The sequence below is a fragment of the Haliotis rubra genome, unplaced genomic scaffold (assembly GCF_003918875.1).
Source record: "Haliotis rubra isolate DU_JTF1 unplaced genomic scaffold, ASM391887v1 Scf84, whole genome shotgun sequence".
Classification (NCBI taxonomy): Eukaryota; Metazoa; Mollusca; class Gastropoda; order Lepetellida; family Haliotidae; genus Haliotis; species Haliotis rubra.
Window position 1 is genome coordinate 1 of NW_025767568.1, and position 105,387 is coordinate 105,387.

Here is a 105,387-nt window from a genome sequence, read left to right on the forward strand (position 1 = left end):
TGTTTTACAATGACGCGGTCGATATGAAACCGGCGACTGAAAGTCTAGACTACATGACCTGGACTAGTAGAACGGAGAGTTTTCCCTGAACTGTGATGTGTATTAGTAGTATAGGGGCCTTTAAGGCGGCAAAATCTATTTTAGCTATTGGGGCTTTATAGGGTCAAAATCTATTGTTAGACTTCACATAGTCTATTTTTAGATGATGAGTCACTGCTCTCTATTGTATATTGAGATCTATTGTGTGAACACCTGGTGTGTCTATTTTTAGACCATCAGTCATTGTCTCAGGTCTATATTTAGATCTATTGTGTGCACACCTGGTGTGTCTATATTTAGAGTATGAGTCATGTTGCACATGGGTTTTCCCACAACGTATTTTTAGACTCTGGTATATAAGCCCCACCAAACAGCCTCATGTCATACTCAGTCTCTGAAGTCATTAGTGGATATACATTCAAGTGATTTCACACATTGTGGATATACCAGAGTGCATTTCTCATTGGATTATACTGTGTGCACTGGATTAATAAACAGACTCAGAGTGTACTGTGTACTGGATATATATTTTCATCATCAACTATACATCAACAGAACATCAAGGTAAGTTACCCTTCACATTTGTGGAAACATACTAACATCAGAATAGGGAATTGAAACAACTTACCTCATGTGATCCATAGGAAATCCCTTAGCACAAGCTTCACACATATGTCCATGAACAGATCGATTCACACACATATCCAATGTATCCACACATATTTCCATGAATACATATATGCATTGTTTCCAGCAGCACACCTATGTCCATGAATGGGTATATCCATTATTGAGGCAAACAGTGGTGGTAAATCTAGATGTTTAGAGGGTTGGAACAAGTAACCCATTCATGTGAAGAAACAGATTGATTCATACTGTACTCCAACAATGAATGACTCATGTGCCCACCCGTAAGTCCGACCTACAGCCATTCAAAGCTATGTTTACGGGAAGGGAATCGCCCTCTCCCACCCAAGCATGAAGATTAAGAAAACAAGCGTATAATGGAGTGAAAAATAAATAACTTCAAATACATGTTACCGAGTGTCCATGTTAATACTGTTTTTCTTTCTTTTAATTTGTGACAGCCTCCGAGTGAGGTGTGCCATGTTCATTCTGCCATTACATTGCTCTCTCCTACGTTCAATGAACCGAGAAGCATGACGGCTTTCACGCCCATTGAAGAAACCACGTCATAGATCGCGTCCCCGCCGCCATTTTGAAACCCAATGACACTATTGAAATTATAAAAATGAAAATCGTGGAAATCAAAGCTTGTGGAGAATATTAGAATCCCTGTAGAATCTCTATGCATACAGAATATTAGAATCCTGTAGAATGAGCAATATGTGTTATGTCAATCCAACACAATAATATGAATAAACTTCGGTGTGTCATACAAATGTACATGCGAAAATTATGCTCTAAACTAATACTTTTACAGTCGTTCTGTGTACTATGTTCAACGTTCGCATTCAAAACGATAACATCATGCTTAACTCCCCAATATCTGGATGAAAGTATGTCACTATTGCGTGTCAGGCTGGCATATTGAATGTTAAGACTTGCACAAATAAAATGTTAACAGTAGTAAATAGTATTTTTAACATGAATTCGAGCTCCGTACATTGGTAATGTAACACAAACTACCTGGACAATCCGACACCAAAAAACATGTCTTAAGACAAACAATTTTTTTTTTCCTGTTTGAAATACACAATAACTACAGAAATACAAAATACATAGAATAAACACAACCTTAGCATGTATTACAAAATGTACATGATATACACTATTCATACGAAAATCAACTAATACTTTTACAATCGTTCTGTGTGCTATGTAACACCCATAACGTCGTTAAAGGCATCCAGACCATGAAAACAACGTGCTTGAAATACTGTTAGACACTGCATAGATCGACTTACCAGTCCAGAGTTAAAAATCCACAATACATCCATCACATTTGTGTATTATAATCCATCAAGTCACAGAGTAACACGTCGCACCACCCTTTGCCTCTGCGCTCTCACTCAGACAAAGACCCCCATGTGCTCTCACTCAAACAAAGACATTTTCGCGCGGTTTTAGGGACACACGTGTCTCAGCCTAAAACAGGTTCTGTGTCAAACCTAAACGTTCAAAATGGCCACATAACCTAACCGGCTACATATCCCAAACGGCTTTTAGACCAAAATGGCTTTACAACACTAGTGACCATTTGTAATAGCTTATGTATTTATAAACTGTTTATATATATATATATATATATATATATATATATATATTCATTACAGTTGTTGTTGTATCATACAATGAACTGAAACAGTTGTTATCTTCAATACAATGAACTGAAACAGTTGTTATCTTCAATACAATGAACAGGAATGACGTTTAAACTGAAACTTGTATGTCTGATAATAGTATGAGGAGGTTAAACATTTCTGTGGATTCAGTGAAATAGGGTTGAAATTGGTATTATAAAAACCAAGAATTGTACAACAGTTGTCTTATGTCAATCCTCCAGCAATACATTCAGTGAGTTTAGTACACTCTCAGCAGCTCTATGGCGGTGGTCTGTACATAATTGCCCAGACAATCCAGTGATCAACAGCATGAGCGTCATTCTACACAATGTGCCATGTGTCAACCAGCGAGCCTGACCACCCGATCCCGTTAGTCGCCTCTTATGACAAGCATGGGTTACTGAAGGGTAACCCAGACCTTCAGGGGTACAATACATTAAGAAACAAGAGATATATACAGATTTCATTGTTTATTAGCTCCGTTTCAAATAAGTAGACATTAGGATAGGAGCTCTCCCAAATGCCTACTTTACATCTGATGTCTTATTACCCTTCATCATCCACCTGTCCTTCACTCTCTTCATCAGATGTTATGTCTTCATCTTCAGTCATGCCTTCGACCCAAGACTTATATTGGTACAATTTTGAAATCACTTCATGATACATATTATTTGTGTCTTTTACTTGTTTCAGTATTCCTTGTGTCTTTGGACCATACTGCATATGGTACAGATAAGTAATAAATCGGGCATACGTCTCTTTAAACGTGCTCCACATCAATTTGTTCAGTTTGGCTTGAATCATGTCTTCGTTTAAACCTCTTTTTATGTACAGCTGTCGTTTCTCATCCAAAAAGTCTTTATTCAGCTCACGCGTACGTGAATACATTTGTCTTATACCTTGCTCTTCAAGATCAGCCATCTTATTTTTCCTGTTGTGTGTGACATCGCTTAATGATTCCACATCATCATCCTCATTTTCCATTTCAGGACATTGTTTATCGTGTAAATGTCTTTGTAAGTTATGGTTAGTGCTAAACACTTGACCACAATAGTCACAGTCCACCAGAGGACGTGGTCTCTTCACAGGTGAGAAGTTGTTGTCTTCCTCCCACTGCCTTTTCACTTGGGGTATCCCAGGAGGACCCACTGAAGAAGACTTTTCGGGACACCAGTTTCTTCTGTGTTTTTGCAAAATCTTGCACATCTTGAAACATGAGTCCACAGGCATCACAAGATGGCATGGTTGAGAGGTTTTCTTCACACGTCTGCTCACGCTGAACATCTAACTCGGACTGAATTGTCCTGGCTTGGTGTCCTTTTAAACTGAATGCATTGGGACAAAGTCGCATATGGGGAGGTGTTTGGGGTTTTAGATCAACCAACAAGTAGCCATAAGGCTTCTGGGTAGCCCTTTGAAACGGCTCCATGAAATGGTCTGTGTTACCTGGATACATTTGCTCCTCGCCAAAGTCATGATGGGTTGTTGATCGATAGGGTTGTTGAACAGAAGCAGATAATGACAGTTTCTTCGTTGTGTGAGATCCTTACTGAAATACAAATTCTGGTTCAAGGCGATCACTGAGAGATTACGATGATGACTTCCTTCCGTAAACAGATCTGTAATGCGTGGATCTTTGCTCGCTGTCGACATTAAGTCATCGAGGATAACCACGTTCACCACATGGGGGTCCAGAAATGCATCCTTTTCGAGATCAGAAGGAATGCCTTGATGAAATTCCACATAGGGATAAACATGGGTTTGAATGGCATTATACAAGGGCTGCCATCGTTTGTAGAGCCATATAATACGTTCAGGATAAGGTTTAATGTTCATCCTTTCTAGAATCTGTTTCACTAAGTAGGTTTTCCCACAGGAGGTTGGCCCTGAGACGATCATGGTGAATGGATGTCGCAGCCTACATTCTTCCAATGACTGGGTAATACTTTCTGATGAATGTGGTTTACACTGGTTGCTGCTGCTGCTGCCGCTTTGGTGGTGGTGGTGGTGGTGGTGGTGGTTGTTGTGTCGGTGGTGACGGCTGCTGCTGCTGCTTGATATCTTTGGATGTTTTGTTCGAATATGACGGCACAGCTGTTTAGGACCAGGCAACTTAGTTGGTACACACAGCGTAGCTGGCAGAGTCGGGAAGGCAGAGAGAGATAAGGCAGTGCGGTCGGGCTGTACATACCAAAGCCCAGATCTAGGTCGCACATGCTATATTAAACCTGCGCGTGTGTTGCGTGTGCTCCCTTTGCGGTACTAATACAAATTGGAATTTTGTCAAGGTTGTGACATACATCACTGCTATCTAATGATATTTAAGAAATATATATATGAGGTGGATATATTCAGTCAAAAAGTTCACATTCCATTCATTTTCTAAACTTTATAATAAGAACAATTTGTCCATTTTCAAATCGCTTTAAGAGGTCTTTGTAGAGTTATTCCTGCAATTCAATATATATGTACACTGAGTATGATATCTAATTCTACCAATACAGTCATGCAATCATATTCAAGCAGGGTATATGACTTCAAAATGATAAGGAATATGGACTCACTGTTTTGAAACTGCTAAATCCATCCACTGCAGTTAATATAAGAAATATGTACACACACAGATAAAGTGAGTGTCAATATCACACTGGTACATGAGATCTAGTGTCCATAAAGAATTTCACAGACTGTCAGTGGGCAGGGTATCCACATTCTTAATGACAGATTATATATACATGTACATGTATTTTGTCATTGTCAGGGTATACAGGTTATCCACAATTCACCGCTTTTACCTGGTATAAACGATTATGTCATTTATTTGGATATCCGGTACAATGTACTATTGATGGCACATATCCATGTGTATCAATATAACAATGAGAAGAGTCCTTATGATTTTTTCACTCTTTGGTCGGGACTGGAAGTACGGCCTGGACACATGGTGATACCTGCATGTGATGTTCCCTCAGCATAATTTCATATTTCATCTTGTCAGATTTCACCCCCATACACGCTGTTTTAACAGGTTGATGGTAGCGTGGACTTGTTCACCTCCCTGCTCCCCATGCAAACCTAATCCAAAACCCCAGGTGTTGATCCAGTCACACACATGATCCTCTAAAAATGCATTTTGGGAGTAACGCTACTGGATGGGAATTTGCGACGATAAAAGGACATGTACTCTTTTATCTCTTTGGATTGTTGGCATTTCTTCACAACCGATTGGCTTTGTCATGACTGATAAGTTGATGAACAGCAGAAAATTTCCGGTTTAGTTCCTCATACACCTCCCTGATACAGAATGCCCGTAATAGTGTTCCGTCATGCTTTGTCATTTTGCAGGTGATTTGGTTGTAATGCTCCTGCAAAGGTCTTCATACACCTGTGGCTCGAGATATTTCTTACAGTGATTCCCCACAAAGGACCGTGCATGATAGGCCTGGGGTACAATTTTGTGCGATTTCAACACTTTGTCCAAATTTGCTGTAACTACCTTTCTTTCCTTAAGTTTGTTTTCTTGAGTCTTTCTTGATATTTCTTTCCTTAGTTTCTTTAATGTGTCTTCTAAATTCTTTTCCCGTTGTTCCAAAATGGGCGAGAGGTGTATTGTCTCTCGATTTCTTCTAAAACGTTAGTAAATTTTGTCTCCTTCTTTCTAGTTTTTGTATTTCCCGACTTCTCAAAACATACTCTTCCAAATTCAGTCTCTGGACTTTCTTCATCAGTCATGAGAGCATGTGTCTGATGAGCATATCGAGCTCATGACATTCCTGTTCCAGCATTACATGATGTTTTAACTACTCCCAGTAAAATATGCAAATATGGTGGGCATACTCTGTTGACATGCACTGGGAATAGAGGCTGGTGGATAGCATTGTGGTATGTCCCGGCATTTCCAATTCTACCCTGTCCCTTTCTACAAACTGTTTGTGATCTCTTTTCAGCGTTTTAAGTGTTCTACCTTCCACATATTCCCGATTTTCGGGGTCCTTTTGTATCTGTAATTTTGAAGCATGACACCACAGGCATGGAAATTTGGCAGCTGCAACCAGAAATGCCGTAGACCTTGGATAAGAAATCATAATCACCAAAGAGAAAGACTTTAATGCGTTTTCCATGCCAAGTCTGTCCTTTTAAGTTGTTTGATTTGCTCACAGTATGTTAAAAGTGCTATTTCTAGATTTTTCTGGTGTCCTTTGCCTCAAACATTTTGAAAATGACAGTATTGTGTTTTGAATTTGGTCGTGAAAGATTTGCTATTTGTAAACAGAGTTTGAATGAACCACCGCCGTGGTCGCCACCAATTTTCAACCAAATTTCATCCTCTGGAATATGTTTGCAGTGCCATGTTAGTTGACCAGATTCAAGGTAATTATTGAGAAGTTCTGTAACGAATGTCGGCAGATCTTTCACATATGCCATCGGGACATCTGATTTTACCCGTTCACCATTCTCATTGGTTGTTTCCATTTCAATCATTTTGGAGTCAATGTGGGAACTTAAAATTTGAGACTGTTCTTTTTCTCTCAAATGTTTCTTTTTCAAATTTCACCCAAGTTTTGACATTAGTTTCTTTTTTGTTTTCGATATTGCGTCCAGGAAAGTCCCAAGTAAGCCTTGATTGCAAGCCCATATCTGAGGAAGCTCTCAGTTTTCTTCTAATGCCTGCTTTTTGGCAAATAGTTTCACGTTTTTCATGGGAACGCTTTTCAACTCGGATGAAAACTGGCTTGTGTGGTCTTTTTTCACCAGTTAAAATTAATCTTAATTTTGAAAGTTCCTGAGAGCGCCTTCTTTTTTCAAAGGGCTTTTGGCCTCTGAAGACAATTTCCGTGCTTTCTTTACACGCTGAAAACACAAGGGCTGTCCTTTTGTTTTACATTCTAGAGTTCTCTGATTACTGCTTGTATTTAGCTTTCTCCGAACTAAAATGGGTTTGTAATTTTTCTTCAAATTTCGGAAAGTGGTTGCATAACTGGTTTATTTAAACATTCACTTAAGGACTGTTCACGTGGATTGTCCTGAAACTGGAATGGTGACGTTTGAGCCTCTTTTTAAATTCCTTCATGGGACGGGTGGTGTAGCATGCTGTGTCGCCACTGAACTTGAACCCCTCACATGCACCGTGTTCCATGATTTCTAATCCTAGAATCGATGTTTCATCATCATTTGCCCTTTCTGTCTGTATTTTTTGGCCTTCCCCTTTACTTTGGGTTTTAAATTGTACACATACCCATTGTCACATTGCTTAACCTCCCAAACATTTTCAAATTTATCTCCCTTTGATAGTATCCTGCATTTTCCTTTGTTTAGAGTGAATGTCCTGTTGTAACAGGTCGTACAGAAACACTGTGGGTGGAAACTATTGTCAGATAACACATCAATACCATAGACATGATACAGTCTCTCAGTGAACTTCTTACATGGCCTAGACGTACTCTTTTTACCAAATGGTGTAAGTCTCCCAGCACATATCCGGCACAGTAATTCCAGTTTTTTAAAGTGATCTTCACATACTCTCTCCATTTTGAGTACAAATTCCAACGAAAATAACACTTAAACTTGCTCCATTTAGAATACACAAAATACAGCTTCAAACTTTCACGGCAATACTACTAGAATCATCAACAAGAACCTTACACTCTCTGATACACTGTATGAATGAAACTTATGTTTGCAACAGATTCATGTGAAACAGACCCTGCTTGAATAAACTCTGTTAATTTCATCTGACAGAGGAAAGTTGGGGCTGTCATATAATGTAAACAGTTTCCCAGAAAACCCAGATAAGATAATTGTGACACGTTAATTAAGAACATTTTTCAGTTTTACGGGATTCCAGACTGGGTTTGTTTATTGTAACCTCCCCCTTGTCAAGATTTCTACAGACAGTCATTAATCTTCATTTATGGTTTGCTACAAAGTTAAGTGTTAGGATAACACCAATTATGTTAACACAAACAATGTTAGAGAGAGGAGAAATAGTGCGAGTTAAGCTTGAGGTGGGATGGGTTGCTAATGTGGCCGCCATCTTTAAATGATGATGCGAGCCTTAGCAACAGTTAGTACGCATGCGCAAGCCATGACTCATCACCCCCTCACTCTCCAGCAGAAGGCAGGCTAAAGAGTCTGCCTGGGCCAGATATAAACAGCTGTGCGGGGGACAAGTCATGAGCCCAAACATATTGGAGCATATTTGGAGCATACGGGACAGGGATGCATAATGATGTTCACACGTCAACAGTCCTACTACAAATGACACATTTAGCCTTTCGTCTCTATTTAAAAATATGTTTTCATTCGCTTTGTGTTTTCCTATTGACGACACTTTCCTCTCTCTCTTCAACTTGGCTTTAGCTTGTTCGACCACTTGTTGAGTAGGGTAACAAAATTAATCTTAGGTTGCTCTGTGGTTTCTGGTTTTTGTTTGTCTTTCTTCCACTCTGGGTCATACAGTTCCAAATATCGATCGACAGACATAGAATGATAAGGGTCTCCTTTCCCTTCAGCCCTGAGCATGTAAAACCGTGTCCATTTATCAGCATCCGGTATGAAGAGTTTGTATCGTGGATTATTCATGATGAAAACGGGAGCGGCTTGAGGTGATGCGTCACTGTCACTGGTCCACGGCTAAATGAAGTTAGATAGCCCTTGTGGCCTGTTATATAGATATCTTCATTGACCTTGGGCTTGGTGTAGCTTTCAACATCACTGCCAGGATGGTTTGGATGCACTACTATGACAAACTAAACCAGGTGTACCAAACATACTAAGCCAATGCTCTATCAAACAACCAGGCATTTTGAATGGCCTCATCTCTAAGTGCATTGACAAACTGTGGTTTCAAAACAAATGCTACGATTGGCATGTTACTGGCAAAAAGACTCTTCCACATACTGTCTGTCGTCCACAGGGGGTGAACTAATCTTCGTAACACCGCTAGATAGTTATTTCTATCATTTTTCCTCAGGAAACGACGCCTTTCATATCGAGTCACTGGTAATCTTCCCTTTAATAACCTATTGATAATACCATTGATGGCAAGAATCTGTTCTCTGTTCATTTCTAAGATGTCTTGTTGAATCTCCTCAATGTCTTGAAACATTAACATGAACCTTAAAAAATTCGTAATGTTTCAACACGTACCTAGCCATACTATTTCTAGCAAACAAACTCTTTATCGTGGTTGGGATCTCAGTGAGATTAGTATTTGAGTAAACCTCTATTTATACTATACATAGACAACCAAGGCAGACATACTCTTAACATTGATTTATTTCCAATAGTCACACATTTTACATCACACTCTTGGTTGCAAATCCACATGACTACCCCAACGGGTCACCTCTTTCTGAGGTACTCCCACCAGGGCCAAATACGGACAATCTGGAGACCATTTTTCATGTTCGGCCCAGGGATCATCATCTACTTCCCAGTTCTTGAGAACGAGACCACATTGAAAACACTTGCAAGCGTCCCCCTCTGATTAAGTACACAAATCCTGCCTGAGCCATTTGACTAGGACTCTGTTTCATCTGCACTGGCCAGTCTTTAAACGAATCGAGTCTTTTCTGGAATGAAGTCCATTCAGTCTTGATTGCACAGCAATCGGCAACGACAGTCTTGTCGAATGGGTAATGTCCACACACATCCATGATATCCCAGACCAATTGTAACACGTCCGCACAGTACAGTGTCTAAACCAAGAATGGCTTTACACCCTGTAACTGTAGTCACTAGGGTTGCAAAAGGAACACTGGAAGTATCTCTTCTGGTTTTGATGATCGTCCTGAAGCATACAGGGTACCATGTCCTTCAGTTCTGGCACAAAGTCAAACATGACTCTTACACAATCTACCAGCTTTTCCCACTGATCTAGGGACAACAGAATACATTGGTTGGTAGGTATCACTCTACCACTTTTCTGATCATTCTCCCACTGTCGCACATCAATACCATTGTCGTCCCAGGAAGCGTACATGTTCCCTCCAACATGGACGTGTGAGTACCTTCCCTGCTGTTTCAGCTGCACGTGAACACTAGACACTTCCAGCCAGTGTTTCAAGGTAAGCACGATGCCTCGTTTGGTTGGGTAGCACTTGCCACTCGGGTATACTTCGTACTTCCTCACATGAATTTCTAGTTTTCCATTCCATGTCTTGGCTGTCACATAGACGTCGTCCCCTAGATGTAAATGGCATCTGGGATTTGGAAGTGTTACCAGGGCCTCGTTATCACAACTCTCACGGTGAACGGCTTCCATTTTCAAGGCCAATAGAACCAGTAGAGTCAAGAACATAGAATGGAGAAGGGACGTTGTCCGACTGAAGTCAGAATGTTATGGAGCACTGTTCGGGGACTTTATATTACCCACCAGAGTCTAAAAATAGAAACACCAGGTGTTCACACAATAGATCTCAATATACAATAGAGTGTATAAAGCCCCATAGCTAAAAATAGATTTTGCCGCCATAAAGGCCCCTATACTACTTGTATTTGTGTGCGGAAAATGTTTTAGGCTATGATAGTCCAGACTACATGACCTGGACTAGTAGGCCGGAGAGTTTTCCCAAACTGTGATGTGTATTTGTGTGCGGAAAAATGTTTTAGGCTATAGTCAAAGTGGACGTGATGCTGAAGTATAGCCGACCGCCAGGCAGGGTAACAACAAATATATTCTGTTTTACAATGACGCGATCGATATGAAACCGGCGACATTCCGATCCCTGGGCACATGCTCGGTACGCACTACTGTGGAGAGGGTCCTGAAAATATCTGACCCCGTATTAAAGGAAAAGGTATTAATTTGAAACTGAATTAATTAAAAATTGAATATTTCCCATTCAAATCTGATCTATATGCTTAAACACGCACGCACGCATGTGTTACCCCCGCATGTGTTATACAGGGACTTCAATTTCGCGTTAGAGATTGTGATAAAACATATTTGTTTTTAATGATTTCAATGATTGAATATTTTCAGTGTGTTGTATGTTGTTATGGTACGGAACCTGTTTGTTTGGAACACTCTCTAGTGACTGCGCTGTTATCAGATACATTTCGCCTTCTTACATGGACGGAGTATCTGATTTAAAAACCATATTTTGTATATGTGCATCGTCATACGTACAATGTATGCCTAATATATTTCCTGAATACAGGCCATACAAATAGTTATTGCAGCGTCACTATTACGTTTTCGACCCACAATTTACATCCAACCAATCAAGTTTTTGCTAAAGGAAAGACGATTTTGCTCTGGCCAATGAGAGCTCAGAATATTCTCACAAACCGCCTTTTTGCAACACAGCTACCTGCCTGACGCAATATTTCGCTTACAGACAGCTTATAGTTTGTAGTCTGTTTCCAAGTCCAGATTAAAGTTGAATCTCTCAACTAGAGAATGATGTGTCCAGTCAAGATTGCTAAAACTATGAAATAATTTTAAAGCTTTCTTCTGGGTAACATTTTGATATGTCTCTTTTTGTACAATTTTATTTTAAATAAGATAACTTAACATTATCCATTAGACGTAGACTTTACAAAAATTAGACAAATTAGATGACATAATGCGATTGAAAAGGTTCAAACCCCTTTCTTTCATCGTTTTGTAAGAGTTGGCTTGGCACTATTTGTAAACTTGTCAACTTTCAACTAAGTTTTAAAAGCTGAGGTTAAAACAAATGCTCTGTGTACTTGCTTACCAATCTTCAAGGTTTCGTTCTATTATTGAACTTACAATCGACAAACATCATTATAGAACCACGGGTATGAATGAGAAAATGTATACGGGTGACACTGAGAAACGTATTGACGATTGAATGAAAAAATTAGAGCGTCACCGAAACATGCAATTACACGACATTTCAGTACAACAAGCGTGCAACTGAGAACAATGCATATCAAACAATCCTTACACAATAAACACTGCTCGTCTAGTGAATTAATTAACATATATAATAATCCATGACAGTTTATCCATTTAGTTTTTAATATGTTTTAATTCTATTTACCTGACTGTTATGAATACCACAGTCACATTATATATTTATCAAAGGTTCACCACGTAATTTGAAACTCCCATCTTTGAGAAGCCTACTCTTGTCGGTTGCAGAAGCAAAACGGACCAACAATAACGTTTGAAGGTGTGTTCGATTTATTCATTTATTTCGTAAATATTTCTATGTCTCCAGTTTCACATCTGATTCCTTACTAAATCACATTAACTATAACTTTCAAAACATTAGCCACACTAGCTGAAACATGAATTTGAACTACTGGTTTGAGTGAGTGCATTGGGCCGTCCGGACGTCAACCGTGACAACACCCGATCCATGTAACCACGTGTTTCCTTCAACGTTTGACACCAATTTGTAAGAGTTGTCAAAATGTGGGACTGTGGGCGAAATATGTCGCCGTATGATGTTAACACTCGTTGAAATTGGAGTTAAGTGGTTGTCGTCACCAGGGTGAAACCAGGTTGAACGTGCAGGAGAATATGAAGGCAGTGGTCCCGCAGCATCTTGACGTCTCCATCATTAAAGAACATGAAATTAGAACTAATTCAAAACAATTTCCTAATCAGAGCATGTCTATGTGCTTCAGTGACGTAAAACAGTTAACGTCATATTGGCATTATGACGCCATTTGGGCATGGATTGGATATACACTACACAGGGAGTTCGGGGTAGTGAATGTTTATGTGCGTAAGTGTCTGTGGGTGCGTGCACGCATCTTTTCAAACGCCACACAGTGAACAGTATTCCAGCCATTCGACGGCTGCAATAGATCGCTGCTTGAATTAACATGTACATGTTCTTCAGAATGACAGACGCTGTCAAATTAGCGATCGATGACTACTACTCGAGGGAAGGAATGACACCTCATCAAGTGGCCAGTCTCTTCTCCAGTGTTGCTGGTGTCTATGATGAGGTAAGTACATATAACCGATTCTAATCTTAGGCAAAGCAAATACATCATACACGTGCATGACTATTTTGGTGGCGCATTGAGGACACCAGATGATAGGATCAAGCCCGGGCAGTTTTGTTCAAAATATTATCCGAAGATTGACTCAGCTGAGCTAACGTCACCGGGCGGTTTCTGTTCCTGTCGTAGACCCCCCTTCCGTCTAATCCTATCTCATTCCAGACATGTTCCATGGGTGGAGGTCTTGAGAAACAGACAATCATGGCAGGGCCGCATTGTCATGCTGTCACATTACGTTACGGGGGGTGATATGAAGCACATTCTGAAGCACATTACACAGTCCGTTACAGCACGTGCAACATGCGGGCAGGCAATATCCTGCTACAATGTGACTTAGCTGTATCTGCACATAGGGCGGAACAGGTTCGCGAACTATGTCGTCCCCATTTTAATTGCCATCAACAATTTTGCGTTGTGTTCCTCATTAGTTGCTATTTCATATAATTACACTTCCACCACCAAACTGACGACGTCGAGCAACGAACCCCTTAAACCCTTATGCGACCACCCAGGTAGTCCAGATGAAACCCCGATTTCTCGAAACAAACTTAAGTCTGAGTTTTGTCTTAAGTTAAACTTTTTACTCAAAAAAGGAAAAAGCATTTCCCAGAATAAACTGAAATCGATATTAAACTCAAACATAGTAGACAATTTAAGTTTAGTAGATAGGTTAGTTTGGTTGTTTTGGCTGTTTGATTTTAGAAATGCAGTTGAGTTAGAAATTTACCTGTTTCCAATTATCAAACGCAGTTTGAAATTTGAGTTAACACGTAAGTATGATTTGAGGTGAGGTGAGGTGAGGTGAAATTGGGTTTAACGTCGTGCTTGAGAATATTTCGCTCATATGACGACGTGCATGCGTGTGTATATGTATGTGCCGCTGCTTGCACTAGCCCAGACTGAAGCTGGTTTTATAGTGCTAGCCCACTGAGTTACCATGCCGCAGTGAAGCATGAATACCCCACTCAGACACATTATACTGACTCCGAGCCGACCAGTCCAACAAGTACCATATTTTAACGTCTTTTGGTATGACGCGGTCGGGGATCGAACCCGCGACCTTCCGCTCTCCGGGTGGACGCTCTAACCACTACACCACGGAGGCGGTCAAGTATGATTTGAGAAATCGAGGACTGAACTCCTCTGTGATTCGTACTCTGAGTCAGTCTCGAACGTCAGGGGTTGCGTACACCAAACTAGGAGTGCCTGACGGTCACGCTGAAGCAATATTCGTAATATCGATGAATGTCGAGGTCGGATGTCGTGCTCCCACAAACAGCTGAGCACAGTTCTTCCCCTAACTGGTCTCAAACCAGGAATTGTCCTAGCGCTTAATATGGCAGGTATCGGTTTCCTAGATGAACCGACCGAATGTGGTTGTTTTGTAATCGTAACGTCCAAATAGACGACCGTTCGTAGCAGTCATGGGCGTTGCCGAGCTGTAGATAACGTCTTCAAAAGATATGTTTCGATGAACAAAAACTTTTCTACAAAAGCGTTTTCTAAACACTTCATATATCAACTATGATTGTGAGCTGTTTACATTCAAGAACCATCTGTGTTAGTATCGTTGCCCCAATAAACACGTGAACATGCAAACGGGATCATGCATAAAATGGCGATGTATGAACACGCGTGTAGAAATGGCTTAAAGCGATCTCAAAGTCGAGATGATTTGATGAGTGAGTGAGTGAGTTAAAGTTTATAGTCACAGCGGCAGTATTTCAAACATATCGTGACTTAAAAATAGTAATAAATTCATGATAAATGCGCAAATTTTAAGAACCTTTAAGAACATTTTCTTTTATTTTGATATAAAGCACAGTTACCTTCTTTTGTTACCTTATATGTGGTGCATTGATTAAAATCATTTTAGACGTGGAAGGCAAGGAAATACACAGATCCCGAGTTTCTGTCGACGTCCGTGGCTGATTACTTTGGGGAGGAGAAGGCATCGTCTTTGAGGGTGCTGGACATCGGCTCCGGGACGGGAATGGTGGCTGAGGAAGTAAGTGATGTTGGCGTGTCACGTACACGCCACGCTAACCAAGAACCATGTGCTCTCTTTCTAATCTTACTCGGTAATATACATCGTCGCTTATTGTTTGGTGTAGGGGTTTTGGTAAGTTACCTATGGGCATTACGGTTCTATGGTATATACTATTGCATTACTCTGGAACAGCCTCCCTGTCATTATCAGAGAAATCAATTGTAAAGACTCTTTCAAAAAAGGCCTAAAAACCCCACCTGTTCACAATATCCCTCTCATAGGCTTTTCTTACTCTCTTCAGCGCTGTTGAGCAAATACCTTTTGGAAGCAGGCGCCATATAAATTCATTATCATTATTATTATCATTATAATGCGGGGAGAGCTGAGGTAGATTCTTCAGCCATGCTGGTCGAGAGGGGCGTCCAACGGGATCGGTTGTCAAGGTGAAAGTCCTGTCAATATAATCGTCAAATATTCTATTAAACAGAAAAAAAGAATTCTTTCAAACTATAATTAATATGTCTTTAACATCTTCTGAGCTGTGATAATACAAAGGTCTGAATGTGAGCGAAAATAAAAATGGCTTATCTGACTTGAGGGTGGATATATCCTTATCAACTAATACTTACAAAAACAAAGTTATTTCTTCCCAAACGTCCCTTCCTACAATAATCTATGGTAGATACAGTGTACCTATCGCGACACCTCATGACACTCTATCATGTCAAGTGAGAGGCTACAATCAATATTTCAGCTGCGGAAGAGGGGTATCCATAACATAGATGGTCTCGATCCGTCCAAAGGTATGCGAGACGAGGCCATGAAGAAGAACGTCTACCGGAATTACTACCTAGAGTTTATGGACGGGCACTACATAGAGGACATAGGCACAGGTTCGTATTCAACAGTGTTCATCGTGATTTGCTGACTCAGCAATTTTTCGAACAGACCCGCATGACCACATGTATACTTAGTCGCTCACTGAGTCAGTCTATCGCACAGATGCCTATGATTGCGTGGTAGCAGCTGGTACTTTCAACAGTGGCCTTCTACCATGTGCAGCCCTACCGGAGATGATCCGTGCAGTGAAACCAGGTGAATATTATTGTTATTATTACTTACAGATTAACGTAAATAAATACAGCAATGAGGGTTTCTTGCCCATTATTGATATTTTCAGTGTTAATGACATTAAACGAGCTACCAAACCTCAAAACCTAAAGACGCCCAAATGTGTGGAACTTCGTAAATACAGAAGCAAATTAATTGGTACTAAGTATTATTACCCACGTGGTCAACGTATGGGTAGTTGCATACTGATCTCTTATTACCCACGTGGTCAACGTATGGGTAGTTGCATATTAATCTCGTACGTCACACGACTGTCGTATCGCGTTGACCTGTGTCGTAACGACTTGACCTGAGATTCTAACGATTTGATTGGATAACCGATGACCTCTCAGTTAGGTCACGTCGTGACGGAACGACTTGTTCATTCATAACAAACACCTGAATTCATTCATTCTACAACTTAGATGCATTGTGGGAATGTAAACATTGCGAACGTTGCCGCGTCGCTGTTTAATTGTGAGTCGAACTGAGACATTATATCTGTCGAAAAACATAACGCAATGTTTCCACCAGTGATGTTAGCCGAATGAAGCAACTGGAAACCAAGAAACGAGGTGCAACGGAGAAGTTTACTGCAGGAGGCTGTACGAGGCGATGACAACTGACATGCATCGTGACGTCGGTTACCATGGCAGTGACGTCATTAGTGTGACGTCATGCAAATATTGTACTACAGTACCAAACTCTTCCGCAACCTCTTTATGAAACCGGTTTCGGGTTGAAACCAAAATATGAACAAAAATACGCTATTTTGTCAATTTAATGCATGTAAGACGTGGGAAATAAATAAAATACCACGATCGGTCTCATTACATACGAATTATACGAAACTCGTGACCTTCCTATGGTTTCTGACCTCGCTTTCGCTCGGTCAGATACCATAGGAAGGACACTCGTTTGAGACCTCGTGCAGTATTCTCTATTTACCTTATCATGCCTGGGTGGAAGATTTTCAGAAGTAGTGTTATCTATTTATTTGGAAGGGTAAAACTGATAGAATCCAAAGAAATATTATGCAATTACCACCTAAATATGGTGGTATCAGTGTTCCTGATGTAAAAACTGTTATTGCAGCACAAAAACTGAGTTGGATTATGAGATTAATCTATAGCAACGCTATCTGGACAAAGCTGGTTTCAGAATATATCACAGATTTGAATGTGCTTTTTTTAGCAGATTCTAAATACATTGTAGTGAAGATTACTCCTTGCATTCATAATATGTCTTGGAAGGAGGTACCCTCCTCATGTTCAACATACTTGTACTGCTGTGATAATGGTGAAAACAGAAGTGATGAAGACATAATGTGAAAATCTATTTGGTACAACAATGCTATTAGAATTGGCAGTGAAACTACTTATATACAGCAATGGCATAAAACCATTTCATTTCAGAGACATGATCGATGATGATGGAAAAGTATCTGGTTATATAAACCTTGTAAAAGATATAATATCAAAACAGACTTTTTGACTTATGAGGGAGTCAAGAAATCAGTGTCATCTTTCTGTGATGTGTCGAACCCAATTTTAGGCCCATTCTGCCTTATAACATGTCAAAATAAACAATCAACAAGGCTGTTCAGCATTTTATATGAATTTATTGGACCCAACTTTTTCAAAGTTCAAAACACAGTTGAAATGGGAAGATTATTTTCAAAAAAGACTACACTGATAGAGAGTGGAAGAATATAAATCTTACGGCAAAGCGATGTACACAAAGTAGTGAACTAAGATGGTTTCTATTTATAATCATTCTAATAACGTCTTTTTTCAACATGGGACACCTTGAATCCCCAGCATGTTCTTTATGTAATAACCCACTTGAAACCATTGTGCCTGTCAGTATGCAAAAGCCATATGGAGACAACTGTCAGAATGGCTTGAAAAGTATACTGAAGGAAACATCGAATTCAATAAAGTAAAGACAATGTATTATTTGGATTCAAGGATATGAATATTAGCCCTCTGAATGGAATTATTCTTATAAATAACAAAATCTATGCTTTACAGATGTACTATTAAGAAAATCAAACCAAATTTTAAACCTTTACAACAAGAAATATATAGATACTACCAAACAACAAAATTTACAGCTTTCTCAAACTGTAAGCAAGCAAGCTTTCATGCCTTTTGGTCGTCTCTGCTTTTCAGCAATCCTGTGCAATAGTTTAGATATGACATCAAAATGACAACCCAATCCTGTGTACATCTATATGCACATACGCATGCACACTTATGTATTGTTGTTTCGAAATAAATGGAAATGTTACCCAAAAGTGGAAATGATAATAATTTTTTATCTCATCATGCCGAAGGCTTGGGTTCGATTCCCGTACTGGCACAAAGTGTTACCGTCTGGGGAACCCACGATCTAAAGTTGCTGGACGATTGCTATTAGTGGAATAAATATAAATCTCAATGTTAAACAATACCCAGTCTTCCCTGTCCTTAGAAACAGACAGGGGTTGGCAGCTTGACTCCTGAGAGATTCTAGAACTTCAGTCCAGCCCCACAACGAATGACATGTGATACATGTGGTCTCACCTTAGACAAGTGAGTTTGTTCACAATTGCCTCTGTCCACCCAGCAGTAAATTGGGTACCTGGTATGATAAGATGGTAGTCTGAATTTGAACCTTGAGCGCCCGACTTGCGACCGGTTGTATTCTCCACAGGGAGGGTTCTGTACTCGTTGACGATGGGTAATATATGTTGACCAGTTTGAAACCAAAGACTTTTGATCTGTCGAATAAGGGATTCGAACACATGACCCGGATAAGAAACCACGCGGCTGTGAATTATATCATAGTGATACACACACACATTACCACTGAGATTGAGGTGTTGGATTGGGTGATGGTGGACAGGGTGTATATTCAAAGGCGGCAAGCCACATTCACTCACTGAATCTTCCAAGAAACCTATATGGTCGGTTAAACTTGTTATCCAAGAAAAGGAATGTTATAAATCTGTTGTTGCAGGTGGGTTGATGTGTTTTGGGATCTTTGACTCGGTGTTCTCGTCAGTACCTGAGTACAAACACCGCTTGGGGCCGCTCATGTCTCGGCTGGAGGAGCAGGGGGCGTGGAAGCTGCATGACAAGGTACAGCGGAAGGATTCTGACATGACTGGCAACCCGGAAACAGTCTACAGATATGTCATTCAGGCATCGGAGGTACACGCGGCGTCTGTTTTTGCCAGCCTGCCTGTCGTCGATCCGTAAATAATCAAGTCTGAACCAGACAAGCTAGTGATTAATATTATGAGCAACGCCTTACCTTGTTCGGTGACACACTGCCAGCTAAATCACCGAGTCACACAGCTTTGAAAGACGAGTGTACTATATCGGGTCTCGTTCTAAATAGAACTCCCTTCCTTCTCTGGTAAACATGCCTATCTTGTACAAGGTAACTGACAGACAGACAGAAAACCTGTCCATGTATATATTTTCCACGCATTTGTACATAGAAAGCGTATTGTTCTTTGAACGTGTATGAAGCAATGTATATGGTGTCCTATAGGCCTGAGGCCTTTGAGTACCAGAATAAAGATTGATCATCCCAAACAGACAGACAGACAAACCATGAAGGCATCGGCTACCATTAACTAATGGCATCTCAGGATTAATGATTAATGCTAACAAGCACATTATTAACACAAACAAATTCCCAGTCTTTTATCCGGAATATTATATTTATGAGATAAACATACTGTGTTAGAAAACCAGAGGTATATAACGAAATTATAATAGCTCTAAATTTGATAGAAAACCTAACGCGTAGTGAGTATAAACCTCTGACTGACTCTAAGCAATCAATCACGGTTCAGTATTTACTGGAGTCATGGTAATGTTTTTACTTTCTTTGAGTCTTTTGAATTGACCTTTTGTTTTCTAATTACACATTAATTGTTGTTATTGTATCTAGTATCGTTATTCTTTGTATCATTATTATTTCTAGTTATTGTATGTAGTGTCGTTATTCTCTCTAGTGTTATTATTCTACCTAGTGTTGTTATTCTATCGAGTATCGTTATTCTATCTAGTGTCATTAGTATTGCTTGTTATTGTATCTGGTGCCGTAAACGTACTCTATCTAGTGTTATTATTAATTCTAGCATGACAAGGTGTGATACTCGATTCTGATTGGCTGAGAAGCTCATCAAAACCGTACTTAAAATGACAGTTTAAGGACCGCTAATTAAAGTGACCGATTCACAGCGTATGAATACAACGAACTCGTTAACCCTATTGTTTGTAAACAAACATGTCGGACATCGGCAATTGCTATCTCGGCAGCATCTTTCGTGTTTTTAAGTAAAAAGCGAATGGTTTGAAGAAGAATGTCTTGACCCTAATCCCAGTGAAGAAACTACGAAGCTGGAAAATCCGTCAGCAGCGCAAATGCGGAAGTATATTCAAAGCGTGTCCAGATCTACGTGTGTTGACGTCGACGATATTCTAAAGATAGGCCCACACGTCGGCCCACACGTCCTTACCTGAGCGCTTCCGTCCCGGCCGTAATGCCCAGTCCTTCCACTTCGACTGCCCATGTATCCCACATAAAGCGTGGCATGTCAGGTCTTTTCCAAATTGGGAATAGAAGGGTGGTTATCAACAATTATTTCCGTGAATAAAGTTAGCGGCGACTAAAATTAGCGACTTCACGGCTTGCATTTGGGCGAGTCGATTGTCATACAGTAGGGGAGATAAATAATTCGCTTGAGAAAAATCAAATAATTGTAATTTGCTCACAGTATAAACTGTATTTTTTTATATTTATGTATGCTACTTGTTACAAATACATGCATACTGGTACCTGAAATATAGCATATATGTTGTTGAAAATGTCTTATTTTGTTCATTACACATTGATTTAAGAGCGCTAAATGTTTAATTTAAAACCTCACGCTAACGCGTTCGGTTTTCAATTACATTAAGCGGTCTTAAATCAACGATAAAGGACCGCAAAATTGAAAACAGAGTAGCTTTATCTTCTAAATCTAGTGTTGTTATTCTAATGTCGTTATACTATCAAGTGTTATTATTCTACCCAGAGTTGTAATTCTACCTAGTGTTATTATTCTACCTAGTGTTGTTATTCTACCTAGTGTTATTATTCTACCTAGTGTTGTTATTCTATCTAGTGTTGTTATTCTACCTAGTGTTATTATTCTATCTAGTGTTATTATTCTATCTAGTGTTGTTATTCTAATGTCGTTATACTATCTAGTGTTATTATTCTACCTAGTGTTATTATTGTAATGTCGTTATACTGTCTAATGTGATTATTCTACCTCGTTCTGTTATTATATCTAGTGTCGTTATTCTACCTAGTGTTGTTATTCTATCTAGTGTTGTTATTCTAATGTCGTTATACTATCTAGTGTTATTATTCTACCTAGTGTTATTATTCTACCTAGTGTTGTTATTATATCTAGTGTCGTTATTCTATCTAGTGTTATTATTCTACCTAGTGTTGTTATTCTACCTAGTGTTATTATTCTACATAGTTTTATTATATCTACATAGTGTTGTTATTCTATTCTACCTATGTTGTTATTCTACCTAGTGTTATTATTCTACATAGTGTTATTATTCTACCTAGTGTTGTTATTCTAATGTCGTTATTCTATCTAGTGTTATTATTCTACCTAGTGTTGTTATTCTACCTAGTGTTATTATTCTACATAGTGTTATTATTCTACCTAGTGTTGTTATTCTAATGTCGTTATTCTATCTAGTGTTATTATTCTACCTAGTGTTGTTATTCTACCTAGTGTTATTATTCTACATAGTGTTATTATTCTACCTAGTGTTGTTATTCTAATGTCGTTATTCTATCTAGTGTTATTATTACCTAGTGTTATTATTCTAGTGTTGTTATTCTACCTAGTGTTATTTGTTATTCTACCTAGTGTTGTTAGTGTTTATTCTACATAGTGTTGTTATTCTATCTAGTGTTGTTATTCTAATGTCGTTATACTATCTAGTGTTATTATTCTACCTAGTGTTGTTATTATATCTAGTGTCGTTATTCTATCCTGGTTATTATTAAATCTAGCGTTGTTATTCTAATGTCGTTTATACTACCTAGTGTTATTATTCTACCTAGTGTTATTATTCTAATGTTATACTATCTAGTGTTATTATTCTACCTAGTGTTGTTATTCTATCTAGTGTCGTTATTCTATCTAGTGTTATTATTAAGTCTAGCGTTGTTATTCTAATGTCGTTATACTACCTAGTGTTATTATTCTACCTAGTGTTATTATCTAATGTCGTTATACTATCAAGTGTTATTATTCTACATAGTGTTGTTATTCTATCTAGTGTTGTTATTCTAATGTCGTTATACTCTAGTGTTATTATTCTACCTAGTGTTGTAAATCTACCTATTGTTGTTATTTTACCTAGTGTTGTTATTCTATCTAGTGTTATTTTATCTACCTAGTGTTGTTATTCTACCTAGTGCTATTATTAAATCTAGCGTTGTTATTCTAATGTCGTTATACTATCTAGTGTTGTTTTTCTACTTAGTGTTATTATTCTACCTAGTGTTGTTATTCTATCTATTGTCGTTATTCTATCAAGTATTATTATTTTAAGTTATTATTTCTAGTGTCATGGTAATTGTATATTAAATTCATAAAATTCTAATTTTGTTTTCAACTGTCCTTTACAACTGTGTAAATTAGTTTCAATTACCAACGACCGACGTCCTCGAGGTGACAAAGCGCAGTCTTCTGGACCGTAACCGTCTGTTTCCCTTTCAGTTTAAATACGTTGAAGCTAAGTTTCTGCATTCAAATTTCGGGCTAGTGAATTATTTTGTAGACATGTAACTTTCAGCATAGCTAGCCCGACTGGCTAGCATAATCTGGAAACTATTTCGCACACTGGATGGGTGACAGTGTTTGGAAGCTTGACTCCTAAGCGTTTCTAGGACAGAACTACCCCACAACAAAGCACATGTGATGAATGAATACAGAGGTACCCGCCACTTGTGATGGATTTGAAAAAGATCAGCGAGTGAAAATAGCCGGTAACTATATTTATACATCATGTATTGGCACAAAACTGAAACTATGCCTACACACATGACCAGTGAACACTTTCAAAGCGAACATGATTGACCTAGTCCTTTCATAGAGCGAGGATTGGGACTTTTCCCAACCGAGGGGTAGTAGAAAGATCGGCCACGTCGCGACGTACACTCCATCCAGTAGCAGACGTTCCACACAGGATAAGTCTATTTTCAGTGTTGCTTTCTATCTTGTCATTCTCACTTGTGAGAAATGTTGAAACCTTTTCTGACACTACACTATCTATTGTCGAGAATGAAAGTGTTTGTTTGCATCTGTGTGTGAACAGTGACGTCACCGATGGATCGATATTCCACAGTGTAATGAGTGAGTGAGTATGGTTTTACGCCTCTTTTAGCAATATTCAAGCAATATCGCGGCGGGGACACCAGAAATGGGCTTCACACATTGTACCCATGTTGGGAATCGAACCAGGGTCTTCGGCGTGACGAGCGAACGCTTTAACCACTAGGCTACCGCCCCACAGTGTAATGAATGCATGACCCAGGCCAGCTTCTCTCCCAGTTACGATACTGATCCCATTTAGGATACTCCTTACGGGGATATAGAATCAAATACCGGCCCAGTTTCAGAACTAGAAGAAATAAAGAATGTTATTATCAAACAGTTACGAGATACAGAACAGAGGCTATCGAACGACATACAGTCTATTATTGAGGATATCAAAGAAATGAAATCAGACATCACGGTTTTACAAGAAGATTTTAATTCGAATAAACAAGAGCAGGAGATAATTAAACTGGATATTGATGCTCTAGACAAAAGGCAGTTACACTTTGATGTTGAAAAGTACTTAGAGGACATAGACGCTGGCTAGAGGAGCAGTAGTAACGGTGTAGGCGTAATAAGCTGGTGATGCACGGTGTGCCTGACACTGATGACAAAGAGACATATACAATAAACAAAAACTAAGGTCTTGAAAGTTCTGAATAAAGCTAGAGAGTAAAGGGGATGCCTCTCCTGGTACCCCGAGATATAGAAAGGGCACATCGGTTATCCTCTTAAGTCTAGAGGGAACAGTGAGTCAATGCCAACTATTGTGCGCATGGTCCAATGGGAAGACAAGTGGTATTCGGTCAAGATGAGGTGTGTGTTGAAGGAGCAAGGAGTGGAGATCGCAAATGATCTTACTAATTACCAGCGTAATGAACTATACCGACATCGTATCGACAATCCCAACATGCACATTTACTACAAAGGCAGTAAACTGATGTATGTACCCAAGGAGGACACTGTAGGACCAACGCATCGCGTAGAGACTCACCCACCCGGGACTAGCCAGGACGACAAGATCCACCCACTCGGGACGAGACTCTCCCTCACGACGAGCTAGGGACGAGCCAAGACGAAGGGGCCCCCCGAAAGGCTGTATAATGTAAACACCCAAATTAGTGGATGATACCACAAGCACTTCTTCATGGGTGCAACTTGTAAAGCCCCTTTCCGGTGTCCCCTACCGTGATACAGCTTAATTATTGCTAAAGGCGGCGTAAAACCATACTCACTAACTTCACAAGCACTTCCTTCTTTAGAGTAATAGGACAGATACCATGATCAACTTCTTCTTTAAACTGATAGAAAACCAACAATGTAATTGAAACACGAGGCAGCTGAAAAAATCACCCAGTATTCAGTACGATACTTAATAGTGGCATGTTTCACAACAACTTCCTCTGGTTGTCCATGATCTTAAGGGAATCCTTAAACTTTCGTCACTACACCTCGCCAGTTTTGTAGATTCCAGTATCGAACGTTGTTGCACCACTGAACCCGTCGAAGTCGATGTAGTCGTCGCAGCAGAGGGCCAAAATGGTGTCTCTTGGCTCGAAGCCCAGCTTCTCGTAAACGACTACGAATGGTTACGACACTCGTCAAACCAAGCTGCAGCTGCAGTTGCTGTGACTGAAGTGTTAATCCGAGGTCCTATTACTTCGAGGCCGATCTTACATAAAATTGACTGTTGATATCGGTCCCATAAACGACTGATGGTACTCTGGTGAACATTGAGGTGACGTGCACGGCAGATTGGGAATCCCGAAGATGTGTATTCGTTTCTACAAGCCAGCATTATAATGGCGAAATAATAACAATCAAACACTAATTTTAAAACTATTGAAATTTCACACATCAATGTCACGTTCGCGTTTCGTTTTCGGAAAGTATAATTGCTGTCTCAGCAATATTGAGGCGGCGGTCTGTAAATAGTGAGTTATATTATTTTGTTTCATTTCTGCGTCAAATTTTGAAATTTCCTTTCCCTGTCTACCATAAACCATTTACCGAAAACTTTACCGAGGCCTTTAATGTTGTAACATTGATTGAACAAGTCCTTGTTGATAATCTTGGTAATGTTACTGAAAAGTTGTGAAATGTGAAGGGAAAGTTGGCTGCTTGAAGTTGAAATCATCCCTTTTGTCATATATACTCTTCCAAAAAAAAAAAAACTTGACATAGGACAAATTTGAATTTTAGGAAAATATTTGACACAAACCAATCCATGCTGAATCCCAGCATGTATGGGAATGGCTGCCGACGTCCAATCGTTTGAAAAGAAACGTTTAACAAAAACGTAAGGCTACACTCTCGTCTGTAGTGAATTGATAAAACGCACCCTACATGAAATGTAGCATCATGAAATTGTGTATCACCCTGAGCTGAAGCCTGTGACTGTAGGCTTTAAAGAGCCACATCAATGGTACTCCACATGCATTGCTTTAAGCCACTATAGACGACAAGGGAATGAAAAGACGGACAGAAGCTCAACGACACAACGCCGTTTGCAAGGGCGGACATCGTAGCATGATGTGACAAGGCACTTCAGCGTGTCCAGACAGCCCATCTCAAACCTATGGACCCGGTACAAAATACTGGGGTGTTAATGACAGACCCAGGTCAGGTCGACCTGGAGTTACCACCGCCGCCCAGGATATCCACATCCGGTTGAGACATTTTCGTTCAAACACCACCGTCATGCACAATAATCTCCGAACAGACAATGCGCAATTGGCTGTCGAAAGCCAGATTTTGCCTGAAGACCAGTTCAACGTCACGTCGTTCCCTACATCAACGTCGACGTTTTACCAAAACACATTCATGCTCCATCTTTGGAGCATGACAATGCTCGACCTCACGTTGCACGTGTTTGACAGGTCCTACTCTGACCAAGTGGCTTTAATGGCCCTCTGTGGTTTTACCAAACACTTTCTGGACAATCACGTTTTGGAAATTTGTAAAGTGATGATTTTACTGTTACTGAGCATGAAGCCATCTTTGAATCAGTTATATGCACTCAGTATGTAAACACCATGTCAAGTTTCTTTTGTTTTGAAGAGTATACATAGATCTAAATATTAAACACATGAGGCGGTCTCACTCGTCTCCTTCACTCCAAGTTTTAGGTGGGCAAATCATGAGCAGTGAAATAGGAACTGGCTTTTTACAAATATTGAACGACATTAGAACACCGATATATCCGAAGTTTAAGCTAAAAGCATTGGCCAAATTTCCTAAATATAGACCTTCATTTGACGTTTGCATTGAAATTTCTCTAGTTCATTCCAGGTACTGTCAACTGCTCGACCAGAAAATTATTATGCTTACTATTTCTAATAAACATATCATATGGATTCTTCATATTTAACGCCACACCTGACAATCATCCAGTTGTGAGGCGGCGGTCGTGTAAATGAATATGGACCAGACAATTCAGTGATTGCATCGATCCATGCCGTATGATGACACCCATGAACCATGGAACAACGAGTGTCACCACCTGATGCCGTAACCACGGGTTGCTGAAGACCAGTTCTAACCCAGATCTTCAGGCTTGTGAAACATACTAGGTTTCACAATCTGTTCAATCCACGTACAGTTTCCAAATGTTTCCTCAAGAACAATAAGGCGTAGAAAAATGCTAAATTTATGTTCAATAAGAATCCGAGAAAATACGTGAAAAGTACATTATAAATCTGAATTCTCTTTATTGTGTACTTTTGTGACAGCTTTCAAACATGTTACTTAAATAATTGCCGCTAATGTCATGAAGAGTCATTAGATATTCTTTATGCTGAAACATGATACTCAAAATCGGGACCATCGAATTCCCAGCTTGAATCAATGAAAATGCCGTATGAGCGAATATGGACCAGACAATCTAGTGACTGACACTAGGAGCATCGAAATATGCAGTTGGGATACGATGGGATGCACCAACCACGTCAGCATCAAGTGTGACCACCCCATTCCGTAATGTTTCCTCCAACGATATCCACGTCAGCATCAGGTGTGACCACCCCATTCCGTAATGTTTCCTCTAACGATAACCACGTCAGCGTCAAGTGTGACCACCCCATTCCGTAAGTTTCCTCCAGCGACAACCACGTCAGCATCAAGTGTGACCACCCCCTTCCGTAATGTTTCCTCCAACGATATCCACGTCAGCATCAAGTGTGACCACCCATTCAGTAATGTTTCCTCCAACGATAACCACGTCAGCATCAAGTGTGACCACCCCATTCCGTAGTGTTTCCTCCAACGATAACCAATGGTTGCTGAAGACCAACTGTAACACAGTACTTCAGGCTTCAGAAACATCAAAGTTTTGATAATCTTTTCAAATCCATTTCATGTACAGTTTCCAAATCTTTTCCCAATAACAACAAGGCGAAGAAAAATGCTAAATTTATGCTGATTAAAAGTCGAGAAAAACCTACATTTTAAGTCAGTTTATTGTGTGTTCTTGTGACGGCATTCAAATATGTTACAGACATAATTGTTGCCAATGACATTAAATATTTTTATGCTGAAACATGACTCTCAACAAGGGGAACCCTACCATTCACAGCTGGAACCAATCATAATGTTCTCCGTGCTGGGTAAATGTTTATAAGACTGCCGTATTGATGGGCCAAACTACTTTCCTGACGACTACCCAGACGGTTGTTCAACATGAAGCTGTTACTTCTGATGGTTCTAGGTAAGTTCGCCTCACGCCTTTTACCACCGTTTCGTAAGTCAGTAGACTTAGACACTGTCAAGGACATCTCAAACTCCCGGATCAACTTCTTTCACGCTCTTCAACTGATGTCCATGGCACATTACTGTAGCGACAGTTACAGTTACAGCCAAGAACCCAACTTGTAATATTGATGACAAATATCACAGAAGCCTAAGTCTCGCTGCAACTGAGCTCAATATTACTTCCCTCAGACTATATTTGAATATAATTTATCACTAGGCTATAGACCACTAGCGACCAAAGATAGACCACCTTCATGGGGATAGAAAGGGACTTAGGGTGCCTCTTCTTCCTGCTGATTTCCAGGATTTACGCCATCACTTTCCAGAAGCACTGTCACAACGCTGTTTATAAAGAATTGAACCTTTTCATAAAACTACTGATAATACTAACAATAAGAATATTGTGTTGAAAACATATTTTATTCAACCACTCTCTGCTGCTTGTTACATTCCTAAATGTCTGATAAATGCTAATTAGCTAATTCAAATTTAACTGACATTTAACAATCGCAAATGTTTCCTTGTATAACCATTCACAATAATACTCTTTTCAGGTGTAATGAATACAAATACAGGTGCACATTTGTCACTTCAAGATCCATATAAGCAGTGTATGAAATAAGCCAATACCCAGCCAGACATCAGGGCTGGTAAATTCAAAATGTTACCAGCCCGAATGGATTTAACCAGACCAGACAATCCAAAGAAAATAACTCAATTTTTAGTTATTGTTTAGACGTTGTTTTAGTGATAATATATATCAACGCAGTGTATGAAATAAGCCAATAAGCTTGCGATACGATAGTTCAATGTTCAAACAGTAATTGTCAAGTCTAAATGCAAAGCTCCATTTGAAAAACAGATTTTAAGATGTGATGAATTTACTCCGATGTATGGAACATGTTATTAAAAATGTTTTCCAGACCATCGGGCTGGCCAGCTGTAAATGTAGACCGTCCGTCAGAAATCTAGCCCGTCTCGGACGGTGGGACGGGCCTTATTTCATACACTGATATAAGTTTCTCCCATACAAAGCACATGTTTTCGCCAATCTGCTATTAATATACTAAATGTATCTATCAGGAATCAGAAAACGCACGGAGGCGTTACCTCCGATGTATAATAATATATGAAATAGATTAATGCATAACAGATCCAATCTCCCCAGTGGAGAGATTTAATATGTATAGGATTTAAAATAAAGGTTATGCACTAAAATATATTGTTGTGAAACTCGTTGCTCTATCCATCAGCTCTTATTGCATACCAAACGGATATTGAACGGAAATATACCTGGAATACCAAATATATTGACGAGATAATACTCAATATGGGAACAAAAGAGCCATTATGTAAATAAAGCCACATTTGTGGATTTACATTGCTATCATTACATGGATCTCAATTATCGATTTCAAACCGTGCAATACAATTCTGTCATCTATGCATTTTGCAATGTCAAGATGATGATGTTTTTTAGGAATATTTAACGACCATATTGTGGTTTATCAGATATAAGAAATAAGGATAACATTCATAAACGAACCTCAATCCTCAATCCATTCTGAATTGTTGGTCGTTTTCTCGCTCATAACACGGGTCTTCCTGTAGTTGCCGGACAGGGGCGACAGGTGACGACTGAATCAACAGTTGCCTTCAACGTGTCATGCATGTATCACATAGTGGACATAGTAGACACACCTGATATTGATCTATACACGCCCCGAGTTAATGTTACAGACATTTATCTTTATCACCATTTCTTCACGTATCTTTATAACCGATACCTTCTAAGAGGGTTGAAGTAGCCTAAAATGAGTTTCCCCTGAGAGGGTATGTAAGTCCAACTTCATTCAAAGTATTTATCATTTTCCACGTTTTATATTGTGGAATATATGCACTTTTAAAGTTTGGCGAATCTGTGCACTAATCGCCAACGACGGAAGGGATAATGTAAATCCGGCTAGGGTCCATGCGAGTAGCAAAAAGTACTGGTTCCCTTGTATGGCGATCTACCTTCAGTTACTGGTGATAATGGTATTACGTGTCATGGGAAATCATTTGCTAAATAGAACATTTCAATATTTGAAATGGTTAATGTTTAAGATATACATTGTGATATCTTACTAATAGCTTACTCTCCTTTCTGACAGATATTTGATACATCTAACATAAATCTTCTCTTCACTATATGGCTAACATATTGCCGAGGTGACGTTAAATTATCACTCACTAACTCACTTATAATCAGTTCCCTTAGTGTTTGTCGGTGGTATCAGACTCACGTATGTGCACGCCATCGTATCCCATAACTCGATGTACATGATGTCAGTCACTGGATTTTCTGGTTCAGTATTGCTGAGAACCGCGTTAAACGACAAACAAACAGGAAAAGTACTAAAGACTCATGAATGAAATGAAATCGCTCTGTCAGAGTGAATGTGTGAGTGAGTTTAGTTTTACGCCGCACTCATCAATATTCCAGCTATATGGCGGCGGCGGCTGCTGGAAATGTCAGACACTGAGAGAGTTGAGCGGCTGACGACTACCTCGTCATGTCTTGGTTTCATTCGTGGCTACTTCGAATGATAGTCAACCACCATTTCAGCAAGTTTTGACCTCTCGGACACGTCGAACCTCTATTGCATGATCCCGAGGCACGGCAGTATGTCTCAGGCATCGTAATTGCTGCGCATTTGAAATGGACCGTGCAACAAACTTTTAACGCCATCATTATACCGGAAGTACACTCAGGATCGTAGTGATTGGCGCCATCTATTAGCGAAGCGGTAAAGGGAGATAACTGAGGAATGCATCCAATTGTAACATAGATCGTCAGGCTTCAGAAACATCCAAGTTTTGATAATCTTTTCAAATCAATTTCACGTACAGTTTCCAAATCTTTTCCCAATAACCACAAGGCGACGAAAAAAGGCTAAATTTATGCTGATTAAAAGTCGAGAAAACTTACATTTTAAGTACATTTTAAGTCAGTTTATTGTCTGTTCTTGTGACGGCATTCAAATATGTTACAGAAATAATTGTCGTCAATGTCATTAAATATTCTTTATGCTGAAACATGACTCTCAACAAAGGGAACGATACCATTCACAGCTGGAACCAATCATAATGTTCTCCGTGCTGGGTAAATGTTTATAAGACTGCCGTATTGATGGGCCAAACTACTTTCCTGACGACTACCCAGACGGTCGTTCAACATGAAGCTTTTACTTCTGATGGTTCTAGGTAAGTTTGCCTCACGCCTTTTACCACCTTTTCATAAGTCAGTAGACTTAGACACTGTCATGGACAGCTCAAACTCCCGGATCAACTTCTTTCACGCTCTTCAACTGATATCCATGGCACATTACTGTAGCGACAGTTACAGCCAAGAACCTAACTTGTAATATAGATGACAAATATCATAGAAGCCTAAGACTCGCTGCAACTGAACACAATATTACTTCCTCAGACTATTTTTGAATATAATTTAAAACTAGGCTATAGACCACTAGCGACCAAAGATAGACCACCTTCCATGGGGCCACAAGCAACCAAAGGGACTTAGGGGACTTAGGGTGCCCATCCTTCCTGCCTGATTTCCAGGTTGTACGCCATCACTTTGGTTTTGTGAATAGAGATGTGTTTGACTGTCGCTACGATATCATAGAGTTTAATCTACAGGGCCCTGGTTATCGGAAGTGAGTCAATACAAATTTACCATTGGTAGTATTTCAGCCTTTCGAGACTAGAAACGTTAAACATACACAATAAGTACATGCAGATAATATAGAATCCTGTCATTGAAGGTCAGTAGCATAACTCGGCTATCACAGATATTTACAATCACTCTACGCCATTACCTACACCGTGTCCACCGTGTGAATCGACCTCCTAAACAAAACCTACTGTTTCTGAAGCCCGTGCATGTACTGAACATGAAATCTAATGTTAACATTGAAAGTACAGTCGTACACTACTTGTTTACTATCATATGCCTATAGGTGCCCCCAAATCGCGATTTCGAAAAAGGTTAAGCGTCATTTTTTGACCCAAGGAAAACGACCCATGGATGACTAAAACATCTTCCAGTGTCGTTATCTTATATCAAATGAAAGCTGAAGGGAAAGTATTGGGGTTACAATGATGTCATTTCCCTCTGAATAACATAGAAAGTGTATTGATAATGAAATGTTCAGTTAATGTTAAACAGCAGTCATTCGTGACCATCCCGAGTTATTCCGGGAGAAGCCGAATAGCGATTCGTCACCATCAAGAAGGATTACATATTGGCGTATGAAGACCAAAACTACTTCTAACAAGAACGATAACTCCCAGTAGTAAACGTTCATGAAGCACTGTCACAACGCTGTTTATAAAGAATTGAACCTATTTTAAAAAAACAACTGATAATACTAACAATAAGAATATTGTGTTGAAAACATATTTTATTCAACCACTCTCTGCTGCTTGTTACATTCCTAAATGTTGTCTGATAAGTGCTAATTAGCTTATTCAAATTTAACTGACATTAAACAATCGCAAATGTTTCCTTGTATAACCATTCACAATAATACTCTTTTCAGGTGTAATCAATACAAATACAGGTGCACATTTGTCACTTCAAGATCCATATAAGCAGTGTATGAAATAAGCCAATACCCAGCCAGACATCAGGGCTGGTAAATTCAAAATGTTACCATCCCCAATGGATTTAACCAGACCAGACAATCCAAAGAAAAATAACTCAATTTTAGTTATTGTTTAGACGTTGTTTTAGTGATAATGTCAACGCGTGGTGTATACGTCGACTGGGGAATTAGCTCGTGTTTTAAGATGAAGTGCGTTGATGAAGACGAAGGCATAGTTGAGTACAAACGTCTTTAGTACATGACAAAACAAATACACAAGACATGAGCGAGGTGAGCGGAGTACCTGCTCGTGGTCGTCCCTACAGACAGTCGGAATACAGGACTCGTACTCTTTCACTGTCTAGATGTGAGCATACTAAGTATATATACAGTTTTGACAACAATGGACAGGCGACGACTCATCAATGGACAGACAGAAAAACAATAGCACTTCCTTGACCAGTTGATGTGATGGAAGACACGGCCAAGGGGAGATTACGAATGAAGGTTATAAATGTCTTATACAATAATTAACGGGCTGACAAGTCAATTTACAATGCGGTAGTGATAAGGATGTACAGTACTGATTAAGAATACAGGTTAGCGTCATATATATATTACAATAAAGTCTCACATGTCTTGACTACATAGTTTTGGACTTTTTAAATATTTGGACGATGGCTGTCCTGAATTAGTCCCTATAACAATCATATAGATCAACGCAGTGCTTTGAACTTGCGATACGATAGTTCAATGTTCAAACAGTAATTGTCAAGTCTAAATGCAAAGCTCCAATTTGAAAACAGATTTTAAGATATGATGAATTTACTCCGATGTATGGAACATGTTATCTAAAATGTTTTACCAGACCATCGGGCTGGTTAGCTGTAAATGTAGACCGTCCGTCAGAAATCTAGCCCGTCTCGGGCGGTGGGACGGGCCTTATTTCATACACTGATATAAGTTTCTCCCATACAAAGCACATGTTTTCGGCAATCTGCTATTAATATAAATGTATCTATCAGGAATCAGAAAACACCCGGACGCGTTACCTCCGATGTATAATAATATATGAAATAGATTAATGCATAACAGATCCAATCTCCCCAGTGGAGAGATTTAATATGTATAGGATTTAAAATAAAGGTTATGCACTAAAATATATTGTTGTGAAACTCGTTGCTCTATCCATCAGCTCTTATTGCATACCAAACGGATATTGAACGGAAATATACCTGGAATACCAAATATATTGACGAGATAATACTCAATATGGGAACAAAAGAGCCATTATGTAAATAAAGCCACATTTGTGGATTTACATTGCTATCATTACATGGATCTCAATTATCGATTTCAAACCGTGCAATACAATTCTGTCATCTATGCATTTTGCAATGTCAAGATGATGATGTTTTTTAGGAATATTTAACGACCATATTGTGGTTTATCAGATATAAGAAATAAGGATAACATTCATAAACGAACCTCAATCCTCAATCCATTCTGAATTGTTGGTCGTTTTCTCGCTCATAACACGGGTCTTCCTGTAGTTGCCGGACAGGGGCGACAGGTGACGACTGAATCAACAGTTGCCTTCAACGTGTCATGCATGTATCACATAGTGGACATAGTAGACACACCTGATATTGATCTATACACGCCCCGAATTAATGTTACAGACATTTATCTTTATCACCATTTCTTCACGTATCTTTATAACCGATACCTTCCAAGAGGGTTGAAGTAGCCTAAAATGAGTTTTCCCCTGAGAGTGTATGTAAGTCCAACTTCATTCAAAGTGTTTATCATTTTCCACGTTTTATATTGTGGAATTTATGCACTTTTAAAGTTTGGCGAATCTGTGCACAAATCGCCAACGACGGAAGGGATAATGTAAATTCGGCTAGGGTCCATGCGAGTAGCAAAAGTACTGTACGTGTGTGTGTCCTTGTATGGCGATCTACCTTCAGTTACTGGTGATTATGGTATTAAGTGTAATGGGAAATCATTTGTTAAATAGAACATTTCAATATTTAAAATGGTTAGTGTTTAAGACATACATTGTGATATCTTGATAATATCTTACTCTTCTTTGTGACAGATATTTGATACATTTAACATAAATCTTCTCTTTACTACATGGCTAACATATTGCCGAGCCGACGTTAAATTATCACTTACTTACTCACTTATAATCAGTTCCCTTAGTGTTTGTCGGTGGTATCACGTCGAGTGATCAGACTCACGTACATGCACTTGGTTGATGCATGTCATCGTATCCGATAGCTCGATGTACATGATGTCAGTCACTGGATTGTCTGGTCCAGTATTGCTGAGAGCGGCATTAAAGAACAACAAACAAACAAAAAAGTACGAACAACACATGTTTACCCGCTTGTATGTTTCAGTTATTTCAGTGGCCCAGTTGAGTGCTCATCCTGGGCCTGCGCGAGGTGAGTAGAACAGTATAAGGGACACCCATCTGCCCCTTTAGTCTCCAGAGACACTATACAGTCGATACTCCACGTGTATCCGTTAACTACATAATACATAGGACAGGTACTGAGTAATGGTATTGTCTGGTTCACTAAGCCGCATAACTGTGGATCCCCCCGCATACAGCGAGCCATACATGGCTGGCGATTTTGAGAACATTTTCTTCAGATACATCCTGACTAGTTAGGTACACAGTTTGATGCCGAAGAAAATTTATCTACTAAGGAAAGGCCCTTTAGTTGTATATTGCCGCGTGTATTCGTGATCTCACATTGATGTAAGGCATCAGTATTTGTGCTGATGCAGGTTTGTTTGTGTTTCAGGGTCCTTCTGCATCAGTCCAGATGGTGAGTATGACAGTCCAACAACACTGAATCAAAGTATGTAAAGAAAAGCGGCAAGATATCACTAAAGTGTCCTTTTGAATCACTCTCCCATTGCGACGATACCAGGTTTTGTGAAAATGTGAACACAATCTTCCTCCTGCCCTGGCGGTGGCACACATACAAATGCATTGTGTTATTATGCTTTTTTTGTGTATGATGTTTTTAATCATAGACAATATATAATAACGGAAACACGTGACTGTGCGCAACAACAAATTGCATAAAAAAGTTATTTGTGAAAATATACACTTGCAGGAAAACACTTTGCGTGAAATTTCATGGCACTTATCGCGCGTGGCACGTTCACACACCTGCAGGGTTGTCAAAAAGTAAAACGGGGAGAAGGCAAAACAGTACGTTTGAAAATTGGATGTTGTTACATGTCATTTTAGGCACTCTCTCTGGACAGATTTACCTGTTTCTGGACCTGCCAAAAATGTAACTTCACGGAGTATTTCTATTTTATTTTATTGATTTTTCTTTTTGGAAAATATTTCTTCAAAGACGCCTTAGACAGAAATTGGTGAAATTCTTTGTCAATGTTACCAGTAATTCAACAAATCCACTTCGTATTTCAATTTTTAGGCACTTTTTGAAAACTGGAAATGTGCATATTCATCTACATAGTATGCATGCCACTCAGAAAAGCAGATTAATGGAAAGCAGAAAAGATCAGATTTACTAGTTCCTTACTAGCCAAGACACCACCACATCATATTACCTGATTATATACTGATATGTGCTGGAATAATTAAACAAATCATAACTCATCAAATTAAAAATAATTAAGAATGAAAATAGTGAGTGAGTGAGTGAGTGAGTGAGTGAGTGAGTTAAGATTAAAAGTCACATGGGCAATATGTCAGCCATATCGTGACTAAAACTAGTTCTTAATTCACAATACATACATATAATATATAAAACCCTGTCAACGAAGGACAGTAAAACCACTAGATTATCACAGATTGAGTTAAAACTAGCTAGCATTTATCTTTAAAAGTAGGAAACTCTTTTTGGACAATACAGTGTAAAATAGGTCTATAGATCACCAGATCACCACCTGAAGGTAGATCACTGTACTAGGGACCATGGGGACTTGCAGTGCCTTTGCTACCTGCATGGACCCTAGCTGGATTTACACCATCCCTTCAGCCGCTGGCGATTGTAGTCAAATCTAGCCATAATTTAAAATTTACAAACAAACTACGTTTAAAAAACCTGGTAAGTACAAAATTACCTTGAATGTTTTTGGGACTTACGTACCCAACCCCACAGGAGGTCAATAAATTTACAATACTTCAACCCCCTGTGAGGATACAGCCACTAACAATCTAAGTTGCTAATTCAAACTACCCATAATACACTCCAGTTGAGAATTTATTGGCCTCGTCAACTCTGCTTTCTAATTTATTGACGAGGGGCAAATATCCCTTTATGTTTAACCCCTTGGAAATGTTTGGTCATGATCAGATGTGAAGGTTATTAACAACATTGGGTGAAAAGAAAATGTCTAGAATTTGTAGACGGCGACAGAACACAAGTAGGTGGCTGTTTTGCCGGTCACCGGCACTTTTTGACAACCCAGCACCTGATATTGAAAATTCACATCTCATGGCGAGTGTGTCATACGCAGCTGTTCATTCAAGGACAGAGACGTAAGATAATGTCCGTTCACATGTCGCTCATGTTGTGGCAAGTTTCCTGAGACAGCAGAACATTCCGGTACTCCCCTGGCAAGCTGTTATATAGATAAGAGATAGGAATCAGCCATTGATATTAGCTGAATTGGGACAAGCGTTAGTTCAGGCATGGAACAACATTCCCCAAGCTTTCTTCAATAGCTTAGTGCCATCGTTGTCAAACCTGCATGGCACTGAATTTGTATCATAGCACTATTATACCTATGTGACGGCGGTGTGTAAATATTTGAACCAGATAACCCAGTGATTGAGCATCTACCTACGCTGGGAGAGATGACATGCATCCATTAAGTCACTGGGCCTGAAAAGCATGGATTACTAAGGATAAGTATGGTGGAGGCTCGCTTCATGTTACATTTCATCGAGACCAAGCAGGGATGAAAAAGAATGTAATATCAGAGTGTAGGAGCGGTGGCCCACTATGAATATATGTCCAGTTTGAACCAATGGTAGAAGCACAGTCGTTTGGAGCAACTATTTCTTTTACTTGTAAAACGGTGAAAGGTGTGCAAAAATTAAACTAGTTGACTTGAATGGTTTAAATTCGTCAGGGTTAGTTGTTTGTGTATGCAATGTAATATTGTTCTCATATCTCAAGTTTCTTTGGGACGGGTTTGTAACTTTATCTTGCTTCACACATAAGTGTCATTTTCTGATTGGCTGAGCGCTCTTCTATTATTTTCAATGTACCCCGCTTACAAGCGAGTAACATTTTCTATGTACCCCGCTGGGAAAGCCGAACTCATTTGGTACTTCGTAGTAGTAATTCTTTATCTCGAATAACATTGAATCACGTCTGATGTACGGAAACTACCGATGTGTTGCAAATGCAAATCGATGGAAGGAACATAACTCTAAATTTGTTTTTCTTGTCGTCTGGTACTCCACAGTATGATCCGATACCGTGCTTAAAACAGTTCAAAATTACCATTGAGGTGTTCGGTAAGATAAATACGTTGCTCACTGGTTCCTCGGGGCCCATGGGGTTGATGTGCCCTCGATGTTTCATGAACAAACACCGAGGGTAAATCAACCCATGTCCACCTCGAGACCAGTGAACAACTTATAGTGTTACTGCTGTCGTCACAATAAGGCTGAAATACTACCGAAGCAATGTTAGACTTGACTCACTTATTCACTCGTATTAGTGGAAATTGCAGATCCAAAGGTTACTATCTTTCTGGGCTCACAAGTGGACATGACTTCACACGTGCAGTTTGGGCATGTCTCCCTTCAAGATAGCTCAGCTTAAGATGTCTTTTTACATTTTGATAATCCATCATAAATAGTCAAAATACAGCCCCTGTGTCAGGTTTACATTGGACGCTGATTCAACAACTGTTTATGAACATGTATGCAGATACTTTCCAATCACCCATTTTGGGGAAAACATATCCTGATTCCACTTTCTGTTTATCTCTTTGTTGCTAAAAACTAGCTACCGTCATTTGGTCTATTTAGTGCTAGTTTAACTGTCGACATTCCTTTTCCAAATTGGTTATGTTACCTTTGTTAACTGCTACAACCTAGTGAGGCGCAGGGGTAGCCAAGTGGTTAAAGCGTTCGCCCGTCACGCTAAGCATTCCCACATGAGTACAATGTGTGATGCCGATTTCTGGTGTTTCCACAATAATTTTGCTGTAATACTGCTAAATGCGGCGTAAAACTAAACTCACTCCAGCTAGAACCTAGTACATTCGTAACTACTCGCCTCTTTCCGTGACCTACAAGAAAAATAGTACCTGTATAGTATGCCATGATTGCTAAAAATCGTTGCGAATCAATCAAATCGCGTGTAGTAAAATGTAAAATGAGGTTAAATAGTTTCTTTGTGATTATCGGTTTTCATTATTATTTGATATGTGATTATAAAATTATGTTGCTGCTGATAATTGTTAACAACACAAGACACTTACTTCAAGTGACTTTCGTGCTGTATTATAAATTAATTGGCGTTTTCTTGCAGCCATATTTGGAAATTCAGAGTTACCTTTCCTTGGAAATAGTCTTAAACTATTTTCATCCCCCAGTTCGTTTGCGCTCAGACAAGGCCCAGTCGTGAACATGGCCACGAGAAAAGGACAGCCAGGTGTTCGAGAAGCACGTTCACAGACAAAGTTATTTATTCATTAACCTTTGCTGTGCCGTCTGCATCCGTTCTCGAACACCTGTCCCTTTCTCTGCACTCCTCCCTCGTAACAAATAGTGAACTGTGTCAATATTTTAATGATAGATTGTTAAACTACTTTTTTATTTTCAGGACAAAACTTCTGCAAAAACCTCACAGAGTTGGTATGATGTTTTGATTGTGATCAGCGTTTCATTGAGTATTTTATGTTTATTAGTTTTCGAGTTAGATTGCAAAATTCATCGGTCCGGTTTTAAGCCAAACGGACTATAGTTACGAATGCAACGTAGTATTCATGAACAAGATGCAATTATTGACTGCAGTGTTCAGGCAGGATTTGACACACGTAAATGATCTCCCTTACTGTAAAACCAAATTTGTTCACACACTCACTCTTCATATACAGGAAGACGTGTATTGCAGCCAAACGGACAAAGTGTTGTGTGGACAGGTCCTTCTGGAATGCTTCTGCCGGATCCAGGCGTACAGACGTTTGGGAATGAGCTCCCGAAGATGCTGAAATCAAGAGATTGAAATAAAGAACTCTTGTTCCTTTAAAACATTTCGTTCGATGCATTCTTTTCACAATGTGGCGCTTTGATGTGGTATCAGGTGCATGGTATACTTCATGAGTGAGTGAGTTACATTATGACGTCACACTGGCTAAGCCATAGCATCATAAAGACATTTTGCTCGATGATTTAAAATAAACGTGTTGATTCCCACTAAACAGTAAACTGGGAATCGTTAGAATACCATGTGTAAAACCAACTGGGAAACGTGCTTCAGCAATATGTAGTATTAATTCAGTATTACTATGGCAGTAAAAGAATGTCTGGCAGTATACATTCTGAATCAGTGAAATACAACTGCAGTGATTGAGACAATTACAGTTATACTCTCAATTACAATAATTCAACTTAGAAGAAAGGACTAACCAGAGAGTGGCCAGAGTTTGTTGTAAGATATTCGTTTCGGCTTCAATCCTATATTTGCTAATAACAGTTCATTAGATTTAGCCTGTGCAAGTTTTTGGAATCACACATGCGCAGTGTGTATGTAATGTGGTTATGTCGCCAAGAGTAGAATACATTCAAGAGGTGCCCACTATCGTGTCTTCGTTGTTAGTCCATGCCAGCGCAATACAAAACATTGGTCACACAAAATCCTGGTCTTCCTAAACTATTCTCAGGATCACTGGAAATGCCTCTACGTTTGTAGCACAGGTCTAAATATAGCGCACCACTGCCCCTGACTTAGCCGAGAGCCGCGATGCGGTCCTATACAGTCAAGACATGACCCTGCATCACGGCCGAGAACACCACCTTCATAAATCCTATTCAGATTCTAGTGGCCGATTACCCCTCGTATTTTCTTGAGATTTTTAAAATATATTTCCTGTGGGTTTTTGACTGAAAAGTCGATATCGATGTACTCCCAGATAATTTCCCTATACATACACGTAACTGTCATATTTTGGTGATCATACATTTAGATATTAATGGGCCTGAAACCCGTTGAGTTCTTGTTTCAACGATAGCGAGCTGACATGTTGACATGTTGTGCGCATGCGCCAAATTTCTATAGTCAGTATCGGAGGACGTTCTTCATTAGCGGTAGGCAATACTCTCTCTCGCCTCCCGTTTCGCGCGCTCGTGATTTGGGTGAATCAAACTTAATGTATATTATATTTATCTGCTTTTTGTCATAATTTACAGATTTTCCTTGCAGAGAGGATTCCATTCATATGTCTACAAAAAGATATGTCCATGGGATCTAGCAGATTTATTAATGTACAACGCAGTGCACAGGACACTTAAGGGGGCACGATCTTGTCACTTTCACTCTCCGGGACCACGATTTTTCCAGTTCAACGCCTGGCCGAGAATTTCAAGTATTCTCCAAATTTTCGTTTCTGTGTTGTTAAAAAAGATCCAAGCAGACTTAAGTTTAAGATTAGAATGTTATTAGTTATTACAGTCATAAATTACATTTCGCTGGACAATATGAATGTTTGAAGTTAATCTATTGTAAATTATTGTTAAACATGCGGGGTAGACATAGCTGTACAATATAGTATGGTTATGTAAAACAAGGTCACAAATTTGTCGTATTCACAGACTGTGTATGAGATATATTTTTCTGAATGATATAGATTTCAGGAATGTTATGGATGTCAACTTCTTTATTGTGATGGACTCGACGTTTCGGAGAATATTCTTACTCCTGCATCACCTATGCAACTTGGATACGATGGCATACATCAAATCAAGACAGCCAGCCTGACCACCCGATCTCGTCTTTCGACAATCATGGGTTGCTGATAACCTCACCGTTTTCTTTGTGTGTGCGGAACTATAACAGGTTATATATTTTCAAAATATTTAGATTCTATAAAATAAACTGTCAACAATAATACAAAATAATCACAGAGATCCGAAGCAACCAAGGTCACTCCACCACACTACGATTCATGGGGACTTTCGGTATCCGTGCTACCTGCACTTTTCCTCAACAAGATTTACTTTAGCTCTTCAGTCGTTGGTGACAGAACACATTTTTGGCAAAGTGAAGACAGACGGTAGTACATACGATATTCTTTGAATGAAGTGGACCTACAATACCTTCTCGGGACACAAACATGTTGCAATATTCAATGCCCAATCACAGGCATATCCACTAACAATCCCAGACAATAATCACATAATACCAGCTTATAAAATGTGATAAATAGATTTGCTAGACATAATCTTTGTCATATATTACAGCTAGTTTGAAACCTCGACTGTGTTTTCCTTGACCAATGTATTTCATTTGATGAAAAAACGAACACAGTCAAGTCAAGCAGTACAGACACTGCTCATGGGTGGCACATGTTTCTCCTACTCTTGATGTATGATCAAAGTCCCCACCCTTAAGACAATGGGTGTGTGTGGGTGTAACACAGTTGCCCTGCCGGTAGTCAACGTCATTCGCGGCTGACGCATACCAAAGTAACGTAACTGCTTGTTGGTTACCCAAAACCACACTGCATGAGCCATGTGCCTACATAGTAGGTGGCGGTCCATAAACAAGCGCATGTACAGAATTTGTTTTGCTAAAAACAATAAACAGATTGTGAAGAGCGTCTGATGTCCAGAAGTGCAGATATGCTGCACCACAGCTTCGTTTTAGTAAAGAAATAACGTTTACAAATCATTCGCTACGTTCTGAGCACACATCACACATGAAATATCTCACTTGTCTTTTGCCATCGAGGGCCAAATGGTTGACATACAGCTGAGTTGATGTAATGAATGAGTGAGAGGGTGAGTTATCATATATATTCATACCTTCAGTATTTTAGTTATATGAAAGGTTAAACATTGATAATAAATATATTAAGAAAAGGACACTAAAATATTTAGACTGTCTAAATTTGTATCTGAAATATTGTTTTTTCGGATGAATGAAATGAATCAGCTAGAAACTGTTTTCTCCTTGTGGTATGCGATTCTACCAAGGGGGGTAATTTTGTCCGATAGGTGGCGCTGTTTAAGGTATAAATGAAGAGGGAATTTCGTCTCTTTCGCTCTAGACACGGCAGTGTTCACATCATTTAACTTTTATTTCATTTAGTTTTATGTATATATCTGTACTTTTCATATGCATAAAATCTCATATTTTCTTTTTTTGTTGCAGGTGGTGGTTGAATTTGATCGTGATGGTTGTGAATTAAGCACAGTGTGTGCATTTCTTGCTGTCTGGAATCATGTGCACTTGATGAAATTTGTAAACAGGTTTAATTCCAGTATCATCTTTATGGGTAGTTACCAAGTTTGGTATGTGGAGCTGATTTGCGCATATATTCTACCGGTTGTGGTAAAGTTGCGGAGCCTTTATAACACTGAGTTGATGTGATTTTGATTTATTCACATGCCAGGCTGCGTAGCCTATATATTACCTTGTTATACATTGAATGTATACTGAAAGCAATTAAAAACGCCATTGGTATTTGTTGTCCTGAAACTTACAAAAGTTCTATTGAAGATTTTTTCCTGCGATACAGAGGATGTAGGGATAAAAGGCTGTTATTCTGGCCCGGAGCATTCCTCTCACATGAACTTTGATTCTTAAAACTGAACCTTTGACATTTCTCGTAAACACAACCACATTCATGAAACACGTTGTGCACATGCATTACCTGCACCCAGGCCCTGTAAAAGCACAAGGAATTGTGGAACTCAATCACTTTGAGAAAATGCCACACTTGACACAAGACGAAAGGAATCAGATTATCGGTATGGTCAGCCAAGGTGCTTCAGATGTGATGATTGCCAGGCACTTTAATGTGCATCCATCCACTGTAAGTCGACCAGACAACGTTTTGGGGCTACCGGAAGTGTTGCTGATCCTCCGCGACGTAGTGCACCACCTGTGATAACAGCTCGACGAAACCGCAATATCCGAGTTTCACACTTGCGAAATCGGTTCCAAACAGCTGATGATTCGGCAAGGAGGACAATTGGGACAAGTCAACGTCATTTCAGCGCCCAAAAGGTGCAAGGACGCCTTGCTGCCTTCAACATCCGGTGTCGTCACCCGTACCGTGGTCCAACCTTATTGCATCGCCACAGACTTGCCAGACAGCGATGGGCAGCAAATGGGGCCAATCTTGGCAACAGGACATGGCCAGATGTCATTTTTCAGATGAATCCAGGTTTAACTTATCCTTTGCAGATAGACGTCAACAGATTTAAAGGAGGTAAAGGAGAAAGACTTGCGCCAAACTGTGTCCTTGAACATGATCGTTTTGGAGGGGGTGGTGTAATGATCAGACCACAGACCATCAGAGGCTGCAGACAATCCAACAGCTGTTCCTGAGAAATGTGTGTCTTTCAATGCCCCAAAGATGTCTTGCAATGTCTTGCAATGCACAGTGGACACATGATATTGACTCCTCCTTTGTGTGATGTCGTTGTTGCATCACTGATGTTGTTGTTGACTGGACATTTTAAGATGAAATTATTCACAGATGTTCACTTAAAACATATCTGCCAGTAAGTAAAGAAAGTATGAATGTCAAATTGCATTTTTGGCAAGTTTTTGGCAGATAATGAGCAGCAATGTTTAGCTGAACTGGAGCCTTGAGAATACTGATATGACATCGTTGTCCTCTGGTGAGAGTGTGACAATGTTTGTTTCATCTTGCACCATGTTGTAAATACCATAAACGTCCTGGCATTCGTCGGGAGGATACAGTTCCAGAACTTTTCTCCTACGTGAGTTTATGTAGCCACCTAGTTCTACTCGACATGACGATTTTGTATTGCATGTTATGTGACGTACTTATCTTTATATAAGTGTTAAAGGTCACATAAACCCTAGGGGGTACAAATACATAAATCACTAACTGGCATCGTTATAAATGAAACCCCGTCATTAAAACTACTCATTTCGACCTTTAATTGACTTAAATCGACCTTTTTGACAACAGTGCACAATTCTCACCCGCGAACGAAATTTCAACCAATCAGAGCGGCGCGCCTCTGTGACGTCATATGAGGAATAGCTTTGAGGGCCGATGCAGAATTCATCTACATTTTAGGGGTTAAATTATCTTGTTTACAGGCTTGTATAAACCTGAAATCGTGACAATTGTTGTGGAAAATGAAAGCTATATGTTCTCACAATCTACTGTCATTTAATTTTGCCTCCTGCTTTGCCTAGTTTCCGAGTTGCAACTTGTTTTCATAGACGATTCTGTCAAAATCGATTGATGTCGTTAGGCCCTATTTGTATAATGACTGATCCAAATTGATCCCATTTCTGTGTTTTTTTACCTCGATATTTAATCATGTCATGTAAAAATCTGTTTGTATTCTCAAAACAGTGTCGGCCCATAAGTTTTCACATGCAATACAGCAATTAATACTCCCTTGTTGTAACCCGTGTTAGGTGGTATAAACCTACACATGTTATTTTTCATCATTCACTTGATGGTCAGTTAATGAATTTATAACAGGTATAATTAGTGGTAACACACTTAAATTACCCGACAAAGGTTCCCATTTGGCATTTCTTGTGTCTGGAGTAAATATTCAACATTATAAACATCGAACAAAGGATTAACCGATAACACGCTGATTGATTAATTACTTTTATCTTACACAGCGGAATTGTCAAAAGGTAGTGTTTATGTATGTAGATTTACTAATCTATACTGAATACACTCTGTCGTGTCGGTGTCTGCGTAAAAACAACGTCCTTCTTTCAAAGGATTAACCGGCAATACATTGATTGATTGACCATTATTGGCTAACTAAATTACTGTTTTTAAGGAAAGGCGGACATTATGCAATTAGTTGCCAGGTGTGCTATCTTGGGTGACCAATGAGACTATACACCAATATCTGAAAAGATTTATCACTTTTTCGTATATTAAACTGTTAAAAGACACATCATTTGGAACAGTTTTGTGGATATTGATGGATACATTCCTCGAACGAGGTAATGGCCTGATATTGTTCCTATAACTTTAATCTGTTTTAATATTAATATTTGCATTTTGTTTTTATTCATTTGTCTTAGCATTCAACAGAATCATTGTTTTCGCCGTGAAGTGTAATGAGACAGACAACATGCACTAGGGTGTGTGTGCGAATTATGATTCACATTGGCAAACTATAAAATGTCTAGATATTACAGTTCTGTTATAAATTCACTTTAAGTATCAGCAGACCGTCTGCTTTTTATTTAGTTTCAAAACGCATACAAGTATGATAATAAACTAATTAGGATTATAAGACCAAATATAAAGACGCGCATTGACTAGTATCTACATACTGGTGAGTGGACTTTAACCATGGGAATGTAGCAAGAAATTTATCGCGCAGTATTGTGACTTCGACCCCCACCTCGCTTCCGTGGAAGAAATCGTTATGTTATAAGTTGTGTCATGCGAAATCCGTTTGATTATGATTCCAATACATATTTAACTACGAGTAGAAAGTAGTCTTGATTTTTTAACTTGATGAAAACAAACTATAATCTCATTAATTCTAACAGATATTTATATTTTTAAAAATGGCGGCGCACTGTCGGGAACATCCGCCAGTCTGAGGATAAATGGTATTTAGGTTTGTTTTCACCGAGTTACAAAATCAAAACTACTTTCTACTGGTAGTAAAATATGTATTTTATTGATTGCCAATAGGATTTTGCATGACATAGCGTATAACATAACAATTTCTCTCGTGGCAGCGAGGTGGGTGTCAATATAATACTACTTACAATATTATTGTTACTTCGACCACAACCTCACTTCCGAGGAAGCAATCGTTATGTTACAAGTTGTGTCATAGAAAATCTTTATGGTCATCAATCATATGCATATTTTACTACAACTAGTAAGTAGTTTTGATTCTTTAACTTCCGTGAAGCGATCTGAACACAAGTAAGATATGGTTTCAGGCTTCCACAACGCTCGCTTCGCACTCACAAACATAACCCATTTAATTAGCACGAACTGCGGGGTCCTGTGGAAATCTGTGCATGGGGACACCATCGCCCGACCCCTAGGAGCAATTGACGACAAAGCAACGATTCGGCATGTCGTCGTTGATGTCGAGAAATCATCAAAATGATGAGCGTGCTACACATTTTCTATACAACTAACTGAAAATCGTTCCTCATATGACATCACTGCAGTCCTCTGGCGACAGAGTTACGTAACCTGTCTGTGGTTTCGTTGGCGGGCGAGAGGGAAGCAGGCGACCTTTTGGCCACTTTTAATCGCTCGGTATTAATTAACCACAAGTTTTTAAAGAATAAATTTGGTGTTCCGCATAAGACTAACCACAAATCTTCCATATGTAATGGTTAAAAGAGTAACAAAAAACAAAGTTTAGTGGTTCTTTAAGTTTTGCTGGAAATGTGGTTGTATGATGATTTTGTAAAACGGAATAAATCTGCCATGTGTCGCCCAGCGCCGTTCCATACATCTGAATGTGTTGTGTCTCTATTTGGAATGAGCTCTGTTGGGAAAAAGAAACCTCTATGTAATTGTACGAAATATATCACCTTTACCAACAGGGTAAAATAGCCGACAACTCAAGGCAGATCACCATCCCGAAACCATAGGATTTGACAATACAAATACTACCTTCATGGACCCAAATAGGATTTACATCACCCCTTAGGACGTTGGTGATAATGGCAAATTTAGTCAATAAACAGTGCTCATATTGTATAATTAGAACTGTGTCAGTATTAATTGTACGTTGAATAATTTGGTCGTAAGTATCAGATGACGCCTGCGCCAGGATAAGTGTCTGAAGTAGATGCCTTGTGACTTGAACACCTGTGCCCTTGACAGAAATGGTTTTGTTCATGTGATGTATCTGTGTTTCTGCGTTGGACATAACTCGCTATAATCGGCAAACGCCTACACATCCGTCACCTATACTATATCGGACGCCTGATTGGTTGACTGAAGAAGGGGTATTCAAGAAAATGTTGATGGCCATTTTTGGTCAGGAAATACTTTATTCTGAATGTGGTGAAAACATTTTTAGGAGTTTAACAAAGATCAATTCTGGTTCTAGTGAGTGAGTGAGTTTAGTTTTACACCGCACTCAGCAATATTCCAGCTATATGGCGGCGGTCTGTAAATAATCGAGTCTGGACCAGACAATCCAGTGATCAACAGCATGAGCATCGATCTGCGCAATGGGGAACCGATGACAAGTGTCAACCAAGTCAGCGAGCCTGACCACCCGATCCCGTTAGTCGCCTTTTACGACAAGCATAGTCGCCTTTTATAGCAAGCATGGGTTGCTGAAGGGCTATTCTAATAGACCCGGACCTTCACGGGTCCAAAGGGTCTTATGAAATCAATGTTTCAGATGTGCGATAATGTAATACCACCACGATTTGTCAACGTTTAATTACCTGTGATAGTACATGTGAGACTTCCAATTCCTGGCCAGTTTCAGCTAACGTCACCGGCGCAGACATCTCCTTGTCGTGTCCAAACGTGTTCAATGGTTTTGTTCGTTTGTTGTTGAACCGTATTCAGCACTATTCCAGCTACATGGTGGCAGTCAATCCAGTGATCAACATCATGAAATTATCATGCGTTTTGGGATACGATGACATGTTTTGTCAACCAGATGGCAAGCATGACCACGTGACCCCTTTAGATGCCCCCCACCGATGCTAAACGGGACATATTTTAGTGAGTGAGAGAGTGAGTTTAGTTTTACGCCGCACTCAGCAATATTCCAGCTATATGGCGGCGGTCTGTAAATAATCGAGTCTGGACCAGACAATCCAGTAATCAACAGCATGAGCATCGATCTGCGCAATTGGGAACCGATGACATGTGTTAACCAAGTCAGCGAGCCTGACCACCCGATCCCGTTAGTCGCCTCTTACGAAAAGCATAGTCGCCTTTTATAGCAAGCACATGGGTTGCTGAAGATCTATTCTACCCCGGCATCTTCACGGGTGATATATTTTAGAATATTGTTAAAGATGAAGCATGAATTTTCATTGTATGTCAAATGTCAGCATTTCCCAGGCATACTATTCACATTCAAGAGAGGCATGGTAGTGGGTAAACCATTCTACCACGTTAAAAATAGATTCACTTACTTTTCTTTCTTACGCTTTCTTGCGCTATTTACTGATAACTGTGGATACAACTCTTACAGATTTAGACGTTCTGTCGGGCAGACTGATGTTACTGAATGACGGGATCGATGAACAAAATGAACAAAATGAACATTTTCAGGTAAATTCGTTTTTTCTACTTGTGTTACATATTTGTATGATTGTTTGAACACAATAAGAAATTAACAGATTTTTTAAAATACAAAACGCCTATGCATTTTTTTTATAGTATATATGACCTTTTGCATAACCTTTTTCACCAGCAAAGAAACCGGTAAGGTCTGCAGCAACCCATGCTTGTCTGAAGACCGGGCCTGGTGGTCATCGTATCTCATAGATCGCCGCTCATGATGTCAATCACCGAGTCGTCAGGTCCAGATTCGACTATTTTCATACGTCTTATAGTTTTAATACCGATACGTTCTACGCTAAACAACAAACAACATTAGAGTAGCGATATAGCTGAAAAACTACCGATGTGACTATATATTTCTCACTCGCCAAATCACTTAGTTCGCCTCACGATCACACCGGACCAAGAATGTTGTCGGGCTCCGATTGGAACCCATAGTTCCAGTACCTAGGTTGCCTGAGCCAGACCGTCGTCATATTGCAGGAATACCCACTCCCTGTATTCACTCGGCCAATGATCGTTTTGCTTTGTCACAACTTCCCTGTTCAGCTGAGTCAGCAGAATATATGTTGCCAGTCGATGAGACTCCATATTTCCATTCCGTAAGAAAGTGGACGATACTAAGATGCTGCTATTTTGCAACATTTTCCTAAAAGGAAATTTTCATAGTATTATGTTCACCCCTAATTTGCCTTTCACGCACATTGAAGTCCGTGTCGGTGGATATTAGAGACTGGTTATTCTCTTATGTTTACGTTCTATTTTTTATCTCTAAAACGCTATGGGTGAAAAATGCTGATTTCAAAGTTAATTTTTACGGCATTCACTCTACTAATGACCCCAACCCAGTCTCTGTTCCCATCTGATGGTATATCCACATTGTCAAGAATGGTAGGCTTCCAAAATTTATAATTTCAATAAAAGTTCAGATCTGATAATACTATATTATGTAATGAAGCAGTGTTATACGTTATGCAGTAATGTTTTACCTGTTGCACATTGCACCTGTAGATTTAGTCAGCGGCAGTGGTGGGCTATGTTTAGACTTGTGCTACAAAACGTAAGGCATCTCTAGTGACCCTGGGAATATTTTAGAACTGTCTAGGGCTCTCTCCAGATTACAGGGGAGCTGGGCACTTCCTCTCATCTCGCATACCATCTCATGTTTCAGAAAAAAAAACAGCATTTTGTGTGATCACTTTAAACTCTGCCCACACCATTCTTCCAAGATGGATTTATTGTTGCTGAGAGGCGAATTGAACCGTGTTTGTCTCAATCCTTTCTCTATTACACTGCTTCTGAATTTATACTGCCAGACAATTTTGTACTGTCGTACCTTTGTACTGAAATTTTGTTGAATCGTGAGCTTGGTTAATCTATGAATACAATTGTTAATTACAGTTCATTCCCTGTAGTGTGCTGGTTTCACACATAGTACTCTACCGATTTCCACTTTCGAGAACGTATGGAGACGGCACAGCACAGGTTAATGAATAAATAACTTTGTCTGTGAACGTGCTTCTCGAACACCTGGCTGTCCCTTTCTCTGCACTCCTCCCTCGTAACAAACAGTGAACTGTGTCAATATTTTAGTGATAGATTGTTTAACAACTTTTTTATATAGGGGACAAAAATTCTGCAAATAAATCATAGAGTTGGTATGATGTTTCAATTATGATCAGCGTTTCATTGAGTATTTTATGTTTATTAGTTTTTGAGTTAGATTGCAATTCATCGGTCCGCTATTGAGCCAAACGGACTATAAACATCGTATCGCGAAAAGAAGAAGAAGGAAATGTTTTCATGGAACAAGAGTGTTTATTATTTCATTCTCTTGATGTCAGCATCTCCGGAGTTCTTCCTCGGCGTCATTTCTGTAGCCCCAGACCACGGACAACTATTCCAGAAGGGCCTGTCAACATCACACTTTGTCCACCTGGCTGCTGCACGAGAGGACTTCCTGAATATAAAGAGAATGTGAAGAGTGAGTGAGTGAAGAGTAAAGGGAGAATTTGGTTTTACACCGCTTTCAACAGTAAGGGGGATAATTTACGTGCGTCCAGTCCTATATGATAAGCAACAGTGCAGTCAGGAACATCGGCTTATTCGTTAATACCAGTGAGTGAGTTTAGTGTTTAGCAATATTCAAACAATATCATGGTGGGAACGCCAGTAACGGGCCTTAATCCCTTGTATCCATGGATATCCATTGGGTACAATGTGCGAAGCCCATTGGTACCCCGTCTTGATATTGCTTGAATATTGCTTAAAGCGGCGTAAAACCATACTCACTCATTACACATTTCGCGTAAAATGGATGATTGGAAATGGTCTGCATACATGTTCTCAAATAGTTGTTGAATCAGCGTCCAATGTAAAGCCGACATAGGGGATATATTATATCCATTTATGATGGATTATCAAAATGTAAAAAGACATCTTGAGCTGTGTTATTTTGAACGGAGACATGCCCAAACTCCACGTGTTAAGTCATATCCACTGGTGAGCCCAGAAAGTGAAAAACCTTTGGATTTAACTAAGAGTGAATGCGTGAGTGAGTCAAACTTGTTATTGCATCGGAAGTATTTCAGCCATATTGTGATGAGAGCAGTTTCACAGTTAAATGCCAAAGAAACGTAACCCTAACACTGTCGAGTATTAAATGATTCAAGACAACCAGCATAATATCTGCATACCATCCGTTTTACAAAATTAAAATAAATATTGGCTCCCAACGATCGGTGCTTCTGCCATTGGTTCAAAGTGGACATACCGCTCCTCCACTCCAGTGTAACATTCTAATACATCCCTGCATGGGGCTTCACTAAGCTGGATAAATGAATGTATTTGTTTAAACTAAATGTTGTAACGTGAAGCGATCCTGCGCCATCCTTGTCCTCAGGAACAAATGCTTTTCAAGCCCAGTGACTTAATGGATGCATGTCATAACCCCCTCCTTGCGTAGGTAGATGCTCATAAAGACATATTAGTGATATCTTGTCGCTTTTCTTTACACACTTTGACTCAGTGTTGTTGGACTGTCGTACTCACCACCAGGACTGATGTAGGACCCTGAAACACAAACAAACCTGCATCAGCACACGTACTGATGCCTTATACCCAAGTGTGATCATGAATATGTGTAGCAGTATACAAATAAAGGGTCTTCCCTAGATAACATGTCCTCGACATCAAACTGCGTACTTAACATCTAGTCAGGATGTATATGCAGAGGATTTCCTCACAGTATCCCACCATGGTGTTCAAACCACATGCGGAGGGATCCACAGTTATGCGGCTTAGTGAACCAGGCAATATCATTACTCAGTACCTGTCCGATGTATTGTGTAGTTCACGGATACACGTGGAGTATCGTCTGTATAGTGTCTCTGGGGATTAAAGGGGCAGATGGGTGTCCCCAATAATGTTCTACTCACCACCCACAATCCCACCAGGAGCAGCACTCAATTGGGCCACTGATATAACTGAAACATACAAGCGGGTAAAGATATGTTTTTCGTACTTTTCTGGTTTGTTGTTAAACGCTGCTCTCAGGTATACTGCTCAAAATAACGGCGATCTGTCATTAATCGAGTCTGAACGGAAATTCCAGGGATTCAAAGCTAAACGCTTTAGCCAGCCAAACTGGATACTTATAATTTATCTTGCTGTGACAAATGTGAACCTGTATGTGGACTATTAATATAACTCAGTCTGACTATTCAGGAAACATTTGAGATTCGTGAAGGTCTGTTAAATTTGAAGAGGTTAATTTGACATAATTTCTTCTTTAAAGACTTTAAAACCATATTTATAAAATTGGGCAATATAACAATATTTTGGAAATATAACAAGCAGCAGAGAAATGTTGAATAGAATATGTTTTCAACCAAATATTCATGTTTGTCTTATCAGTAGTACTTTTTCAAATAGGTTGAATTATTTATAAACGTCAATGTGCGAGTGTTTCTGGGACGTGTATTACTATTGGTAGTTGTCGGTTTTGTTAGAAGTAGTTCTGGTTTTTATACATCGATATGTAATCCTTCTAGAGGGTGACGAATAGCATTCGGCTTGTCACGGAATAACTCGAGTTTCTCGAATGACTGTAGATTAACATCAGCTAAACGTTTCAATATTCAGATGGAAGTGACATCATTATCTCCCCTTCAGCTTTCATCTCATATACGATCATAAGACATTTGAAGATGTTTTAGCCATCATTGGATCGTTTTCCTTGGGTCAAAAATGATTTTTGAAATCGCGATTCTCGGTTACCTCCATAAATATGATAAAAAACATGTAGTGCACGCCTATATTTTCAATGTTAACATTTGATTTCATGTTGTGGACATGCACGGGCTTCAGAAAAGTAGGTTTTGTTTGGGAGGACACGATGTATCTCATGACGTAGACTGATTGTAAAAATATCTATGATAGCCTAGTTATTATACTGTCCTTCGATGGCAGGATTCTATAGTACACACAACGTATCTATATAGAGGATATTATATGAGGGCCCATGTCATATGCTTACGACACGAGTGCCTGACTGTTGGTATTTCCCGAGCGAGAACGAGGGATATCCCGATATTTACGCACGAGTGTCGTAAACATAGTATGATATGGGCACGAATATGATATTCAGTTTATTACCGAAGTCGTCAAATTGATGAAAATAAACCCAAATCTACTTTCAAACATAGGCTGGCTACCGCCGTCGCCGCATGTAGAACGCAACGTCACAGAAGAAACGTGACGTCATAGCATTGTTCATAACATCGCGTCACCATGACAAAGTGATATTTTGCCCTAGGGCATCGTATGAAAAATATTAACCCCGATATGTTCGCCCTCGCAGGTAATAAATGTACTTATTATGTATGTTTACATTTTATAGTCACGATATGGCTGAAATAGTACTAATGGTATTTATTATTGAATCGCTTCCGATAATCGGGGCTCTTTAGATTCTCTTTAGACTTTATGATATAGTACTTCCGACAGTCAAACACTTACAACGTCTCTCCTCACTCAGTTGATATATTAATTGTCATCTGTGTTACAAATAAATGGGACTTACGTATCCTCTCAGGGGGACATTAACTTTACGGTTCTTCAACCCCCGTCAAGGACACAGCCATAATCAATTTCTGTTAATTATTATATCCTACCAAATTATATAATATCACTATGAATTAAATCTATTTCTTTTAAAATATCTAAGATAAAATGAGATTTAATGTTATTACAAAAGTCCTATACTGTTTTGACACTATAATATACTGACTCAAAACGAAACTTCACAAAATGTAATTTGAAAAATAATGAATAATTTTTCTCTGATGATACATCTATATATCCGAAATGGGATCCCTATCTTTCGGCTCTAGAAACGCGTTAGCAAAACCCACTCAAATCCATCCATTCGTCGTGCAAATGACGTTAGTGCCAAATCAGGTTTTGCACGTGCAGTCGATCACGTGATCTTCGCATCGAAGTTTTCTTCATATGCACGTGTTTGCATTGGCCTCAAGAAAAAGACACTTTTTAACCACAGTTCTAACGGTACTTGAAATGCCAGGATTGTCAAACGTGCAACGTGAACGTGCCGTTGGCATGTTGCAAGCGGGAAGATCAGTAATTGACGTCGCCAGAGCAATGGGTTGCAGCCGTCGTACTGTGTATGACTTGCGAGGTCGCCTACAACAAACTGGCACCACTTCTGATCGCCCAAGGTCAGGTCGTCCACGTGTGACATCACGAGCAGAACACCGTCAAATCGTCCTACGTCACCTACGTGACAGATTTCTACCGGCTACACGAACCAGGGCTGAGATGTTTAGAGGTCGACTGTCCTCACAGACCATCCAAAACCGGTTGTGGGCTGCCAATCTCCATTCTCGACGTCCACATCGTGGGCCAATATTGACGCCGTTTCATCAACGTCAACGTCTGCTGTGGGCCCAACGTCACCTCCGATGGACCCAGAGAGACTGGAATCGAGTCGTCTTTAGCGATGAATCCAGGTTTACCCTCAGTTTCGCGGACGGCAGGCATAGAGTCTGGAGACGACGTTGTGAACGGTATGACCAATGTTATGTACAGGAAGTCGACATATTCGGGGGCGGAAGTTGCATGGTGAGGGGTGCTTTCTGTGGGAACAACCGTTCCCGACTTCTGATCATCCGTGGAAACCTCACAGCTGCTGCTTACCGCGACCAGGTGCTCACCCCGGAACTCGTTCCTTTCATGGCGGCTCATGGCCCAGGTCTACAGTTCCAGCATGATAATGCTCGGCCGCATACCGCGATGTTGACACGAAATTTCCTTCAAAACGCTGGAATCAACGTCATGGACTGGCCATCGACCTTAATCCAATAGAGCACGTTTGGAATGCACTTGGGAGAAGGCTTCGTGGTCTTAGGAACTAACCTCAGAATTTGCAGGAACTTGGCGCTGCCTTGCAAGAGCAATGGCGCAGCATCTCCAACCACGTGTTCACAAGCATCAGGCAGTCGATGAGGAGACGGTGTTTGGCAGTGGTGAATGCGCGGGCCGGCCATACATGATATTGAACTGAGAAATTTCGCATTTTTATTCTTGTGACTTGACATTCTGTATACCCATGTTTTGGGACGGCGGTGGAACTAATGGAACTGATTATGGCACTTTAAGTGTATCGAGTACATCACACAGATCTCAGCAATGATAAATATAACAATTTAACCATCTTACCACCCCTTGTTCTTTTATAGTGCCCTGGAGAAAGAATGTGAAGCTTCTTTTTTGACTCAGTATATTTATCCCTTGTGATTGAAGATGTGGGCTTGGAATTAACTTAAGAAAATCCAGTGCATTCGGCTAATGTCGTTAATGGTGGCATAAAGTATGCCAGCTTTATGCATCCTCTGTATTAGACATCCATGAAGATGGCGACTAACGGGATCGGGTGGTCACTAGGATGATACATGTCATTGTATCCAAGTTGTGTAGATCAAAGCTCATGTTCTTGAGCACAGGATTGTCTGTTCCAGATTTGATTAGTTACAGACCGCCGCCATATAACTGGAATATTTTCGAGTGCGGAGTTAAACAGCAAACAAACAAACAAAAGTGATTTTAAAGTAGAAGACTATAATTTACGATAACGACCATTATGCACATGTTCATTTGACAGCTCTGAATTTACACACGTTACAGCCAGACACTGACTCATTACGCGTGGCATTTGTGACCGTGTCCTGTTTTTTCCTATTTACACTATAATCGCACAGTCTTGTTCGAATCATTGACATTAACGTCAGATTTATCACTGTGTATTAAAATAAACATGAATTGTTCATTTACATGTTCAGAACACTTATTAAGAAGAGTTGCACATTAAATAGACAAGAGGTGGCTGATAAATGTGTATAATGGTATATGTTAAATATACACTACCATGCACAAATAAGAGGCAACTGACGTGATCGGATGGTCAGGATCGCAGACTTAGTTGACACATGTAATCGGTTCCCATTTGTGCAGATCGATGCACATGCTGTTGATCACTGGATTGTCTGGTCCAGACTCTATTTTTACAGACCGCCGCAATATTGCTGAAACATTGCTGAATGCGGCGTAAAACTGAACTCACTCCCTCACCATATTGTTCTCTAATCATTCTTTAGTGCACAATATTTTTCTCTTAATAGTTTGGATTTCACATTTAGGTACAGGTACACAAGGGACTTATGCATGTAGGACAATGATGAATGAATTGGGAACACCTCCAACCGGTCGTGAAGTATTGCAATAGTTATTATGAAACCAACGTGTATGTTGTGCAATAGTGTCAACTTTTACATTTGTCGTATTGCGATCGGTCGTGCGTTATACCAGCACCATTTGTCCAAGTTACAGCAAATTGGAGAGGCATGCTGCGTATTAATCTTTCAGATGTGCTTTGGGTGTGTGTGTGTGCCATTATTGGTCAGTTTCAGCTAACGTCATCAGCGCAGACGTCCCCGTGCCGCGTCCAACACGTCTTCAATGGAGGTACAGATGTGGTTGTTGTGCTGGAGCGCTTGCACGGTGATCATGAGCTTTGTCGTCCTGAAAGATAAAACATGACAGAAACGCCTCGCAAACGCGACAAGGGTGTCAGTATTTCGTTCCCATAGCACTTTTCAGAGACTCTTCCTTGCACAGAGTAGAGTAGCTCAGTCCGGGATTAGAGTCTAGCTCAGTCACATAGAGATGCCACGCAACACCACACTGGATCCCTATCAAATCTGTTCTGAAGTCTGGCTGTGCTGGATGAAGTCAGACTCATCTGACCAACGGCGATTACCTGAACGCTGTGTACAGCACTGACGTCACATCCGGGCCAAGATGACGTCACATTCGGGTCAAGATGGACGCTACATTCAAGATGGCGGCATATCCGGTGGGATCTCGTGGGATCTCGCGGAATCATGTGGGACCTCGCGAGAGTGGACGTGTTTCAAGATGGGTGACTGACGAAAGGGACGGGAAGGGGAGGGGAGGGACGGGAAGGGAGGGGAGGGACGGGAAGGGAGGGGAGGGACGGGAAGGGAGGGGAGGGACGGAAGGGGAGGGGAGGGAGGGAAAGTGGTGAGGACGATGGCGTGCATAGATAAGTGTTGTTAAAGCTTTCTTTTGAGCGAGATGAGTGACCTTGAAAAGGGCCGTTGAGATAGTGAGGCATGTTAACACCAGCATAGCAGATCGAGACCCCGGAAAATAAATTTTCCTTGGCATACATCGTCGTGCAGTTGTTGTGCTCCCTTCCTGATTGCCTTCACCACAGTATATGCAAATGTAAAAGGGGAGCTCCCGGTACCACATCAAATCGATTGGAGGGAAAGGCTTGAAGCAGATATGACATATAATGGATCACCGTTTTGATGACCATTTTGGTAGGCTTTCAGATGTGTGCGGTGGTGTGGCTGTCGTTTCTGCTGCCGTTGTTGTTGGTGGTGTGGCTGCTGCTGCTTCTGCTCCCATTGTTGTTGTTGGTGGTGTGGCTGTCGCTGCTTTGGCTGCCGTTGTCGTTATCAGTACCGGTTCTGCTGCTGTTGTACCCTCTTCCATCTTGATACCAGTCTTCATTTGCAGGCTTGGACTACATCGTAGACATTGCTTATTGACGCAGTTTTTTGCTATAGGGTTTTGGACGGATGACTTCGACTCTTCTTGTGTCCATGCTGATGTTGCATCGAGATAGCCCTCACTTACAAATTCTGGAGTTTATATAGGCGATAAGACACCGAGGACGTGTCGTCGATGACATGCCACTGATGACGTCATGGTCGCGCGTGAGGGTGGTGACGTGGCAGCAGTGACGTCATGGTCGGCCGTGAGGTGGTGGCGCCATGACCTTTGATTGGGTGAGCTCTCCTATATAATAAGGGGTGTGACAGAAGCTGTGTTACAACCAACATCATGGAAGAAAACTGGGAGTATGAATTGATTTCCTTGGAGACAGCATCACCACCCTCGACAGCATGGCAGTGTCACCGATGTCATGGTTGTCTACCTGTCTGCGCCAATGGAACAATAGAGTATAATGGTACATTTCAGTGTGTCTACTGTGGCAACATACTGAAAGACACTTATATCAGGCGTTTGACCCATGGGAGCAAGTGCACAGTAAAACGAAAGCTGGGCATTCACCCATGTCAATGTATGATCCAGTTGTGGTCCCTGTGAGGTACACCCTCACTCTACAACGGCCCTTTTCAGGACCACCCATCTCTCTCAAAAGAATGCAACATCTAATGCAAACAACAATAATAATAACAATAGGTTGACATTTTTTCAATGTTTATTTTCCCCGCTAACAAGAACACTTTGACAAAAGATGCAGGATTAGGGGCGTCCCTGATCTTTTTGTTTCCCAACTGTATGAACTGTAACAGGTCTTGAACATCATAACATTAGAACGATAAGGTTGTGTCCTTTGGCAGGGTTGTGGATCATGGGCATCGTCGTTGTCTATCAGGCATGCCGGTTGAAACCAACGTCTTACATGTTCTTCATTGACGAGGGTATTGTAGGGATGAAACTGTTCCATCACTTCATCAAAATACCATCCATGGGGACGATGAGCCGCCAGTACATACAAACAGTACACCCACAAGAGGCACTGAACCAGGGTTGAAGTGATGGCAATTCCACTGTTGTTGGAGCCATCCGGTGAAGGTCATGGCATTCCGAAAGTCTGGATGCTGTTGGTTGATATTCACTCCATAACTATCAAAGTAGTCAAAGACACCCGGTGCTGGACGATACACGCACACCCAGTGTTGTCCTAGGAGATGACTGGGGTCCGTGTTGACAATGTAGGCTTTAGGATATCGTCCCTGTTGTTCACACAGCATGGTTGTTGCAAAGTGATCTCTGGCAAAGGTACCTTGGTAGAGGGGTCGCAGCAGGGGATCCTGTTGTACGTAGGCATTCAAGTGTTTGGTCGTCAAGCCAGTGTCGTCCATCCTTAGACCATCAGAGCATTGCGGAACCGATCAATTTCCAGAACGCTTTCGTATTCCTCGTAGCAGACGAGCGTGACGGTAGGTTGTAGCGGTTCTGCAAACTGAAGTTCACGTCCCAACTTGCTCGTCTGTCGTGGGTAGTTATACCCTTCATCTGCTCCCAGATCCGCCATCAGATCCACCACCCACACAGTGAATCCGTTCCTAAACTCGTCCAGGGTGCAGGTGACCCGTGTTGCAGAACAGGTTCATGTACAACTGTTTGAGCAAGGCACTGTTGTTCTGAAAGTCACTTTTGATTTCAGTGCCATGCACTTCCTGCCAATTGAGTTTCAGCTTGAGGCTGGTCACGTTGTTGTGCTTGAAGTGGAAGGGATTCTTTTCCGTGCTGCCAGCAAAAGCATCATTGTCCACCAATCCAAACACCACCCGTTTGGGCAGCTGGGCAGATCAGTTGATCTTTGTGGAAATCGCGTCCTCCTCCTGGAATGTCATGGGCTGTGACTTTTGGACTGGGGTCAAAGGATATTTGGCTGTACAAATCAACACTCGGTATCTCCTGCACTCATCAAGTAGAAATCGCTCGGGCTGCGAATCAGTTCTAGTTTCATGGGGACTCCATCCACCAGGTACCGATCTTGGAGAAACAGGTCACAGTGGAGGCGCCCTGTCAGTTCCACTTCTCGGGTGGGCAGAATGACCCGTCATCGTGCGAGAAGTCCTGTGTTGGCATTCTCGGTGACAGCATTAAAGTGATCCATTTTTCCAGCTTCATCTGTTTACCACCCTGGGCACTGGAGATGGGTCCCTTTGGATGCCTTCCGATAACTCAGTAACGTTTCAAAATAGGCTCGGTAGGGAGAGGTACCCATGGAAGGAATAGTTTCCAGCTGGTTGTGTCCCACTTGCACACGCACTTCACGAAAGAGGGAATGCATCATGTTGTTCACCGTGGACACGGCGAGTGCCCCATCGCCATCATGAGTTGTATTCGTACCATCTGTATTCTTGATTTTGAGACAGATGCGGAGGTAGCACTGGCTAAAATCGATGTAGGCATCCACAGGGGACCCACGACCGAAGGGGGTGTAAGAGGAGAGTATCGAATCCACTGACCTTCTTGGACCGAGGTCACCACAAGGGGCACAGAAAAGAGATCTACTTGTGCCTTGGAACATTCGCAAGCATCCCAGCGCATCACCTTGACAGGTGATCTGAACAACAGGTCTGAACAACAGGTCTGCACGACATGTCTGGACAACAGGTCTTCACCGTTCCGTGGTTGGTGTTGAACTGAAGTCCTTTTCTATCTGGACGGTCCTTTATGGTGCTTGATCAGGGACATCTCGACCCCAAAAACTACAGGTGGTGGTGATGGTTGGTGGTGTACTGTGTTCAAAGCACGTTACTCTTCTTTTGCATTCTTCTTCAGCCACCAGTTGTCTGTAGTTGTCATTGACACTTTCCCCAGGACAAAACATGCACAAGTATTCACAAGGGACTTTGACATGCTTCAGGTGTTCTCGCCAGGGTTGGTCTGTGGCTTCCCATTGATGAAGTTTCACCCCACAGCAATAACAGATCACACTATCACCACGTCCATGATAGAAATAGCCAACCATGGACCATGTCATAAGGCATCTGTGCCATCTGTTTAAGCCATGTTCGAACCGACCTCACACGTTGCTGAAACAGAGCATACTCTGGGTGAGTAGGATTCTTCAAGGTGTATCTAGGTTGTCTCCATGGTGATGACGGAGGAAGGAATATCCACAGATTGTCTCCATGGGGATGAATGAATATCCAGAGACAACTTCTTGTGTCTGATCTTTTGAGACACCTATTCCTTATCGGGGACGTCAAATGCACTCATGTTGATGCTTTTACGTCTGCACTGTCTGACGACTTGTAGCCAAATGACGTCTTCTCTCGAAACAAAGCTTTACGTTTCTTGGTGAATCCGTTTTCTTTTGCAGGCTGGTGATCCTGGAGAGTGTTGTCGCAAGGTGGGGAGTAAGGTCTCATGATGTTTCAAACTGTCCCCTACACTTTGGTGTCTGGAACAGATACCCTCCACTAATCCCGGCAGAATCTTGAGTCCTATTTTGAGAGCTAATGTTCACATCGTCTTGAGGATGGAAAGTGTTCAACATACCATGCGGGTTTTGACCCAGCTTTGGCGTCATGTTGCTGCTGCTTGCCACAAGGCGAGCCGAGAGCGGAAGGTCGTGGGTTCGATCCCCGTCCGCATCAAACCAAAAGACGTTAAAATATGGTACTTGTTGGTCCCTGCCTGGCGCTCGGCATGAATGGGTACAACAAGGACTGGTCAGCTCGGGAGTCAGTATAATGTGTCTGAGTGGGGTATTCAAGCTTCACTGCGGCGTGGTATCTCAGTGGACTAGCACTATAAAACCAGCTTAAGTCTGGGCTAGTACAAGCAGCCACACATACACATACACACGCATGCACGTCGTCATAGGAGCAAAATATTCTCAAGCACGACGTTAAACCCAATTTCACCTCACCTCACCTCACAAGGCAAGACACCCTCAATAGCCTGCACGGTGTTTGGGATCGTAATAGGTGTTGTGGAGCCATCGTGTCCATGCAGGAGACCAAGAGGACACTGTGTTGTTGTTGTTTCTCTTTGTCGCTGACATCACTCTCTGCTCCCTTTTATTTAAAGTGAATCCACTGACGAACCCGGTTGAGAGAGGAGTATTGGGTCTCTGTTGCTTCTGTTGTTGTTGCTGGTGTAGTTGCTGCTACAGCTTATTTCTTTTTCTTGGGTTCCAGAGGAATGTTGGATTGCTGGTGGGTGTTGCTCTTCACGGGGGTGACAGGATGGGTGGATGACCCTTTGGTTTTCATCGTCCTGAACCAACGTTGAAGGTTGCCAATCAGTTCATGTGGTACGTTGCTCGAAGCGAGATACTGACCCAGAATATTCCAACCCGTGCAGGGTCTGTTTTGGTACGTTGTCGAACAAGATCATTGATGAGATCCACCATGCGAGTCCCAGGCATGGGTTCCCCTGCCCCGACAAATTGTCCCCTTCCCATTCCAGCCCAAGTCGGGGTGGGCTTGAATACACGCCATCAACTGCTTGGCCATAGCTTGTAGCATTTTGGGAACCGTTTGCAGCACTTCATTCATAATGGCTTCGACACTGGGTTCTGAAACAATGAAACAAAACATAAGCCACTCCTCTACAACCGGCTTGTGACTGAGTCACACTCGTGTTTATCCTGCATAGAGGTCGCATTCATAAGAATGAGTCCGACCTCTACGCGGGACGAACACGAGTGTGATTAAAGTAAGTAAACCATACTTACGTTGAGCTAGGGGAGTCTCCCCCCTGAGTACCGCATCCCTGGTGGGGGTTCGAGTCCCTTCCCAGCCATGGGGTTGAAGTCCTGGGGGTTCCAGCTGCGTCTAAAGGTCGTAGTTTGGCCGTTGCTTTGTCTTGAAACATCAAGGTCTGTTGTTATACTGCTGCTCTCTGTCCCTAAAGGGAACACTGGCATCTTTTTTGAAAGTTGTTTTGCAGTACAAGCAGGCACAGGGCAATCTTTCTAGACACGGCCCATGTTTTGGCACCTCAGCGGTTCTAACTCAACTGATAAAACAACTTAGAACCATACTTTTATAACCGAGGGGTACAGAGGGACACTTGAGGGACACTCGAGGCACACTTGAGGAACATTTGAGGGACACTCGAGGGACACTTGCGGGCAACTGAACCGTGTGGGGCATGACATGCTCTATTTATTTGTTTTCACTTGGGAATGTAAAGGTTGGTAGGGTTACGAAAGAGATGGGTACAGACACGGTGCTCTTTGGCCATGCTAGGTTTCAAGTCAAGAAACAGACAGGAAAAAGGAGCCATCCTCGTAGGCTTCCCGAAGGAAGCCAGTCTGTCCTGGAAAGATTTGTCTGGCCAAGTGATCCATTTGAGAGGCGCCGCTTGGGTTTTTAAACAGCACCATGTAGTGGGCATTTGAACTAATGGTGCGATGATGAGACAACGTAGCAAATAGGTTTTGCATCAAGTATAACATGGACATGTTGTGATGATGACTTTTCTTTGTAAACCATCGCCCTGTAGAGCATGCAATAAACATGGTAAAGAAATGACGTAACTTGAGTGGGGTGACTATGGCATCCACCAGGTCTGTCCCTGTAATTGACATGGTCCCTAACAGTGCCCTGACAGACGTCTTACCACTATGCAGGGTACACCGGAAATGACCTAAAGGATCTAAGATCCCTGAAGATATAGACGACCCAACACAAGAGGTGTACAATGCAAAACATTTATTGATGAACATCAACAGATCATTACACCACCAGTTCTTGTGATCTTGGGGATTACATGTATCACAACGTGAAAAGTCAAGTTGTCCTCAATGGAAATGTCTTTCATCATAAAACATCGGGATGTTGACGATTGCCTCAGCATCCGTCTCTGGAGTCATCTCTGGAGCCGTCTGTGGAGTCATCTTTGGAGTCATCTGTGAAGCTGGTGGGTGCTCTTCTTCTGTTGGTGTAAAGAGGGGCATCTCCGGCGTCGTCAGGGGCAGAATCTCTCCCACAGACATCTGTACTTGAGTTTGGCCTTCATTGGGTATCTCTTTGGGGCTAGCAGGACTGGTCCCTTGACCCCTCTCGCTCTCTTCAATAGTCCACCTCACGAACCGACCAGTTTTCGCTACAAGTTCACGAGTGGATGACAATACTCGTTGTTTGGAACTTGAATGTGGAATGAAACGTTTACACCTCGAGATCAAGCGGATGAAACTCGGAAGGGAGGTGGAGCACCTAAGACAGGAGTTAGCGGGTGGTCAATCTAGCCCACTTGTTGAAGAGATGATAAAAATGGCGGCTGGGAGTCGTATGTGCTTGACGGTGCTCGCGGTGTGACAAGTGATATGGGTAAAAGTCAGGGAAACTAAGAAAACACGTGGGAAGATTCTTTTGATACCTCAGACATTCAGGGAAAAAAACAAAAGACATTGGCAAGGGTATTACGTTGGATATTGGGAATGTAAAAGCTAGAGGAAATCTAGGGAAGAGGACTCAAGAAATGTGAACATATTGGTGTGTTGAAGGACATGATTCAGAAGAAGGAGGCTGTTCTCGCCGACTATTAGAAGTACATGCAGGATGTGACACGTTTAACGTCCAGGTATGTGTGGGGCAGCGTGCTATTGTATGACAATGAATATCGTCAGAGGCAGCACAAGGAGGGATTCCGATGGGGAAACCCAACCTGGAAATCAGACACTTTCAACTTGTAACCAGGCCAAATTCTACCACCGCCAAAACACTACGTCATATGGAACTAGGCGGTAACTTTAATCGTCAATGGTTACGTGGTCCGTTCATGGGTGATGGGAGAGAAATCTGTCGCCGCTTCAAATGTGGCAGCTGCGGCTGGCCTGAGTTGTGTAGACTTGCTCAAGTTTGTCTGGTATGTCGCCAGGATGGACACTCGGCCCACCAACACAAACCCCAGGTTCCGGTCAACAGGAGTGCTGGGCCTGGCAGTCAGCCCAGGGCAGCTGACCATGAGGCAAGAACTGTAGTCACCTGACACAAAATAACTAAACTACGAGGCTTGGGATAAATGGCTACCACAGATCGAACCAGACTGAGAATATATATGTGACTGGAATATAGCATGGATTCAAATAAGTGGAACTTGATAAGGTTACTTTATTGGACGTATTCACTAAAAATCATAACTGTTCCAAGGTTAAAACCTGTAGCTGTGAGCCCCCGAGGGTCAATTCCCAAAGACAAAGGTAAAGGACATCTAATGCATGATGGAAGTCTCCCGAACAATGCAGGCATGAATTCATACATGGTCGGGTGTGAATACATTGACCTTGCGCGCACTTAGACTTATCAAACCCGGCAGTTTTCAGCTAAGGTGGACTTAATAACGCATACAGATCGGTTGATATTCACCTGAGCAACTACGCTTTGACTGGATTATACTGGCGCTTCAGCGGGAACTCACATGTATGATATTTTTTCAAACTTTGAGTGCCTCTGTTTGTCGCATTATGTAGGCGAAATACGGCATTGACAATTTTCTGATCAAATACGATTCTTTTGAGGACTGTTCTCGAGCCCAACTCGTTAGTCTGTTGCGGGGGTTAGGCTTTATGGTTACCTGGAACAAAGATTGGCCCTGTCAACAGATCCTTTCCCGGGAATTCACATTGACACGCTGAGTGGGACGGTATCAGTTCCCGAAGATAAATGGACTTTCTCCTATGAATAGCTAGAGTCGTTTTCTGAAAGGTGTAGGGCTAGTAGACGCTAGCTTGAACGTCTGGTAGGGCAGTTGAGTTGGGCAAGCATGGTTAATCAAAGAGGGCGTACTTTTTCCGTAGGTTTATTGATCTACTTATGTTATCAAATCAACACAAGGACGATGCAAACTTGATAAATGTTTGTGAGCGGATATCCAGTGGCGGCTGTGTTTGTTATCACTCCGTTCATCGACACACGCCGGGTGTATACTGTGTGTACTGATGCATATAATGAAGGGGCAGGGGGTAACTAAAATGGTGATTTGTATTACATAAACTTGAATACTGACCTGCCTGAAATCAGTGATAAGCACATAAATATACTCAGCATAAAAAAACAACAACGTCAGTACGAATTCAAAATGAGATAGGCACTGTAATCAAGTCATTGCAGAAATGGACATAATAAGCGGATCAATTTTTTGTGTGTGTGCAATATCTCACACAATATATCATAAATAACTCAGCACAATTTCAAGATATTACGTTAACGTTTGCAGTCCATTCAGACTCTTGACTTCAGTATCTAGTGTGACCACCATGAGCGGCAATAACTGTAGCACAGCGTCTATGCATGGAGTGCACCAATCGATTGATGAAGGCCATTGGCACCTGGAACCACACTCTGAGAAAGGCCTGGCGCAATATATCGGCTGTGTTCGGCCTTGATATGACATTATTCAGACTCCTCTGAATTTCATCCTAAAGATGTTCAATTAGGTTTAAATCAGGACTAAGGGCCGGGCATTGAATAATGTTGACACCGTTCTGCTGTAGCAAGTCCCGTGTAGCTCTGGCAGTATAGGCCCGGGTGTTATCATGCTGGAAAATGTTGTTCCGGTGACGTGCGAAATGTGGTATGACATGGGGTGTGAGAGCTTGGTCAATGTAGCGCACCGGTGTGATGCCGCCTCCTCTCCCTGGACCACAGGACCCACCCTCTGGTTGAGGCCTCTTCCACCCCATAACCATGATGCTTGCACCTCCCCATGAGTCTCTTTCCATAACACATTGGTCTAAGTAACGCTGGCCACGTCGTCGCCATATTCTTGATTTGCCATCTGCAGTTGATACGCAGTACCGACTCTCATCTGTGAACAGAACAGGTCTCCTTTGCCTGTATCACCAGTTTTGGTGTTGTAGGGCAAACTGTAGACGTTCACGCCGATTACGAGGGGTGAGGATAGGTCCACGGTAAGATATACGGCAATGTAGGTTCCCGCTGTTAAGACGTCGGCGTACTGTATTAGTACCGATTGGTCTTCCGTGTGTTCCCACTGTCTGGCGTGCTGTTCCGGATGTCTGCATGAAGGGATTCTGTACATGCTGTCGCACAACATGGCGGTCTTGTCGTCTTGTGGTCACCCTTGGTCTGCCAGTACGGGGGCGATCATTTGTGGTGTTGGTGGCCCAGAAACGTTGCTGCAGCCTGTAGATGGTCCGAACGTTGACCTGGAAGTGATTGACAACGGCTTGTGCAGTGTGGCCAACTGCAAGTCTTCCTGCCGCCTGGTTCCTCTGAGCTGTCGTGAGTCGCGGCATCCTGCTGGCGTTGTAATGTGAATGTTTCAACCAGGGAGATTTCTGAAGCGTTAGCTGAAACTGGTCAGGAAAGGAACAGACTCTCCCTCTAGAAGACTCACATGCAGTATGACTCGCCCTGCTAATCAAACTTTCGGTTAGAGCGTGTTAACAATTCGTTCATTATGTTTATTTTATAGCTTGCAGGACTTCGGTCTTGATGGTATGGTGGTTCAGACCAACCCATTACTTCAGTCAAACCATATAACTTACAACTGCTAACGCTTATTCAGTAGTAAGAGAGAAGCATGGAGCTAAATATATCTGTATTAACAGCAGACGGGCTGACGACATCAATGAAAGGGACAATTGATTGAAGCAACTAGAAACTAGAAAAAGGTGGATGCCAACATACTAAGGAAATGTTAAAATGTCGGTGCAGGGTATTCTTTCTTTCTTTTGCAATAGATGACGAAGATTCGTATTTTTACAATACGGAAAGTCTTGTAACTGAGTCAAGTTTTAAGCACTTTATATAGTTTGATTGTTTATAGGTTTCAGCTCTGGGTTATACAAGCCCTCAATACAAATATATGTAGCCCTGCATTTATGTTATTACTAATTTAACAACAACCACTGTACTGGGTCATGCCAGGTTCTGACCCATGCCCTGGCACATGCTTCAGTTTGTCTGGTCAGCTTGACATCTAGTGTGTGTGTATATGATATTGTACATCGTGTATTTCTTAAGAGGTGTTAGATTAATGCATCTGTGTGTAAATAGTGTGTAAATAGTACATGTCAACAATTAATACTATCAGTGTAATTTTCCCGGTATATTCATTTAAACTATATCACTTGATATCAATTTGCTTTCTGCATGAAACAGAAGATAAATACTACTTTTAACCCAATTAGACTAAATTTGTATTGAAAACCCTTTCCACATTCATAAAATACCTCTTTCAAAAGCAGAGACGATTGTACAATTATGACTATATCATGACGAGATATTTGTTTCAGCAGTGTTACAGCTGTATGATGTTGTTTGTAAACAAATTGGGCCTAAACCTGACGATCGTCACCATGACCGAGCATCTGTTTATGAATCAATATGAAATAGTGAGGATACCAGGTGTTCGCGAAAAGGTGAGCGTATCCTGCCCCATTGGTGGTTCCTGTCATAAACATATGCTAAGTCTAGTCATTTGTTCACCTGAAATAATTCAGGAACGTATGGTAAAGTCGAAATAGGGAATTGCATCGACATCATATTTTCTTTGCTGAACAGAAAAAGAAACGAAACAATGTTTCGAAAATGAAATCTCATTAATGGAATGTTTATGGAACGTTCATGGTAAAGTGACATAATGATTCTAGATGGGATGATGTCATGCAATTTGTTGTTCATACGAAACATTCGCTCAAACACACCCACAGTGTACCAAATCATAATGTTAGCACGTGTATCGACGGTTCTGGGTGGAAATCATGCATTTTACTCTCAGGTATCCTTTCTATAGGTTTGTGTAAAAAAACAACAAAAGTTCAGTATTGACGCTGGGAGGTGTACACGCTACACAAACGGAGAGGTAGCTCTGCAACCGCTGTGGCTAGATAATTTGACTGCCATCTTACCACTATTAAACGACTTGCCCAACGCCATCAGCCAACTGGGTTTGCTGCTGATCGTCCCCGTACCGTACGGCCAATTGTGAAAACTCATGCATAACATCGGTTCATCCGGGTCACTCATCTAAAGAACCGAACTCAAGCAGCAACAGTAACAGCAGCCTTAGTTCATGGGCCAAGGGGAACAATGTCCAGCGATACAATTTAGGCGTCGTCTTAGGGCTGTTGGAATCCACTGTCGACGGCCATATGTGGGGCCAATTTAGACACGTCAACAACGCCAGCGACGTTTACAGCCCCCACACAGCAAGGGTGTCGATGGATGATCTAACTCAGAACAACATTAATGTTCGTTCATTGCCGTCTCTTTCTCCGGATTGAACATCCTGGGACGAAATTGAACGTAGGATAGCTGCAGGTAGACAGCCACTCTCACTTGCACAGTTGGAACAGAGATTGGTGTTTGAATGCAACCACTTGCCTCAGGCATTCTTTCAGACCTAGTGAGCTCAAGGTGGCTATACGCGCTATTATAGAGACTGTCACACAGGGGAATCTCCATTTGACGGACTGTGATCAATTTGAACTTATTGCAATTCAATGTCAACAGCAACTTTTTCTATAGAATACATGATAAGATTATTTTGGTCGTCTTCTATTTAAGAACTTGACAAAAAGCCAGACTTGCATTTCTTTTGCTGTTTAGTATATTTGCCATTGATGCATCAAATTTGGAAAGTTTCTCCACATGTCTACCATAACATTTCTTGAAGGCTTTACTGAGGCCTCCAATGTTGTAACCGTGATCAAACAACTTCTGAGCAAGAGTGGCATGAGTTTAATAGTGTCTAAACCAATAATCCTATGAATGTGGTTGGCGTGGATGTGAAATGTGTTGTGTTTATTTTAACTTATTTTATATAACCACTATTTAACTCTTCATAGAATGACCCGTGATCAACCACAGTGGTAAGTATGGGATATGATGTTAAAAGTATTCATGAATAGTTTTCATCTTGCTATTTATATATGAATATTCATGCTAGAGCTATAATCAAATACTTAATGACGTGTATGTATATTTACAGGGCTTATGAACATTATTATTATAATGATTGTCACCATTTCGGAAACCATTTTCGTCATTTGTGCCCATGAATAGCATCGTGTTGTGTGTGCGCCACACAACTTCTACCCCATATCCGATACTACAGATGTCCCAGGTCTGTATTAACTAGATCCATATTCCAGCTGACTGAGGTCGTTTCAAGCGAATGCATCTACATTACAGAAACACCTGAGACAAACATGGTTCAGTGAACCGTTCCATTGAATCTAATTTTAACAAATCTCAACCAGCAATATGCATTTGATTCCAGGAAGATTGTCTATTGTATTGTTAACGCCACAGCAGCCTATCAGCTTTTCAGGTCATGTACATAAGATCCAATCCAATAAGTCCTGGAAGTCTCCTTTGTGTTTCTAACACATCTTGGAGCTTGTTGTGGTCCTGTACATTAGTTCCACCAGCAAAGTATATCACATTATGATACAAATAATTGAAGAAAGCTATTGTCCTCCAACATTCCTTTTTACGCTTATATAAAGTATAAAATCCCCGACATCTTATTCTATGATGAGGTTGATGTATGAATTTGCATTCAAGGAGAAGTTAACGTACCAACGAACATCAGAACCAACAGCTTCATGTTGAAAAGTGTTCGAACCGAATACCGGTAGTCAAAGCTGGTGAAAATGATAATAAAGTGTATCATGTCCAACATTCCTTCCTACGCTTAGGTAAATGTAAATATAAAAATTACATTCCGATTTACATCTAATTCAGTGAATAAAGAGGATACGTGAGTGTGCATTCAACAAGACGTTATCTTACCAAGGATCACCAGGACCAACAGCTTCATGTTGAAGAGTGTTCGAACCGAATAGTCAAAGCTGGTGAAAATGATTTGCCTGGTCAGTGTCCTCACATAAGTACTTTCCCCACAAGAGAGAAGAATTTCACTGGCTGCAGCTGTGTTGTTTTGCTTTATAAATCTTGCATAGCCATCAGATGAAATGGATAAACCTTTAGAAGCATAAATCTCCCCCAAATCCACTTGTCATTGTTTGTTAATGATCTATAGCTGTTTAGTGTTTAGCAATACTTTCCTCTAGAAAAGGTACTGAAATTAGTTCTCTTGCATATCGCTAGTTACCGGGCTGCCTGGGTCCGATATACTATTATTAAATGTAAAACATTTTTCTAGCCAAGATAAGCCTGAAATAATCCCGACACGTCACCTGTTGTCGTTGTAGTTCACAGACTCACTCAACCCATCAGCTACATGAATCTTGTGACAGATTACATTATGACCCTACTCAAATCCTCCGTTAGTAATGATTCTCTCTACTAGCTTCTACGCTGTGTGCTGCTTAGCGGCATACGGGCTTGAAATACCATTCAGTTAGAGAATACACAAAGGCACTTTGCCGGAGTCATTCAAGACTTAGACCACAATTCATCAACTGACTCTACAATAGTGAACCTAGGAATGTGGTCACTAACAGGATACAAGTGCAGACCGCTACTCCTCCCAGTCCCTAGTATCGTGATCTACCTTCAGTTTTTGGTGATTTATACATTGTATTGTCCTAATTCGAAATCTCATTTTAGAGATAGATGCTAGTTTTACGTTTTGGTACTGTGGTATTCTAGTTGATTCTACTGTCCTTCGTCGACGGGTTTATAAAATAGTTATGCATTTATTATGATTTTATATCTGTTTTTTTTTTTGTCACGATATGGCTGAAATACTGACGCAGTACCTAGAAACATTCATCTCAAACTCGTGTTTTTCTACCATGAAACATATTGTATGTTCTTACTTAGCGTCAGTCAGTGTTCCTAATACCAAAACTAGCACCAGCATATGTGATACAATTATATCAACGGCTTGTAAATACAACCTTGAAAATGTCACTTCGATCTTTATGAGAGCCAGAATATCTCTTACAATACCGAATCGAGAAGAATGGTGACGCAATATCCTTTTTTGAGGAAAATCGGTGGAAACGCAGATTATTTTTGAGAGAAGCTCTGGTCAGATACAGGTCAACTCATCCAAACCTTAATCTGCATATACTATGGAAATAAGGACTAACGTATCCTTATCTTAGATGTTGCATCCAGCACTCTCTTAACATAGCTTCCAGACCAATTACATATCGAGAATGTTCCAAATGTGGCAGACATGCTTTTGATTTTGACATGTACTTTTACACTGTGAATAGTATATACTAACCGCAAAAGAAACGTCACCTTTCCAAACCAAATACAAAAGTTTGTTTTTATAAGGTGGTGCTTTTATTGTGATTGTACCGTTTAGTTAACATGTTTTTCGATCCAAATTGACAGTTATTACCAACATCAGTGTGCTTTCTGATGAAAAAGCGTATCGACCAAACGCGCCTAAACGTCATTCGTGAAAATAAAAATGCAAGTGAATACCGTGACAACCCTACCATTGAAAAAGAGTCCCAAACTCGTCTGAAATCATTCTTGTTTTGACACAATCGCCATGCCACTACTTACGAGAGATCAGAGGACGATTGCAAGCCTTGGGACGATTGCAATTCCGGCCAGACTGCACGAAGGGTAGCCAATCATTTTAATGTTCATGTTGAGACAATCTACCGACTGCAGGAGCGGTTATCAGACCACTAACAATCCTGAACTTTTCTGTCTCCGGTAAGCTCACTGTCAAAGTTGGGACAACTAGCTAGATCACAGAAGTGTGAAATTTCACTGTCAAAATTGAGACTGTCAAAGTCGGGACTGAACCTAACATACGTCCGGATAATTTTACACATTTTCTGAAAAAACGGTTCCAAACATTAGCTTTGACACCTTTTGCAAGATCTTTGACGCTAAGATTAGTCATATTCTACTCTTTGGTGCAGAAGTATGGTGTCAAGAAATCTGTGACACACTAGAAAAGGTACATCTATATGCGTGCAAAAGATTTTTAGGAGTAAACTCCAACACCCCAAATGTTACAGTTTATGGGGAATGTGGGAGAAGCCCTATGTATATATTTAGTTACATAAAAGTAATAAAACTTTGGATAAGATTGCGTAAAATGCCAAGTACCAGATTCCCGAGAAACATGTTATAACAAGATGATGCTTTACGATTATAGAGGTAAAAATAACTGGACCTCTGGTGTCAGAAAGATACTTCCGTCTTGCGGCTATGATTACATCTGGAGAGAACAAAATGTAACAGCAACAGAGCATTTTATATATGATTTAACACAAAGGCTAAAAGATATGTATTTTCAAAAGTGGAACTCTTCACTATGTTTACACAATAAGGTAAATCATTACTCCTGTTTTAAATCATTCATTCTTACTGAAAATATCTTTTAGACATTAATGTTAAGAAATTCCGAAAAGCACTAGCCCGTTTCTTCTAATAGAAAAGGGTAGATCTTCTAATAAAAAAGGGTAGAGATACCACGGGAATACCGATTGTGTAAATATTGTACTTATCAGGACAATAGAAGATGAATACTATGTCTTGCTTGTTTGTCCATTGTATGGGAATACAAGAAAAGAATACATAAAGAAATATTTTTATTTGAACCCCCGAAAAGACACATTCTATACCCTCATATCATCCCAAAATCAAACAGTCATAAAATACCTTGCAATGTATATATACCATGCAATGGATACCTGACCTCTGCATTCAGACCAGACTAGTGCGGAACGGTGTTCTGACTTCCCGCCTGAGGAGGAAAGCTACACAGAGCCAGACGCGTATCTTTGCAGCCTAGAACGAGTACCGAGATGGCGATCTCAGTCTGATGTCTCTCCTGACAACATGCGCACAGATCCACAGTCCAGTGGAGTGAAATGCAAAATAGGACGTGTATATATTGTATATTTGTGTATAAAGGACAATGCATGTTAGTGACTATAACTGAAAAAAAAAATCTGAAAGGAAGAAATGTTTATTTGCTATTGTGTGTTTACAATCTCAACAATAGACCAGTGAACCTACTAAATACATTATATACGTAAACAAATCTTAGTTATTATTTTCATATTGAAACAATATATGTGTCGCCGTCATAGCCAATATTATTGTCGCCGTTACCGCAAATTTCTCTGTCGCCGTTCTACTGTGTCGCCGTTTCAGCTGGTCCCCCCTCTGTACTGTATGTAGAAATGTACTATAGGCCTACGGCCTTCTCAGTACTGTAAATAAAGATTGATTGATTGAATTTAAATGCTACAAATACTTTCTTTATATTTGATAAATGCTTATATGATATCTTCAAGATCCATCTAAACAATTGTAACGCGCATATGCATGTCTTTCTGTATATAGTGGCATGAATATTGGGTCATTTGGCCTTGAAAACAATAAAGATGGTGATTATCAATAAATAAAAAATATTCAAAAGAAATAAATTATTGTCAACGATAACAAATTGAACTACAAGCAATATCAGTTATATCTTATAATTACCATGCTATTGAAAGTGTCTGGCAGCGTCGTCTGTAGGCGTGTTTGGGTGCCATGGTCCACAGTCCCCTTTGCGATGTCGGTTTTGTACGAAAGTTCTTTTGGCTTGGTCGTCAGGGCGATTACTTTTCCTCCGACACAAACTTATTAATTATTTTGGGTGTCGGAGATTCCCGACGGACAACGGACACCTTTTGTTGGCGTTCGCCTAATCGCAAGAGATTTCAGAAGTTTCTTGTCTTGCAATTCGGAGTCTGTTGACTTTTTCCAATGCCACCGTTCCGTACACACGGAGCACAGGAGTCCGGATCTCCAAGTGAAAATGGAATGGTCTGGTTAAATCAATCAATAATATTTTAAATTCTGGTGAGGTCGAAATTATCAAATACTGTAAGTTCTCCTGAGGAGTTATAACAAAGTCTACAAGTGATGAGCCATTTCTGATGAATGTAAAGTCTTGTTTTCCTAGACGTCCACTAATCATATACATAATATTTGTGACGAGGAAGTCTATTCACATTTCCAACTTTTCTAATCTCCACACACAGAGACTAGTCTCTCGTTCTGATAGCAATATAACCTTCTAGTAAATATTCAAAAAACAATACAAACCCGTTCAGCATCGTTTGTTCGTGAGGAACAAGGTGGAGGCAAGTAGCATACACAAATTACTGTACTACAGTAACTGCCTTTGAGTGATGTTAATTTAATCCAAATTATGTCCTAATCCTCACTGTCTAAAATGTTAACAGAGAACATACTGTATAGAGGGTTTTGGATGAATACTCCTCCCGATCCACGTTTAGCTCGTTTGTGCTTCACTTATTCCCATACCAAGTGTAACCATCCATTTTCAAAGTAGAATCGTTTGTTTGAAAGGTTCCACACATTATTGATATCACAAACAATACTTTCCCTAAATTGCCCATTCGCTGTATCAATCAGCGTCCATCTCAAAGTGTTGGGTTGTTAGCCACCATCGTGGCCGCACCTATAGTGCTAGGCATTCAAATAACAGCTGGGGTGGTAGGGGTGGCAGGGTTGGTGTTTAAGTTTGTATCCCGCAGACTGCATCGTAAGGCATTGAAACACGACGAGATCAGGGTTCTGGCCGAAGCAAAGCTGAACACGGAAAGTGAGCGTATTTCAGCAGCACTCACTTACAGTAAGATCTCAGAGGAGGAATTTCGTTCAATCCTCTCTGAACTCGACAAGTACCGTAAGATGAAACAAGAAATCCGGTCCAAGTCTCGTAAGTCTGCTATCAGCGAAGACGAGAAAAAAAGTACATAGAACAGGGGGTACGAAAAGCCCAGCAAGCCTTTATTACGAACACCAAAGAGATCCTAGGCGATTCACATTAAACTGTTTCATCGAGGTCAACACGTCATAGGCCACGTGCGGCACAATAGTGTCACGCGAGGCCGGGAAGTTAACCGGGGGCTCAAAAGTAGTAGACAATGGCGGGTGAGATCTAAGGGCCTGACAAAAGCTTTATTTGTGAAATAAAGCTTTGCAGAGGCTTTTGTTGGACTTGATCTCGTACCGCTATTACTCCTACTACTCTACTTTCAAAAAACAATACAAACCGATCCACGTTTAGCTCGTTTGTGCTTCACTTATTCCCATACCAAGTGTAACCATCCATTTTCAAAGTAGAATCGTTTGTTTGAAAGGTTTCACACATTATTGATATCACAAACAATACTTTCCCTAAATTGCCCATTCGCTGTATTCATCAGCGTCCATCTTCCGACGTTCCAGAATCCTAATCGCAACACCTCCTAATCTTTATTCTTGGGTACAATTAATCGCTTCTCATGGAATTGAACACATCATTTTTACCAACCTCTTTTAGTAGTGTCTGTAGTCTGGATCTGGCGATGAGTTCATTTTTTGTCAGGGTTTTGTCGATGTAAGTCCTAGTGTAATTCTTCTTACTGTTTTTCAGGTGCTTCTTGTTTTGGATAAACGTTCCAAACGCTGTTATGGCTCAATCGTCTGTGGTGGAGTCTGCAAAAACAACCTTAAAGTTTTAGATTCTGTCCACCATCAAGGTCTGAGACTATGTCATGGATCTTTCCGAACTTCTTCAATCGACAGTCTTTATGTCGAGGCTGATTAGCCGTCTTTTAAACATCGCCCTACCAACTTATCTTTGCAGCATGTCAAAACGTAATTCTAATGAGTCCAACCCTGTTAATAACTGTGTGTTTAACACTCTTTATGAGGATCTGAATAATAATAAGGCTTCATTTCGCCACCTCTTGGAATAAGAAATCAACCTTTCATTTCTGATGCTGGCATTGAGCAGGGAAATATATCTCCTTCCCGCCTGCTTTCTTCTCCATGGCAATTGGTAAGACCACAGGTGGATCTCACATTAACAAAACTTAAGAAATCTGAAACTAACCAACTTATCTACCAACAACAATAGAATGGATTAAGAAACACTCATAAAACTATCTCCACAGGTGGATCCAGGGATGGTGGCGCAGTTTCCAGTACCCAGAACAGTTGGACCCAGAACAGTTTCTTCTAGGTTGCCAAACGGCAGGTCCATCTTTACAACAAACGCCATTTTATCTGCTCTTGAATATATATAAACAATTTCAATATAAACAATGCATGATATTTTTTTATTCTCTATCTTTCCTTCAGGCCATTAAAAACATTTAAAATAAACATCCACTTTTAATTGAGATTCCTGAATTACACAATGAACTTGCTACTGGCCAATTCTACTTCGTCTTTAGTTGGTTACTCAGCCATGTTTGAATTCCTGGTAACACAATGGACGATTCTGCTGTTAAGGCAGCACTTAACAAATTTGTGACACCACTTCATATCCCATACTCAGATTACAAAGAGTTATTAGATCTTGCACCCGTGATTTAATGCAGCAGAAGTGAGACGTCCAAGTAGGTACAAATAAATTGCACCAAATAAAACCAACTATCAGTTACACCTACTTGGGCTGTCAGTCCAGATTTGAATAAGTCATTATGCGACGATGTCATGAAGGAATCACTGTCAAGCATGTCCACTTTACTGTATTGATTTTTCCATCACAAGGGGTAAATATTTCAAAGTCAAAACTGTTAAGGACCTCTTACTAGTGTTAATTATCATTTTATCACTGAATGTTTAAAAGAAATAGAACTGATTGATAAATTTTGATCAATGTGTTTTGTGAAAAGATAAATGATATTTTATAATATATAGGTGGAATAAATTAGCAACCGAGACAGTTTGTGGCTGTACCCTCGAAGGGGGCTTCAGTATTGTAGAATTATTGTCCTCCTGAGTCAATTTAGCTCTACCAAGCTTTTTATCGTAGAATATTTGTTGTTTTCAAATAATGGCTAATTATCAATACACTCGCCACTGGCTGAAGGGTTGGTATTTAATCCAGCTAGGGTCCATGCAGGTAGGAAAATAACTGTAAGCCCCCGTGGTCCCGAGTATGGTGATCAACCTTCAGCTGCTGGTGATCTGTAGCCCGTTTTTGTGTTGTAATGTCCTCAATAGTACATAATTGTAAGTTACATGCTAGTTTTAAATCTCTAACTGTGATATACAAGTTGTTTTACTGTCCTGTAACGACAGATGTTACAATATAACATTAAGAAGTATTTAAGTATGAACTGTTTTAGTCACGATCTGGCTGAAATATCGCAAAGTGACGTTAACTCGATCACTCTTGTTTTGGAGGAGCTCGGTCGTCTGCTGCTGGTTCTCCAGGGTTACCATTATGTGTCCAGGTTTGTTTTCACTCCTCTGTTTACGTTCTGCTTTACTGCCTGGAGATCGGACGGCTTGAGCACATCACGGATCATCTGATTAACACTACTACATAGTACAATAGTGTCCTCCATATCTCTCCTAGTGACAGAGAGGACCTGACACTTTTACTGACCGTTGACGTTGTTCCTTCAGCCTTTGTTCTACTGTGGCTTGGATATTTTCACATTTCTTTATATGTCCACTATATTTCTCTTCTAAAGTCTTTATTTTTGTTTGTAAGGGTTTCCACGTGTGTGTTAAATTCTTTTCTAATCAAATCCATTTCAGCTTTTAAAGTTTCTGTTTATTTCTCTGTTACTCTCGATTCCGTATCAACAAGCTGTTGTGTGAAGTCCCAAAACTTTCAAAGGAAAATATTAACTTACCAGATTTTTGAAACGTAGTATTTTTGTTATTTTAAACTTCGGCTAAATTTTCCCACATTCGCCAGCGGCTGAAGGGCTGGTGTAAATCCAACCAGGGTTCATGCAGGTAGCAGAAACACTGTAAGTCCCCATGGTCCTTAGTATGGTGACTTTCCTTCAGTTGTTGGCGATCTGTAGCCTGTTTTGATATTGTATCGTCATGTTTAGTTAAAATATTTTAGATTAAAGTACTAGTTTTAAATTAATATCTAGTTGTTTTACTGTCCTCCATTCGCAGATGTTTATAATTCACCTTTAATTATCATAAATGTATAACTTGATTTAGTCTTGATATGGCTGAAATACTGCCGATGTGACTATAAAATTTAAGTCACTCACTCACGGTTGTGTGAAAGTTACATGCATGTTATTGTTTGCAGCTTGTAGCTATATCCACGTGTCACAATGTCCTTTTCACCTTTGCTTGTTTTCTAGCAGCACTAGGCTCACAATTATCATCGGCATTGGCTCGTACTCTTTATGGAGATATTACAACATGGAGGTATTCTGTCGAGATTCACACATTTTAAGTGTCACGATGTTTTGAACTTTTGTCTCTCGGAATACGTATTTTCAGTAAAATAGGCCTCAATATCGATTAATCACGGTTTATTAAGTGTCTTTGAGTCAGAAATATATGCCTTAGATAATGGATGGTTGTAATTTTTGTCGATTTAGAACATTGATTTTTCCGTTCTAAGGAAACACGTCTTGCTCTCACCAGGGGCGTGTAACTCTCTAGTGAACTCGATTGAGTGAGTGAGTGAGTTAAGATTTAAAGTCACATCGGCAATATTTCAGCCATATCGTGACTAAAACAAGTTATAAATATATCAACAATTTAAGTGAAATTATAAAATTCTGCCGACGAAGGACAGTAAAATAACTAGATTATCACAGATATAGATATAAAACTAGTCACTAAATCTAAAACATTTGAACTATACAAGACGATACAATATAAAAAACAGGCTATTGATCACCAACAACTGAAGGTAGATCACCATTCTAGGGACCATGGGGACTTACAGTACATTTGCTTCCTGCAAGGACCCTAGCTGGATTTACACCATCCCTTCAGCCATTGGTGACATAAGAGAAACCTAGCCATAAATTAAAAGTACACATATTCTACGATTAAAAACCTGGTACACTTAAATTGACTAAATGTTTTGGGACTTACGTACCCTCTCAGGAGGACAATAATTTTACGCTACTTCAACCCCCTTTGAGGGTACAGCCACTAACAATCTCAGTTACTAATTTAAACTACCAATAATAAAATATATATCTATTTACAAATCAGTTAGCAAGTCTAATTTTTTTAAAAAGGCAATAATTAAATGAGAACTTATATGACTAAAAAGATCCTTCATAGTTTTTACTTTGAAATAAATACCCCTTGTGATGGAATATTCAACACAGTCAAGCAGGACATGCTTGACCGTGATTCTTTCATCACAAGGGATACAAAACGGAGCATCCTCACCTTTTAATAGGTACTCATGAGTATATCTAGTGTGGCCAATACGACATCGTCGTATGATGACCTCTTCAAATCTGGACTGACAACCCAAGTAGGTGTAACCAATATAGGGTTTTATTTCATGTAATTTATTTATACCTACTTGGGTGTCCCACTTCTTCTGCATCAGATCACGGATGTAGGTTCGAATGCTTGCTTTGTAATCAGAGTAAGGAATAAGAAGTGGTGTCACAGATTTGTCGAGTGCTGCCTTTGCAGCAAGATCGGCCATTGTATTCCCAGAAATACCAACGTGACTGGGTAACCAACAGAGGACGATGTCGCATTGGCCAGTTGCAAGATCATTATATAATTCTATAATTTCTATTAAAAGTGGATGTTGACAAGAAATATTTTTAATCGCCTGAAGGCAAGACAGAGAGTCAGAAAAGATTATGTATTGTTCATATTTAGGGTGTCTATTTATATATTTGAGAGCTGTTAGGATTGCGTTTGCTTCAGCTGTGAAAATTGAAGTGTCGTTGGGTAATCTGGAAGATATTGTTCTGGACCCAATGACAGTGGCACAAGCAACCGCGCCACCATCCTTGGACCCATCTGTAAATAAGGATTTATATGTATTGTATTTACTTTTTAATTGATTATATTCTTGTTTATATTATAAGTCATTAGTTTCTGATTTTTTAAATTTAGTGAGTGTTAGGTCGACTTGTGGCCTAACCAATTGCCAAGGAGGAGAAGAAAGAAGACGGGAAGGAGATATATTCTCCAAGTCAATGCCAGCAGCAGAAATATATTGTTGGATTCTTATCCCAAGAGGTGGGACAAGTGAAGGCTTTTTATTATACAAATCCTCATAAAGAGGATTAAAAACGCAAGTGTGAGCAGGATTGGATTCATTAGAATATAACTTTGTGATATATTGTAGGGACAATTTGATACGGCGAAGTTTTAAAGATGGCTCATCGGCCTCAACGTAGAGACTGTCAATGGGAGAGGTTCTGAAAGACCCAAGACAAAGTCTTAGACCCTGGTGATGGATAGAATCAAGTAGTTTGAGGTTGCTTTTGCAGGCTCCACCATATACGATGGAGCCATAATCGAGTTTGGAGCGTACCAATGATCGATATAGGTGGAGGAGGGTAGCTTGATCCCCTCCCCACCTTGAATTAGACACGACTTTCAATATATCGAGTGCCTTCAGGCATTTAGTTTTTAGGGATTTAATCTGCGGAAGAAAGGTTAAATGGGAGTCGAAAATCAGACCCAAGAATTTGGCCTCTTTTACAACTTTGATGGGAGTGCCATTTAAAAACAGTTCTGGGTCTTTATGAGGCTTATATTTTCTACAGAAGTGTAGACAATTAGTTTTTGATTTAGAAAATTTAAAGCCATTTTCAAGACACCATTTATTTATTTTATTTAAACACAACTGTAGTTGCCGTTCAATAGTATGCATATTCTTACCGCGACAAGAAATGTTAAAATCATCCACAAAAAGTGATCCATCTATTGAATCGTTTAAAACCTTGGATAAACTGTTGATCTTAATGCTAAATAAAGTTACAGACAAAATACTACCTTGTGGGACACCCTGATCCTGATTGTAATGGTCAGACAGGGTTGAACCCACTCGGACTTGAAATTGCCTGTCTTTTAAAAACCGTGATATAAAAGAGGTAAACGACCCCTTAAACCAAAATCATGTAAATCCTTTAAAATGCCATGCTTCCAGGTGGTATCGTACGCTTTCTCGAGATCAAAGAATAGCGATACTGCATGTTGTTTATTGACTATTGCATTTTGACAAAGGATTCTAATCGTTCAAATGATCAATGGTACTACGATTTTTCCTGAAACCACATTGAATATTTGTTATGAGATTATTGGTTTCAAGATACCATGTTAATCGATTATTTATTATTCGTTCCATGGTTTTGCAGACGCAACTCGTTAAAGAGATTGGTCTGTAATTAGACGGATCAGTATGATCCCGGCCAGGCTTTGGTATAGGGACTACAATGGCATTACGCCACGAAGGTGGGAAATTCCCTGAAGTCCATATTGTGTCAAAAATATTTAGAAGAGTTTCCAAACATGATTCCGGTAAATGTTTCAAGAGCTGATAGTGTATATTATCAGCTCCTGTTGCTGTATCATGAGCTTGCTCAAGGGCAGTACGTAACTCATGCATTGAAAATAATTCATTGTAGTCTTCTCCATTGTCTAATGTAAAATTTATTCTTTTCTTCTCCTGTTGTTTCTGATGTTTCTGAAACTCAGGGACATAATTGGAGGAAGACGAATGTTTGGCGAGAGTTTCACCAAGCTTATTGGCAATGTCAGTCTGATCAGTTAACAAAGTATCACCATCCTTCAGATGATGAACAGTAGATTTGGAACCTTTACCTTTTATCCTTTGTTTCATGTTCCACACCTTTGAAATCGGTGTCCGTGAGTTTATCTTGGAAACATAATTTCGCCAAGACTGACGCTTATTCTCTTTAAAAGCACGTCGAGCCTTGGCACTAGTGATTTTAACATTATTTAAATTGTGAACTGTAGGATGCCGGCGAAAGTATTTCTCTGCCTTCTTCCTACACTTCCTGGCCTGTTTGCAATCTTCAGTAAACCATGGTTTACGAATGTGTGGTGTCGCAGAGGACTTAGGAATAGTTTCATCAGCTATTATATTTAGCTTGTCCGAGAACAACTGAATAGGATCCATAACATTGACAAAACAGTCAGATTTCAATCGGTCAAAACAAAGAGTCTGAAATAAAGGCCAGTTGGCCTTTTTAAAATTCCGCCTTGTCGTAGGAGGCTCATCATTAGGGTTTATAGCTGAAAGTATTGTGGGAAAATGGTCACTTCCACACAGGTCGTCATGGACCGACCATTCAAATTCGTTATAAATGTTTGGATCTGTTAGTGACAGATCAAGTGCAGAATATGTTCCTGTACCAGGATGCAAATATGTGGCTGATCCATCATTAAATATGCATAAATTATTATTTGAAATGAAATCCTCAAGGAGTTTACCTTTAGTGTTAGTTGCGGAACTTCCCCACAGAGGGTTATGTCCATTAAGATCACCCATGATGATACAGGGTTTCGGGAGCTGGTCAAATAGATCCTGAAGATCGGACTGTTGAAGAACTGAAGAAGGCGAAATATACAAAGAACAAAGCGTAAAGGTTATCTGTAGAGTAAGACGGACAGCAACAGCCTGAAGATTGCTTTTAAGAGGAACTGGGCTATGGATTACACCCTGCCTCACGAGAATAGAAGCACCGCCAGTGGCTTTATCACCTGGAGGTGAGAATGAATGAAATGAATTGTACCGACGCAATTCAAATCGATCTGTACTTTTCAGGTATGTCTCTTGTAGACTAAAAGCTGATGGTGTAAAACCTTGTGATAAAATTTGTAGATCGTTAAAATTATTCCTGAGGCCTCTGCAGTTCCACTGGATTACTTGTTGATAACCGTTCATGGTGGTTTAACTGGAGAACGTAATGCTTGCCTACTCCTATGAGTAGAGACTGGAGGGCTGACCTCCATGTCTAAAGGTTCAAAACGATTTTGAACCGTTGCGGGGGATGAGGGAGAAGAAGGCACTTCCAAGGTTTGGAGGGCCCTGGCCCTTCTTCTCATCTGTTTCTTTTCTGCTTTTGTTAAGTGCACTGAGTTATCTCTTGTAACATTTTCTGGTTCTGAGTTTTGTGTCAGTTGAACATCCGTTTGTGTTTCGGATACTGACGTGCCTGGTACAGAGGAAACTTGTTCCAGAATGATCTGATCATCATTCACCCAACTGATCAACGTTTGGCAATGAGTAGAAACTCCGGAAGGTTTGACAACAGGTATAGGAGAAGAGGAAACTACAGCATTCTTTGCATGACAAGACTTAGCGCCATGTCCAAATCTTTGGCATTTGTAACATCTGAGTGGGTTAGGTATGTATACGTCCACTGCAATATTGAAATAGCCGGCTTTAATAGACTTTGGAATGGTCGGACAGTTAAATGTAAACAGGTAGGTATTTGTTTTTATTATACTGGTTTCTTGTTTTCTGGTGAAACGCTTCACAGCTGTAACACCTTGACTTCCCAATTCAGCTCACTCATGAACGTAAGACACTTTGCCCGATCTCTAACAATTCCTCTACTGGAGTTCAGTGTTCTGTGCACCGAGACAACAACTTGTGTATTAACAAACTGCTTAAGACCAAGCAGGTTGACAGATTGTTGCCTCCGAGCACATTCCACTAACAGTGAACCATTTCGGAGGAAGGTAACATTCTTAACTTCTCCGCAGGCACCTTCAATGCCTTTGGAGATAGCAAAAGGGTTGAGTTTCAATGGAGTACCGTCAGCAGAAGCAACAACGATAAACCTAGGCCAAGAATCACAGTTTTCCGTTGATATTTCATGATCAGAATCAACATGTCGACGTTTGTTAGCTTTTGAAGAACCAGATTGATTGTGGAGAGACATGATGGGATAAATATATTCAACATCTCTGCTCCCCACCCGCCATGGAGTGTCAACAAGGACGACGTTACAGCGGAAGCCAGGCTGTAGCACCAGAGCTACAGAGATGTCATACTCCAGTAAATAAAGACATGAATAGCTATGATATCCAAAAGAACATGTGCCAGGCTGGTTCGGCCCATGACACATCTCTCAAGAAACATAGAATTCAGGGGTCAATATCACCAGATTGGCCCATGAGCCACCGCCTTCTGGCATAGGACTCTAGGCAAATATTATAATGACAATTGAATAAGCACAATATTCAGCGTCAACATACAAAGTAAGCAAAATAATGTCAACATGAACATGTCCATGCACAGGGCATGGCGTGACCAGCCGATTGATGGAACCGGGCCAGTTCCACCACCCGTCTAGGTGAAGTAAGGGGCGAAGTGGTGTGTTGGGCAAAAGGAACACGGCTCCAGGCTCCCAGTGCCCTCAACCACCAGCCTCCCGTCCTCCACCGACACAGGGGTGCAACCCACGGCAAACGGGTTGGTGGACCAAATATCCCCCCAGGTCCACAACGGGGGGTTGAAGGGCGCTTAGCATTACCCAGCACCCACCACGAGGAGGTGGCCCTTCATGGGTGCCTGAACTCGATTGAGTAAATTCGAAATATATTAGCTAAAGTGAGTGAAACTTATTCAGATGATTATTTCTACCATTGTGCCTATATATAAAGAATATGGACATGGTTCCCGCATTGCAACATGGCAAACGCACATGTTAACATTCAGTTCATTCCAAGTCAAGGGGAGGTAGACAGCTAATTTATCTAGGTCGCAAGTCAAGGGGAGGTAGACAGCTAATGTATCTAGGTCGCAAGTTAAGGGTGAAGAGCAAAAAATGGATACAGTTCATTGGAAATGTTGTAAGACAGATCGACCTGCAACCGTCAACACCGTTGGTGATGTTCTCAGCAGTTCCAGGAACATACACAACCATCAAGATCAAGTTCACATCTTGTCGTTTGTTGGTTTCACCCATAGAACGCTACCGATTCCCAGTGTACTATTTAGTTTCAACTTGGGAATCAACACGTAACATGTATATTTGAAATACGCGAGCAAAATGTCTTTATGATGCTAATACTTAACCAGTGTGACGTTAAGCTGTAATCCTCTCAGTCAAGGAGTAGTACCATACACCACAGCAAAGCTTCGTATCGCGAAAAGATGAAGAACGAAATGTTTTCATTGAACAAGAATTCTTTATTTCAATCTCTTAATGTCAGCATCTTCGGGAACTCTTCCTCGACGTCATTTCACTGCTTTCTCTACCACCGGAAATGTATTCCTTGAGGGCCTTTCAACTCCAATTTGCTTTCAGCTGGCATCATTGTAGGACGACCTGAACATAAAGCGTGAGTGAATTAGTGATGAATGAATTTGCTTTTACACCGCTTTCAGGGGGTTGGCGGAGGGGGGAGTTTACGTGTGTCAAATCCTGTATGATAAGGAATAATGATGCAGTCAAGAGTATCGGCTTCTTCATGAATACCAGGTTGTAGAGTGAGAAAGTGACTTTAGTTTTACTCCGCTTTTACAAAATGCCAGCAATATCACAGCGGGAACACCAGAAATTTGCTTCACGCATTGTACCAATGTATGAATCGAACCCGGTTCGCTTGAACCAATAGCTTACTCTGCCGCCCCACTAGGTTGTTAAAGTAAACAAATTTAATATTGAACAACTTTGGAATAGGGATTTTGAGAGTTAAACTAACACTGACTGGTTATAATAAATGGACCAAATGAAGGCAAGGGGTTATTATTCAACAAGGAGATAAACAGAAAGTGGAATCGGGATTTCTTGATGTTATTGAGCTTGTTCAGTTATCAAGACAGTGTTTGGGATATATTAAGTATATGTTTCCCCCAAACTGGATGATTGGATATTGTCTGCAGAAATGTTCTCTGTTAACAGTAGTTGATAGTTGAATCAACGAACAATGAAACCTGACACAAGGTGTGTGTGTGTGTGTGTGTGTGTGTGTGTGTTATATCCATTGATGATGCACAGCCTGATTATCATAATGCAAATATGCATCTTGAGCAAAGGTGTCTGAAAGGGAAACATGCCCAAACTCCACGTGTTAAAGTCATATCCACTGGTGAGCTCAGAAAGAGAACAAACAACCTTTGGATCTGCTATTTCAACTGATTAGAGTTAATGAGTAGGTGGGTCAAAATTTAACATTGCATCGGCAGTATTTCATCCATACCGTGACGGGAACTAACATACTTAAATACCTGTCCCAAAGAAACCTTAGATATGCGAACAATATTGCATTGCATACACAAAAAACTAACCCTGTCGAATATCAAACCATTCAAGTCAACCAGTATAATATTTGCACACCTATAATTACGCCTTATAATTGAATGAAATATTTGCTCCAAACGTTCTGTGCTTCAAACTGGACATTCATAGCGTGCCACTGCTCCTTCACTCTGATATAACATTCTAACTCATCCCTGCTTGGTCTCGATAAAATGTTATAACATTAAGCGAACCTGCACCATCCTAACCTTCAGTATCCCATGCTTTTCAGGCCCAGTGACTTAATGGAAGCATGTCATCTCTCCCAGCGTAGGTAGATGCTCATGCTGTCCATCACTGAAAAAACTAATAACACAATCAATTTTTTATGTGTGCCACTGCCAGGGCAGGATGGAAATTGTTTTCACCTTTTCACAAAACCCGGTATAATTTCAATAGTGATTCATAAAGGCAGTTCGATAGCCTAGTGGTTGGCTCGTCACGCCGAAGACCCGGGTTCGGTTCCCCACACTGGTGTCCCCCGCAATGATATTGCTGGAATAGTGCTAACAGCGGCCTGAAACTAAACTCACTTACACTCACACTCACAAGTTGTAGATATCTTGTCACTTGTGACATACGATGATTCAGTGTTGTGGGACTGGTGTACACATAATCAGGACTGACGGAGGAGGACCCTGAAAAACAAACAACCATGCATCAGCACACATACTGAGACATCTATCCTCGACATCAAGCTGTGTTCGTAATATCTTGTTAAAATGTTATGCGAAGCATCATTGATAATCTCCAAGGTATACGTTCCGATAATAAATCTCCACGGGTACCCTGGATGCATCTGTGAAGAGACTTTTATCAAAATCGCCGACCATGCGGATCAGCGGTCATGCGGCTTAGTGAATCATACAATACCATTATTCCATATCTGTCTGACGTATTACGTAGTTAACGGAGACACGAGGAGTATCGTCTATATAGTGTCTCGGGGGACTAAAGGGGCAGATGAGTGTCCCCAATACTGTTCTACTCACCTCGCAGAGGCCCAGGATCAGCACTCAACTGGGCCACTGAAATAACTGAAACATATAAGAAAGTAAACCTGTTGTTCGTACTGTTCTGATTTGTTTGTTGTGTAACGCCACTCTCAGCAATACTGCAGCAATATGGTGGTGATCTGTCAATAATCGAGTCTGGACGAGAGATTCTAGTGACTGACATGTGCATCGATCTACGTAAATGGGATACGATGACATGCATCAACCAAGTACGTGAATCTGATCACTCGATCCTTACCAGCGCGGGTTTTCTCTGACAGGTCTGTTTTCTAGTAGTATACAGCTTAACGATTATTATGCTATGGATGCATGTTTTGTTCAGTCATCTGACGGCTCTGGTTCATTGATATATAACCCAATGTGACACTTCTAACACAATGCAAGGGACTAATCAAATCAATATCAGGTGTATTAATAGCAGATTGTTGATAAAACGTGTTCTTAATCGAACAAACTTGCAAACATATAAATATAACAATCTTTATGGATTTGTATGAGGAAAATGTGAAGTTTCATTGATTGGAATAATGGAAATTGTGTTTCATTGTTCATAGAAATGGTTCATAGAAATATATCCAATAAATCCTAAAGCTTTAACCAGGATTTATTACACTTAAAAAGTATTATTGTAAATGCCTATTCAAGTAAACATTTGCGGTTCTTAATTGTGAGGGAAATTTGAAGAGTTACTTGCACTTATCAGACATAATTTCCTCTTTTGAGACTTTAAAACCATATTTAGAAATACACTTTTGGAAATATAACAAGAAGCTGAGAAGCGTTGAATAGAATATGTTTTCAACAAAATAATCTTGTTTGGCTTATCAGTAGCAGTTTTTCAGAGAGGTTGAATTCTTTATGAACCGCAATGTGCGAGTGCTTTTGGGACGTGTATTACTATTGGGAGTTATCGGTCTTGTTTGAAGTAGTTCTGGTCTTAAAATGTAATCTAATATGTAATCTTTGTGGAGGGTGAGGAATCGCCATTCGGCTTGTTCCGGAATTACTCGAGTTGGTAGCGAATGCCTGCTGTTTAACATTAACTCAATACACTTCCCATGATATTCAGACGGAAATGACATCATTTATAACTCCAATACCTTCCATTCAATTTTCATTTGATATTTGAAAATATTTTAAGCCATCATTGGATCGATTTCCTTGGGTGACGGTCAAACACTTTCAACGCCTCTACTCACAAAACACAGTTGAGCTACAGGGTTTTTGAGGCTTCTGTAATATTTGTCATCTTCATGAAAAGTTAGTGCGATCTTACATTCTTATGAAAAGTGACGGTGGTGTAACACACGGGAGGCGAACGTACCTAGAACCATCAGAAGTAACAGCTTCATGTTGAATAACAACGGCGTGGGTAGTCGTCAGGAAAGTAGTATGGCCAATCAATACGGCAGTCTTATAAACATTTACACAGCACGGAGAACATTATGATTGATTCAAGCTGTGAATGCTATGATTCTGCTTGTGAAGTGTCATGTTTCAGCTAAAAGAATGTTTATTGATGCTTAATGAATTTGACGGAAATTATTTATGTAACATATATGAATGTTGTCACATGAGTTCACAATAAACATAATATCGCTATACAGATTAAAAAATGTACTTTTCAGGTTTTTTCGACTTTTAATTAACAGAAACTTAGCATTTACTCTTCGCCTTATGGTTCTTGAGAAGAGATATGGAAACTGTACATGAAATTGATTTGAAAAGATTATGAAATCTGGAATGTTTCTCAAGCCTGAAAATGTATGGAACATCTAAACTTTTGACCAACAAAAGTGATATTAAAGTAGAAGACGATTAATTACCATAACGACTATTATGGGGGGACAAGCAGGTACATGTTCATTTGACAGCTCCGAATATATCCGTATTTTACAGCCGACCACTGGGACACAGACCTGCGCGTAGGATTTGTGAGCGTGTCCTTTTGTTATTCGTATTCAACATTCCCCTCACATCTAACAACTTTTGTCTTTTGTTTCCTATTTACATATTAATCACACAATCTTGTCAGAAACATTGGCATTCACGTCAGATTTATCACTGTGTATTATAATCAGTCTAAATGGTTAATTAGATGTCAGTTTGCTAAATTGTTTGGAATTCTCATGAATGTACAGGTACAAAACAGCCTGTGAAGGTTTGGTCCGCTCTGATTTTGTATCTGTCTGTACCATTTTGGGTTTTACCAAACTGGTCAGCATCCATGACACGATGGCATACATCAACCAGGTATGTGACTCTAATCACTCGATCCCGTTAGGCGCCTCTCACAGGCGTATGTTGCTGAAGACAGTTATGTATTCTTGTAGTATAGAGAATGTCGACTATTGTGGTATCGATTGATGTTTTGTCTACTCTTATGATCGCTCTGCTTCACTTGTATAAACCCAATGTGATACCAATAACAAAAACTAATATTACACAACCCGATCAATATAAGTATTCAATTTGGCTGGCGAAAGCTTTTGAATTTATTGCCTTTAATTTCCATAAACCAATTCTAACTGTTTCAGCTATGTTCTAATAAAAGGTTCTACGCTTAATAGTACAAACTGCGTAAATTGAAATTTGAGGGTTTCTATCAATCGAACTGTGTATCTATATCATATTGATAAGTTTGTCCCACACAAAGCAATCCCATTATAGACAATCTGCTATTAATATACTAGATGTATCTACCGGGGATCAGCAAACACACGGACGCGTTAGAATACGTACCTCCGGTGTATAATAATATGCAAAGTAGATCATTACATAATAGATGGTATCTCCCCAGTGAAGCGAAATGTATAGGAGTAAGAAAACGGTAATGTACGAAAATATAATTGTGAAACCCGTTGCTCTGTTTATCAGAAAATAGAAGATGAAGGGAACGGTCATATATGAATATACATTGTTTTGAAACTCGTGGCTCTATTTATCAGCTCTTATTACAAATAAAACGGTTATTAAACTAAAATATACCTGGAGTACCAAATATACAGACAAAGAAAATACTGAATAGGGAAATCACATTGCTAACAGTGCATGGATCTCAATTAACGAGTTACTATTTGTATTATCATCATGTACTTTGTACTGTCTAGATGACGATATGCATTTTTAACGACTGCATATTGAATTATCAGATTTAAGAAACCAGGTTAACTTTCAGTTGTTGGTCGTATTCTCACACATGTCCTTGTTAGAGGGACGGGACTTCCTGTAGTTGCCGGACAGGGGCGAGAGGTGTCATTGTTAGAGGGACGGGACTTCCTGTAGTTGCCGGACAGGGGCGAGAGGTGACATTGTTAGAGGGACGGGACTTCCTGTAGTTCATGGAGAGGGGCGAGAGGTGATATTGTTAGAGGGACGGGACTTCCTGTAGTTCATGGACAGGGGCGAGAGGTGACATTGTTAGAGGGACGGGACTTCCTGTAGTTGCCGGACAGGGGCGAGAGGTGACATTGTTAGAGGGACGGGACTTCCTGTAGTTCATGGAGAGGGGCGAGAGGTGACCTTGTTAGAGGTACGGGACTTCCTGTAGTTCATGGACAGGGGCGAGAGGTGATATTGTTAGAGTGACGGGACTTCCTGTAGTTCATGGAGAGGGGCGAGAGGTGACATTGTTAGAGGGACGGGACTTCCTGTAGTTCATGGAGAGGGGCGAGAGGTGATATTGTTAGAGGGACGGGTCTTCCTGTAGTTCATGGACAGGGGCGAGAGATGACATTGTTAGAGGGACGGGACTTCCTGTCGTTGCCGGACAGGGGCAGGTGACATTGTTAGAGACGGGACTTCCTGTAGTTCATGGACAGGGGCGAGAGATGACATTGTTAGAGTGACGGGACTTCCTGTAGTTCATGGACAGGGGCGAGAGGTGACATTGTTAGAGGGACGGGTCTTCCTTTAGTTCATGGACAGGGGCGAGAGATGACATTGTTAGAGGGACGGGACTTCCTGTAGTTCATGGACAGGGGCGAGAGGTGACATTGTTAGAGGGACGGGTCTTCCTGTAGTTCATGGACACGGGCGAGAGGAGACATTGTTAGAGGGACGGGACTTCCTGTAGTTCATGGACAGGGGCGAGAGGTGACGACTGAATCAACAGTTGCCATCAACGTGTCATGCATGTATCACATAGTGAGAATAGTGGACCCACCTGATATTGATTTATACACGCCCCGAATCATTGTTACTATCTTTATAGTCAGTTCCTTTAGTTTTTGTTAGTTGTATCATATTGGGTTATATATCAGTGAGCCGGAGTGTCTAACGGTATCGAGTGATCAGACTCACTTACCTGCCATCGTGGCATGGCTGTTGGTCAAATTTAGTAAAACCCAAAACGGTACGGACAGAAACAAAATCAGAACGGACCAAACCTTCACAGGCTATTTGTACCGTACATTAATGAGAAATCCAAGCAATTGAGCAAACCGACATCTAATTAAGACAGTAATTTTGTGCACTGAAGGTTGAATAGAACCTGACTGTTTGTTTGAATGGTAATGCACATTCAACATATGCTGTTATATACATTTTTCGGTCTCTGTCGTCATTTTCATATGTAACTGTTCTCAAATAATGTTCAAACCTTGTAAATGAACCATTAACATTAATTTTAGTACAAAGTGATAAATCTAACGAAAATGCCAATGTTTAGGACAAGATTGTACGATTAATATGTACATAGAAAACAACAGGGACATTTGTGAAATATGAAGGGAATGTTGAATGGGAAACAACAGGGTCAAATACACATGGCCTGCTTATCCCCAGTAATAGCCGTTATCGTAAGTAATCGTCGTCTACTCCAACGTCACATTTGCTCGTATGTTTTGTTGTTTAATCAGCAATATGACGGCGGTCTGTAAATAATCAATCTGGAACAGACAATAAAGTGATCAAAATTATGAGCTTCGATCTGGGGTACAATGTCATGAGTCAACCAAGTCAGCGAGCCTGGCCACCCGATGCCGTTAGTCGCCTCTTACAAGAATGGGTTGCTGAAGACCAACTCTAACCCGGATCTTCACAAGTGTCTCATACTCAGGAAACCTAACGCTGCAAAGGCACGTCATAAATATATGCAAAGGTAGTGAATTATTTATCTTAAACATCGTGAATGAACGGTTTAAGTCAAAATAGTCAACTACATTAATTTGACTTAGTTTTGCGTCAAATTGTAAAATGTTCTCCACGCCTTCCACAAAAAAAGTGAAAGCTAAACCGAGACCTTGAATATTGTAACATTAATCGAACAAATTCTGAACGCTCCTTGATAATCTTGGTAAAACAGCATGCTGGATTGTACCTGAAAATTTGTGAAATGTCAGGTGAGGTGAGGTAAAATTGGGTTTAACGTCGTGCTTGAGAATATTTCGCTCATATGACGACGTGCATGCGTGTGTATGTGCGGCTGCTTGTACTAGCCAAGACTGAAGCTGGTTTTATAGTGCTAGCTCACTGAGATACCATGCCGCAGTGAAGCATGAATACCCCACTCAGACACAGTATACTGACTCCGAGCCGACCAGTCCTTGTTGTACCCAATAATGCCGAGCGCCAGGCAGGGACCAACAAGTACCATGTTTTAACGTCTTTTGGTATGACGCGGTCGGGTATCGAACCCGCGACCTTCCGCTCTCCGGGTGGACGCTCTAACCACTACACCACGGAGGCTGTCTTGTGAAATGTGAAGGGAAAATTGATTGCTGGAAAGCTGAAACCATGTGGAGGTTTTTTTTCACTCTGAACCATTATGCATAGATCTAAATAGACAACAGATAAAACGGTGTCTCCTTCATTTCAAGTGCTGGGAAATTTATTCAGTGGATAGCAATTGTCTTTTTACAAATATTGAATGATATGTGATCACTGATATAGCCCCTCTTACAAGTTAAACGTTTATGTTGCCAACCTGAGCAGAAAATTCATATGCATAAATATACAATTTCCTATAAAAATCAAATGAAATGTGGTCTATTTGTTCTCACCTGTGCAGGATATCTTTCAGCCTTTGACATAAAATTTAAAATCTTGCCTTTCACTGGACGCTGAATTTACTCTAGTTCATTCCAGACCCTGCTCAACCAAGCAAGCAGGAAATTAATATCCTCCGCCCGGCGTTTAGCGCGAAAAGGGGGATATAGTATTAGGCTCAGTGTTTGCAATACTTTAATTTGCCAGTTGGCCATCAGGGCCTGCTGCCGTCAGCAGGCCTTAAAATGTACAGGCCCTGAATGAAATCTGCAGGCCCATTGTTAAAATCAAACCAATAACAACAAAAGAGACTACACTGTGCACAGTTTCAAATGGTTTCTACAAAATCAATTGGCGAAGCCTATGGCGCAGAGAGAAATTTTTATTTGTTAATTTTAATTTGGCATTCCTCTACGCAAAGCGCTGAAATGAAATTTGAATTTAGGCTCCGTCCGTACGTCCCGCACATACACCTATGTACGAATTGAAATATCTTAAGAAATCTTTTCATATTTGGTACCTAGGCTTATGGCAGTATGCAAAAGGTCCCAGTCAGGTTAAGTGTCTGGCACAGGGCCCAGTCGATTTTGCTGACCTTCCCGTAATTTCAAGGTCACAGCGACACTTTGAAGTTTTCAGCATGTTAACCTGCACGTTAAGCTAGTCAACTAAATACCTTAAGAACGGTTCTCTGGATATTCTTCATATTTTACACCAACAATTTATCTAGGGGAGGCGCAGGGCCCAGTCAAGTTTGGTAACCTTCACATAATTTTAAAGGTCACAGCGAAATGTCAACCTTCATGTTAAGACTGTCAGCAACTTATCTCAAGAACGGTTCGCTGGATTTTCTTCATAGACTTTCAAGACTTCTCTTGAATATGTTTTGATAAGCAATTTCTTTGTTACTATTTTTGCATATTTCATACACCGACATTCATATCCAGTCAAAGTGACTCTTGAAAATATTTGTGTGTTTGCACAACTACAAAACAAGATATCAAGAGAGGTTGACTGGTCATGTTTTTGTTGACATTGAACTTCACCTGAAACTACGACCTACACATTCATTACTTATTAAGTTTGATTTGATAATTTGCGGCGGGGGATTATGTCACCTTAGTGGCAATGCTTGTTATGCTTACCATTTCTACTAAACATCGTACAGATTCTTCATGTCTAACGCCACACCTGACAATATTCCAGCTGTTTGGCGGCGTTCGTAATAAGTGAATATGGACCAGACTATCCAGTGACTAACTCTATGAGCATCGATTCACGCAGTTGGGATACGATGGCATCGAGTGTGACCACTCCATTCCTACACTAACAACTAGTCTACTTCACAGAATAATAGCTCATAGTAAAAAAATAAATATAATGAAAAGGCCTGATACTTTCTTCATTTTCAGAATCTGTTGCAGACTTGCCACATTTTCTAGACTTGCGTGGGCTATCTTGAATATATTTGCTTCAGGGTCTGTATGACAGACTACTCCATTCCGTAAGCAGCCTCCCACGATAACCAGGGGTTGCTGAAGACCAATTCTAATCCAGATCTTCAGGCTTGAGAAACATCCTAGTTTTGATATTATTTTCAAATCAATTTCAAGTACAGTTTTCAAATCTTTTCTCAACGATAACCCAGGGTATGAAATAAGGCCCGTCCGACGAGGTGGATTACTGACGGACGGTCTAGATTTACAGCTCGTCAGCCCGATGGTCTAGTGAATTATTTTTATGTTACATCTGAGGAAATTCACCATATCTTTTTTTTCATTTAAGTCTTTTATTTCCCATTTCCATGTTACAAATACAGGATCGCTTGTTCAGTACGCGTTTGAAATAAATATCATGTACAATTTAAGTTCAACAACTGTAGAATTATTACAGATGTCGTGTGAATACTGCATAAAATACAATGGTAAGGTAGAATTTCAACTTTACAAATACAAGATCGCCTATTTGATAAGCATTTGAAAGGAATATCATGGAAAATTTAAGTTCATCAATTACATCAAAATTAATCCAAATTAAATTGAATTTTGAGTCCTGAAAATCTTGGGAAAAATTGAAAGTGAAATTGGAAACTGCCTGTAATCCCTCTGATCCATCTAGGGCTAAGGTAGCGTCACCTGCAAATTGCTCAAGATTGTGTTCGATATTGCCCGTTCTTACACCCTTAATATTTTTTTGACCGCCTCCGTTGTGTAGTGGTTAGAGCGTCCGCCCGGAGAGCGGAAGGTCGCGGGTTCGATCCCCGGCCGCGTCATACCAAAAGACGTTAAAATATGGTACTTGTTGGTCCCTGCCTGGCGCTCGGCATTATGTGTACAACAAGGACTGGTCGGCTCGGAGTCAGTATAATGTGTCTGAGTGGGGTATTCATGCTTCACTGCGGCATGGTATCTCAGTGAGCTAGCACTATAAAACCAGCTTAAGTCTGGGCTAGTACAAGCAGCCGCACATACACATACACACGCATGCACGTCGTCATATGAGCGAAATATTCTCAAGCACGACGTTAAACCCAATTTCACCTCACCTCACCTTAATATTTTTATCTTTTCTAATAAGTAGTGCAAGGATCTTCGGATGCAGATTCTGGAGGAAATAAAGAAATTCATTCATTCATAATATCTACTTTTCTAAGTTGTGCAAGGATCTCTATACACAGGATAAAGATATAAGGAGACACTGGGTGTCTGGGTATGTTGGTGTCTGGTCTGGTTAAATCCGGTTTGGGCTGGTAACATTTTGAAGTTACCAGCCCTGATGTCCCGCTGGGTTTATGGTTGGGTGGGTTTATGGGTTTATTTCATCAACTGGATAACCACGGGTTACTGAAAACAAATTCTAAACCTTATTTCAGGCTTAAGAAACATCCCAGATTTCATAATCTTTTCAAATCAATTTCATGTACAGTTTCCAAATCTCTTCGCAAGAACCAAAGGAGAGAATAAATGCTAAATTTATGTTAACAAAAAAATCGAGAAAAACCTGAAAGTACATTTTAAATCTGCATAGCAATGTAATGTTTTTTGTGTTCTCATGTGACAACATTCATATATGTTACATAAATAATTTCCGCCAAATTCATTAAGACTCAATAAATATTCTTTTACCGAAACATGACACTTCGCAAGCGGAATCATAGCATTCACAGCTTGAACCAATGAAAATGTCATCCGTGCTGTGTAAATGTTTATAAGGCTGCCGTACTGATGGGCTAAACTACTTTCCTGACGACTACCCAGACGGTTGTTATTCAACATGAAGCTGTTACTTCTGATGGTTCTAGGTAAGTTCGCCTCCTGTCTTTTACACCACAGTGTCTTTTCGTAAGGCTGTAAGCATAGGAGCGTGTCTCGCTTAGAAACGGCGTTAAAAAGACATATAGGTGTATAGACCCAACCCTATTACTGTATAAAAGGAAAGGGATGTAACGAAGAAACCAACCTCTCCTCAATCAAAGTTAGATTTCACCACGTAAAATATTCTTAAGACCCGCCGAGGCCTACGAATAGAAAATTAGATGGTTTCCCTACAAAATGAGCTATACATAGTCACAATCGGATAATTATTTCAAAAGTTATACGCCACAACTCACCGAAAACAGCTACTTCCACAATTCCACAATGGCTGTAAGGACTTCAAGGTCATGAAGATGACAAATATTACATAAGCCTAAGACACCCTGCAGCTCAACTGTGTTTTCAGTAGAGACGTTGACAGTGTTTGAATGTTTTTTTTCATCAAAAGAAAACAATCCAATGGTGGCTTTTAATATTTCAATATATCAAATGAAAGTTGAATGGAAGGTATTGGAGTTACTATGATGTCATTTCCGTCTGAATATTATGGGAAGTGTATTAATTAGGAAATGTTTAGTTAATGTCAAACAGCAGTCATTCTTGACCAATTCGAGTTATTTCGGGACAAGCCGTCAAATAGCGATTCCTCACCCTCCACAAGGATTACATATCAGTGTTCTAAGACCAGAAATATTTCAAACAAGAACGATAAGTAATAGTAATACCCGTCCCAGAAGCACTCGCACATTGCTGTTTATAAATAATTGAACGTACTTCCAAAAATGCTACTGATGAGACAAAACAGAATATTTTGTTGAACACATATTATTTAATGATTCTCTTCTTTTTGTTATCTTTCCAAATGTATATTTCTAAACTGTATGGTTTTAAAGTTATAAAAAGGATTTTATGTCTGATAACTCTTCAACTGAGTTCCTCAAAGTAACTCTTCAAATTAACTGACATTTAAGAACCGCCAATGTTTCTTTAAACAGGCTTTTACAATAATACTTTTTAAGTATAAAAAATCCTGGCTGAAGCATTAAAATTTATTTTTATTATATATTTTCTATATTTCCTATAAACCATATCTGTCTTGTTGTTAAAGCTCTATGCTAATACAGAGTGATACATTTAATACTACAAAACGTATAATTGCAATGTTGAAGGTATGGCATAAAGTGTTTCATGTGATCTTGCGTGTGCGCACGCGCACACACACACACACACACACACACACACACATCTTGTTTGTTGTGTAACGCCACTCTCAGCAATACTGCAGCAATATGGTGGTGATCTGTCAATAATGGAGTCTGGACGAGAGATTCCAGTGACTGACATCATGTGCATCGATCTACGGAAATGGGATACGTGAATCTGATCACTCGATCCTTGCTCTGACTTGCTCAGACTTTGCTCAAACTTACAAAAATCCATAAAGAACATTTATTATGTTTATGATGGAAAAGTGACTTTCCATCCTTTGGAAAAATGGAAATGTTTTATTTGTCTATATATTGACAGACCATATTGCTGCAGTATTGCTGAGAGTGGCGTTACGCAACAAACAAACCAGAAAAGTACGCACAACATATGTTTATCCGCTTGTATGTTTCAGTTGTTTCAGTGGCCCAGTTGAGTGCCTATCGTGGAAATCCGGATAGTGAGTAGAACACTGTTGGGGACATTCATCTGTCCCTTTAGTCCCCAGAGACACTATAGAGACGTTATTCTTCTCGTGTCCCTGATAACTATACAATACATCGGACAGACACGGAGTAATGATATTGTCTGGTTCACTAAGCCGCACGATCCCTCCGCATATAGTTCGAACAACATGGCGGGCGACTTTGAGAAACACCTCTACACATATATCCTGACTAGATATTAAGTACACAGTTTGATATCGGGGACATGTTTTCTAGCTTATCTCCCATTTGACAGACAGTCAGTTGACAGACACTGAAGCATAAGGTTAATTAGGGTAACACCTCGTGGCATAATGGAACAGTCCACATTCTAGTGAATAGAGTAGGGTGATTCTGAAACAGGTTCGTTACTGAGAAGTTTGATTGAGTGTAAATAGAACTTTGTTGTGATTAAATGAAAATCTGCCTTCTCTTCTCAAAATTCTTTAACTATCAATTACTATTGAATATAAAAGCAGGTAGTAGCTAATCTGTTCACTGAACCGCAAATGTTGTTGTTATAAAGCGTCTGCGAACTGCCTGTCTGCGTAATGGGAGGACACCCTTTAGTGGTATATTGCACATATATTCATGATCACACCTGGGTGTAAGGCATCAGTACGTGTGCTGATTCAGGTTTGTTTGTTTTTCAGGGTTCTCCGTGACCCGCCCTACTGGTGAGTACAGTATTCTAACAACACTGAATCAAAGTGTGTGAAGTAAAGGGACACGATATCACTAAAATGTATGAGTGAGTGAGTTTAGTTTTACGCCACTTTTATTCCAACAATATCACGGCGGGGGACAGCAGAAATGGGCGTCACACATTGTAGCAATGTGGGAAATCGAACCCGGATCTTCGGTGCGACGAGGGAACGCTCTAACCACTAGGCTACCCCACCGCATTTATGAATCCGTATCACATTGCAACGATACCAGGTTTTGTGAAAAGGTGAACATAATCTTCATCCTGCCCTGGCGGTGCATTGTTTTAATGCAATTTTAGTTGTTTTTTTTCTAATCATAGACAACATACAATACAATCAATCAAAACTACTTCGTCCACACTTCGGAGATGTTGTTTGTTTCCGTGGTATTGTTTGCTTGTTTCCGTGGTATTGTTTTTCTGTTTTGTTATGTTCCTGTTTAACGCTAACATATCATGCATGTATCGCATAGTGGACATAGTGGACATAGTGGACACAGTGGACATAGTGGACATAGTGGACATAGTGGACACAGTGGACACAGTGGACATAGTGGACACAGTGGACATAGTGGACCTAGTGGACACAGTGGACCTAGTGGACACAGTGGACCTAGTGGACATAGTGGACACAGTGGACATAATGGACACAGTGGACATAGTGGACACAGTGGACATAGTGGACCTAGTGGACACAGTGGACCTAGTGGACACAGTGGACCTAGTGGACATAGTGGACACAGTGGACATAATGGACACAGTGGACATAGTGGACACAGTGGACATAGTGGACACAGTGGACACAGTGGACATAGTGGACACAGTGGACATAGTGGACACAGTGGACATAATGGACATAGTGGACACAGTGGACATAGTGGACACAGTGGACATAGTGGACACAGTGGACACAGTGGACATAATGGACATAGTGGACACAGTGGACATAATGGACATAGTGGACACAGTGGACATAGTGGACACAGTGGACATAGTGGACACAGTGGACATAATGGACATAGTGGACACAGTGGACATAGTGGACACAGTGGACATAGTGGACACAGTGGACATAGTGGACATAGTGGACACAGTGGACATAGTGGACACAGTGGACATAGTGGACACAGTGGACACAGTGGACATAGTGGACACAGTGGACATAGTGGACACAGTGGACATAATGGACATAATGGACACAGTGGACATAGTGGACACAGTGGACATAGTGGACACAGTGGACATAGTGGACATAATGGACACAGTGGACATAGTGGACACAGTGGACATAGTGGACACAGTGGACACAGTGGACATAATGGACATAGTGGACACAGTGGACACAGTGGACATAGTGGACACAGTGGACACAGTGGACCTAGTGGACACAGTAGACATAGTGGACACAGTGGACATAGTGGACACAGTGGACATAGTGGACACAGTGGACACAGTGGACATAGTGGACATAGTGGACACAGTGGACATATTGGACATAGTGGACACAGTGGACAGAGTGGACATAATGGACATAGTGGACACAGTGGACATAGTGGACACAGTGGACATAGTGGACACAGTGGACATAGTGGACATAGTGGACACAGTGGACATATTGGACAGTGGACACAGTGGACATAGTGGACACAGTGGACATAGTGGACACAGTGGACATAATGGACATAGTGGACACAGTGGACATAGTGGACACAGTGGACATAGTGGACATAGTGGACATAGTGGACACAGTGGACACAGTGGACATATTGGACACAGTGGACATAGTGGACATAATGGACACAGTGGACACAGTGGACACAGTGGACATAATGGACATAATGGACATAGTGGACACAGTGGACACAGTGGACATAATGGACATAGTGGACACAGTGGACACAGTGGACACAGTGGACATAATGGACATAGTGGACACAGTGGACATAGTGGACACAGTGGACACAGTGGACACAGTGGACATAATGGACATAGTGGACACAGTGGACATAGTGGACACAGTGGACACAGTGGACATAGTGGACATAATGGACACAGTGGACACAGTGGACATAGTGGACACAGTGGACATAGTGGACACAGTGGACATAGTGGACATAGTGGACACAGTGGACACAGTGGACACAGTGGACATAGTGGACACAGTGGACATAGTGGACATAGTGGACACAGTGGACACAGTGGACATATTGGACACACCTGATATTGATTTATACACGCCCCGAATTAATGTTACCAGCATTTATCTTCGTTTTAGTTCCCTTAGTTTTGTTAGTGTTATCACATTGGGTCAAAAAGGACTTACAGTACCTTTCCTGCCTGCATGGACCCAAGCTGGATTTACACCATCTCCACAATGAACCGGAACCGTCAAAGAGTGGACAAAACATCTATCGATATCACAATAATCGATAATCTCGATACCACAAGAATACATACCTGTCTTCAGCAACACACGCTCGTGAGAGGCGCCTAGCGGGATCGAGTGATCAGACTCACTTGCATGATGCATGCCATGGTATCCCATTTGCGTAGATCGATGCACATAACGTCAGTCACTGCAATGTTTTTGATCTTCAGTAACCCATGCTTGTCGTAAGAGGCGACTAACGGGATCGGGTGGTCAGGCTCGCTGACTTGGTTGACACATGTCATCATATCCCAATTGCGTAGATCGATGCCAATGCTGTTGATCACTGGATTGTCTGGTCCAGACTCGATCATTTACAGACCTCAGATTATAGATGGAATTTTGCTGAGTGCGGCGTAAAACTAAATTCACTCACTCTCGTCCAAACTCGACTATTGACAGACTGCCGCAATATTGCTGTAGTATTGCTGAGAGCGGTGTTAAACAACAAACAAAAAAGAAAAGTATGAAAAACATATGTTTACCTGCTTGTATGTTTCGGTTATTTCAGTGTCCTGGCCCAGTGTGCGTCCTAGGATAGTGAATGGTGTGAGTGGAGTGAGTGAGCGAGTTAAAAATTATAGTCACATCCGCAATATTTCAGCTATATCGTGACCAAAGCAGGTAATACATTAACAATAGATAATATGTGAATATAAATTCGGCCGACAAAGGGCAGTAAAATTACTAGATTATCACAATTCGAGACATTTAAACTAGCATTTAACTTAACAATTCTATGACGATTTGGGACAATACAACATAAAAACGGGCTCCAGATCGCCAACACGAGATCGGGCCACGTGGACTTACAGTACCTTAGCTGGAGTTACACCACCTCCACACACCACCATGCAATAATGTTACGGTTCTTCAACACCGTTCGTGGACACAGCCATAATTAATCTCTGTTAATAATCATATCCTTCCAAACATTGTGAAAATCGATAGTGAGTAGAACATTATTGGGGACACTTATCTGCCCCTTTAGTCCCCAGAGACACTATACAGACGATACTCCACGTGTCTCCGTGAACTACACAATACATCGGACAGGTACTGTGTAATGATATTATCTGGTTCACTAAGCCGCATAACTGTGGATCCCTCTGCCAATAGATCGAACAACATGGCGGGCGATTTTGAGAAAATATTCTTCACATATATCCTAACTAGATATTAGGTACACAGTTTGGTGTCGAGGATAGGTGTATCAGTACTTGTGCTGATGCAGGTTTGTTTGTTTTTCAGAGTCCATGTTCATGATCAGTCCTGAGGTTGAGTCCTACAGACGACCACCACCTGCAGGTATGTACGAAAAGCGACAAGATATCACTAAAATGTATGAGTGAGTGAGTGTAAGTGAGTGAGTTAAGTTTTACGCTGCTGTTAGCACTATTCCAGCAATATCACGGCGGGGTACACAAATGTGGGGAATTGAACGCGGGTCTTCGGCCTGTCGAGCGAACGCTTTAACCACTAGGCTACCCCACTGCCTTTATGAATCACTATCATATTGCCATGACACCGGGTTTTGTGAAAATGTGAAGACAATTTTCATCTTGTCCTGGCAGTGGCACCTAAACAAAATGCATTGTGTATTTACCTTTTTACTAATTCATTTTTCATCGCTCATTCTCTCACTCACTCTTTGTGTTCAGGCCGTTCTAAGATGTTTCGAGCTAAACGCAAAGTGATGTTGAAAGGCCCTGCAGGAATACATCTCCAGGGTTACAGAAATCAGTGACATGACGCCGAGGAAGAGATCCCAAAGATGCTGACATCAGGAGACTGAAATAAAGAATTTTTGTTCATGAAAACATTTTGTTCGACCATTCTTTTCGCGATGAGACGCTGTGATGTGGTCTATAGAGAATATCACCCGAGTGTGTTTTAATATCAAATATATATCCACGAGTTGATAAAAGTGAGAAAACTCACTCACTAGACACGAGGGTGAGATTATATTTAAAATCCAATATCACACTTAATTTGTCGTTCAAGAGAAATAAAAAAACGATCGAAACGTCACCTCCAGGTTACACTATACCAAATCAGAATCCGTATTCCCGAACCTTCAGCACAGACTGAATCATCTGACAGCTGATTGGGTGCTTTTGTGTAATTTTTTTAAAATGTACTTCCGCCCAGTAATTTAATTTGACCATAGTATTTAATAGTTAGCGCTGTATTGTTTTACTGATGACCACAGGTATCTTCAAACAGTTGACATGCGGAATAGGGGTTGGTCTGTTTACCTTCCTCTACTCGGAAAAGCAACAGCCTGAAGGGTATCCTCCCATTTGTCAGATGTGCCATTTGTCAGACAGGTTAAAACAACAAACTATCTGGTTGAGTGCACAGCTAATACCCTGACTGTTACCTCTTAATGAGTTAATAGGAATGGCCCATAAAACAAATAACAGAAATCAGAAATGTAAGAAATCAGGGAAGACTTTT

General features: G+C 40.6%; 2 protein-coding genes and 2 long non-coding RNA genes across 5 annotated transcripts; 2 read left to right on the top strand and 2 right to left on the bottom strand.

Moving 5' to 3' along the window:
* The first annotated feature begins 12,408 nt into the window (after positions 1-12,408).
* LOC124262456 lies at positions 12,409-20,650 on the top strand. The gene is made up of 6 exons (XM_046696962.1): positions 12,409-12,493; positions 13,172-13,280; positions 15,214-15,345; positions 16,082-16,220; positions 16,330-16,422; positions 19,441-20,650. Exons 2-6 carry the CDS (start codon positions 13,173-13,175, stop codon positions 19,680-19,682), a joined length of 714 nt encoding a protein of 237 aa, XP_046552918.1. The 5' UTR covers positions 12,409-12,493; position 13,172; the 3' UTR covers positions 19,683-20,650.
* A 1,158-nt stretch (positions 20,651-21,808) lies between these two features.
* LOC124262491 lies at positions 21,809-22,314 on the bottom strand. 2 transcript variants are annotated; one of them, XR_006894605.1, is made up of 3 exons: positions 22,270-22,314; positions 22,062-22,215; positions 21,809-21,858 (listed from the first exon to the last, which is right to left on the bottom strand). It is a non-coding gene; the product is annotated as an uncharacterized LOC124262491 (long non-coding RNA). The 2 variants fall into 2 exon arrangements; XR_006894606.1 differs by having other exon boundaries at positions 21,816-21,840; positions 22,044-22,215.
* A 29,220-nt stretch (positions 22,315-51,534) lies between these two features.
* Positions 51,535-93,121, bottom strand: LOC124262477. Its single transcript, XM_046696982.1, has 5 exons — positions 93,107-93,121; positions 90,125-90,213; positions 53,151-53,198; positions 52,765-52,785; positions 51,535-51,673 (listed from the first exon to the last, which is right to left on the bottom strand). The coding sequence occupies exons 1-5, from the start codon at positions 93,119-93,121 to the stop codon at positions 51,535-51,537; spliced, it is 312 nt and encodes a 103-aa protein (XP_046552938.1).
* Positions 93,122-104,171: 11,050 nt separating this feature from the next.
* Positions 104,172-104,740, top strand: LOC124262461. The gene is made up of 2 exons (XR_006894596.1): positions 104,172-104,235; positions 104,589-104,740. It is a non-coding gene; the product is annotated as an uncharacterized LOC124262461 (long non-coding RNA).
* The last annotated feature ends 647 nt before the right edge of the window (positions 104,741-105,387 follow it).

Bases quoted from the DNA above. Each gene is read 5' to 3' on its own strand.
- LOC124262477 (XM_046696982.1), bottom strand. The intron at 52,786-53,150 runs GTGAGTAGAACA...TTTGTGTTTCAG, and splicing joins TCCTGGTGGGATTGTGGGTG to GGTCCTACATCAGTCCTGGT. The intron at 51,674-52,764 runs GTGAGTACGACA...CTTTATATTCAG, and splicing joins GTCCTACATCAGTCCTGGTG to GAAGTCCTCTCGTGCAGCAG.
- LOC124262456 (XM_046696962.1), top strand. From the start codon at position 13,173: ATGACAGACGCTGTCAAATTAGCGATCGATGACTACTACTCGAGGGAA. The intron at 16,221-16,329 runs GTTCGTATTCAA...TCTATCGCACAG, and splicing joins CATAGAGGACATAGGCACAG to ATGCCTATGATTGCGTGGTA. The intron at 16,423-19,440 runs GTGAATATTATT...CTGTTGTTGCAG, and splicing joins GATCCGTGCAGTGAAACCAG to GTGGGTTGATGTGTTTTGGG.